This window comes from Mus caroli, unplaced genomic scaffold (genome assembly GCF_978045245.1).
Source record: "Mus caroli unplaced genomic scaffold, Mus_caroli_1 scaffold_15, whole genome shotgun sequence".
Lineage (NCBI taxonomy): Eukaryota > Metazoa > Chordata > Mammalia > Rodentia > Muridae > Mus > Mus caroli.
Genome location: NW_028227270.1, coordinates 2,557,054 through 2,701,232, shown reverse-complemented (window position 1 = coordinate 2,701,232; position 144,179 = coordinate 2,557,054). Strand labels below are relative to the sequence as shown.

The window sequence follows — 144,179 nt, the reverse complement described above, 5'->3', positions numbered from 1 at the left end:
TTTTTATATCCTTAAGGCTATAGCCTCAACTCATATTTTCAGTTGCTTCTTGAATGAAGTACATCATTTAGCTCCTCCCTCTACTATTTATCCAGGCTTCTGATCCTGTGGCTTTTTCTGCTTTCTCTATGCACTAAGCCCCCGGAAGACCTTCACCTCACCTAACTCTAGCTTAGGCATGTATATGACTATCCAGGACTGTGTGAGCTAAGAGTGGAGACACGGAACACAAGAATAGGGACAGGAAGGATGTGGTCTGAGGGACAGCTGTGTTTGTGTTTACTGCCTAGGTAAGTCTTAAACTGAAGGGAAGGTATTATTTGGGGAAACTGAACTCACAATACTCCTCTTTCCATAGCCTTTTTTCCAACTGTCAAATGCTGTGCCCAGGGAAACATCCCTGACAAATCATGCACTCCCCTGCTTCTTCGCTCAGCCTTTCTTTGTGTGGATGTCTCCTTGGGAACAAGTAAAAAACGAATAGGAGAAATCATTTCATTTGGAAATTATGTAAATCAGTGTGAAATTTCTTCTTCAGTTTTTTTTCTTAAGCTAGGAACCCGCAAATAATTTATTAGAATGTTACCAAGCCCTAGCATAGCTTCTCTATCCCACTTAGTCTTACAAATATTTCATCTATTCTTTCAACACCTTTACTTGAAAAGTCATTGCTTTCATAGAATTGACCACAAAAGGCATTCAGTAGTCCACAGTATTTCCTAGGAACTCTCAGAGACCCTGTCACCCCTCCAACCATGGTCTGCACTGAGCTCAGTCATCAAGTTCTATCTGGGATAAAGTTTTATTTATCAATTAGCCAGTAGGAGATCAGCAACAACCAAAAAAAAAAAAAAAAAAAGACAAGACAAAACAAGTATACAGCACATAGTTATAAGGAGTAGTTACAAAAACAAGTATATGATACCTAGTTATAAAGAGTAGTTACAACTTGTCAGTTGTTTACTTCTGGAATTTTCCATTCAATATTCCCAATCTTAACTTTCCCATGAGGAACTCAAACCCTGCAAAGCAAAACTGAGGAGAAGGTATGTTCTTGAAACTTTGGTGCAAGATAGGTTACAGGCCATTAGGGAGCATTTGGCATATGTAAAGTATCTAATTTTCTTCTGGTTATTTTTTTCCATGGTACTCGTCTGTGTTGAATTTAGCTGCTATTGTGTCCATCAATGATTTCTTTTTATAGTCCTCTGGGATTTCTTTCTCTTTACCCTTTGTTAGACTAAATAGTTTGTCATCAACAAATTCGTCCCTTTTGCTACTCTGTTTTTAATATATTCGGCTTATTTGATCCCAATTGTCCCCATAGGAACACCACTGTAATATTTTTCCATACTCAGAATTCCTCATTCATTCGCTCATTTTGTATTTCTTAATAAGTATAAAATCTATAATGTGACCTCTCGATCTTTGCTCCTCTCTTTACCCACTGCCATTCAGATATTTCTTTCAAGGAAATTAATTTAAAGTTTACTTTCGGCGTTACCATAAATTCCACTTATGAATATTCAGTAGCTTCTATTGTTTATTCCCTTTTGGAGAATCCACCATCTCAGGATCATGATGGCAAAGAGGACTCCTCTGAGATCATGCTGTCCATGTTCTTGCCTCTGGGATTAAGCTATCCCTGAGTGATTAACTCCCGTATGCTTTTAATCTGTAACAAAGCAAGCAATCCATTTTTGAGTTCCTATTTAGTTTTCTAGTTCCAAGGCTCTGGGAAGGGTGTGGTTAGTGAAGAGTACTATGTGCTTTGTTGTTCTACCGCTCTGGGTGTGCTGGTGGAAATGCACTGGGTAACTTGAGAGACATCTCTGGATGTCCCATAGGTGAATACTGGTAGTGACAACTCCATTTCCCCTGGAAGCAATACAATCAGAAGTAAAGGAAGTGAGCTTTGAGATCAACACCATTTGCTTCTCTTGTTTTGTGGCACTTACCCCGACCCCCAGCTTGACTTCCATTTTTTTGTGTGTGTTTTCTGTGTCCAAAGTTGTTTGGTGATGTTACTCTGATACCAGTAAAGACCTGCTAAGCACCATTTGTAAATTAAATGGGTTATGTTTACATGCAGGAATTAAGTTTTCAAGTTAACATACAAATTTACGACACTCAGAGAGGAGAGTTTCTTGTAAATCTTGATGCAAACCCTCATTGAATGCTTCTCTGCTGTGTTTCCATAAAACCACCCCATTTACTTACTAACTAATGCTAAGAGAGAGGTTTTGTTTCTTTTTTTCTCTAGTTTTTTGTTTGGTTGAACATCTGGTCAGCAAGTATTTATGCTTCAAGGCAAACATCAATAGTTATCAAAATTGGGTGGCATAGCATGTGCCCCCAGCCAGGTTCACCCATCAGTCCTCAATTTAGTTGGTATTAAAAGGCATATTAATAGTGGGAAGTGGAAAGAAGATTTCTTCAATATGGTGGCATTGGGAAAAAGGACAGAAAACCACTGAATCCCTCGAATTCCTCTTCCTGACTCTGAAGAAAGATTAAAGTTTAAGTAAAGGTCTAAGGATACACATCTAAACAGCCTCAATCCCATCTACCACTGACTGGCCCATCATTGTCAGCTACAGCCTCATCCTCTAAAGTGGTCTGACAAGTTGTTAGAACTCTGTGAAATCTCTCCAGGAGACAATCTCTCTCTCTAGCTGGCGCTTTTCCCTTCTCCCAGCATGAGATTCCTGGGGAAACCCAATTTCTTTGGAATTCTTTCTATTGTTTCAGTGGTGTAATAGATTGAGAGGCAAAGATGCCTCTTTAGAGTATCTTCATTTCTGTCAGAACTGTTACCTAGTGATGCATTGAAATGAAAGTCTTATTCTGCAATACAAGCATTACAGTGCATGCCAAGATTCTCAGCTTACAGATCCAATATAGAATGAAAATGATTGGAAGACGATAAAATCCAGATCTTTCATGATGTTTATTGCTGGACATAAGAACAGAGTCTCAATGAGTGGAGCATCTCACAGAATTAGCCACACCATTTAAATTGTTGTTATTGTTACCATCTTTGCTTTGCTGAATAGATAATATTAAAATTTAGTAGCTTCAAGCATAAATAGCATATCTTACATTGCAGAATTGCCCATGCGATTGTCACTAGTGATTTCCAAGGGTGTTTGACAGTTACTAGGACTGACTACAAGGACTGAGTTAAGAGCCACTTCTTCCTATTACTAACAATGCCTTTCCTTTAAAAATTACCATCCTTTTCTGATTGATAATGTTCCCTCTGGATTTAGTTATCTAGTTCATAATGACTTTGTTTTCCTTGAAGCAATTCTTAAGCATCACGTTTCCTTGATGTTTTCCTTACATCCTTTCGTCATGGTACCACTTCCCATCTGGATTGTTTCCCTTTGCAAACTTGACATCTAATCAGAGATTTGTACTCATCTGCTTTATTACCTATGTGGTACATCTGAAAAGTAAGTGTATGGAACAGTTTAGAAGTACAATATCATATTAAATGTTTTTGAAGGTGACCCACATAGTATTTTTGTACTTGACCCAAACCTACACATATCTGAGAACCAGGGATCTTATTTGAGGAATTGTCTCTAAGTGATGACAGGGTGATTTTATCAGTGAGGGGAGCATTGCTGATTGATGTGGGAGAGACTAGCCTGCTGTATAAGATACCAACCCTGGGCAAGTATATCCTCCATAGCATAAGAAGATAGCAAAACAATCCAGGAAGCGTGTGCTCTGTGATTCAGCTCTTGCCTTCAGGTTATTGCACTGAAGTCCTGGCCTCTATGATGGATTACGTAGGACAAGCTGAAATAAACCCTTTCCTCTCGAGTTGCTTTCAGTTGTGATGTTTATCTCAACAACAGAAAGCAAGCTAGAGCAATACCCTTCAGTCTCCTCTCTTGAACATCTAAAACCTGTTCCCTTCTTTATTTAAGCAAAGCATGTGTATTTCTTAGATTATACAGAGACATTCCTGACTGGTCACTTTGAATATCAGTCTGTATCCTGTATGTCTTTCACAAAAATACTATGTGGGTAACCTTTCAAAACTGCATTTCTAAATTGCTCTTCTCCAAACTATCCAGAATTTGCAATTACTTGGAAATGAAGTAATTACAAGTATAAAGAAGTATGATGTATTTCTATTCAAGCAAAATGCCTCCCCTGGGCATATGACTGATGTTCCTATATACTAGAACAATCTGCAGAGAGGCATGTACACACCACACATGCAGAATGTATGTGAACATTAAGTCAGAGATGGCTTGTGTATCCATAGATGAACAGCGCCCCAAACAAAGCTAGGGGACAGGTATGGAGTAATTACTCCTTATGATCTTCAGAAGAAACTTAGCCTATAAATAATATTCCAGTATCCAGACAAGTAAGGCAAAATTTTCTATATTTAATGTACTGCATTTATGGTTCTTATTTTAAATCAGCTTTAGCAAACTAAGGAAACTGATAGTTTTAACTCAATCACACCTATTTTCTATCGTATCAAGCACATATTTCTTTCCATGATATATAAAACTCGAATATAGTCTTGGATCTGTAGAGACCCTCCTTTTATGTTTCTTGGTTCATATGTTTATAATACTCACTTCATTTTCTTATATGTTCATACATGACAGCCTTCTGTATAATTATTCACTGGGAAGCTCCAGTATGTCTATCATGATACAGTAATGAAGAGATCAGCTCAGAGCCATTGGAAAGTTCCATCACACCCCTCCCCTCATAGAAGAGACAGGACAGAGAGCACATGGGCCAGAAGGAAGAGGCTAATTAAGCACCTACTACCTCATTCTCTAAAGACCAATCCGTTTAAAGGATATACTGTTTTGCCAATCATATTGTGCCTAGTTGCTGATGCTCTATTCTGCCACTAGAAACTATATAAAAACTTGCTGAACAGGCCACCTGAGGTCACCACCTCTCCTTTGGGTGCAGGATGACCCCAACACGTTAGAACTTGGGGGCTGAGGTTGGTGGTGGCAGTAAGCTAAGGCTCTTCAGAGTCTTACAGTAATGGCATCTCAACTTCTGTGAATTACTACACAGTCAGATTCAACCCCTCTCTTCCCTGTGCCCATGGCACCTTCCACCTCCCACCCTCTTTGCTTTGCTTCTCATTTCACTTTTTAGCCTTCACTGACCTTCCCTCCCTATTCATTCCTCCATCCAACACTAAATTCCTTAAGGGAAGAAGTTTATGTTGTTCACTTGGCTCTATTGGAAGTTAAATATTCTGAATTGGTAAATGGGCACAGTCTCTTTATTCCTTAAAAGACTTTTTTAAAATTATTTTTAATCTTTTTTTATAGTCCACTCTTTAATCTCCATCCCCAGGTCCATTCTCAGACAGTTCCTCGCCCTGTTCCTCTGCCCCTATTTCCAAGAGGATGTCCCTGCCAAACCTCCCAACTCCCTGGGGCCTCAAGTCTCTTGAGGGTTAAATTCTTCTCTCACTGAGCCCAGACCAGGTAGTCCTTTGTTGTATATGTGTTGGGGGGCCTCCTATCAGCTAGCATATGCTGCCTGGATGGTGGCTCCATGTCTGGGAGATCCCGGGGGTCCAGGTTAGTTGAGACTGCTGGTCTTCCTTCTTTATTCCCTTCTTTATCCTTCATAAAATAGGTTCTCTTTCTCAGCACTGTGCTTAAATGTTGTATGGATTATTAAAACATATTATGTGCGTGTGGGGGGGGTTCCTCAGCTCCTTTTCCTGCCTCCAACTTTCCCATGTAACCGTCTTGCTTTCTCTCAAATTCGTGGCATCTTTTTCTTCGATTGTTGTTACATACATTCTGAAATATATAAATACAATATGCTCAGTCCCTATATTACTTACTTGTATGTATATGGTCTCAAGGCTGACCTCTTCCTTTTTCATAGCCATTACTTTTAATTCTCCCACTTTATGCTAAAAGGCTACATTTTTGTTATCACTTGTTTTGCTCAGACATGTTTCTTCAGTTAATATTTATTTACAAAGTTGGGAAAGAACATGTAATAAACATATCTTTAAAATCCTGTTGGCCCAGAATTCAAACACTTAATACAGAAAATCATTAACCAAGGAAATAAAATAAAATAGTTTTACCCTATCGAATGCCTTTCCAACTCAGTCCTTTGTTTTAGAGCTTAATAGCAAATGTCCCTCACAGCAGTGAGCACACTTGAAGTTTAAAGTGAAATTGAATAACCACACAATGTTCTTGGCTACACATGCATTTCTGTAGAAGACAATGTTGTCTAATGAGATTGGGGGTGCGGGGGTAGAGAAAGAGAGTACAACACTGTATTTTATTGTGTTCAGCAAATACCCATTTTAGTAAATATATATGGTAATGAATACATATAATTCTCAATAGGTAATTATCTTTTTTAAAAAACAAATTAAATATGATGATGTCAAAAGTTTTTTGATTTCTGTTGTCTAAAATATTTTTTTCTGCAAAAATAATTGGATCCTTACTGAGTATTGGATTTCATTACTCCATAGTCTTTAGTCTGTATCATACAATTTCAACACAGAAAGTGCAGCAGAGGTTACCTAAAAGAAATGGGAAGTTTTGAAAAAGTAGATACACACATCCAGGGCTCACTAGCATGTCTGAATTTTTTTTAGCTATGTGGAGAAATGAAAGACTAGAACTAATGCCTTTGGGCTATGTATTAAGTACTCATCCTGATACAGGATAAATCAGTGTCCCCTCTTGGATTCCTTAGTTTTATTAATAAAAGAATTTTAAAATGGACTCCAATGGAAGCTTAAGGACATTTTTATTAGAATTTAAAAAACACTCCCACTCCACTCAGGGAAGGCAAGCTGTAAATACTTGACAGTTTCCTGGAGGAGATGAATAGAGAGAATAAAAAAAAATCCATGTAACTAAAGCTGTTATGGAGGACAGACATGTGGCAGACAAGCAGTCACATGGCGGAGGTGGGGGAGGGAAGCTTTGGAGAAAGAGTAAGGCAGCCCAAAACACTAAGGAAATCCAAAGTGGAAAGGGAAGTGTACTTTGGAAAGAGAAGGTTCAGGCTAGAGCAATGGCTCAGCACTGGAGAGCATTGTTCTTACAGAGAATCCAGGTTTGGTTCCCACCACTCACAGGATAGTTCCCAAACGTTCATAACTCCAGTTCCAGTGGATCTGGCTTCATTGTTACACATACATAAATGCAGTCAAAACACTCATACACGTAAAATAGATAAATAAATGAAAAACAAAAGTAAGTTAAAATATATTTTAAAAAATTAAGAAGAAAAAGAAAAGTTATATTTCTATGAATAACCCAGAAAAGTAGGTGGTCATATAAAGCTAGATATGTATTCCTTGGAGAACTGCTTCATTAGGGGTGGGGATACTGGGAAGAAAAGGTATAGTATATCACTAAAAAAAGGTACCCTACCTCCTATCTCCTTGTCATGGCTTAAAGTGAAGCTGCATTCCTAGGAGTGAACCCTTGGCCAAGTGATTGACCTGGTCCAAATGGAACATCAAGTTTCAACCCAGAATAAAATTTCTATTCTCTTGATTAGAGGGAAATCCTTTTCTACTGTATAATTTCTATGCTGTTTGCCCATGCCGAAAGAAAATCTAATGACAACAACAACAAAGCAAAGTATATAAACACTAACTTTGTATCATGCCAGTGACAGGAGTGTCTTATAAATTTTCTACCATACCGGAAATGTCAGTCCAAGGTCACACACTTCATGAGTCTAAGATTATATTAGCCACAATAAACAGGGAGCATGCTTTTGTTGGCTCATGTTTCTATAAATATTTACAGTTGTTTGAATTACAGCATTTTCCTGTCAATTAATATCTATGTAGAAAGTAAAGGCTGGCAAACATTCCATTGACCAACTTTGAAAGAAAAACAAAAAAACAACAGAAAAATAAAAAACAAAGATCACCGTGGAATACAAACATGTGATGTCATCACTAACATTTTGGTAACCTAAGGAAACAATGCATGCCAGTTGTTTTACTTAGGGAAGTAGTCTAAATGTTCAAAGATCCATTGTACTGTAAAATCTACATTGTCCTGTCTCCTTTGTGTTTCTTTACTAATTTCATGTGCCATTATTCATTTCTCTCCTTTTGCTAAGGACAAGAACATTTATGTCCCTCACAGATCACAGAGGTAGTTCCCATAATACATGCTTTGTGCATAGTTGGGTGGCTGGAAAGAATCATGCTGAGAAAACACATCAGATCTTTTTTTTTAAAGTTTTTTTTTAAAAAAAAGACAAGGTAACAAATAGATTATGAAGTCATATTGAAATAAAAAAATATTTATGGACCTCTCTGGTACTGATTATGCACAATGGGTCTCCAGAGCAAAAACATATAACAAATGATGAGATACAAGGTCTAAGCAACTGTGTGATTTTCTTTTCTTTTTGTTTTGTTATTGTTTTTCCTTTCCTTTCCTTTCCTCTCCTCTCCTTTCCTTTCCTTTCCTTTCCTTTCCTTTCCTTTCCTTTCCTTTCCTTTCCTTTCCTTTCCTTCCCTTCCCTTCCCTTCCCTTCCCTCCCCTCCCCTCCCCTCCCCTCCCCTCCCCTCCCCTCCCCTCCCCTCCCCTCCCCTCCCCTCCCCTCCCCTCCTCTCCCCTCCCCTCCCCTCCCCTCCCCTCCTCTCCCCTCCTTTTCTTTTCTTTTCTTTTCTTTTCTTTTCTTTTCTTTTCTTTTCTTTTCTTTTCTTTTCTTTTCTTTTCTTTTCTCTCCTTGAGGCAGAGTTTTTCTCTGTAGCCTTATGTTGTTCTAGAATTCTCTCTGTAGACTAGACTGGCTTCCAACTCATAGACATCCACCTGCCTCTGTCTCCTGAGTGTTGGGATTAAAGGTATAGCCCACTGTGGTTCTAAGAAACTATTTTAAATAACAACTTGCTTCACACTGTGACCTCTTAAATAATCAATCACTGAGGGTTGAGTTTGCTTTTTTGATTATGGCATTTTTCATAGGCAATATTCTTCAAGATATTAATTATATTATGGTACAAATGATCAAAATAGCTTTGCAAACAGAGTTAGGATTTCTAGATTCTAGATCCCTCAGACAGTAGAAGACTAGATAACTGTGAAGGACTTGTACTATGTGGGGCAGTCAGTAAATGTTTAATTTCCCCTTCAGTCCCAGCTTAGAACTTTATTTCCCATTGATTAATGATTATTTGGGAAGATTTATGTTGAAGTTTTCTCATTAAAATGAGGAAATTGGGCCACTCAGGATCACTTTACAGTCAAGTTCAAGTCACCACGGTTGTCTGTTCTCACAGCCTATCTAAGAAAACTGTCTGCTTTCAGAATTCAAACTCAATTCTGATTATCTGATACCACTGTTTTTATATTGCTCATCCTTTGTTTCTGGTACAATTTTCCATTTGAAGATCTACCTCTTGTTTGCTTGTATAATGAGGAAGGAAATGATTATTACAGAGGAAAACAATGACCCTATACTGTTACATACTCTCTGTATATGTATATGTATACATGTGTATATGTGTATATGTATGTATATGTAAATTGTTTCAATATACTTTAAAATTTTTATTCTTATTTTATGTATATGGATGTTTTGCCTATATGTATGTTTATGTACCAAGAGGATTCATGTCTGCAGAGGTCAGAGGAGAACATTGAATCTTATGGAACTAGAGTTGCAGACAGTTGTGAACCACCACTTTAGTTCTGAGTACTGAAGCTGAGTTCTCTTCTAGAGAAGCAATTGCCCTAAACAGGTAAGCTACCTTTTTAGTCCCTATATATAGCATCTTGCCATGAGACTATTGTTGTCACCTTATGGACAGGCACTCAGATTTGAGGAATTCTTAATCTGCCTTCATGAAAAACAACCATACAAGTTATCCACCAATGCCCTTCATGAGTGGCTCTATCTTTTGAGATTTTGCTAGAGTCTATAGTTACAATAAACAAGCCCATATTTCAGTGGTGTACATAACAAATGCTTTTATCTAATTTATATTACATTTTTTTTCTTTTCTACTTGTCATCTTCATGTTTTCTTTCCAGTTCCTTCATTCTTGGATTGGCACAAAAGAAGCTGTCTTTCTCCAAGAATGCAGGCATAGTACAGAAGAAATCACAGAATGGTTATACCTTATGTACTTTAAGTTGAGAATTATATGCTATTCTCCTGCTTATATTTCATAGGCAAAATAAATCAAAGAGAGAAGCTTAGAATCAACTATAATAAAAATAAAATAAAATATAAATTCTCCCATATGAAGGAAAAGAAGTATCCCCAATGAACAAAGCAACTCCCTATGATTTTTTTCCCTTTGACACTACCATTCCTAGTTTCTGACTTGTAAAAATGATAGTGTTACACTGACAGGCCATGCTGGCATGTGGTGAATTTTCAGATGCCTATTGTATGTTTTCTTGAATACAAGTTACCATGTCAGTTTGTCTCAAGTACCTTCTTATCATAATCTTCTTTGGTGTATCAAGGAACAGGCCATGAAATTTCCAATGTTCTAAAACCTGCTATCAGGGAACAGAGTTGCAGTGTTATGTACCCTTCTGGAGGAGAGCTTCACTTTCTCTGATGAATTCTCTTGAACACGCCTTTGTTTAAGCAAAATGAGCACGCACTTATTCTTTTAGTACAAAGCAAAGATGGTGAAACGCTAAGCAGGAAAACCATGACACACTTCTCCACCAGACTCTCCCCCTTGTTTATATGGCCAGGAGGTCAGCTTGAGGATGGTGGTCAATGAGCCAGCCTGATCTTTTTTATATAAGCCCTAGCATTGGTGTTGGCCTCTCCCGGGAACTCTGCAGCATACAGAGGAGATTACAGCCTATTATGACCAACTCTCTATACTCACACAACAGACACACTAATATCTATTTTATATAAGCATAGACAAGTTAATCCATCTATGGAGGACCCCACTTTTCTAAATGGAATGAGTCAGCTACACTAACTGAACACTATGGACATGTAGAGAGGTAATTCGAACAGGAGGTGGGAGAGGTACTTTGATATATGACCTATTTGAGTTACAAGAAATTAAGGGCAGACTTGGTATTTCTTTTTAAATGCATAATCAAATTTTGAACACTAGATTTCTGCATTTTAGAATGGTGTTGGTGATTAAATGAACCACACCTCCTGCCATACTGATCAAACATGTAGGTCCCCATTAGGACAATTTTAAAGCAAGTCCAATTTTGTAAAACCATGGAACTTACACTTTAGAATTTTCCATCCCTAACTACTTCTTGCACGTCAGAGGAAATCTATTCCATTTAAAATAAAGAAAAGATTTTAAATTAAGTCACAAAAGATCCAGAGAACTCCAAATTCAGTCCAGTTCTTCTTTGAAACCACAACTGATGAAAAAAAAGTTCTTTGTTAATTTCAGTTTGTGTTACATTCTTAATTTCATTTAAATGTAGGTATTTTGTAATTTCCGTTTCCTTTCATGTAAAAAAAAAAAAAAGCTGTATTAGGATTATAGACATAAAGCTTCACAAATTACATGTATCCGGTATAAACTGGTTTGTACATAACACTCCCTTTATAAACAAACAGCATAAAGTGTACCTGATGTGATACTGACACTCCAGAGCTATCATTTGACATCAGCCTCTGTGTTTTACCATATAATATAAACTTTTCACAGTTTCTTTTTTTCATAAAAGCTATCTAAAAGAAAGGGAAAAATATTTTCCACTGAAACTCTATGTAAAATATTTTAGTTTTAAAGCATATATGTAATTATTTTAGGTTTGATAGGTGAATATTTTCTAATTTTGAAACAAAATATTGCTGTATACTGGATTTGAAATCATTAAACACTTAATGATTTTAGCATGCCCCATTTCACCTACTATACCATGTGAAATTCCCTTTTAAAATATCAGAAGACTTGATTAAGAGTACATACATTTTGACCACAGAGCTGCTTAATTCATTTGTAAGTAGACACATATTATTTTAAAGATTTTTTTATTAGATATTTTCTTTATTTACATTTCAAATGTTATCCCCTTTCCTGGTTTCCTTCTGAAAACCCCCTATCCTCTCCCCACCTCCCCTTGCTCAACAACCCACCCACTCCCACTTCTTAGCCCTGGCATTCCACTACACTGGGGCATAGAGCCTTCACAGGACCAAGGGCTCACCATACTCTTGAGAGGACATTTTCAGTGTGAAGTAAAGATGTATTTAAACACTAGGTACCTTAACACATAAAGAATAAAGCAGGAAGTGTTTGGATGCTGTAATAAGCATTGCCTCTGATTTTGACTCTGTCTAATGTCTGACTCTAGTCCTTGAGAGACTGACAACTTTGATATCAGTGGTAGGGAGGGATCAAATGCTCATAGAAGTGAAGAATGGCAAGACCAAATCCTTCTACACAAAAACTATTTGTGTAGCTTTCTGAAGGAGACAGGGACCATTGCTCAAAAGTCATTTACTTCGATCGCATGTTACCTTGGTGACCACAGGGTAACAGATCCTTCAAGAGAAACCGGAAGAGTGGAATTATGGATTTTTTTATTCCTTGCTATACTAAAGTAGAAAACAATCTCATAGATAACTAACATACAAAAGCAGCCTAGGTAAGTGTGGGGTTATAAAAGGTATTGAGGTGGCACAGGGGAGTTGGAGAACAGAAAATATTCCAGAAAGAAAGATGGGAAGGACAAAATCTGGCCCACTAGAAGAGTCCTTTGGGGATTAGAGGAAAGAGTATACTTTCCAGAAAACATATGCGGTATTTTCTTCCCAGGCAGGCCTAAAGCTAGGCCTTTAACCTCAGGTAGCAAGAATCTGATGTTGCAAGATCACAAGCTGAAGACTTGTTGGGGCTGTATCGCAATTCTAGGCCAGTTTGGACTAATGAGCGCACTGCTATTTCAAAACTATTTTTAAAATAAAATAGCCTCATGACAGAGCGACTGCCTGCCTGGTAGGTACTTGGTTTTCTTTCCTGGGACAGTCTTCCAGAGTTAGGAAATGTTAAACACTAGCTACTGGTCCTAGAAAGAAGAAATGCAGTTAAATATGTATAGAATTTGACTGGACAATGAATATTTGTTCTCTCTTCTCCAAATGGGCTACTTGATATTAATGGAGCATTAACAAGGGACCTGCCAAATCACTGGCTTGGAGCTCTACCTGGAACTGAACAGCCAGGCAGCAAAGGTAATTTGAGGTGGAAAAAGAAGCAATAATTCCTCTGGCTTATTATCACTTATATGGGATAGACACAAAGAATATGAGCACAAGAAATTTGGTAAACAACTCCGAGAAGCTACAAGTCCTAAGCAAGAAATTAAAGATTTGTTATAATGTACTTTTGTCCGTGTTCCTGTTTTTGGAGCTGGGGATTTTATAGATTGAGGATTACAAGAGGAATGGTTTGCTGAATAAATAAAAAGTACAGGACAGAATCTGGTTGCTTCTCCAGGAGTTTTCTACAAGATTGATGAACACCTGGAGTATAGAGCACAGAGCGATCTGGAAGCCTGCCAGATTTGTACTATAAAGTTACAATCTAAGGGAGAGAAAGAACATTGTCAGATAAAACTATAAAACGGGATGTAATGAAAGACATCACCCATTACAATCAAACATGTTATGCAAGCAGGATGGGGAGGGGGAAAAGAGAATTTATAGTTAAAAAAAAAGAGTAAGGGAGGATCCAGAATTGTGTAATCAGAACCCAGATCATCAGCAACATTTGGAGTATAATTCAAGACAGTAAAACACTAAGATTTGTAGCTCGAAACACATGATCATAACAATGAAAACTTGTACTTTGTTCAAGCAGAAACTTGAAAGAAAGAGTAAACAGATCCTACGTGTCGTGAAGATATAAGTTTATGTAGAGCTCATCAATTCTACTTTTGATAGCATGAAGGAAAATAGCCCGGTGAAGATAAAAGAAAAGAGAGAACAGAGTGAAATAGCAGAGAGAATGTTCCGTAGCTTGCTTACTGAAAGAAGGTCTTGTTCCTGCTCTTAGAACTAACATTAAGCTTGGATCCTGGAACTGTGGCTGGAGATGGCCCTAAATAGGCGGCCAGAGCAAAGTCATATCTGGAACTCTGTTTACCTAAGGAGTTAAAGGCCTTGGAGCTGGAGAAAGGACCTAGATCTTAGTTGAAAGCCAAAGTAATGAATGGTAGATTTAAAGATCAAGATGAGGCTGAAAACAGGAGCTGTCAGAAGCTGGAAGGATTAAGAGCAGGCCCCGGGTGTTGCGGAAAGTTTTCTGACAAGCGATTCCTGATGAAAGCAGGAGGCAGAGAGCACCGGTGTGTTTGGATTACCCTTAGAAGTGATGTTTAGTGCACAAGAGGTGACCGTGGGTGGGAATATTGACAGGTGGCACTGTCTTCAGTTTAAAGGACATACAGATCCCAACCATGCAAAGGAAAACAAATAAAATGATGTTAGGAATTCTTTTTTTTTTCTTCTTCTTCTTCTTCTTCTTCTTCTTCTTCTTCTTCTTCTTCTTCTTCTTCTTCTTCTTCTTCTTCTTCTTCTTCTTCTTCTTCCCTGTAGTCTGTTAAAGGTCTCTCATCTGTTACGGGGAACAGTTTAATAAAATCAGAGAAAGTATAGATTTTAGAATCAAATAGTTTAGCAATGAAGCCTGATTCTACAGGGTTCCTGTGACACGATACTGAACAAGAGATTAAGATCTATTGTGCTTGTTTCGAGTTTTTTATCAGTGAAATGGGAATTATATTAGAAGGGCTGATGTCACTGTGAGCTGAGTAAAATTAAATATAACAACATGTTGACAGGCTTGAGCTTTGGGCGTTATGGTTTCTATGTAAATATTAGTTTACTCTTAGTCCAGACACACGGCCAGAAGCAATTGTAAGGCCTTAGTCTGCTTGTCACTAAGTTCTTGTCTATCATTAAAATGGGTGGGGGAGGAGAGCCTACTGGAGGTCAAAATGACTTTTAAAGAGGACGATCATCTTCTCTCATCGGGAAATGGTGGCTCTCTAACCCAGCATGCCCTCAATGGACCTGAAGTTCCTCTGATGTGTTCCTTCTCTAGATCTAGCCTAGATACAACTATAACTGAGCCTCAGTAAGCAGAAACTGTATAACTGAATAAACAGTGAAGGAATTGCCAAGTAGAAGAGACTGAACATGAAGGCTAACTCACAAAAAAAATCACTCCAGGTTTTAATAAAGAGAAAGGTAGTTTCCCTCCCCCATCCATTTTTAACAGTTTTATACGTATGTATTATTCATCTAAATTTCAAATTTAGCTGCCTCCCTTGTACTTTTATCTAGAAACTCTAAAACTTAGTAAAGGAAAAAATAACGATTAAAATTTATGTGAAGTGTATCAGAATTTATCAATATTTACTATTAATACAGAAGAAATACATTTTTTCCAAATTTAGACATTGATAGATATAGGGAAAACACAGGGTATGATTTAAAAAAAAAACATAATTTAGGAATTATCTACCTGAAAGGATAAAGAGAAAAGACAAGTTGGGTTTTAAACATTGTGCTAGATGCAGGTATTATGACTTATGCCTGCATGTGTGTGCGTGGGTGTATTTTGGGATAAATCTTCAAACAGCTTTTAAGTGTTTTCTATAATTTGCCCTTCTCTGGTTGAAGGTCACAGGGTATGTGATTTTGCAACTAGTAGAAGGCAGAACCTTACACTTTGAATTTCACAGCAGGATCTGACAATAACTTATATTTAAAGTCAAATATTATCTAGTCAGAACATCAGACAGTGATTTCACTCACCGTCACTGAAGACCAGCTAGTTGTAAATTTCTCACACTAAACAATCTTTTTAGGTAGATGTCACTCATATTGAGACTCAATCTACAAATTAGCAAGAAAATATTAATATTTATGAAATTATAAATGTCTGTAATGAAACCATCAGCTCTGGGGATATATTTAAAATGTTCATCTTAGTATATAGCATTTGTTCAATTATGCATGAGATCAATTTTAGCCCAAATGAAGCACAAGCCAGGGTTTCAGTATCTTTTCTATCTTTCTTAGTTTACTTCTTATCAGTATGGTTTTCCAGTCTTTTCTACCATCTTAATAAGTATTAAACTAGTGGCTTAATGAAACCCGGTGCCGGGACTTCTTGGTCTATGAAATGTCCATAATACTGTGCCTAAGACATAGTGTTCTCATGAAGATTGACTTTATATAGGTAAATTCCTTGAAGAAAGACAATGTTGTTCATCTCCTTGGCCATTACCAGAAGCATCATGGTTGGCATTTTCACAGCGAAAGTTTCATGCTGCCATATTTCTGTCTTCCTGGTTACTGCTTCAGTCAAAGACCTTGAGCTGGATGGAGTACTTTTTACTGTTTTAAAGAAATACTCATGGGAGGAAATACAGAGACAAAGTGTGGAGCAGAGACTGAAGGAAAGACCATCCAGAGACTGCCCCATCTGGGGATCCATCCCATATAGAGTCACCAAACCCAGACACTATCTATTATGGATGCCAAGAAGTGCATGCTAACAGGAGCCTGATATACCTGTCTCCTGAGAAGCTCTGCCAGAGCCTGACAAATACAGAGGCAGATGCTCACAGCCAACCATTGGGCTGAGCCTGGGGTCCCCAATGTGGTCCCCAATGGAAGAGATAGAAAAATGACTGAAGGAGCTGAAGGGGTTTGCAACCCCATAGAAAGAACAATAATATCAAACAACCAGAACCTCCAGAGCTCCCAGGGACTAAACCACCAACCAAGGAGCACACATGGAGGGACCCATGGCTCCAGCCGCATATGTAGCAGAAGATGGCTTTGTTGGTGGTCATCAATGGGAGGAGAGGCCCTTGGTCCTGTGAAGGCTTCAGATACTCCAGTTCAGGGTAATTCAAGGGCAGGGAGGCAGGAGTGGGTGTGTGTGTGTGTTGACAGACCCTCATAGAAACAGAGGGAGGGGGAATGGGATAGGGGGTTCTGGAGCTGAGGAAACCGGGAAAGGGGACAACATTATAAAGAAAATATCTAATAAAAAAAAAAAACAGATTTTAAAAAAGTATGTTAGCTCATAATAAAAAAATAAAAGAAAAGAAGATTCAGTTCACTATATCTTAATATTCTGGCACATCACTTTGTACCCGGAAATAACTCCTCAAAAAGTCTTGTTCTCCGATGAATAACACAGGAGGGGAGGGGAGGGGAGGGGAGGAGAGGAGAGGAGAGGAGGAGAGAAAAGAGAAATCTCCACCCTTTTTAGGAGAGCCTAGTCTATAATATCTGTGCCAAAAGGAGAATCTCCAGCTCCCATTTTGGTTTCTTCAGTTTTCTCTTCCTCTGACTTTGTTAGTATCCTTTCCTAAATTTGAATGACAATACTATGTTACTAAGAGTTACTAAGTTGGGCACCCAGTTTTCTCCTTTCATTCTTGCCATGTGATTGTTTTAGTTGTTTTTGCAGTCAAATTCTGTCCACTGAAAATAGTGAATTACTCTGCAAGCTGAGCGACTTTTAAAAGCTAGGTCTAGCCAACACAGAATAAGATGCTTGGTAATACATTCACTATGTAGCAACTATATTAGAATTATCTAAGCCGGGCGTGGTGGCGCACGCCTTTAATCCCAGCACTCGGGAGGCAGAGGCAGGCGGATTTCTGAGTTCGAGGCCAGCCTGGTCTACAAAGTGAGTGCCAGGACAGCCAGGGCTACACAGAGAAACCCTGTCTCGAAAAACCAAAAAAAAAAAAAAAAAAAAAAAAAAAAAAAAAAAAAAAAAAGAATTATCTATCATGTGTTGTTTAAATAGACTCAACGGATAGACACACATTGTATGTTTAGTATATAGTTTTGGCTGTGAATACTCAGCAAAATAAGTTATTTCTACATCTATTTTATCTCTCAGCTCATTTAGATCAGAACTGTATCAATACTTGTAGTTGGCATAAAAGTGTTTTATATGGTTTACAAAATTGCTATCCTGAATCATCTTTCATATTGCTTTTGTGTGTGTGTGTGTGTGTGTTCTAGAGCAACAGTTCTCAACCTGTGGGCCTCTCTCACCCCTTTTGGGGTCATTATCAGATATCCTGCATATCAGATTACCTACATTACAGTTTATAATACTAGCAAAATTACAGTTATGAGGTAGCAATGGAAATAATTTTGTGGTTGATGGTGGTCAGTTCAACATGTATGGAAGGGTCACAGCATTAGGAAGGTTGAGAACAACTGTTCTGGGGCACAGGAATGCCAAGGCCCATATATGAAGTTCATAGGAGAGCCTAATGTTAGTCTTTGCCTACCTTCTTCTTTGAGCATAGGTCACTTTTTTGGTTTTGCTACTGCATACAATACTAGTTCAGCTGGCCTGGTATACAGAGATTCTCCTGCATCCATTGTCTGTCTTACTATAGGTGTGCTTGGATTATAGGCAAATGTTACCATGTCTGGCTTTTATGATGTCCTGGGGTTTCAAACTTAGGTATTTGAGTATGCATAACAAGCACTTTACCTACTGTTCTACCTATTAAATCTCTCCAGGCACATTTTCCTGTTAAAGTCACAAAAACTAGAACTGTATAGTCTCCTTAATATTTCCTGGAATCCAGGGATGGTGAGCCATGCATGGCTTCACCAATATTACTCCACATATCTATTTTACTGTTTGTTTCAACGTATATGTAAATATACCTCATTAACTTTAAAAATACTTTTCTCAGTGCTAAGAAAATGTTCAGTGTGAGCATAGTATAAGTAAAGTTCTAATTTTCAACCCCACCTCTCAGCATCACACACACACACAGAAATTTAATTTACTAGCATGGACCACATACTTCCTGGAACCCCAGCACTAGGGAGACTGAGGCAGAAGGAATTCCATGTTCAAATCCAGCATGGGCTACATTATCAGATCCTGCCTATAAGAGAAAGAAGAAAGGATATAAGAGGGGAAAGAAAACATAAAGACCAAACTAGAGAATGAAAATATTCGCTTATTGAAAGAAAAAAAAAACTGTAACTGAATGCCTCTCTCCCTCTTTATAATTATCCATGCCCTATGTAATTTGATCTGTAACTCTCAACCTTGGCTCTGCAGCATTTGAGAAATATGGTTGTCCTACCTCACTCTCTGAAAAAAGTAGAGTATTTTATGGTTGGAAACTTGAAACTACATTTTGAATAAGCTTTGTAAGGTATTCTGATGGTCATAAGTGAGATTCTTCCCATTTAATTCTAATGAATTACAGTTCACTATATCTTAATATTCTGGCACATCACTTTGTACCCGGAAATAACTCCTCAAAAAGTCTTGTTCTCCGATGAATAACACTGGGGCAATGCTGGGAATATGCCTATGCTGCACTCTATCCTCTGCATTAGAGTTCTTTGCTCATTAAATACTAGGTATTTGCTTGTTTATTTTCCTATGGATTCTAAAAAGGGACAGCCAATGTATGGACATGTTATGTAAATGAGTCTAACTATTAGTAATAACTTGTAATGTGATGAAAAGTTGTACTCATTTGGATTGTAATGATCAGTTTTTATTCATATACTTTAAAAATAACTTGCAGCTTAAGGAAATTAGAATATATAACTCTACTCTAGCGATGGTTTCTTAATCCCAAACAGATTGTATACATTTTAAATAATGCTAGACAGAAGACACTCCTTTTTTAAGCCTTCAATTATCCATTTAAATATTAATAAAGATCAGAAAATTTGCTAACCAATGAATCATGATTAAACAGATAAAGGCTGATGTAGTTTTGGAGCCAAATTGTCAGAAGACTCTTAGTAAGGGAACATCTTTTCATATAGATGTGTGTCCCCAACTCTAATAACTGACTTCACCTCTGAGTCATATGCATACATATTCCTAGTATCTATTTAAACATAAGTAAGTAATTAAATTATGCATGAATCTATTTGCCAGTTTATGAATTATGTATTTTTGTTTGTTTTGAACATGTATAATAGCAGTGGAGGCCAAGAGAATGGTGAAGTTCCAGAACCTGATGATAGCATTTGAGAGGTACTTAACCATGAAAGGAAGGCATTGGCTAGAAAACAAAACAGCATGCATTTAATGAAGAGCCAACACAAAATGTTTCAGAATTTCAATGACTCATTCTATATGGATTATTGAACAACAGCAGAAAACAAACTTGAAGAATTCCCATGTGCTTTCCCTTTGGAATGAAACACAGCAGATAGGACTTTTGCCAACATTAGATCTAGGAACAAGCCTGATACCAAGAATTTGCATCCACAACATTTACTTGGTACCATTAGCAACCCAAAGCAAAGTTCTGACTGCTGTTGATTGAGCTCAGATGCCTAGCTCATCAAATTCCAGGACAATGAAAATCCGTTCCAAATGAAGACTGTTCTATTTGGCCCATCTCCTTGCACTAAATGGGCCATATGCAGCAGATACCATAGATTGTAACACAGTATAACATAGATTATTTGAAGTTAGCATCAAAATGTTTCTAAGAGTTGATAAACACTTCAAGTACCATCACAACCAAGGACGAGCCTCTAAGAATAACCACCATGCTCATCAAAATAAAGTGTTGCTATAGAGATAGGAGGGGATACCAAGTTACAAGCTTGTATCCATGCTACAAACATTGTTACAAACATGTATCAATCTGTCTCACAGCTACTTTGGATACATAAATCTTCTGCAAACAATGTTTGGTGTATCTAGAGACTAGTGCCATGGCTCAGGGGCTAAGAGGGCATGCTACTATTGCAGGGTACCCAGGTTCCTTTCCCAGCAAGCAAGTCAGATGACTCACAACTGCCTGTAACTCCAGCTGCAGGGAATTCAGAGCTCTCTTTGAGAATTAAAAGGTCGTTCCATTGAATTTACTCTTAAATGGCAACAAACACTAAGATGAAGCAACCTTGAGATTTTTCATTATCCCAGATTTTATATTTGTTGCATTATGCCATTTTATCAATGTTCCTGAGCCCCATTAAACTCTAAGCAGAAAGGCTTATAATTGTCTATGCCTGAAAAGTGTATTTTTTGCTTAGACAATAGAATTAACAAAAGTAATTTTATTTAAACACAACTCTGTTAGACTTAATTTACATAGTGGATTGGGAATAAACTAGTAACAGACACAGTCTTGTTTTGGAGCAGTCTTTACTTCCTACTTCATCATAAAACCATGACCTTTGTTGTACTTATTTAACTTGGGGGGCACGCGGGGGGGGAGTATATGTGATCAAAATACTTTGTATACATGTATTAAATTCTCAAAGGATAATAAACAAAACAAAAACTGAAAAGTTTTTGCCTTGAATAAGCTTAACTTACATTTAATCCCTCACATTTTAATTAAGTTCATGTGATATACTTGTAAGATAATGCTATTCTGAATCATATATTTCCCCCTGTAAGGGAGATGATAGTTGGATGGAAATGGATGGCTAAAGAGATAGGAGATAGAGTCTGAGGTATAGAGTCATTCAGTATGAATCCACAACAAATTTTATTGCTTGGATCAACTTCAGCACAGAAAACAATCTGAGCCAATTGTTCAGTGCAGCAGAGATACGCACATAGCGCTTCCTTTTCAAACCCATACCCGGGCAGTACTTCCTTTGAAGTTGTGGAACTGAAAATGGAGACAAATCTTGCCTCTTTTATAGTTCTTCTATCTCAATAACAAGTGATGCTCAAAGGTAAAAGTTATTTTAAAAAATCTTGAGCAATAAAATATAAATGGCATCATGGCTCAAATCAAATAATTACCTAAGTTCTATGGACATTGTTACTAGAGTGTTTAAATAAAATGCTATAACTATAAAGCTAAAACTATTCTTTCTTCTTAAATCTGAAAAATGGTGGGCATAGATATATTTGAAGTGGGAGCAGGATTGCAGAACTTTATGATACATTTAATAAAAAGCTAAGATATTGTAAACTAATATAGTGCGTTAATATTGGCAAGAATTTTTTTTCAGCATATACAATTGAACAGAGTTAAGCCATCATTATAAAACAAAAACAAAAACAGATAAACAATGAAATTGTTTCATGTTCTTCTGAAGTCCTTACAATGAATGTTCTTCTAAATACTTTCCAGACTGGGGTGTACTATGGCTGAGATACCAAATGTAATCTCCAACTTTCATGTCTTTACCCTTATCCCCTCCACCTAGGGTCATAACGCATACATTGATTGTAGCATTTTATAGTCTAGAATTCAGAGACTATTATCTCAAGAAGTATCACAGGCTGATAGGAAGATGCTAATTTGTAAAATGTCAACCGAGTAGGAACAGAAACGAGGGAGACCCATGGTGAACTCACAAGTAGATACCTACCTTAAAGCAGTCTAGTCAAATTTACTGAAAACAAAGCCGTAGCTGAACCAGTGTGATGTGGATCAGACAAGCCAGCTTCATTTGATTCAGGGGTTGCCATATGTTGCAACTTTTAGTCTTCATTGCTGTTTCTGATCACTAATCATGATGTAGATTGACTGCATAAGTAAGAGCAAAATACAACTGAGCAATTCAGACTCATCCCCAGAAAGTTGGGTAAAATGGTCTTAGGCGGTTCTCATGGAATGGACATCTTTGAAGCAGTTCTTTGGGTAATATTACTGCCAAAGTTGAAAAGCTCTAATATAAAGAAATAAATTTGAGTTCATCACATGCAAATGATTTGTTTGCCCTTTTAAAAGCTAATCAGTAATGGTCAGGAACAGGCTACTAATTTGGAAACTTGTATCAAAGGCAATTCACTCAGCTATTATTCAAGAGCTTATACTAGTTTAGATTACACATTCACTTGTTTATAAAGGGTTGGGATACAAGTTCAGATTAGATCATGACATTTATACTACATGTATTAGAGGTTCTTTTTTTAAATAACAGAATCATATCTATCTCTGTCTCTCTGTCTCTGTCTGTCTCTGTGTCTGTTTGTTTGTCTGTCTGTCCCCGACCCCTGTATGTGTGTGTGTGTGTGTGTGTGTGTGTGTGTGTGTGTGTGTGTGCGCGCCTGTCTATTCAGAAAGGGGAGGTTTGTGACTGTGAGAACTGTCATGTTCAAATGCTTCAAGTAAGACTAGCAGGCTGGAGATCTAGGAAAAGAATGACATTTTAGTTTGAGTCTAGTATCTGTCTGGAGGCAGAATTCCCTTCTTCCCAAGAAACTTCCTTCTTTCTTCTCATAGATTCTTCAGCAGATTGGAAGTTTCTCATTCACATTATTAAAAGTTTATTGATTTAAATTTTAATCTCACCTTAAAATGTACAGAAATATGGGGTGAGGGAAAAACCTGATCAAAATATATTGCATGAAAAATTTAATCCTAAAAAAGGATTGTGACTACAGAAAAGAATCCTGTGTTCCTAAGGCATGATCTTTAGAACACTCTTTAGCAATGACAGTTGGGAGAGTCAGTAAGAGGCAGTCCTCCAGTGCTCTGCTCTGCAGGAAAGCTGGATTATCTGGCCTCCCTGGCTGGGTTTGAGGGTTGTCTCACAAGGTGGAAGTATTTCTTGTCTGCGTTTGTAATGCACAATGCCAGAGTTTGAATACCAAGGTGTGTTCCAGGGAGAGATGCCAAGGGTCCGTTTGCAGAAATTGGTCCAAATGTGCTATCAAATCAAAGAAGCCCGAGAGCCATAGACAAAATAACGCTAATGTGGGAAAGCACAGGGAGAAACAATGGACCAGAATTTGCAACTGGGAGGTAGTGAGCAGGATGTAACATCTGGTGCTGTCATCGTTCTGGGTAAAGCAGAAGATAAAGCAAGCTGCGGTATTTAAAAGGTCTCAGGACAAAACAGACAGCAAGCAAATTGGCTTTTAAAACTTAGCCTTGGTACAAATTAATTCTATCAGAGAAGATTTCTAGGATTGTAAAATCTGTGATAGCAAATAGAGCCTGAGCAGAAAATGTTGATAGATCTTGGCTCCTTTTAACTATATTTTTAAGCTTCACCTTCCAAATAGGAATAGGAATTTTGACCAACAATATATTTCAATAAAATAAATTATATATATGTATATATATATAATTAGGATTTTAATAAGACACCAATTTGTTTGTTTATTTCTTTTTGAACTAGATAGTCGGTTGTTACTCAGAAGCCTCTCTCCAAAACAAAATACGCTCCGGCTTCTAAGTTTAGAAGTCAAGTTTTTAAAAGTAACATTTTAAATGTAACAAGGTAAAGTATGTTTTTCACAGGTAATATTCTTAGATTGGGTTTTCCTGAAACAATCTCCAGTACAAGAATCTCTGTGAAAGTGATTTCCTAGGAAAGTGCTCCCAGGCAAAAACAACAGTGGATCCAGAAGCAGGGAGTGAAGGAGATGAGCCAAATAAGACACAATCTCAGCTAAAGCCGCCTCTACTAAAACCTGGATACAACATGACTTCATTAGAGTTCCCTAGAGTATGTGCCCCTCCTTAGGGTTATCCTGCCCTAGCAAAAGAGACATGGCTTTCATAGTATTGCATTGTACTGACCATCATTAAGAGTCGCCTTCAAGAGACCACCTAGTCTTCTTTACAGGGGTATAGAAGTAGTCCTCTCTTACATGAAGTCAGACATACAGTTCAATGGAAGCAAAAGTACAAAAGATCTTACATTAGGACATCCTGAATCAGGAAGCGTATTAGATATCTGGGAAGAAGGCTAATAATTGTGGTAGATTTGGAGATAATATTATTTATGTATATATAAAAACTAGTTTGGGCTTTTATACCATATGTGTGTATGTGTGTGTGTGTGTGTGTTTGTGTGTGTGTGTGTGTGTGTGTGTGAGAGAGAGAGAGAGAGAGAGAGAGAGAGAGAGAGAGAGAGAGAGAGAGAGAGAGAGAGAGGTAATTTCTAAGCAGTAGAAATGTACTGATCACACTTCAATGGCAATGGGCTGGGAAGTCCAAGATTGAGTTGTCGGTAAAGTCCTTGCTAAACATAGCTTCATGAATGAACCCTCTTGGCTTCTTACTTGCAAGGAGAAAAGGCCAGAGGAGTATCCCTGAGCTTTATGAGGGTTCTCATCTCATTTGTGAGAGTGGAGCCTTCCTTAAGAATTCATTCAAATGCCATTGAATTGCTTACTATTATAATGAGTTTTAGAAACCGGGAAGATCCTAACCACTATCTGAACTCTGATCTGTTAAAGTAAAATCTTTTAAAGAGATCAAATAGTCTTTTGTAAGAAAACGGGGCTGTATAAAAATTATTGTGGTGTTCCGGAGAGATGGCTCAGTGGTTGGAGCACTTGTTGCTCTTGCAGAGAGCCTGGGTTAGCATCTCAGAACCCAAATGGCTCACAACTGCCTGTAACTCCAATCCCAGGGGACACACCTTTGGAACTCCACAGGCATCAGGCACACATACATATCTGCAAAGAAAAAAAAATCATATACATTAAAAATAAGTGTGCGTGCACGTGTGTGTGTGTGTGTGTAAAGAAAATGTATTATGAGAAAATGTTTGCCAATTGCAACAAAAATTAGAAATCAGAGAGTTTGCTCGTAACCAACACCATCATCATTTTAGAGCTATAATGAAAGAGAAATATGACAACAAAAAAATGATCTGGAACGGTTAAATGTCCTTACTGTGGAAAGATGAAAAGAATAAAAACTCACTGATGCAATTTGGGAGACAGTGGCATGAGGTAGAGTGAAATAATATTTAAAAGAAAAATTTGACATATACAGTAATAAAGCAATAATTGTAAAATGTTCTCTACTAAAGTTACTAAATAGATGATAATTTATTGTAAAATCATTATAAAATGACATTAATGAAAACATCTCATAAATAATATTGATAATTTAAAATAAAAAAGCTTTTAAAATCTGATGCAAAACCTGGAAGACTTTCAAGAGGTAGTTAATAGATATGACTTACAAAGTGCAATTTTGTTTACTGTAACCAAATACAAATTAAGCAAAATTTAATGAGATCAAGTAAGACTTCTAGAGCACAATGGCACAGCACAGAAAATATTTAGGCCAGAAATTTAAAAACAATGAGTTTTCTTTAGGTGAGTATTCAAAAGCAATGTTTATTTCTTTCCATAACTGAAATAGTGTAATTAATAAAAGAGAAGAAAAAAAAAATGAAACTCCTGCCATTAATAATCTACGTTCCTACAGATTCAAATAAACAATTTAAAATTACTAATCTTTATGTTTATTATCTCTACTAATATTTATGCAAACATTTGTACATAATTAATATATTAAAACATGTACTTATGCCCTTTTGTTTCAGTGTTTTATTTCTTTCCTCGCCTAGTAAATTTTATTAACCAGAAAGTTCCATCTATAGCACAAATTGTCCTCAAACTTATGGCTCTCCTTCTACCTCAGCCTTCTAAGTGCTGGGAAGCCAAGTATAATGCACCACATCTGGCTGTCAGTGTTCCTAGAAGTTGAGTTTCTAGGGTAAATGTGTACATTTTTAAATTTAAGGAGATAAAAATAAATGTAGCTGATGGTCTAGCTTTCTATTTTTTTATTTTTTGTTTGTTTGTTTGTTTGTTTTTGTTTTTTTGTTTTGTTGTTGTTGTTGTTTTCTGAGACAGGGTTTCTCTGTATAGTCCTGGCTGTCCTGGAACTCACTTTGTAGACCAGGCTGGCCTCGAACTCAGAAATCCACTTGCCTCTGCCTCCCAAGTGCTGGAGTTAAAGGTGTGCGCTACCACGCCCGGCTTCAGTTTTCTATTTCAATGCAAAACCAGGAGCAACCAGAATCAAATTTTAAAAGCTTCCATAGACATAAATCACCATGCATTTTCTAGGATCTATAATCACATGTCAGGTCCTCTTAGCCACTATAATGGTCCATATTGATATGTCAATGTAGTATGGTATGATATGATACATAATTAGATCCGTAGATTCTCCCCCTCCACCCCTCCCTTCTTCCTTACCTTTCAGTAATATGCTTAGTAACATTTCAAATTCAGCTTCTATTCTTTCTCAGTATCTTAAATTAATTATTTTTTTATATTTCTCCCAAACAAGGCCCAGTGTTGTTTCACCCTTGACTCTTGCACATATACAGCTCATCAGCACACCACACTCTATACTTTTGTCCGTATCAATGACATGGGCACTTCCCAACATCTTTAGGGTTGCCACTTCACTTTTTTTCTTGAATATGGCTCTAGTTGTCAAAATGATCTCTCTGCTCTTACACTGTATTCCCATCAAGGCTAGCTTTGTATAATAGCCAGAATAATTTCTGTTTACCTTAATGGGATATATATATATATATACATATATATATATATATATATATGTATGTATATATATGTTTGCTGACAGGAGATATCAGATATAGTTCACATAATGTCTGATGATACCAAATGCCTTTACATGTGTTTGCTGTCCTTTAATACACCTTTTAATATTTGCACAACACTTTAATGAATTTAACCATATTGTCTTTCACTTATTTAGACATGGAGCTCCTTCACATACCTAGGTAACAGTTATTTCAGATGCACGGCCCATGTATCTTTGCTCCATAGCTGTGTTTAGCCTCTTCGTGTCTTTAACTAGTATCATGATAATCCTAAAGTTTCCATTTTGAAAAACCACAAGTGTTCTTTTTCTCAGTTACTATTTAATGATCCCAAGAAACGACTCCTTTTCTGAGCATCATGAAGAAAGTCCTCTCATGTGTTTTTCATGAAACATTCAGTGATTTGGGCATCTGCATTTAAGTCTACGACTCATCCCGAGAGTTACTTTGTGTGAACAGTGACAGGCAAGGGTTAAGTTTTTACAGAGTTGAAATGTGGTCCTTTGTAGACTAACCTCTTGCAGAATTTGTAAAGAATTATCAGAACACCTTTTAAACTACTTGAAACAACTCACCATTGAGAACATTGGCCTTGCAATTTTCTTTGGGGGTAAGGTTTATTCATTGGAAATACAATTTCTTTAATACAGGGATGTCCAAATGTTCTATTTTGTGGGAGAGGTGATAGAATTTTCTTTATTTTGATAAATTCATTCATTTTGCTTAAGTTCTCAAAATAGTTTATGTGACTGTTCTTGTTACCCTGTTACTTTTTTTAATGTCCAAAATTCCCGTTGTTCATTTATACATTTCATCTTTAGAAAGTTCATTGTCCCGCACCAGAGAGCTACATCTGTAATAATCAGTCACTCTGTATTGCTGTATTGTCATCCAATCCCAACAATTACTTAATGGCTACCTTTTCCTATTCTGTGGGTGTTTACAAATGAATAACAGACATGTAATGACCATTCTACTCTTTTGTTCTCTTGGTTTTTTGAGACAGGGTTTCCCTATGCAGCCTGGGCTGACCTGGAACTTGTTCTGTATTCTCTGCCTTCCTCTGCCTATTCATCATGTCTTTCTCAGGCTCAACATAGCTTATTAGCTCATGTCTTCTTAAAGTTGAGCAGTAGTCCATCATTTGAATACAACAGTTTATTTATCCACTCACCTACTGAAGGATATATTAGTTGCTTCCAAGTTTGAGCAATTATGAATAAAGTTGCTATAAATATTTATATGGAACCTTTTGTGGAACTATGACTTTCCTGTTGATCTGGGGAAATACCAAGGAGTGATTGCTGGATTATATGCTAGGAACATGTTTACTTTTGTTAAGAAACTGCCAAACTCTTCCAAAGTGACTGCTTCATCATCGGTTTCTACCACTGAGCAAAAAAAAAAAAAAAAAAAAAAAAAAAAAAAATCTATCTTTTTTTCCCCCCACAATGTATTGTTCCTCATGAACATATAGTTGAAAAAATGATGTGAGTCTATTTCTGGATTCTCTATTCTATTCTATTTATGCATTTGTTAGCTCTTATCCCATACAATACTGTTTTAATTATAACATTATTGGGGACTCAGTTTTTATGGGGGGAGGGGGATTGGTTGTTTTGTTACTCTATAAAATCTTTAGAATCAAGATGAGGATATCCAAATAATTTTGGAAGGCATTTTGATTGGATTGCTCTGAAAAATATAGACTAGGTTGACAAATTCAGAGTCCTTGACTTTGCATGCCTTCCATCTTGAGTTTGCTTTGCTGCCTTGTATTAGAACCTGTAGCTATAGTGGGTAAATCATCGCCTACCTTTCGCGACATAGAGCATGGGTGCACTTGGTTACACTGATGCCTGCATTTCTCACTTGGGTGGGTGATAATGTAAGTCAGATTGTCGTTTACACTTCAAGTTCTCCTTGTCTATTGTTCCTAGGAAAGGATTTCATTGATTTGGTAGGCTCCTGTTATATCCCACGGCATTGGTAGCAATCACCTTTTAGAGAAGCTGTCAGTCCCTTAGTATCTACACAGATGATCACGACATGTGCAAAAATGGCTTTTCTACTTCAATTTGTGTATGTTTCTCTCTCTCTCTCTCTCTCTCTCTCTCTCTCTCTCTCTTTCGCTCTCTCTCTCTCTCTCTCTCTCTCGCTCTGTGTGTGTGTGTCCATGTTTGAAACTTTATTTTACTTTTGTCTGAGTTATGACTTCTAGTACAGAGTTTGAAAACACTGGTGACAGGAAACAACACTTTTTTTTTTCCTCTCTTGTTTTTTGAAACAACACTTCTTGTTTCTGGTCCTAATATGGAATCTTCAGATTTTAACCAGTATGTTACATCTCCTGTAGTTGTTTTGTGCAAGACTGGTCTTTTTCAAGCTTACAGTTCATCTCTATCCCTAGTTTTATTAGAATATTTATTTATCATGAATGGGACCAGAACTCGTGCATTTTCTATATCTATTGGTTCAATCATGTGGTTTTTTTCTTAGCTTTTTGATATGATACGTTTTTTTTATCAATTTTAAAATATTTACTAGCCTTGAAAACCTGGGATAGATCTCAATTAGTCATTCAATATAAATTTACTTGTACATTGATAGACTCAATTTGCGAACTATATTAAGGATATTTATACCTATGTTAATGAAACATGCTGGTCTATAGTTTCTATTGATTCTAATATCTTTACCTGGTATTGTTATGTGCTTAGTGATGATGTTGTAGAATGAATTATGAAACATTCCCAATGTTTCTGTCTTTTGAAGGAGAGTATAGACTCATATAATTCTTTATAATTAAAAGCTTGACAGATTTGATCATTGAAGAAATCTTATCCTGTACTTTATGTTTTGAAATATTATTAGTTATCAACTACATTTCTTTAATAGATATAGGTCAATGCACATTGTTCTATTTGATTTTAAATGAGATTTGACAGGTCATGTATGTCATTCAAAGAACTAACTAATTTCATATATATTATCAAATTTATGAGTGAGGAATTATCTTGATGTTAATTTGTTATTCTTAGGATATCCACGGGATCTTTAATGATTTTTTTAAAGCATCTGTTGGCAACAAAATACATTTTTTCTTTTATCCTTATCTGTTTACAGGTTTATCAATTTCATTCACCTTTTCATGGATCTATCTTGAGATTTTACTGATTTTCTTAATCGATTTCCCACCTTTGGTTTTATCAGTTTCTTCTGTCTTAATTCTTTTTTTCCTCTGCTCACTCGGAGTTTAAGTTTCTTGAGATAGATAGATAGATAGATAGATAGATAGATAGATAGATGATTTTAAATCTTCCATTTTTTAATATGTGTACTCAATACTTAGAAATATTGATGTTTTCATTTTTCAGTATGCACAAACTAAAAACTTTATCCCTCAGTGTTATGAGATTTTTTTTTATTTAAAAAAAATAAATGCCATAGCATGCAGGCTGAGGAGGATAGAACTGGAGTCTCTTCTACATACACATGTTTTGGTGGTTAGCCACATAACGGTCTAGAACTTATAGGGGAAAACTGGGGCTCCCATTCTCTGACTCTCTCTTTCCTGGGGTGATCTTTGAGTTCCCAAGAGGCACAGCAGTGGCTGTGTCATTTTGTGTTTGAGACCAAAAGTTGTGTTTGTGCATCATAAGCTTACCTCTTGCAGCCAGCCCAGTAACTTCCCCTTCCTCGTCCTCAGGCAGCGTTACAACAAATGCTCCACAGACAGAAGGCCCTGAGTTTGGTTTGCAGACTAAAAAGGAGGTAAGAAAGCATGTGAGGGGTGGGAGAAGAAAGGAAGAATGAAGAGATAAAGGGAGGAGGAGAAGAAAGAAAATGCAAAGGTATTTCTGGGGTAAAATGTGCTTAGTCAGATTTAATAGACTTCATGTGATTCTTTAGTATGCCGTTTTGGCTACATACAGCAATTCTCTCCACTTCATAACATAAATTGGGAACGGCTTCATCTTCTTCACTCTTCAATATCCAGCACTGGGGTTGTTTCTTCTTCAATGTTAGAATTCATCAGTGATACCAGTGGGGACAACAGCTTGGTAAAATTTTCTAAAGCAAGTTGGATTTCTTTAAGAGATGTAGGACTGTTGTTTACACAAATTTTGGAGTAATTACACTTAGATATGTCTATAAATTTTGTCTCTTACCTCGTTGCAAGTGGCATGGTATATATTATCTTGCAGTCTTATAGCTCTTTACTTTGACTGAACTCACACCATCAACTTTGCATTAGCTACATCTCAGCTCAGTCCTCTCCTCTACAGCTGAGGTCTTTCTCACAAAAACATGTCTCAGAGCTTAGGCAGATAATTGTCTAGCATGTAAGGCAGACACGAGATAGCTCACTCTCTGGCTGTCTTCTTGTATCATATCCCCTCTTACTTTATAGTGTTCTGTGGTGTCATTCTGTCATTGTGGGTTTTAGACCAGAAAACTGTGGTATTTCATCACAGATTTGCCATGCCACATGGCCACTAACTGTAGCTTGCCCTCAGGCTTCTCCCTTTATAGCCACAAACTCTCCCCAGATCCAGGGACCACATCTGCATATGACAATGGCTGGCATAAGAAAACAGTCATGTCTTTTTATGTATCACTGAGGTTGCCAGAAACCTTCCCTTATGCCAGACCTGTGTCATATGTCCCCCCGAAAACCAGTCACCAGTAAAGACAATGTTGTGTTATGTTTGGCTTAGTGAGTTTAATGGCATGAGAAGGAGAGTGGGCTTTCCAAATAAGTCAGTGGTGCTACCACAAAGGAAAAAGCTAGTAATGGGTCTGAGACAGACAGCCAATCGTGTCTGCTATGGACACTTCTGGACTGAAAAATTCCAGGAGATGCTTTTTCACACCAACTCACATGGGGATTGTGGGCCCCGAGATTGTGCAATGTGGTGCTGCTAAAATTAATTACTAGATAATTTTATAAAAAGTGGAGAAATGTATGAAGTGAGAGATCAGATGTAATCCCATCAGATGGTGGAACCAAGTAAAGAGGAGGTAAGAACAGTGTTGTTGGAGAGCACAGAGAGCAAACAGCTAAGGATGGGGAGAGCCTGCCAGCACTACATTCACCAGGCATGGTGGCACAGGCCTGCAACACCAGCACGCTGGAGATAGAGGTAGGACAGGAGATAGAAGTTAAAGGACATTCATGACTGCAGATTAGTTCAAGAGCAGCAGAGTGCATGAGGCTCTGACTAAAAACAAACAACAACAAAACAGAAAAAAGAATCTGCATGGGCTTCTACGTATTTGGATAGCTACTCCTCAGTCAGTGGAAATGTTGGGAAAGACTAGGAGGTATGGCTTTGTTGCACGTGTGTGTCACAACAGTTGGACTTAGAAGTATCAGAAGGCCATGTCATTCCCAGTTGGTTATATGTGGCATATATTAATACTTACTTGTGTACAAGCTATCTAAGTCCTGAGCAGTTTTTCTTTAAAAATATTTTTTGGTGGTGCTGTAGATTTAATCAGGGTCTTACCCATGCTAGATAAGTAGTCTATCTTTGAACTGTACCTTCAGCCCTTATAGTTTTTCTACCATAGGGATCTGTTGGCTGGTTTCTATCTGCCTTGTGTTATAGGACTAGATGTCTAGCTAGAGATCACTGAAAGATTGTGTGAGTGGGGGTTGAGGTGGGGGTGTCTGGGTGTGCATAAGTAAGGGAAATTACTGTAATAAGTAAGGGAAATTCTAACAATAAGCTTTTAATATGAAAAATAGAAATAAAATAGTCCTCATGTATTTTTAGCTATACAAAATATAGTTGAAGTAGTAAAAAAAAAAATAGCAGCTAGACAAATTCTGCATCAATCTGTTTACAAATGAGCATAATTTCACTGGTGAAAAGTAGACTGCTGCTTTCTCATAGATTAGCCAAAGGGACCAAGGCTGTTTCCCTCCAGCAATAGAAATTTGCTATCATAGTATCCCAACCTCTACTAACTGCCATGGGAACACAGAAGCCAAGATTTATAAAACGTTACAATCAGGCTACCCTAGCCTCTACTAACTGCAGTGGGAGGTAGAACAAGGACTTGTACCTGGGACTGGAGGCACTAAGGAGACATTGTAAGGATTCTTTAGCAGAATGGGTTGTAAGGTGCCACTGTTGCAAATTGCTAGCCTTCCTTGGGATTCAAGGGCCTCTCCAAGATCTCCTGGATATAGAGGTAGTTTAGTACACACTCAGTCGAAGTGGTGGCGCACGCCTTTAATCCCAGCACTTGGGAGACAGAGGCAGGCAAATTTTCAGAGTTCGAGGCCAGTCTGGTCTACAAAGTGAGTTCCAGGACAGCCAGGGCTACACAGAGAAACCCTGTCTCGAAAAAAACAAAAAAAAAAAAAAACAAAAAAACGAAACAAAACAACAACAGCATTTTCTAAAGACCCCTGACAGCAGTACGTGCTGAGAAAGACATATTCAATCGCCTCACGTTCAAGACACTGAATTAAGAGGTGTGTCTCCTCCCCACCCCCACCCCGACTGCTTCAGAGCCAGGAAAGGGCGTCTTCTATCCTGGAAGGGATTCTGCCCTTGATGTGTGGAAGGGCTGAAACCTTTTAGGTTTGCTTATCTGGAATACACAAAGAAGACTGTCAGTGTCCTGACAACCTATGAAATTCCATTCACTCTTCCCAGAACCACCTTTTCTTTAACCTGTAAATTAAGGACTAGAGGACAGCAGGAAGTCCAGTCTTATCAAGCTGCATCCTTGCCTAGGACAGTCCGATGATAGTGCAGAGGAGAAGCATTGCTTACTCTCTGCTGTTTCAGTTTCCACAAAAGCCCTGAAAGTCAAAGGGCTTATGGAATTCATGGAAGGACAATGGCCATCTTCACAATCATCTTCATGTGCATTTCTTCTTGAGATTTTTCTACGAGAAACGGCCTTAAAACTTCTATGTGACTACTTATCCATTTAAAAATAATTATCTTGCCGGGCGTGGTGGCGCACGTCTTTAATCCCAGCACTCGGGAGACAGAGGCAGACGAATTTCTGAGTTCGAGGCCAACCTACAAAGTGAGTTCCAGGACAGCCAGGACTACAAAGAGAAACCCTGTCTCATAACAAACAAACAAAAAACAAAAAAACAAACAAAAAATTGTATTTAGATGAAAACAAAATATTTAGAGTAACACTAATAATGTTCCAGAAAAATGACATAATTAATTCCTATCCTAATTTCCTAAAATAAACTATAAATATGTTAGTAAAATACTTTAATTTGCAAAAACAATTATTTTAAAGATTTGTAAAGATTTGCCCTAGGAAATAGTTAAAAGTTTCATAGTTAACTTGAAAGAAAACTAATTGTTAAATTAATATTTTTATTCTTTGACAGTTTCATACATATATAGACTTAATTGTGATTCTTTTAATCCCTATTGCCATATAAAAAGTAGTTTTAATATGGAGGTTTTAATTATAGCTTTTGAAAGAAGCACTTCATTTATACACATAATTTCAACTTTACTAAGCTCCTTTTATTATTTGTGAAAGCATTTTATCAAACCTGTAACAATCAAATAATTGATTCTTTGGACCTCAAAATTCATTAGGTAAATAAAAAGGTTGGTAGTCTTCAATCCAAATGTAAATCTGGACTATATATTTCAGTAGAGCAAAAGTCCTGTTATCATTATCTCTTTTTACAATCAAAGAATCCAGCACATCCCGTAACAAACACTAGATGTTTTACAATGGGCTTTGTGTTAAATTGCACTTCCTTATAATCTTGAATAAACACAAAAACACAATATTACAGACTGATTATTTACCTTGGAAGATGTGTATTCCAGTCTAAAGTCTGCACTATTCTAACAAAGACAAGACTGATCACAGATGATTCACAGGAAGAGAACTTTAGACCAAGTTACCACTCACAGAGCTGTAGCACAGTTGAATAACAAGGTGCTATGCTGGCAAACCAGAAATGAAAAGGAACTTCTAAAACTCCTTGAGCTTAACTAGCAAGAGAAGGAAATATCCTAGAGGCTCAATGAATAGCTAGAGATCTGGAGAAAGAATCTGTAAGGAGATGTTCGAGGCCAGCCTGGTCTATAGAGTGAGTTCCAGTATAGCCAGGGCTATACAGAGAAACTCTGTCTCTAAAAACCAAAAAGAAGAAGAAGAAGAAGAAGAAGAAGAAGAAGAAGAAGAAGAAGAAGAAGAAGAAGAAGAAGAAGAAGAAGAAGAAGAAGAAGGAGGAGGAGAAGGAGGAGGAGGAGGAGGAGGAGGAGGAGGAGGAGGAGGAGGAGAAGGAGAAGGAGAAGGAGAAGGAGAAGGAGAAGGAGAAGGAGAAGGAGAAGGAGAAAAGGAAGAAGAAGAAGAAGAAGAAGAAGAAGAAGAAGAAGAAGAAGAAGAAGAAGAAGAAGAAGAAGAAGAAGAAGAAAAGAAGAAAGAGGAAAAACACCATAAGTTTTTTTCTATGAATGCTGATCTACCCAGTGATAAAGCCAAATGCAAGTCATCTGTCAAGGAACACTGGAGAGGTACAGACGTCATCACAGAGCTGGGCAGCCAAAGAAGAGAATGAATTCCTAGGATTGAAGCAAGAACAACAAAGATGGCACTTACTACAACACAGTGGCTCTTCTGTCATCAGTGATTCATAGACAGCACATCTCCTGTACCTGATTCTATTGAATAGGAGAAAAAACTTGTCACACTTAGAGTAGATACTAGGTCAAAACAAATTTCACAAGATGTAGGTTTTCACACTAGGCACATGGGCCGGAGGAGATAGCTCAGTGGTTAAGAACTTCTATTGCAGCCGGGCGTGGTGGCGCACGCCTTTGATCCCAGCACTCGGGAGGCAGAGGCAGGCGGATTTCTGAGTTCGAGGCCAGCCTGGTCTACAGAGTGAGTTCCAGGACAGCCAGGTCTATACAGAGAAACCCTGTCTCGAAAAAAAGAAAAAAAAAAAAAACCGAAAGAAAAAAAAAAACAAAAAACTTCTATTGCTCCTGTAGAGGATTCTGTTCAGTTCCCAGCACTCTTATGGCAGCTCACAACTTCCTGTAATTCCATTTCCAGGGGATTCTCTTCTGTCCTCCATGGGTTCTTGCCCACACATAGTATTTATACTCTCCTGTCAGTCTCTCTCCCATACAATACATTTAAATAAGCAATAATAAATAAATCTGATAAAAATTAGAATATAGCAGGCAGGCTAGGGAATTTTTATCAGAAAATAGTTAATGTAATCATTTAGAACACACACACTATTTATTTATGATTCTGGAAGCAAAAAGAAAAGAAAGAACATCAGGGCTACCTGGTAGAGACTTTGCCCAAACCCTAAGTCTGTAGGAGAAATTTGGATCAAAGGATTGTGCCATTATCACAGAGTAGGTGATTATCAAATCTTAATCCTTCGTGAAGCCAGAGAGCAGACATGACAGTCTCCCTTGGGTCCGTGGTAGAGGTGGACAGCATAGTTGACAGGATCCAAATCTTTCCAAACCCTTTCTAGGTCCTGAGACAATTCTAGATTCCCCATCCCTAATGTCAATACAATAAAATAAAATAAATCAAAGGTTCACCCATGTATATATGTATGCATACTCTCTATGAGTTAAATTTTCATATCTTCTTTGTTAGATCCAAAATATTGAAAATTGCCTACTATAGCCTAGTAGCACATAGTAAGTATTCAATAAACATCACTTGAATTAAAAAACAATTGAGAAAATATATGAAAAATGACCACACTGTAAATACTTTCGTGTCAATGAACCAAATTTATATATATATATATCTATATCTATATATATATATATAGATATATATAATTTATAATTATATATAATGTATGTATTTAAATATGTATTTGTATATTCAATAAGTAATATATATGTAATTTCCAACAAAATATTACAAATATCACCCAACTAAGAACTAGAGGCCTTGACGTGGCAGGAGACACAGGTCTGTAAAGGGAGTACAGGAAGCACCAAAAAGCTCTTCAAAGATCTTACAACTTTGTCAAGGAAAGGCTGTCTGTCAGCATCTCAGAGGTGACAGATAGCAGCTTTGTGAAAATATGTTCACTGTGTTTAGCTTCAAGCTACTGAGCTCAGCTTTCTGGGAATGTGCTGATTTATGTGAGCACATTTCCAATATTCCAGTACAGTTACTTTCCTTACAAAGGTCCCATTCCTTTCTACCTTGGCCACATTTCTGTTTCAAGAGTTGATCACTGGGTCATTGAGAACAAGAGAGCTGAAAATTCACTTTAGTTTCGAACTTCAAAAAAAATAAATGTTTATATGAATGTGTATGCTTTGAAGAAACACTCTGTTGTAGGACAATTTAACATGATAGTGTAAAGAATTAACTCAAATTAATAGATTACTTTGCGGGGGTGCAGACAGGATTTCTCTGTGTAGCTCTGGCTGTCTGGAACTCACCCTGTAGAGCAGGCTGGCCTTGAACTCAGAAATCCACCTGCCTCTAAATCCCAAGTGCTGGGATTAAAGGCGTGCACCACCACTGCCAGGCTAGATTACTTTTCTAAATAGTATCATTAATTGCTTGAGGGAGCAACTTCAAAACTCTTATTAAATCCCAAAGAACCTATGCCTATCCTGAAAGTGGATGGCATAAGTTACTTTTAAATGTGTTCATATCATTTGAAAGAGTCTGCTGAGCTGGGCATGGTGGCGCACGCCTTTGATCCCAGCACTCGGGAGGCAGAGGCAGGCGGATTTCTGAGTTCAAGGCCAGCCTGGTCTACAAAGTGAGTTCCAGGACAGCCAGGGCTATACAGAGAAACCCTGTCTTGAAAAACCAAAAAAAAAAAAAAAAAAAGAAAGAGTCTGCTTTCCCCATACTACAAAAACCCTTATTTCATTTTGCCTAATCAAGTGATAGTTAATATTTCAACACAAAGCCATTTTATAGCTTTTCTCTGGCTAATCAATGGTAGCAAAGATATGCTGGTTTTCCATAACTAAAGCCTCCTAAGATTCCTTATCTCTTCCCTTCTGGTAACCCTGGTTATCGGAGCAAGTAGGGGATGATAAGAAGAAAAAACAGAGAAAGGAGGAAGAAGAAAATTGGTACATGGGTGTGGTGAGGGTCACAAGTAAGGCCTGTGGCAGGCACTCCTAACTGGTTTGTCATTCTGAGTGACTCCAGTCATTCTATAAAGTACAAGAGTAGCATCCAGTTTCAGGGTGACCATCTTTACTTCAGAAAAGACCCAAAGATACTCCAGTCATCCAAACTTTGCAAGGGTCATCATGACACCACAAAAGAAAAATTCCAGCCGGGTGTGGTGGCGCACGCCTTTAATCCTAGCACTCGGGAGGCCGAGGCAGGCGGATTTCTGAGTTTGAGGCCAGCCTGGTCTTCAGAAGTGAGTTCCAGGACAGCCAGGGCTATTACAGAGAAACCCTGTCTCGAAAAAACCAAAAAAAAAAAAAAAGAAAAAAGAAAAAAAGAAAAAGAAAAATTCCAAAACTGACTTCCAAAGCCATGTTGCAACTGAAGCAGACACATACTGGAATAACAATCCTGTTTGTGTGTGTTCATGCATGAAGGTGTGAGCGGGCTGTATTGTATGAAGTGTATAGTGAGTTGTACATAGGTCAGGGAAAGACTTGTCCTTTGGTATCCAACTCTACCTCATTCTCTTAACCAGCACGCCCCTGTGATACCCCACATCGTCAGGATTGCTGGTGTCCAGAGCAATACCTTTCCTTTCCAGTGTATGGATGCCAGGGATTCAAATTCAGGCCCTCATGTTTACATAGTAAGCACTCTGACCCTCTTAGCTACTTCCCCAATTTCCTAAAACATCAAACAAAAAGTTCTTTAGACTATAGGCATGACATTTATCTTTGAAACCTAATGTCATTCATAGATTTGGATTCAGACAGTTGGTGACATTGCCATGTATATGCAAATGTTAAAAAAAAAAATCAAGAACTCTGAAAACTAAAACTAAACTAAACTCTGGTTAGTTCAATGAGGGATGCTCAGTTCCTATGGCCGGGTTGCCTACTGGTTTGCAAGTGTTGAGTTCCTACTTTCTGTGAGCTAAAAACCTCTTTTCATTTCATTCTGAGCTCTTAATTTGAAAGCAATAATGATAAACTACTGGTTCTGTACTGAGCTCCAACGTGGTTGATTGTGTCTATCCTTTCTAGCTGTAGCTTTGAAGAGAACAAACAGAAAGCAATGCCTTCCTACTCGAATTTCCTATATGTGAATAGGAAAACAGGCACACACTCCTAAGGGCTACACAGTAGGCTTTAAAAAAAAAAAATGGGGCCTGCGCATGTCGTAATTGTCAAACAGCCTGGCTGACTTTTGACCTGATTTAGCATTACTTGAAGCAGCTTTCTGACACTGTCAATACCACCTCATATAAGAGAATATATATCTTATAACTGAACCACAGACAGTGCTGGACCACATAAAGAGCCCAGGAAAGGCATGTCTCATATATAAACTGCTCAGAGCGCATAGCTACTAAGGCATCTGGGAGAAGGCCTTCATGGGGCCCCGTTTACATGGAAGTGCCACATTTGAGAGGTCTTTTAATGCTTTCTTCTCATAATCTTGTTTTTTAAAAGTTTATAACTCCTCAAATCGTCGCATTTAACAACAGCTTACCTCTCTTTCTTTCAATAAAGATTTAGACTAATATCACTGGATAGGCTTAGGCCATAGAAACAGAGCATGCCTTGCAAGGATCGGATGAAAGAGACAGACAGCCTTTTTAGAATAGTGGGTACCATTCTAATCTGAAGCTTATTCTGCCCTTTCAATCTTAACAGAGAAACAATTAATAAAGGAACCCATTAAGACCTGATTATTGCAGCTAAAAAAAAAAAAAAAAGGAAGGTAGGTAGAATTTCAGTCCTTTGAAGTAACTGAGAATGATTCAGGCCTCATTACAGAGATATAATCTACATTCATACATTTATGTTAGTGATTCAAATCTATTGGGAGAGATTGGATTCCGTTAAATAGCGCATCTTTCCTGTGGAACTTTTCTCAGGCTTTCTGGGGCTAAGCTAAGAGGTGACTTCACAATGCAAAGTGGTGGGGGATTTAGGGATTCCACTGGGCCTCAGAAAAAAAGGCAGTACAGAGAAGAAAAGGAAGAATGAGATATAATCTAAAAAGCTATGTCAGCTTTTCCTTTGGGCAATTTAGTAAATGCCCCCTCCCTGCCATCACACTGTACAGATGAGAGGCAAAAGGACTCAGGAACCCTAAAACATTGCACCTGCTGCTGGCAAATTTTAATGTGAAAGTTTTGAGAATGCGCTTTACCTCACTGTAGGTAGAACTAAAGGCAAACTTTTAGCTAGAAAATCTGAAGAGCTTTGACTGGAAAGAAAGGTGATCGAGGGTGGGGGTGGGGGGTCTGGGGAGGAGTGGGAGTGTTGGGCTGAAGAAGTGTCTGGTATGAATTTAAAAAACAAAAAAGCACTCAAGTTGGCATCAGTAATGTTGGTATCCAGTGTAAAGAAACCCCAAACTAATTACTTCCTGTGTTTCATAATTTTTCACAAAAGAATCTTTATTGTATGGTTCCATCAAACATACTTTTAAAATGTAATTTCAATGAGTTGTCAATTCAGACATTTGAATTCTTTCTTTGGGGGTGTGACTTAAATCCCTTAGAAACTGTCTACCCCTTCACTTGCTTGTCTACTCAGGTATAAAACTGTGAAGTAGGAAATTGAAATTAGCACTGTGGGCTCATTTTTCAATATCCATGCTTTAATTAAAGAAGCAAGACTTTGTTTGACGCATGCTCTTTATTTGCTTAACTTTTCAATTAATAGCTACAGAAATCAGCTAATCATATTAAAGTTAGAAATCTGCTGTGATGTTCGTCACGTTGTTGAAATCTTTTGAATGAGCATTGCAATGAGTTATAAATAATGCAATTAAAAATCTCGATTCTGGTATTATTAAGTAGTTCTATTTCAAAGGCAGTGAACACACAGAGAAATGGAAGAGCATGCATTCAAACCACTAAAATGTATTTGGGGAATCATTAACAACGTCTATCTCTAAGACTATTGAATTTTAATTGTCTTTCTCCAGTTCCCAGTGAAGACGGAAACCCAGTGCGCATGACAAGGTTCCTGGCTTGTGTGTGCAAGCTCCTTTTGTAAATTGTTTCTGAATCTCTATGCCAGTTGCTAACTCTCAAATTCACCTTGAAAGCTCTGCCTCTCCCTCAGCCATTTAGGTTGAATCATGTGAAATCACCACCTTATGATATTGACCATTTGTTTTGCTTAGCCAAAACACAGATGTCGACCTGCCTCCCACAACAGAGTAATATATGTTCGTGCAATCCTTCCAGCCAGTCGTTCCCTAGTTTAGATATTTTCTTAAGGAAATGATCTTCCGGTACTCAGAACTGTATCATACTCAGGTAGGAATGGGTTATTACAATGTTTCCTTCTGGTGCCTTTTTGTTTTGGGCTATAGTTTCCTGGTCTTGTGCTGACTTCTGTCTGTGTCTGGGTTGAAAGTTTGTTTCTGAGAGCAGAGGTAGGGTTGGGGGTTGGTGTGCACAAGAGTGTTTGTGAAAGGTCGGTAGGTAGTGAAGCTGCATTGTAAAGTAGAGCCCTTTAAACATTAAGTTTGAAGATGGGCGGGGACCTCCTCTTTATGGTAAAATGCAAAGGAAATTGCATAGAGGAAAAAAAAACAGGCAGCAGGGGATTTGGTCAAACTCTGTGATAAAATCTGCGATCGCAGGAAAGTGCGTAGGCTTTGAAGTCCATGCGTGATTCTGTAAAGGACTCGTGTTACCAATTAGAAATCAGTAACCTGGGTCCCTGATTTCATTTGCGCCAAGAGAGAGGCTATGTTTAAGGGTGACGATAAATCTCCCTGAGCTTAAAAAGACAGAGAGGGCCAAAGTGTGAACTTTTTACTTCAGCAACGGAAGCGAGAAATCAGTGATTCATTAAAACCCGAGACCTCCTTGGAAGCTGGCAGGAGAGGAGGAAACGAAGCTAGCTCATTATGTCTCCCTTCTCGACTTTAGCTTCTATCAGTTTATAATCTGCTCTTGGAGAGAGTTTGCCCAGAGCATCCTCTTCTGCCTTCTCCCCAGCCCTCTTCCCTGCTTCTGGGATCTGGAAGGCAGAAACACATTCACACACAAAAGCCAAGCTCCAAACTCTATTTTCGCGGCCAAAAGGGAAAAAAGAAAAGAAAGAAAAAAGAAAGAAAAGGAAGAAAGGAAGGAAAGAAGGAAGGAAGGAAGGAAGGAAGGAAGGAAGGAAGGAAGGAAGGAAGGAAGGAAGGAAGGAAGGAAACTACAGTGGAAAACAAGTGAGCAAGGGGCTCCCTGTAGGGGAGGGGAGTGGTTCCCGCCGGAGGGCAGCAAAATTCGGAAAGCACGCGGACAGCTCGCGCTGGTGGCCAGCGCTGCGAGCACAGGACGCCGGAGCTGCAATTAGCAAGAGCTGCAGGCTGCGGGGCGGCTGCGCCCACGGAGGCGGCGAGGAAGGGACCCGCAGCCCCCAGCTCAGAGCAAAGGCATCGCGCACTCCTCTCGCCCAAGATCCCCCCGCCCCCTCCCCGGTCCCTTCCCCCCTCCCTTTTCTCTGGCGTTCCCAGCAGCTTAGGGTTTCAGATGTCCCACCGCCGTTTGACCCCCTCCCCCCCTTCTCCACCCCTGCAAATGAGGTTTGACCAGCAGAGGCAGAGCCCACCTCTGGCTGAAAAGCACTGACATTTAGACTCCAGGCTTCAACCTGTTTACAAGCGGCTTTCCAAGGGACTTGGAGGTGGAGAGAAGGGCCAAACAAAACACCAGCCGCCAGCCGCCCCCCAAACAAGAAGTGGCTTTCGGAAGACTTCACATCACAGGCACCACCAAAAAGAGAAAGGAAGGAGAAGACAACAGCGCCTGGGCAGCTGCCTCCAGTTCTGACAACTCCAAAGAGACACACTTTTTAAGTGGCCAGCAGGCTGGGACTCTGCAGAGAAGGACCAGAAGGTGCCAACCGCAGAGGGGCGCAGATGTCTTCCTGCACCCCCACCCCACCCACTTTGGGTTTTGTTCACCGTCCTGTCATCTGTTTTTCAGACCTCTTTTGCATCTAACATGGTGAAGAAAGGAGTGAAGAAGAGAACAAAGTAACCCCCGGGGGGAGCGAAGAGCTCTGGTGACCGACACCACCAGTTCCTACTGCCGCGGCCACCCACGTCCACTGTTCACCCTGAGACTGGAGAGACGCAGGCAGCGGATCCGAGGACGGAGCGAGGACAGGCAGCCGGTCCTTCCTAGGAGTTATGGATGTTGGTGCACTCGCTTCTGGCCAGATCCGTACCCAGAGGGAGCTAACCAGTAGCCACCACCTTCAGCTGTCTCTTTGCCTCGCACCAGGTCTTACCCTTCCAGTATGTTCCTTCTGATGAGACAATTTCCAGTGCCGAGAGTTTCAGTACAATGTGGAAATGGATACTGACACATTGTGCCTCAGCCTTTCCCCACCTGCCGGGCTGCTGTTGCTGCTTCTTGTTGCTCTTCTTGGTGTCTTCGGTCCCTGTCACCTGCCAAGCTCTTGGTCAGGACATGGTGTCACCGGAGGCCACCAACTGCTCTTCTTCCTCCTCGTCCTTCTCCTCTCCTTCCAGTGCGGGAAGGCATGTGCGGAGCTACAATCACCTCCAAGGAGATGTCCGCTGGAGAAGGTTGTTCTCCTTCACCAAGTACTTTCTCACGATTGAGAAAAACGGCAAGGTCAGCGGGACCAAGAATGAAGACTGTCCGTACAGTAAGTAACAAATGCGTGCTCCTCTCCTTCCAATTATCCACCCCCACCCCACGCGGGGAGGGGGGGACAGAATCTGTTCCAGATGTGGCCAGCTAAATATTTATGTCCCCAACCCCTGTAAAATGATGAAGTGGAATACTTTCACACTAAATCAGCCCCCTCCCGAGTATACATTGTGCGCAGCATTTCCTCCACCATGCAAGCCTCCTCCACATCCCTTGCAACCTTGATTCCCTAATTCTCTCTAGTTTGTCACTCACAGGATCACTCCCGGTGCTGTACAGTTGCTGCTGCTAGGAGATGCCCCATTCTGTCTCCAATACCTTCCCCCATCTCACCCAGAGGTCTCCTTTCCCTCCCTTCTGGAAATGGCTCAAGTAAACACATTTTGTTTCTTTTCGCTGGCAATCTTAAGAGTTTTTGGGAAAGACTCCTCAAGCTGAAAATAATTATCCAGTGTCAATTATGGGAGCTTTATGGGAACTTTAAGGAAGAAAAGTCACTTCCACTGTCCCCTGGTCCCCAGCAAAAGCCCCACCATTTCTAGATAGAGGCCAAAGAGTTTATTTTCCCAGGTTTTGACTTTTTTTTTTTAACCCCCTCCTTTTGGGTCCTTCATTTCGGTTTGAGTGATTGCAGTCCATGAAGTTGGTCTTTCGGGCAGCACCGCTGCTATTTGTCTCCTGCCTGCCTTCTCTTGGTAACATGACGCTCATGTCTGCATTGTCAATAGCATATGCGCTGCTTTGTGGTGTCTTGTTGTACTGTTTCTTCTGAAACCTCTCATATTGCAGAGGCATAGTACTACAGCATTGTAAACATCTGGGACTGGATTCACGCAGACCTCACACAAATTTCATTGTCATCCTTTTATTTTCAAAGTAAAAGCCCAAGTCTGTTTCCAAGGCTGTATCCCATAGGGCGAGGTTGGTCTCCCCAGCACACATTCTGCAGGGGATCCTTGGATCTCTTTCTCTCCTTTTTTCCTTTCTCTCTGGTCTTTCTTTTCGTTCTGTCTTGTGGGGGTGGGGGTGGGGAGCTAGGGGGCTGAAAGGGGAGGAAGAATGGGGAGAGAAGGGGTGGGTACCATGTCTCTTCTTGAATCAAGCTAGCCAAGCCAGATTATTCTGCTGGCTTCCTTTCCTGGTTACTTTCAAGTGCTGAGACTTATTCATCCTCCACTGATTGTTATTTGAAAGGATCCCAAGGCTATGTAATGGCACACTGAAGACAGTAGACAATGACATTTAAACATCTTTAATGACCGATTGGCTTTATCTCTTTGGTAAATTCCAGGTCACCTTTCAAGGGGAACTTTTTGTGTTAGTTCTTTGGGGATTCTGAGTATATATTGGCCAGCAAACTTAAATATGTGAGTCATCCATTTCCTAAGTTTTGACTCAGAGTGTATCAGGTCCTGATGAAAGTGACAGATGAGCAGAATTAAGCATTTTATTTTTCAATAAAGATTACAGGAATTAAGACTTCAGTTTTCTTCTCCGAGGACTCACAACCACCCAACATGAACTTTTGCTGATCTTCACTAGCTGCTATCCTGATGGCTTGTTAAAATTAGCAGTGTGTTTATGAGCAATACATTGGCAGAAGCATTTGAAGGTAGTCTATGTTAAGTTTAGTATTGGAAATATTAAATCCCTTGTTACACACACCTATGTGTCTCGTTCCGATGCTCAGGAAGTAGCAGAAATGGTAGTAGTCAGGAGGGTTGCTTCTCCTTGAAAGTCTGTTGCCATCTGAGTGTGATAGATCCTATAGATAACTTTTATGGTTTGATTACCTAATTTAATACTTCTAAAGCAGAATTGGGTGGTGGTACCCAGTTAAGGAAGGACAAACCTCAGAATTGCAGGGGTTTGTTTGTTTGTTTGTTTTTGTTTGTCTGTTTAATCCCCATGGGCTGATTTCCTTTAGTTCATATGGAAGACATGAAGAAATGGAATAAACTTTCTAAGTTTTGATCTTTAGGTTACTTCCTTCTTTTTAATATTTTGATATGAACTCACTTGTTGTTGCTCTGTTTTAAATGGGTTTTTAAAATGTGGTGTAATGATCAACCTGCAGCTATTTTTGTTGATGATACTTAAATGACTATTTTGTAAAATATTGATTCCTGTGCCATGAACTACTTAGCAAAATGACTCCCGGGGAACACATTGAGTTTTATTTTTACAATATGAACTATCCCAAATGAGAAAATTATGCAACTTTTATTGCATAAACAAGGGCAGCACATTTCCACCCTAACATTTTTTTTTTTAAATTAGACATTATCTTTTTTTTTGTGGGATAACATATACTAATTACTAATACTCTCTTTGGAAATTATAAGCCAAATATATAATATAAGAAGACTGTCTTAATTAATGGTTTAAAAGGGAAGCAGGGTGGTTATATTGCTAAATATTGCCAGACCATAACTAATTTAAGCTTTCCAAGAACATGTGTATCAAAACATAGCAAGTGAAAAACTACAGATTGAGGAGGCCTTAATTTCACATGTGGCCTAGTAATCAGAATGCTGCTATCATCTCCAGCTGGGCTGATTCAGCTGAAATACATGGTATCATTAAGATGTTGCTTAAAGATTCCATAATTGCACGTAAGGAACATTTGCCACACCCACAGGGGTAGCCAGCTAGTCAGCCCACCAAATAGTAGCCTGTTAAATATTAGGATATCTAATCTCTGAAGAGTGTTAGTTCCTTGTCTAAAACCACATTTCAGTACCATTTCCCTAAACAAGATATTAATTAGTCCCAGTACACAAAGCTGTTCTTTTGGGGTTTGCTTATTTTAAGACTTTTTTTTGGGGGGGTTACATTTGACCCCAGTGTTATTGCTGCTAGAATACCATCACAGCTTACCTAAGGGCCTATATGTTTGTGATGCCTTGGATAATTGAACAGCTGTTTCACTGGCTCATTGCCAGCAAAATGCTAACAAAGGGTAAGAAAGGCACTCACTCATAAGTATAAAAAAAAAAAAAGATTTTTAACTTCTTCCTCCAAAGCTAACACCCTGTTTTGAATAGTTCTGAAGTTTCAACATGTGTTAAAGAAACTCTTCTCCAATTGAGTGATTACTATAGATTTTATTTTCCTTTAGAAAAGCGGCAGGGGTGTATATTTTCTTTGCTCTTTGCTATTGTATGGAAGTAGAATAAAGAGAGTAGGGGTGAATTATGTTTCTCCTGCTGGAAGACTGAGAAAGCTTGAATAATTGAGAATAGCTATGGCATGTCTGTCACTAGATATGTGCAGGCTCATTTAGGTTTTGTTTTATCATTCCTTACATCGAGAGCTTTGCCCTTGAAACATTACCACTCAGCTCTAGGTCTGACCTCCTAGAAAGGCTGGATACAGCTGTTAGGTCCCTTTGCAAATGAGACTGCTTGACTTATTTCTGAACATGAGTTAAGCAGCTGTGAGTTTCTCCCATGGTTGTCACATGAAGAAAAGAAGAATCTAGCAAAAGGGAAATCTATCCTGAAACTAGAGACAACTAAATAGATGTTCCCAATACAGAGTCCCAGAGCTTATGGGCTTTCCTGAGAGAAAGAGGGAAAGAGAGAGACAAGGACAATATAGCATGCAGTCCATCTTTTCATGACACTCCATCCTTACAATGGTCCATAACTTAGATAAAATTAAACACATTAGAAAGGATGAAAACTAAGGTTGGATTAAGTGGACTTTTCAAATCAACTACAAACTGATGAAAGCATAGCAGGAATCCACCCCCATCTAATTATCCCTCCTTGGATGCTGTAGCTCTCAGTTTATTAGACCAAGACACTCCAAATCTCCTACAAACAAGTCATCTAAAACTCACATTGTCTTTTGCTGTGAACACTAACCCATTTCCAACTTCACTGGAAGAGAAGTAAAAGGACCATGGGGATAAAGTGAACGTTAAAAGACAATCATTGCAGACAGCCACGTGGTACCAGACACTGTCACTGTATCCTTCAGGTCAGGGCTCTGTCCTGATATTATGTTTGAGAATTTAATTGCTCATGGACACACACAAAGCACACATACATCAATCTCACTTATGTTAACAGAGGTCATTAGGAATACATGACTATTTAAGAAAACCCATGAATGTCATTGTATATAGTAATTGTTTACAGCTGAGGGCCAAATGCTTAATTGTTCCCATGTGCAATAAAATAATTTGATTGTAAATACCTACGGGAGCTTAGGCTGTTGCAGGAACCTCTAACAGAGGACTGACTCTACAAAGAGTGACATAATAGAGACTCAAAGCTGGAGATAGTAAGAATGTTGTAAAGTGAGTGGGCAAATCAAACAGATACTCTGCCACTTAAAAATGGTAGGTTGTAATGGCAGAAGAAACCCTAAAGGCTTGTATTATTACTCTTTAGTCAGGAATAAAGTTTATTATTGAATGAAGCTTAAGAAAGAGTGGAGGAAAGAAGGAAGGACAGTATTGCCTCATAATCCATGCTCAAGAGTTTTCTGGAGTGTGTGTGTGTGTGTGGGGAATCCTATGAGCAGTTTATGGCTTCCGCTGGTGTCTTATTTACAATTGTGGTTCTTTCTAGAATTTGCTTGCAAAATTTATAACCAGAAATGTTTAATCATCAGCATGGAGGATTTATGAAGGTAGAAGGCACTGTATTTAATGTTTGCATGACACCGCCTTATCACCTTTACTGCGTCCGTACCATGTGGACCCTCCACTTTGATGGCGTTATCATAAATCCATTAAAATGCACAATTGGAGAGTTTCCTCTTCATAAATCTGATTTATAACCACTACTAGAAGAACCCAACAAACCAGTTGGCTGGAATAACATGCTGGTATTGGAGGAGGAGAATTTAGGTACCAATCCCTAGGTCTTGGCAAGTTCAATAACCTGGTACCTCAAGGTACAGTGCATTTGTTAAAAGCACATGTTTCCAAAATGATATTTAAACACATAAGTTTTTGAAAAAGAAGGGTCCTATGAAATCAAAGCCCATTGTCTGCACATTTTTTCTACTGTCACTATTCAATTTACACATAAACTCTTACTCTAGTGTTTCTTTAGAAATTAAATAGCTTGCAATGAACATGAATAGATACTTTGAATTCCTATACAATTACCTTAATGTTCAGAGGAAAAACCCATTTATTATCCAAATGTCTAAGCTCTCCACAAACTAAAATGTAGGGGGAAAGGTTGGCAGCTCATTTGAAATGGAACTTAGGTTCCTCACATTTACGACCTGCCTATGGATATCTGCATCTTTCCCCAAGTCTTAATGTCTTAAATGCTTATCAAAAATTATAGTGCAAATTATGTTTATTATCCTCCCAAAGAACGGGAGAATACATGAGTATTCAAGATGATTTTAATCTATTTTAACAGTAATTCTCTGAACTTTGCAGTGAATAGTAATTCAAATGACAGTTTTACTATGAAGGCTCCAACATTTGTCAACATTAATAGTTGATGTTTGCTTAATATAAGTAAGTAAAATATTAGCATTTGCCTTGAAGAAGTTAAAAACCTCCTGTTATTTTCCAGGGAGGTGAACTACAGATTGCTGTTCATTTAATTTTAATACAGTTTTTTTTTCTAACAGTTCAGAGATATAACAAGCTTCATTTTGTTTCAAGTACTATTTTACAAATGTATCTAAACATTACAAGGTATATTACAATTACTTAAGATCTTTTTTATTTACCACTTGAAAATATTTTAAATCTTTTTTTTTTTTTCAGATTTAGGGTGTTGACTTTCTAATATCAGCACGTCTTCTCCTAATATTACTTTCACCTGAACCAGCAGTGAATACAACCAAAAATATCATAAAAAACTGTGTCATTAAAGTTAGAAGAAGGAAATATATCCGAATCTATCCGAATCTTAAGATCCACCAGTGATACTCTGATTCTGGATTGATGGATACAAAATTTTGATATTACATAGTATATTTTTAAAATTGAGAACTTAATTTTAACCACTTTTTTTTTAAGTTAATAGAAACATTCACAATATCTTCCAGGGAGCCAGATAACCCACAAAATAATGGCTGCCAGGGCTCCTTGCCTTTAAATCAGGTCACTTGTGTTCTTTCTTTGAACATTGTGTTCTAATTGGAACAATAAATCAAAGAAGACACTCAGAGTAGATTCCCATGTAAGGTGGATAACTGGACAGTGACTTTTTACTGCTGCTAACACGTGCATCCAATTACCATTTGATAGATTCATAGTGCCAGCAGTACAGCATTACCTCATTGTATAGCTCACCTAATAATTCTTCTGCCTAAATCTGTCTACCTTTACCTATACCTAACCTGTCAGTATGTGTATTATCATTAATGAGGAACTTTCAGATGTTTGGCATGCTTTCTGCAATGAATGATGTGACAGAAATGTTAATTTATTACCCAACTAAGCTTAATAGAAGGTAATGTCTTGATTAAGCTGAGGTACCCTAAACTTTAAATAATTAAATTTATCTAGACAAACCCAATAATTCCACTACAATTATAACCTAATTCTGCAGTGTTGGTTAACTGAAAGATAAACGACTTATTTAGAAGCCATATTATACTACAGGAGAAAAAAATGTATTTTTCTTTCAGGTACCTTTTAGAATGTTCACTTTCTTGATAAGCATAATTGTTGTTGGGCTCTTAATTTTTCTTAAGATTTCACTATTGTGTTGAGACTGAATCGCCATCTGTGGTATTGCAACTGGACTCAAGACTCAGTTACTTGCAATAGTCCTGTTTTGAGGTACCCTATGACAACTCTATTTTAGAAACACTGTGACTCTGATTAGTTTACCTCTCCCACTATTTTCTCTTCCGTTTTTGGTTTTAATTTATTTTTTTTTCCAGGTCCTTAAACCTACTGCATATCTTCAAAGACAAACAAATCACCACTTAGTACCCAAGGTGATGTCCAGGGCCAGAAGCCCAGACAGATACTTTAGTTGTTAGATAGTTTATTTTCAATGCATAAGAACTTCATCAGTTTAAATTGAACAATCACCAGTAGCCTCATTCTATTGAATTGCCAGCTAATTCCTCTATATCCCAGCCTCCAGGCCAGGTTCTTCTAAGCTCTGCCTACATCAAAGCAGGGAAGACCCTTACTTGAACATCATTCTATGTTTGGTTTCCAGGGGAAACGCCTTACCAAATACCCATTTCTAATGTTTTGTTTTCTATTCTTTTAACATTTTTCACACTTGCTCTTGATCCTCTGCTATCTTTCTTGCCTCCATACCTTCTTCTAAACGCATATAAAGGAAAAAAAAAAGATAATTTAAGAATGAATGTTTTCTCTGTATGTAGGAGGATTACTGGTTTGGAGCTATTTGATACTCCCAACGTTCAGAATGTCACAAAGGTTATCAAACACTTTTGTATAGCCTTGGCAAATGTATTTGGCTTTAAAAAAAAACTGAATCAATACCTTTATTAATTCTGGTTATTGGTGAGAAAAATATATGTATATATGTATGTATGTACATATATATGTATACATACATGTACATATGTACTTCTGTTTAAGCAAATACAGAGAAGTTTATCTCTATTAGGAATGGAATATTTTGAAACTCTGCACAGTAGTTACAATCTTCAACCATATATAAGTATATTCATATTCTTTTCCTAAGAATGCACCTCTGGGAACTACCTGCTAAATTAGAATTATTTGTTCTATAAACAGACTCTCGCTATTTATACATTACTCAAATTTATATGTTACTGTAATAGTAACTAAAAGTTAAGCTTTTTAAATTGTTTCTGATTTACCAGCAGAATTAAAGAAATTGGTATTAATACTCCATAATATGGCCAATGTGGCAACACATTACATATTTACATCTAAAGGGAGATTGTTTTTTGTAACAATAATAGTAACAATACTCATCATATTTTTCTTGCTACTTTTAGAATGTATCTCTAGAAGGGTCCATTGCATAGAGGTGGAGGGAAAGTGATGAAGATGCCAATCAGATTACAACATGAATGCCTGGTGAACAAAGATTCAGGAGACATCCAACCAGCCAGAAAGCTAGTGTAAAACATGTGATAAAAATTCTAGGAACTGGGGGGAAGTACGAGAGGACCCAAAGCATGCGGGTATATGCTCCGACAAGAGGGTAGGGTTTTACTGGAGCGATGAAGACACACATTTTAACTCCCTGGATAGAGTTCAGGCAAATGAGAAGCACTGCACTACAAAAGGGCTGACCTGACAAGAAAATATAACCCAGCTCCTGGCATTCAAGTGGATGTTAAATTAACTGAAATGATACCCTGTGATATAAGAGAAATCCCACAGAGGTCACCAATAGCCTGTGTATCAGCAGAAAGAAAGCTCAGACCCAAGTCTTGCTAAAGAAACTATACCTTAATGATGGAATTAAAAAAAAAAAAAAAAAAGAGCATGGGCTTTGATTCAATGTAATTAAATATGGACAGAGGGTGAAAGTAGACTTAGAAGTCACAGGTTTGGTTGCAAATTGCAAGACAGGAATGAATAGCTTTGTGCAAGGTGTCATAAGTAAAAGAAGCATATTAATTTTTCTTCTTCTTCCTACATAATAATGATAAAAATAGAGAAATCATTCATTAATTAACCCAGTTAACAGAAACAGGACAATATTGAGAATGCTATAGTGAAAAGTATGAGAGAAATAAGTATGTACTAGGATTGGAAACACAGCAACTATTCTGATCCTTTTGGCTAGTGAAGGTCCTGGAGAGGGGGAGGGGTAAAGGAAGTACAGGAAGAAGGCACCCTGAGGCTAGGCTTGAGTTAAGGTCACAGAAATGGGAGTTAACACATGGGCAGCTTAATATTATGTGTCATGTATTAAATCTTCATCAAGAAGATATTATATTTTAAATGAATATAATACTTCCATTTTTTCAAGGAAAACCAACTAATTGTTATTTGTTAAATTAAGCACACTAACATTAAAGAAATATGATTTGAGGCACCATCCAAATCACCTGGAATTTGATTTGAATTATGATCCTTATAATAATCCTTATAATATTCCTAAGTTTGAAGAAAGAGTAGATACATTTGAACATCGAACATAGAAGACTAAGAAGGAAAACTTAGGGTAATGAAGAACAGGTCACATGGAGAAATAAAGACAGATTACATGATGGAAGACAGGAAGAGAAAAGTAACAATTTCTTCTAAAATTAAATATCTTACGTCACAGATCTGGCTTTCTAGGATAATCAAGATATTCTGCTCTTTGCATTCATTTCCTGCCCCTTTGCTTCAACCTTTTGGGTTACTCCTTTAAAAGTTTTCATTCTTGAGACAAAAACTGAAAGATAGTAGGATGCAATATATACTCAGAGCTGAGAAGCAGGGTAGAATTATCTAAGGAGCAAAGACTAACTCAAGGAAAGAATGATGGCATGAGATCACAGGAGAAAGAGATTCCAGCGGGACATGGCAGAACAGACAAGAGTAAGAATACCCCAGACGAGGACACTGGAGCATTCACATTCACAGTAAAAAATAAATAAATAAAAGGACATCCAGGAGATAGCATAGTGACAGAGTGAATGGCTTACAGGTTAGTGGGCACACAATACAACCTTAGAACTTGCTGTCACGTAAGAAGCAACTGTGTATATATCCCTATATTTTAGGACTTCTGTTTTTCTGTCATGGTATCACCTGGACATGGTTTTGATTTAAAACTTACATTCTTCAGTTTTAGCATTTTCCCCAGTTAATTTTATCTTTTGGTTATATATATATATATATGTGTGTGTGTGTGTGTGTGTGTGTCTTGCTTGCATGTGTACCATGTGCATGCCTGATCCCCAAAGAGGTCAGAAGAAGGTGTTGAATTCCCTGGCACATGAGCTATAGTGAACCACCATGTGGGTGCCAGGAACTAAAGCCAGATCATCTGAAAGACCAGCAGGTGCTGCTAACCTCTGAGCTATCTCTACAGCCCCCTCATTTGCTTAACGAAATAGAGAAAAACACAGAAATCAAGCAAACAGAAGTATTTTGGAAAAAAAAAAGTCATTATGTAGGCTTATAATTGGCATAATGAAAATATAGTTAATAGTAAAAAAAAAAAAAAGTTCCAGCTGGATTTAAAAAAAAAGAAAACCTCAGAACATTTTTTTTTTAAAGTAAGGACATGAAGCAGACTTGATATGGTCATTGGTTTAAAATATAAATTATGACCAGCTTTAAATGTTCTTAATATGCAGGTCACTGGGAAGCGTTGTCTATGTAGCAGTAGATTCCACAGTAGCACTATTGGGATGCTACCCTTTGCTGCCAGGATGTTCATTTGTTCTCCTTCTATATTGTCTTAGGCTTACTTGACGTAGATGATCATAGGAAATAGCAAAGTTGGCTACAGCTCATTATCCGACAAATAAAATACTTTGGTATTTTTAAAACAAACAAGGGCTGCAGTGCTGACAACATGTATATAATGATATCCAGCAATGAAGCTGGGTGCTTTGTAGTCAAACTTTTTTTGGGAAAAAACATCTGAATTCTGAAATGTCATGACAGTGTGATCTTGGCCAAGTTACTATGCAAGGCTTGGTTCTGCACCTAAGCAAAAATATGTTTTTCTAATAATCTACCTTGTTATTGATACAAAGATGTGTTTGTAGGTTTACAACTGTGACTGAAAATAGAAATTGCAATATGGGACACTGTACAGAATCCACAAGTGTTGACTGTCGTCAGTCTTTGATGCTATGACCAACTTGCATTGTTACTAATTATCCCATTATCTAGGGCGAGCCTTGGATTAGGTAATATTTTTAAAGTAGGTATAACATTGATAACACACTACCTACCTTTGCTTTATAGTTTACAATAGATTTAATGTTTTCATCAGCTGATTGTCAAAATAATAATAATAGTATAAAAGTAAGGCAGTCATTGTTACCCCCTACTCTTTCTGGAAGGGAAAATTAAGCCTGAAAGTTGTGTCCAAGTTGAAGATATGGGTCAATACCTGGTGCCTACAAAGGCCTCCCTGTGTATCATAACACAGTCTTACACTTGGCAAGCCACTGCTTACTTCTCACTTCATCCTAATTGAGGATGCTGCTGTGGGCGTATGCTATGTCTTGATAAGCCTTGATACAAGCACTTCATTTAGTACCTGGCATATGAGAACAGTTTTCTCCACATTTATTATTAAACAAATTAATCATTCTCACTTTATAACCTTAGTCGAGGCATTGAGACTCTTCTGGGGCCAGTCGTATGTTTTGAAAAACATGATTAATATCCTGTATGCTTGTAAGAAGGGATGAATGTAATGGTCTCACAAAATTCCACTTGGCTTTTCTTCTCCAGTTCTGAGAAATGGGAAAATACATTAGAAGGGTCATTGTTAGTTATCTGACTTTGAATTATGTTCACTCAAACCTCTGAATTAAAATTGTGTTAGTATGAAATCAATCATTTTTCATAGTTCCTACATATTTCCTACTTTTACAAGATTATTTTTGATTAGATTATATGGAAATGAATAATGGCTTTCCTCTCCACAATTAATAGTTTTGATAGGAGTTGTTTCTGATTTCAGTTATTTATTTTTATTCTTGGACAATATGGTGGCTGTTAAGAAATTAGAAATTCTTAGTAATTTCTTTAGATGATAAGAATAATGTACTGCAAACAGTGGGAGTAAAGGGATGTGGCATGTAGTCTTGGTTTTGTCAAAACATTTACTGTGAGATCTTAAACAGTTCATTTACTTTATCTTGACCTCAGAGACTTATCTCCAAAATGAGTGCCACCGAATTAAGCTAAATCATCATAAACTATTCAAGTTTGGTTAAACTGATCCCATGAATTAAGGAACAGATTTCAGAAACACACCTCTACTGAGAAATAGTGACTAAGATAGGCTAAATTGCTTGGCAGTCGTCCTTTATAGACATCAGGGTTCAACCCTTCAGTACTGTGGATACAATGTTAAACTGTATACTTCCCATGATATTTTTACAAATGATGGACATTCTATCTCTTCAGCTATATGGACCCTAGAGACTACTGCCAATGTTCTTATAATGAAGTGCAGGGGAATATTAAAAGGAGAAGGGAGAAGACAATTTGATGAGAAGTAAAAAGATACAATGAGACAGTGTTTGTTCTAATTATGACTGCAAGAGCAGCAAGGCAAGGCATGTGGATCCTGTAGCTGGACTAGGAGAAGATCAGATTTTCCTTCTAGAGCCCACAAAAGAGCTTGGTCCCTCTGGTGCCTTGACGTAGATCCCCTGAAACTGATATTGATATTGGACATCTGCGAGCCCCAGGGTAGGGAAAAAATGCATCTGTGCTAAAACAACCATCTTTATAGTCTTTTGTTACAGAAGCCATAGGTTTTTTTTTTAACATGTAAAGTATAAGGCTCTTATAAGAAATGACAAGAAATGTAAAAAAATGACTTTGGATTTGGCCACTGAGCCTAGAAGGGAAGAATTTTTAGACATGTATTTAAAAATGCCAAGATATTTTTCTGAAACAGATACCTGGTAGAAAAGTGGGCATTAAAGATATTCTGGTTAGAATATGGAAGGCTCTTGGATATAATAAAGCCTAAGTCACCTAGGAATACCCACCCCTTAATAAACTGGTGTTGCTGAAAATATAATTATGAACATTGCTTCTGGTGAAAGTGTGGGGAAGAAATGGCAGGTGTGTTATTGGAACCTGGAGGATAGGTGATTGTTGAGTTGGAGGTTCAACTTGTAAGTGGTACATGTGACAAGCTGGGAACATCCCTCATGCTAATGTTTACAGACAGCCTGCTTCTTGTTGCTATAATAAAATTCAAGAGGAAGGAGAAACATTGAAAAGAGACCTGTTAAGTAGAGAAAGCATTGGGTGGTTTGGGGATAAAAAAAAAACAAACAAAAAAAAACAACTCAGTTTATTCAGTTGCAAAATACTCTGGACAGCCTTGAAGTATAGGCTGTCCCTAGAGAAGTGACACTTGTGCCATTTCAATAGTAGCTAGGAATAGCAATGAAACTGACCAGGTACATTGGTAAGGATTCCCTGTGATGTATGTTAATGACCCACAATGATGGTGAGAATGTTAAATCAGCAAAAAAAAAAAAAAAAAAAAAAATAGCACTTTGGATTAAAATGGGATAAAAATAGACAACATGAAGCAGGATTGTCAAGCGCCCCACAAATACTATGGACAGTCTGAGGACTAAAATCTAAGTAAAACTTTTCAGCTACAAACACATGCTATCTCCAAAAACAAAACAAAGGTCACTGTGACCACAGAGTCTTGTGTACAAACTCAACTCTTTGAGTAGATAAGCAAAAATCTTCCAATTGTGTGGCCAGATGCTGGACTTGAAAATGAAAAGAAGTTTCCAAACCAACAATATATGCTCTGTTGGGTCTGAAATTGCTCAGGACTATAGAGGACCCTTTCTACCATGTTCTGGCCTCTTTGGGAAACTGTACTAACTCTAGCTGCTATTCTGTACTCTTTTACCACTACATCTGAGGATGAATTCCTTATATTCTGGTTCTATAGAAACACTTGTGGGGAATAATTTTGTTTTTAGATAGATCATGTTATTTAAAATATGAAATTGGACATATTTGAATGACCAATATTTGATTTTGAAAATATTATGCTACAATTGATGTAAACTTTAGAAAGATGTTGAAGGATGATTATCTTTTTCAAGCATACTATGGAATACATGTAGATGTGGGGGCATCAGGAAGTCTTACAAGGCAAAACAATAGACAAAGAAAACAGGTTGTCTTCTTGATTGGTGTGGATGTGACCTTATATAGTGAAGTCTTGTTGGCATAATTAAAATATTAAGATGAGATTATTATGATTATCCAGGTAGTCCCGAAATGTCATCAGAAATAATCTTAAATGAGAAGGCAAAAGGAGATCAGATATATACATGCAAGTCAGAATGTGATTCAATAATGGATGCAGAGATTTGAAGATTATGCACTGCTGGTTTTCAATGCAGCAGGTGGGCCAGGAAGAAAAAACAATTGTGAATTCAGAAGCTGAAAGGGGCATGGACCACAACCTCCCCTGAAAGGCTTTGAGCAAGCATATAGTCCCAACCACTTTCATCTCAGCCCAGGGAAACTGATACTGAATGTACAGATTCCAAAACTGTGAGATAACAGATTGCTGCTGTTCTAAGCTACCAGTATGTTCAAGTCAAAGATGGCAACCATATACGGAACAAATTAAGAACAGACAAAGTTTTATCTTATATGGTGGACAACACTAAACAAAGAGTCCAATACATGTACATTACAGTATTTCATCTACTTCTTAACTGGATGACTGAGATGCCTGGATGCACCTGCTTCCTCAGCTCTTCTGAACAGGGTCAATGGGATAAGAGAGGCAAAATAAGAGAGGCAAAAATACCAGGCAAAGCAAAGCTCAGAGTGATACCCCAGACTTGCCTAAATATCAGTGGATAAGTTTAAATGATTACCTGTTTATAGGACATTGTTTAAAATACTTGTTTTTTGCAGCGATGTGAATTCACGTTGGCTGGGTTGAAAGGCTTCCCTTGTGTGGTTCCAAGTTCAGTTCTCTTGAGACTCTTGCTAACTCCATGGAAACTCTTCCTATTGAAAAAGTCCCTTTGTAACTGGAAGTGACTGAAGTAGGTAATTGGGGCTGGAGAAATAGCTTAGCAGTTAGGAACACTTGTTTCTCTATTATAGGAGTTGGGTTCAATTCCCCCGCACTTGAATGGTGGGATACAATCATCTATATCTATAACTCCAGTTCCAGTGGACTGGATGCTGTCTTATGGACTCCTGTATACATGGTTCACACATGGTACACAGACATAAGGGCAAGAAACACAGGCAAGCAAAACACCCATGCACATAAAATAAAAATGTTTTCAAGTAGTTAATTGATTCAGTTAATTAGCACTACTATTTGAAGGATGTCTTCAATGTTAAGAGTTGCCTGACGTTACTATGTGTTTGTTCTTTTTAAAAATTAACTATAATATCTCCCCTTCTCTATATGCAAAAATGCATAAAACTCAAACTTGTTCTTCCTTAAGACGTTTTCGCCGGGAGTGGTGGCGCACGCCTTTAATCCCAGCACTCGGGAGGCAGAGGCAGGCAGATTTCTGAGTTCGAGGCCAGCCTGGTCTACAAAGTGAGTTCCAGGACAGCCAGGGCTACACAGAGAAACCCTGCCTCAAAAAAACCAAAAAAAACAAAAAAACAAAAAATTAAAAACAAAAAAAGATGTTTTCGTGGCACTATAGTTATCACTTGAATTTTTATGGTCTACAAAAGCAGCATGGCTCTACAGCTAACGTTCCTTCTTAAAGATATTAGTTTCTCCCACTACAGTAAAAGCTACAGAATTTACAGATAGAAGTCAGACATTTTGTTGTCCAGCCTTAAGACAATAGGACTTTTGCCATGCTGTGGCTGATGACCCCAGCTCCTACTTTTTCTCTTTAACAACCCTATTTAAGTTGGGTTAGACCTATAGGAGTTAAAAAAAATAAAAGATAATGGTAGAGATACTTGGGCGGCTACAGTTATGAACAGCATTATGGTACAAAAAAATTAGGTAAGATATGCAATCCAGAATTACTTTTAACATAACATTTCAGTTTCATGCTCTGAAACCAGCCATATAACTTGAGGTAGTTCAAGTCTCTAGGGCATTTTGTAAATTGTTTCTGGTGGTAAAATGACTTCAAGAGTCAGTTGGACCCAGTCCCTACTCATTACTCTTAATAATATATAAGATTCCTTCCAATAACCGTTTAACAAAAGAGCTTTAAAGCAGGAGAGGGGAGTCAGATTGGAACTATGTTATAATAATGGGCAATAATTGGTATTTCTCAAACTTGTGTTTATAAACTAGACCACATGACCAGACTATATTGGTGTGATTATTCAAAGGCAAATTATGAATCTTAATCCAGAGAAAATTTAAGGAGTATCATGGGAGACAGAACAGATTCACAGACAGTAATCTGAACTGCGATAAACAGCTCCATTTGATTTTACTATGTCAATCAATCTTTAAGAAAGGTAACACCAGGAGTAGCCAAGTTGTTTTGAGTTTAGGATAACTTGAAAAATTGGCAGAAAAATCTTCATGCACACTTCCCATGCTGGCACGCTTTCCAGTTTTACATATATTCTGGAAAGGGAGAAAGTGCCAGTATGTTCTATAAAAGGGAAGTCATTTTTAACGTAAGTTAAAACAGATGCTTGCGTTCCGCCTCCCCTTGCTTACTGACAGGGGTTTTTTTGATAGAGCTGAGATCGAGTCAGTTTTTCAGTTCACTCTCTGAGTGTGTGTGTGTGTGTGTGTGTGTGTGTGTGTGTGTGTGTGTGCTAAAGATAGGAGGAGGGAGAAGAAAATGTGATCCTCTTCCTGAGCTGGCTGTTTCTTCACTATGTCGCTGTGTTCTGCCACTACTCTTGATGAACGAGAGCTGGAGATGCTACACCAGATGACACTGTGTAAACAAACTTTAGAGTGTGGGGGCTTTTCCCTACACTGATTTAGAAGCCACAGGAATTTCGGTGCATGTGCCTATGACCCGAAAACTTCTTCCAGCACCTTAGCTCTTCAAGTGACCATCTGAGACTGAAGTAAAACTTCCAAAGCTGGGTAATATTAAGAGGGAATACCAGAGAGAGCGACTTTGTGTGCTATCTTTGGAACTTAGTCATTCCTTAGGCTGCTTGGAACATGCCTCTTGTGCTGTGAGAAATTCTTTCTTTTCATTGTTAGAATTGAGGTTTACTTCCTGAATACAACATTTTTTTTTCCCTTCAAACACATGAGACCAGTAATGTGGTTAAATTAAAACAAACAAACAAACAAACAAACAAACAAACAGGTTACTCTGTCCACCTTGGTATTCTTGATTTGTTTTGTTGGGGCTTTTTTTTTTTTTTTTTTTTTGCACATAAGTAATAGCTTCACTTCTAATATATATGACCTTTCTTTTACACTGACAAAGGCAAGCTCATACAAGCCTTAGACCAGTGGACTGGTATTCCTCATGGGAATAACTTTGATAAAGTCAAAACAAATAGGAATCTGGGTTAGCTAATAAAGTGTTAGCAACATGGAGCACACCTAAGGTGCACGTTTTTGGTTTTCTTTATGTGTTTACAAATATTTTGTCTCCTTATCGTAGGCTGTAAAATAATCTAATAAGGATATATGAACTGTTTAGCTGAGCTAGTATTACATAGCTAGCGACACTGACCAGAATTCATTAGTCTCACATCTAAAGCAAAAGGCTTGAGCTTTTCACAGTTCCCACAGACTACATGGGGGGGTTCATTATTTGTTATAGCCTGTTGGGTTGGCTTATGAGACACTTGGCCAAACACATGTGTACCATAACCTTTGTGATTCAAAGAAAGCACTAAATTGTTTCTCCTATTAATAAAAAAAGAAAAATCATAATTGCAACCACTAATTTTAATTACCAGAAAAACATCATCTGTTGATTGTCATGTTGAATGTTACTTCACCTCTCGGAAACAATGGCTATAGACTAAAACCTGGCTGTCTTTGTCCTAAAATATCTTACCTGCATACACTTCTGATTATTGACACTAAGATTTTCCCATTCCCGTGAGAGAGTGCATTCTAATGCATATTCCAGGGTTTCAAGTAGACCAGACTAACTTCCAACTCACCTTGTAGCCAACTGTGACCTTGAACTTCTGATGCTCTTGTCTCTATTTCCCTAGTGCTGGGATTACATGCAAATATCCCCAAGCTGAATTTATCTGGTCTTAAGGACCAAACCCTGTGCTTCATTTATGGTAAACAAGCTCCCTACCAGCTGAACTAGATCCCCAGAAGTAATAGTTTTGGCTGAAGAGATTGCTCAACATCTTGTGTGCAGTGGCCCACAAGCCTGGTGACCTGACATTGATCTCTGGGACCCCTGGTGGAAAGGAGAAAATCTACTCCTGTAAGTTGTCCTCGGACCTCTGACCTCTACAGAGGTACACACACACACACACACACACACACTCATACGTGCATACACAATAGTAATAAATTTAATTAAGTTAAATTTCACAGGGGTTAGCCAGTAAGATGACTCACCAAGTAAAGGCAGAAGAGAACCAACTCCCACAAAGTTATCCTCTGACCTGCACATAAACACTGTGACACATGTTCCCCTCCTATATTTTACATACATCCACAGACACAATAATAATTATAATAATAAATAGTGAATTTTAATGAAATAGTGTCTTTTAGGTGAGGTGGAATAAGGGGTAAAAATATCAGAACTTGTAATAAATTATCCAATTTTTATTTTGCTGTAAGAACAAATGAACAATTCAATAAGATACCCGTGTTTACTTAGATCTGACAAAAAACTCTGGCTTCTGTAAGTCTGTCATGGAACAATGTGCAGTCTGCGATTATCACTTCAGTTTTAATCAGCACACATTGTCTTCACATGTCATTATATTTTGTGTGTGTGTTATCTTTGTGTACATCTGCAGAATCAGTTTGTCCAGCCGGTCAATTTTGAGAACATGTGTGTGTGCAATTTTAATTAGGCAGCACTGAATGGTTGATGCAAACTAGTTGAAGGATACTGATACCTATCTGTCTCCTGGATTTTAAACATCCCCTCAGCCATTTTGGGACTTGCATAAAATAACAATAGGTATTGTCTTTGATATTCAGTTACCCTTACTTCACCTTTGTACTCATTTTAGAAAAATAAATAAATAAAAATAAATGGTGTAGTTACCATAGATATTTTATAGAAGGAATTATTCATGATCACTGATTAATGTCACTGAAATTTTATCGTTATCAATCAATGGAGGCCCTAGGATTTAAGCTCTATTGTGTGGTTCTTTTTTTTTTTTTTTAAAGATTTATTTATTTATTGTATGTAAATACACTGTAGCTGTCTTCAGACACTCCAGAAGAGGGCGCCAGATCTCATTACGGATGGTTGTGAGCCACCATGTGGTTGCTGGGATTTGAACTCTGGACCTTCGGAAGAGCAGTCGGGTGCTCTTACCCACTGAGCCATTATTGTGTGGTTCTTGTTTCTATGCATTTAATCACTGTGCTATCCTCAACTAGTGTATTTTAAAATCCTTCATTGACAAATCAGCCCAGTGTACAAGCATATATCCATAGATTTGACTCTATAGCTATTGGAACTTAAGCTGTACTCGACTTTCATTAGTCAATTTTTCTTACATAAAGACCCCCATACTATCTCTTCTTGTTATCTAGAGATTTTTTAATGCAGCTACAAAAATCTGGCTCCTGTTTTTATCTTTGTATTCAAAAAAGAAAACAGAGTTGAAAAAAATAGTATGTATTTTTCACATAATGTCCTTTTCAAAGCATGATAAACATGATTTTTAGAAGATAGTTTTATACTGTAAATTATTTTCCAATATAAGTTCTTTCAGCTTGAATTGTTATATAATTCCTTCTACTATCAACATTTGTTTTACTTATTTACATATGAGGAAAATAACTATTTATTGTTTTCCACTTATGAATTTTTTATTCTGATGCCATACTGCCTGAAGACATATTCTTTCATTAAAAAAGCAAATTTTTATGGCCAGAAGCAGCAGTTGAGAGGCAGAGGCAGGGAGATCTCTCAGTTTGAGGTCAGCCTTGTTCATTTACATTGTGAGTTCCAGGGAAGCCAGAGCTACATAGTGAGACCTTGCACACACACACACACACACACACACACATACACACACACACACAATTTTTTTTAAAGCAATTATTTGAAATTCTTTTGGTAGTGCTGATATTCTCCCTTTAATTTAACTTCCCCATAGTTCTCTAGTTCAAGACCCCAACCAAATCTCTTTATAAAAAAAATACTTAATTCATTAGTAAATCCCCAAATCTACATATAGCCATTTCTAAATTCAAAGCATAATTGAAGAATTATCATCAGAACTCTGGATTAAATGAGAGATTTATTCCCCCACTTTAGGAAATGGCTTTTCAAACCAATCTCAACTTAAATGAATCCACAATTAGCTTTTGGCATCCTCCATGCTAATGGTAAAGTTGCTTTTTGCTTTTGAAGGAGAATTGATATTCACAAATCATATGTCACAAGCCACTAAAAGTGTCAGAATCCCACAGCAGGCCCTTGGTGGCTTGTTAATCTCCCCTGTTTAAAGGAAACAGACTAATTCACTTACATATAATGAAAGCCATGCTGCTCAGCCCAGCCCCTCAAGAAGCGTCAGCCCATGCAAGCACCGCCTTCTCTCTTCACCTCCTTCTTCCTGGCTCTCACAATTAAACATGGAATTAAGACACAGCGATTTCCTTAATGCTGCCATGTCTGAGTCCTTTCAGATGTCACATATGTGGAAAGATGGAACAGTTCATGTTTCCCCTGGGTCAAAAATAAGTAGAAGGATCTCCCTGCCCACATTTACCATTCTTTTCCACGAAGCATACAAGATAAGTCAAGATGTTAAATGCGAGGGCCAGATGTATATATAACCTTTTGCCCTCATTATTGTAATTGGTTTCCATCAGGGAGAGGGTGGGAAGAATAAAATGCCACAAAATGGGAATTAATTAATGTAAAGCTGAGGAAGTAAGGGTTCCACACTGGCTTAGCTAAGTATCCAGGAGTTTTAAAAATGTGACGATAAGAAGTTTCAAGATGACAAAGTGCATAATCCTAAAGGAAGAAGAGAAATGACTTATCTTTATTGTTTGCACTAATTATCTAATTTCCATGTATTGTACCCAGGCTATACTATTTTTAATACATCTCATATATTTATTTATTTATTTACTTTGAAAGACACACCAAATGTTCTAACACTTGTGGCTCACTGTGCCTGCAGATGGATCTTTATTTTGACTTTGTGTGTGTGTGTTTCCTTTTTAGTAGCACTGGCTATTTGTGGTGACTAAATATAGTTGGGTGAGGTCACCCTCACAAGTGTATTAATGACAAAGGGAGCAACCTGGGTCTGGGATGAAAACTGACTTGTTCTTTCAACGTATGCCTTAATCAAAGCTTAGAGTCATAAAAGTGAATATCTGGAGTTAGGACATTTAGGAGGGAAAAGTTTTCATTGCAAGCATACTGTACATGTTAGTCATGGCTCAGAGTGGTGTATGGGGTTTTATGGAGCAAGAAGGGGGAGGGGAAGGAAGGTATTGAATTTCCTTCCAAATGTATTTTTTAAATAACATTTCAGAATCAGGATCTAGGAAGAAGGGAAAAATAATAAAGAGAAAGATTTTGCCATTGTCACGTGACTTGAAGATGGCATTGAGCACCAGGAATGAGGTATGAAGAGACCCAAAGAGACATTGATTAAAGGACTGAATGTGGCAATGCCTAGACTCCTACAAGATACCCTGCTAAAGTGTGCTGACAGCTAATCTTGGAGTGTAAAGTCAGAGTGGAGGTTCTGAGGTACAGAAGAGGCTTCCAGAGGTCCTTTAGGTCACTCTGTGCTTGTTCCACACACCATACCCATCATCCTGACATCTCTTTCCCACTCTTAACAATGAGAATCACCGTTGGAGATTCTACTGTGTTTGTTAATAACCAGGTATTTGGTTAAATATCTGAATATATGTAATATATATTAATGAATATATTCCTTATTCATATATATTGTATTATGTATTTTCACTTTTCAGCATGTGTGTCTAAATTTACCCCTTCGGAAGTTCATGTCAAGTCTCTGTCTCTGTCTCTGTCTCTCTCTCCCTCTCTCTCCACCCCCCCCCATGCACACATACACACACACACACACACACACACACACACACACACACACATATATGCCTGATGAGTATCAATAATAAGCTCTGTTTATTTTTGTAATGTGAATTGGAGAGGCTAGAATGGTGGCTCAACTGGTGAAGTGTCAAAGAGACTTGTCTACCACAGCATGTAGACCTGATCCGTGTTCAGATTTCCAGGGTTTTAAAAGGGTAGGAAAGGGGTGGACACGGTAGAGGAAGGCAGGTCTCTTGAGCTCCCTGGACACCCAGTGCAGCAGAATTGGTGAGCTCTGGGTTCAGTGACAAAGACAAACATTGTCTCCAAAGCTAAAATGGAGAGGAATCACAAAGATAACCAATGTCAACCACCACACTTCAGAGCACATACTCACCTTTGCACACCCATAGACACACACGTGTGAACACGTATGCATACATCATACATATGCACACAACTTAAATTGCAAAAGAAAATATATGACCTAGATGCTTTTGAGAGTCTTGGTCAGTAAACCTTGGTCTGTAGTTAGGATTTGTATCTTTTTACATTTTACTATAATTCCTGGAATTATAATTTTCTGAAATACATTTTGAGCTACACAATACATTAAGTATAAAATGTCATGGTTACTACTGTCACTAATTTGCTGCCTTACTATATAGGTAATTTTATTCAGGAAGTTTGTGTCATATAAAGTCAAAAAAGTATCTCCAGGAAATAAGAAAATAGGTAGAGAAAAGAAAGAATGAGGAGCTCTGTAGACCAAAAGTGTGTATAAAAGTATAACTGATTTCAAGCACAGGATATGGTCATTGTTATCCCACTAACTTAAACATACATTTTCTAAAGACACAATGCAAGTACAGGGTTACTAAAAATATTTTGTTCACATGATAAAGAGAATCTTTCAATGGGGAAAGATACTGTCAATAACACAACTGAAATGTTTCACTAAACATGGTTGAATATTTCATTCTCTGATTCTACTTTTCATCATGCATTTGACAGCATTCAACATTTTATTTCCTTGGGATAAATAAGGCAATTCAGGCAAAACCACAAACTGTGACACTTGCTTCAGAGTACTCACAGAAATCTTAAAACAGTCAAACATCATCATCTGAATGGTTTTTAGATTTTCCAACTTACAGTTTTAAAATTGTTGACTGATTTCAAGAATGTCCAACATCTGAGTCTGACTGGTTCCCTGCTGGTATAATCATTCTTTTCTGGATATTTAAAATTCCATTTTCATTACTCCTGTTTACCAGAATGTCCAGGTAACATTCACAGACCATCATTAGGAGAGCAGCACTTGGGATTCTCCAATTCCTTAACTGCAGATTTTTACTCAAAGAGCTTCTTTCACTCAAAGAGTTCTTTTACCTGAAAGTTGAAAAAAAAACATTCATAGTGCATTAAGTATTAGACATTTAGAGATCTCCTGTAAGGATACATTTTTTAAATGTCATCTTTTAGGTCAATTAAACCCTTCTGTTAGTTAGCCCAAATTAAACTACAAAAAAGTACATAAATAAAACTAGTGTTGTGGAATATTTGGGAAGTTCCAGTGCCTCTCATTCAGAAGTATGTTCATAATTCAGCAAGCACACACTAAGTGCTCACTAAATTTTGTGAAGTAGTTTAAGACAATAAGATGAATAGTTGCTAGTTTTTACACACTGCTCACAACCTGGAAGCAGAGAAAAAAACATATCTACTCACACAGGCGAATAATTGCCCAAATAATAGAGAGGAAAGGGATAAAGAAGAGTTAAATGTAAGCCTAAGGGGGTCTAAGTGTTCAGGTAAAGATAAATGATACCAACTCTAGTTTCTCCAGGGAAGACTTCTCTTTATCAGGGGATAAAGGATATATGGATCATCGTCAAGGCATTAGGGAGATGGGGAATATAGAAGAGCAGCACATATTATAGCAGAGAGAATTAAAACAAATCTATCATAGTCAGGAGCAAAAGAAATCAAAGCGTTTATTATTATTATTTATTTATTTATTTATTTATTTATTTTGGTTTTTCAAGACAGAGTTTCTCTGTGTAGCCACAGCTGTCCTGGAACTCACTCTATAGACCAGGCTGGCCTCGAACTCAGAAATCCACCTGCCTCTGCCTCCTGAGTGCTGGGATTAAAGGTGTGTGCCACCACGCCCAGCAGCATTTATTATTTAACAGACAGTATCTATTTGTACTAGATGAAATCTCTGTATGTAATGGAATGGTACAGTATATAGGTGACTCACCGCATGAATCACTGTGAGGAGTATTAGTTCTGCCAAATGTGGGGAAATGTAAAAAGATACATGCTAAAGTGTGTGTGTGTGTGTGTGTGTATATATATATATATATATATATATATATATATAGTATAAGAGCTGTCCATATGTCCAGTCAATTCAATCAAAAATATTATGTAGCAAGGAGTGTATTTCCAATTTTCAGGAAAACCGAGGCTAACTTAAGCTAGTTGGCATGTACAGTGATTAGCCATATACTGGTACCAAGCTAGGACTGCTTGAATCCACTCATTGCAGAATGGCATGTCCCTTCTATGTGTTTAGTGAAGTTGGTAAGGTTTTTTGGAGTTCATGATCCCTTCAAGAGATCCTCAGTGTTGAAGCAGAAAAAAAGAAATGAGGTGGATGTGATTTTAACAAAATGATTAAGATCACCACCTCTCCAGGAAATGTAGCACTAGAGGGAGAGGTGAGCAGAGGCTTTATGTATGTGTGTATTTTAGGGACTTTACAAATGCAGAAAAATGGCAAAAGGAATGGTATCTTGGTGCTATGAAAATTGTGACTATGAAAGTGCTGAGCAGACAAAATCAGTCGGTATTAAAAAAAAAAAGTCAAAACTCGAAGCAACTGATACACAATACCAAATGCAGATTTATTAAGTGCAGCATAATAATGAAGTTTGTCAGGCACTACAAGTCTGCAGAAGTCCAGCGCGTCTCAGCCTTGCCAGACTGTGCTAGGCAGATTTCTCTTGCCTCCCTGGCTCAGCTCCTAAACAAGGCTTTTATCTGGAGAGATAATTCCAGATGTACTGACCCCTTCCAAATTCTTATTTGATGATCTGTCATCTGGAGTGGAACTCTGACTCCCCACTGAGTTTTCAGAGGGATGCACCTGGGCTTGTTCTCCTAATTAACATGTTGGGTCATCCCCATGCACCTAGTAGTTCTTACTGGTCAAACTGTCAGATTCTCAAATCTGTGTCATTGCCCCTGGGGAAAAGACGAAAGTACCCTTGAAGTGACCTTCACGTTCCTTTTCCTAGCAGGCTCCCACGAGTGTCTGAAAAATCTCAGCTGTTATTTCTCTGACTTATTCCCCACCACCCTTTTTTTTTTTTTGGCAATAAACTACCAGCAAAAAAGATTCAGGGAGCTTTTGTAGGGCAACAGAAGCTGCATAGAGCTGAAGGAGCAAACTCTCTGATTATCACCCTTCCTGTCAAGATTTCAGTGCAGAAGAAAGGTCTTGACATGGAGTTACTTCTGCAAGTGGCTGTTCGTTAAAAAATTTTATTGTTTCTAAGAATCCAGAGTTGCTTTTGACATAGATATTTCTAGATACTTCAGCTTGTGTTCTATGTGGACTCAGAGAGATAATTAAGATAAAATCCATTCACGAATGTTAAAAGTTTAAGGTAGGAAAAATCGGAAGACCACCCTAGGCCTTCTTAAAAGATTCAAATCTTGAAATACATTATTAACAGCACAATAACATTACTATTGTTGACAGAAATTCAGTTGGTAATTGTATGGCTACAAATGTCTTGCTTCTTTTAATAAAGTAATGACAGTTTTCATCATAAAATACAAATGTTTGATGAATACCCATTGGCATAATAAAGAGATCGATGCCAATCCGGTAGTGTTGAAATCTCAATACATAACTTTGGATGCTGGATTAAGAGGATAATTAGTTTCAGACCCATTTAATCCATATAGGAAGACACGTGTCACAGAAATGACCATATTTATATAACAATGAAGCAGAAGACTTCAGCCCTATACTTCAAACTTCTACAACCACCTAATTTAGAACCTAAGGAAGGTAGTATAATGATATCTATAAGTACTTATAATTTCCCGAGTGCAAATAAACTAGTCAGTACAGTGGTGGGAATGATAGAGTCTTGGGGTGGACACACAGTGAGAAATGCTATTTGAAGGAAGCATATATTCTAGAGGAGAGACTGAAGATAAATCATGCTAATAGCTCTGCCCTATTTTGAAATGTAGTTTGTATGTTCACCGATTAAAAGCCAAAAACATGTAGCTGAAGAAATCATGACATCAGGGAAAATAGCGTGGGAGATACTTGGTGAACTCATATTTTGATAGACATTTGGAAAGCTCTTCTAATATCTCCAAACACATGACAAACAGGAGAGTTCAAAAATCACTTTTCTTGGTGGAGTAGATTTTAAACAATTAAATGCGCTCTCTCTCTCTCTCTCTCTCTCTCTCTCTCTCTCTCTTTAATTTAATGATAGTTGCTGTGGGATTAGATATCATCTGGCTTTCAAAATTATCCAAATGAATCTTGGCAAAAGTCATCCATGAAGTCATGATATGTCACAGAGCACCAAACTATTACAGGAATATTGGTCAATTGTCCATTTTTTTTTTTTTTTTGGCATTTTCAGGACTGTGATGACTAGATGAAGGTCAGCTCTAAGACTCATGAAAAGCGTCCTCCATGAAAGGGGTTCTGTCAAGGAAAGGAGTATTTTCTAAACACTCATGGTGATGAGCTTCCATCACATATTTTTGAAAATATCTAGACCAAATTATACCAACCACCAAGACATCTCAAGCTACAAGAAGGGAAAAGTAGTCAGTGTATACAAAATTGACAGATGCGATTGGATATGTCCCTCCAATGAACCAGTTGGAAAAGTTTGCCATCACCTCCACTCAGCAGTAGGAAAACCCACGATTTTGCCATGCTCCTTGAGTTTGCTAAAGTCTCCAGACTGATACACTTAAGCCCTCAGGCTAGTTTCTTTGAAAAATCCAACACTTAATGTTGTCTCTCTGATTCAGTCTGTGGGACAAACCAAATCCAACACATAATGTTGTCTCTCTGATTCAGTCTGTGGAACAGACCTGAAAGTGATGTCTTCCAGGTAATGTGGGTGGTTTTGTGATGCAGTAATTTCCCCTTTAAAAACTCTACAACAACAAATGACAGGTAGAGAGATCAGCAATTGTATTCTCTATGGGGGCTACATAATATCATTACCTGCCTGTGCACTAATTTTGGCATCCTGTATCATCCCGTGTGTTTCAGTGTATTTTGTTTTTCTTATAAACCTTCTGTATAAAAAAGGTGAGAGTTCAGATCATACCCAAGGGCAGGAAGGAAAGCCTCAAACATTCATTATCTCTTTCAGTCCTCTGCAAAGGTGCTATGAATGGTTCAAAAACAAGTACCAGATGGATTTCTACCTTATGGGGCTTACTCCTTTTAGAAGTATCTCAGAAGGATAGAAGTCTGTACACAATCTACTGCTGAAAGCTTTGAGTCTTTGCACCCATGAGGATTTGAGCATGTGTGTGTTTTGCATCACACAGAGAACAAACACAACCCAGAGACAGAACTGGTCTTGGAGACCGTTATCCTGTGATTTCTATTTTGGGAGGCTAATCCTATTAATTATATAATTTCCATTTCTTTTGGCCTTTAAAATAGATATCTCAATTTAAGATACAACATGCTGACTTTTAGTGTTGTCATGGGCAGAGCATGTACTATTAAAACTGATGTGTGCAGATAATACACACACACCACATGGTTCCTGACTGACTATAGGTCTGGATTTAATCACAGATTCTACATGAAGTGTCGCAATCCTAGGGTGAGCTAGCTGTTAGATTCTTCTGGGTTGGAGCTTGTTGTGTGTTATAGGTGACGCGTTATGAGGCTAATTACTGAGGTTAATTATGTCTGAACGTTTCCAGTACAATCTACATCAGTTGACACTCTGTGCATACTACATAAACAGTCTGGAGGAAGACCTTTATTAGCAGAGCAAGAAAGCAGCTAGCTGTTGGTGCTCTATGCTGTTCTTTTATTTTCCAGAGCTTTTGACTCCAATCGTCATTCTGTTTGATTTGATGTGTAGTTAACCAAATGTATGTTTGTAATACCAAATAATTAATAGCAAAGAAGACCAAATCTTGAATTTAAATCGTCTCCATGTAGGAATAGTTCTTAGCTGGCAGTGACAATGTATCAGTGTAGCACCCCTCCCATGCATTGCACCCCAGGAAAGTATGACTTACTTACTCCACATTTCAAATTATGTGGGATGACTTCAGAAAACAATCTAATCAGCAAAAGAGAAGCTACATAATAAAATTAAAGACCTAGTCTCTTGCATGTGTCTATTTGAGTTTCAGCCGTGTAAAATCTTATTCTCAACGAGCCATAATCTCCATGTCTATAACACCAATTTTGTTCTTAAACAAGAAAAGATAAAGATTGGAGCCAGATAATCTAGGATCTGAAAAGACCTTTCTTTCCATCAAGCCTTCAGGTCTAATGTCATAAGTCCAGGGGTCTACAAGCTCCATCTTCCCTCATGAAAGCTGTTTCACTGTCTTGCAATGTGGTCCATATTAGAGGAGATAAGGAGATACAGTTCCTGCAGGGAACCCATGACTTCCAGGGTAAACATGTTCAGGAAGATTTTAGGGTCCTATTATCCTTGCAATTGAAATGTACTTACTAATTCTACAGAATTCACAGACACATTGAAGAAACACACACATACACACACACACACACACACACACACACACACACAGGAGTGTTATGGCATTGGACTCTAGAGCTGATAAGATTAACTTGCACCCGAGTTGAGAGTTGTACCACTTATGAAGTATGTTACTTAATATTATGTGCCTGTCCCCTTGCAACAAAATGGAAATGCCTGTAGAATCCTACTCAGGGCCCCTACAGGGACTGTATAAGTGTCACCTGGCAAGTATTAAACAACATCCCAACTGAGAATTCTCAGTTCCACCCAACCCTTTAATAACATGTTCATGAGTAGTCTATACTTGTAGAACAGTTTTTGTATCTGCAAAGTAATGAGAAAATAAAAACGTAACTAGAAGAAAGACAATTTGTCCTGAACCCAGGACTAGCAAGATGAGGCTTTCTATAATTCTCTGAACTTTCAGGCTTGAAATCTCCCCAGATCAGAGATTACTCAAACAGCTTCTTTTGAATAAACCATCAAATTGCTTCAACTTTAGGGTTTTGTTGTGTCCACCCCAAAATAACTTGACACAATTCTAGATTTTTTTTTTTTATATAATTCCAGGAAACTTCAGGTGGTGCCAGTGATCTAAGTGGCATCTCCTACCTACACAGACATATATTTTCTTTGTTGCAATCTTTATTTGCCAGCAGTTTTGGCAGTTGAAACAGGAAGAAGTGAAACATTAGATTTTTTTTTTTTTTTAAGAGCAAAGTATATGGGGAGGAAAGGGGATACAGGGTCACCCGGTTAGACTAAAGTGTATAATCCTTTTCTCTCTCACCTCATTCCTGTTTCTCCAGAATGGCAGTTGGGTAATACTGAATCAGTTTGATAAGGCTGCCTTACCCCTTCTAACAACCAAAGCCATCTTAGACACCTTTTCACGTACACTCCCTCCATTAAAGCTTCAGAGAACTTTAGAATTGCTCTTTAAACTAGCAGAGAAATTAATGACTTTCTTGAGTAACACTCTTCATAGAGAACATCTCCTTGAAGAAAACAGTTGACAGTGCAGTATAGGATCTTATCCCCGAATAAAGACACTGGGTCTTTTGCTTCCTCCAGAAACATGCTCACAAAAAAGCCCGGGATGTCGATAAAGTCTGTTACGTTTGGCTGCCAGTACAGACTTCATTTTGTTTATGTTATTACTCTGCGAAGCAGACAAGATGAGATTGTAATTATCCAAATGTTGTCCAGGGTTTTCCAAGTTTGTTCCTGAGCTAAAGTAACAGATTGCCAAAAAGCATGTTTACAACATTGAATTCATTGTATGTAGTGTTAGGTAGATCAGCTAATAAAATTACTTATTTTAGACTTTAATCTAAGTTGAATTTGGATTTAATTCACCATCAGGGACAAAGAGAGCTGATTTCCTGATAAACTGAAATACACCCAACATTTCATTGTTAATAGGGAGTGCACTTTTATCTAGATTTTGCCCATGGGAACCTCTCCCTTTCAATGGAAGAAGTTGGCCAATATTAAATGTATTGCTAATGGTCACCTAATTGATTTCAATTCCCAAATTTGTTTAAAAAAATAGTTGGCAAAGCATGCATACCCTGTATTGTTCCTTTTGACTGACAATGGCCTTGTGAACTAGGATGGAGTTGGTAAAAGATTAGGAATAGAATTGAATTTAAATCCTTCAATTCCCATCGTTGATTTCCTAGGGGAAATTTTGTTAACAAGTTCACTTTTCTCCCTTTCCTGACATGGGGAGTTTAATGATCAGCATCTATTGTTTAAGTATTAATGAGTCAAGTCTCTTGAGAAAGGCAGTGATGTGCTCCAAATCTTTGGCCCAAATTATCACTTAAGATAATTTATCTCACTTTATGCTCCTTATCAAATACAGAATAGGAAAAATGAATCATAATGCCTGAAGTATAAATAATGTATCTTGCCCTCAATATAGCCAGAAGTCAGGCAGCTGAACTTAATATTCTGTGCTGTGCTTTTCTTGTTATTGTTTAGTTTTACAAACGTACTGTGAAAAATATGGGCCATTCATTCTGTTGTCCTTGTTTCTATATGCCCTGTACTTTATTTTACACTAAGAAATCTGAGGTGGTTGCTCACTCACCGTCTTCTTAGTTAGCCCGATCACATTAAATATCAATTGAATATGCATATATAGTGAATATGCCCTTGAGTCTTTTCATATTAGAACCTCGTAAGTAACTTATTTTGCTTCTAGCTATCATTTATCATATTGCCAAAAATTACATCATACCATAAAAGAATGATAATGTACTTGGATTTCATAGCTCCTGTAATGTTAGATAGGGACACCTTTATCAGAGGGCTTTCGTAAGATGAGGCCTCTACACATACTGAATAGGCCAGGAGATTATGGGCCTTATTCAGTGAATTGTTTGCTTGTTTTTCTACTGAGTTTTCCTAACTCTGAATGCATTTAAAATAAATATTCTTTTATGTTCTCTTCCCCATTGATGCCACTTATATTTCAGTTCTAATTGTATGAGCACACCATTTAGAGATTGGCTTCATGCAAAGAGGATGGAAATGATTGGTTGATTTTACAATGGCCTGAGCTTATATCAACACTGCTCTGTTGCATAGAAAGTCTAATGAGTTGAAAAGAAACTGGTGTTAGAATGGTAGTGAATCATGCAAGCTAATAAAACCAAGATCCCACCAAAGCAGCATCTGGGAGTGAGGTTTTAAGGAGCAGGCAGGAATGTGCACTAATTATCGGATTGTTAATATGTTACATATGGTTTGGAGAGGAGATTGTGTGACTCAGGGCAGGCAGTAGCTGAAGCGGCAGCCCTGGGTTTTATCCATCACAGATTTAGTATTAAAACTCCAGCTGCATTACAGATTTCTAATGGACCAAATTCCTACACATGACCTGCGGATTCAGCCTAACACTATACCACAATGAGAGATTTTTATTAACGTATATGAGAGGACTGATAGGTATGTGACATTTTCTCTAGTAGGATGGAAATAACATATCATGATACCATTTATAATTGCACTGTAACAATAGATAAAATTTGAGTTACAGGTCTTCATATGCAACTAATTTTTTATTATTTTTTTATTTCTTGAAATTATAATTTATTATTATAATTATAATATATCTCCCCTTTCCTTTCTCCCTTATAACCCTTCCTGTGTATTCACTTACTTTCTTTCAAAATCATGTCTCTCTTTTTTATTAAATTGTTGTTACATGCATATATGGATATTCATACATATGTCTAAACCCAACCTTTCCAGTGTGCTTGCTGTTAAGTGCATGCATATTTTCAGGTCTGACCATTTGGTATTGGCTAACCAATGCTATGCTCTACACTGGGGAAGAGTTTCCCTCCCACTCTCAGCATCTCATACCTGCCTGTAGTTCTTCATGAAAGGTTGAGTTCTCATGAGGCTCTTTGCACATTAGTGTGCTTGTTCAGGCCTTTTTCAGGCAGCCATGTAACTTCATGGGAGTAACTTCTCCAATATTTCTAGGAGACACAATCTCACAGCAAATTTCCTGTTCCTTTGATTCTTACTGTCATTTACATCTCCTATTCCCAAGTGATACTTAAGCCTTCCGTAGAGGGATTGTGTTGGACATGTATAAGTTGGGACTGAGCTCCACAACAGCTTTGTATATATTTAAATCAAGAGTTAATTCTTTGTCTTACTATTACATCATGATTTTATTTTTGTAATGAGGTAGGTGGAGTCAGGGAAGATGCAAGGCACTTCAGTGTGTGTCTTTTATGATTTGAAAAAAGCACTTTCAATTCGAAGTATACATTCTGTCATCCTGTGTGAAAGATAATAGTATTTATAATGCCTACAGTGTCCCTCTTTTGTGAAGTAAGTTCTGAATTTTAACCACTGTCTCACTTTGGTCTGCTGCAATATAATCACCAGTAGTAGAAAAACTAATTTATTAAATGATTGTATTAGTAATTTTTTTTTGGGGGGGGCGGTGTTTTGAGGCAGGGTTTCTCTGTATAGCCCTGTCCTGGAACTCACTTTGTAGACCAGGCCTCGAACTCAGAAATCTGCCTGCCTCTGCCTCCTGAGTGCTGGGATTAAAGGTGTGTGCCACCACGCCCAGCTTAGTAACCTTTACTTAAGATATTCAAGTTAAACATTTCCCTGTTGGTAAAAGAAATATATAGACATTGAAAACAAATTCCAACAATAAATACATTTGTATTTCATAAATACAAATTCATAAATACATTCACTTCAAGAATATGCATGTACATGCATATATTTCACTTGAACACCTATGATGCATATCTTTTAATTCAAATTATTACCTTAACTCATATGATTGGCTATACTTCTCCAAGTTTACTGTACAAAAGTGGGAAACTTCCATGATTTGCTATAATGCTTTCAAATGTTAAACTAGTAACAATAGTAAACAGAAAAATAAATGTTTGCTCAGAAATTAGTGATCGGTAACTTGGAAGTTTTCCTCCCTGGTAAAGTTTAAGTCCTAATGTTGAAGTTGCCTTACTGTGGATGGCCTTTTATTTAATTAAACAAACACAGTGTTTGTGACCAGTCATTTGCATAAATCATTTTTATTTTATATTCATTAGTGTTTTGCCTGCATGCATGTCTGTGTAAGGGTGTCAGATTCCCTGGAAGAACAGCCAGTATTCTTAACTGCTGAGATCTCTCTCCAGCTCTAGTGACCAGTCATTTGAATGAAGCTTTATATATAGTTCTGAATTCCTTGGGAATTTTTCAAATAAAATTGAAGTTTGATCCTTTCCTAAAGAATACATCAAAACATTTGGCCTGGCCTATATCAACTATGAGGCATCTTGGTGCAACCTTTAAGGGGATCTCTGAGAATGGATCACTTACACAAGTTCCAATTATCTGTCTCTCGTGAGATGATAATGTCCCTCCTTTCCCTAAGAAGATGTGCAGACCCCTCCCTTCATGGAACTGTGTCTAGTGTAATAAATTATTCACGTTGAATGAGAGAAATAGAAGTTCGCATCATGAGCGCTGTCTTTTCCCTTAGGAAGTACAAGAGTTTCTTGGAGCCCTACATGGTGGGCTGACCTGAATAAGCTGATTTTCTTCACTTAACACTTACAGAATAATCAAACTGGCTTAAGAAAGTTAATTTTAGGTACTCTTAAACTTCTTAGATGTAATTATAACAATAAAATGGTTTATGCTGGGGCTTGCTGACTAAGATAGCAAATGATGCAAATTAAAGTAGGGTTTTTTTTTCCAACTGGAAAACTCAATGAAAAGTTTTTTTTTTTTTTTAATCATGTTCTAAAACACAAAATAAACCCAAATTGTGGTGTGATTAAATACATGGAACAAAACCCAGTAATGTACCATAGTAATTTTTATAAGGTTGCTGCTACCATCAAAGAATGATAAATCACAAAAATCTCATTTCTAAAAGTTCCTATGGAACTTTAAAACTGAATATATTCATTAAACTATACACACAAATTACATATTTTATATAACTGAAAAGCATATATTCTACATATATCCATATGTGGTATATATGTCATTTATATGCATATATATGCATCATTTTCAATGACTAGTTTTAATTCATGTTCATTTTTACAAGTGTGTAAATAAAAGATGTAGTACAATAATACTCATAGTTCTACCACATAGAAATATCTGCTTTTGTATTTTTCTGAAATTCCCTTTACTTTTAACTCTGTATCTATGCTTAAATAATTAATAGTTTTTATTCTCATATATTTATTGTGCAAACTAAGGGTTTCATAATTTATTTTATTTAAGTATATCATGTACTTTGACTATATTAAATTCTTACACCCAATCTAGCCCCCAACTTCCTGAAGCTGTTAGTCTTCTTGCTCTCCCTAGTCTTTTACTTGGCTTCATGCCATATATATCTGTGTGTGTGTTTGTGTGTGTGTGTGTGTATATACATATATATATGCATATATATTATATATGGTATATGTGAAAGATTACACAATATTTGTCTACTTTTGATCTAGCTTTGAATTATTTTTTCAGTAAGATAACTAGCTATTTCCTCCAGTTTTCTACAGGTGACATAATTTTGTCATTTTGTGGCTTAATAAATCTTCTTTGTGTGTATTTATCACACATTTATTACCAAGTCGTCTATTGACAGCCACCGAAGCTGATTCTATAACTTGGCTATCATAACTAGTGCTATAGAAAGATGGATTAACATGTATCTCTTTAACATGTTGACTTTGATTTCTTATAGTGTGCCTGGACCATTTGGTAGTTTTCTTCTTAGTTTTTGAGTGACCGTCCTACTGATTTTCACAGTGGACAAGCTAATTTACATTATTACCAGTTGTATGCAAGTATATATATTTTCCTGTATCCTCACAACATTTGCTGATGTTTGTTTTTTTTTTTTTAACTTATAGTCATTCTTATTAGATAGGGAATCTCAACATAGCATTCACCTATATGTAATTATGTAATTATATAATAAATGGATACACTGCATACATATTATACTATACATAATATATTCTATGGTAGTTATACTCAAATTTACTCCTGGAGTTTTTCATATCATTAATATATCCATATATTAGTTTGGCACATTTAAATATTTTGGCCTGTACATATCTTACAGAGCCATTAATGTTTACCATAGATTTATATTCATAAGACTTGCAAAATTACAGTTACAAAGTAGCAATGTAATAATTTTATGGTTGGCGGTCACTACAACATGAGGAACTGTATTAAAGCCTCACAGTGTTAGGAAGGTTGAGAACAACAGCTATAGAGGCAAATGAACAATGAAAAATTTACGGATTGTAGAAAAAAAAAAGAGGAGCAATGAGTAGAACCAAAGCATTGTGGGAAAAGAGCACAGCATCTTATGTTCACAGTGGCATAACACAGTGTCCTTCCCTTCTCACAGATGCTTGTCCAAGTCCAAGTGTCTTGAATGAGTTTGTGAAAAACACTACAGAAAATCAGCCCTGCTTCCCAAGGCAACTGACACATTGCCCAAGGAATGAAATAGACATGAAACCTGGGAATGCAATATTACTGGAAAGATAAGAGCCTGCTGGTAATCTCCCCACACAGAATGACCAGATTTTCAGCAGTGTGCACCTTTCCTTAAAGAAAATATCCCATTCTAAGATTTCAGTTAAACAACAAACAGCTTTGACTGTAAATAGGCATGTTTAAAACCTCCCATGGAATACACATACACTCAGCAAAGATTCATACGATGTTTATGTACAGCTGAGCTCTGGTTGGATAGTGCATGTTTCGTTCACTCAGCCTGGCAACCTGCTCCTGGGAAGAGATAATGAGACAGGTCACAGGTTGCATCTTATCTGGAATGGGAGTGATAGAAAATTGTGCTGAACTTTTGTTGCAGCTCTGAAGGCTGAGTGAGCACAAAGATGCACAATTAGTGTCAGAATGATTATGAAAGCCAGATCCCGAGTTACGTGCCCTTTTTTCTGTCCCTGGTTCTGCTTCTATTTATGGCTGGATGAGTCCATTAGTAAGTTTTATTAGCATTAACTTTGTTTAATACTTATATATTATTTTATTCTATTATTGTCAATGGTTTCAAACATGGATTTTTAATAACTCACTGCTGGCCCTCCTTGCAATGCATAACTCTTTTTAAAGAAATGTTGCATTACTGCCATTACCCACTTCATCTATGCTATAGCTAGAAGGCAGGCATAGCCTTCCTGGGGCTTCCTTGGACCAGTCTCTTCTTTGTCAAACATTTTCATTCTAACAGTTTCTATTTGTGTTTATGCCAAACAGTGTAATTTTTTTTGAAGTTAAAACATTATACTGCAGAATGATTTTCTGAAAGGATCCTATATTTGCCTTCTAAATTAAATAAAAACATATCATTATCAAACATAAATCAAATTCTATTACCCAAACAATAAAAGTAGTTTTCCTATATTACAAAAATGGGAGAAACCAGTCATATTGATTGGTTCATGCCTGCAATCATAGCTTTTAAAAAGCCAAGGCAAGAGAGTTGTGAATAATTCAAGACCATTCTCGACTATGAAATAAGTAGGCTAGCCTGTGCTATATAATGTGGGATTCTCTCAAAAAATGAAAAAAAAAATATATATATATAGTGATAATACAAGACAGTCACTAGGAGAGAAGAGTGGATTTCTGCGATATGGATGTGAGCTGTGTTTAATGAACAGTTACTCATTCAGCAGCACCTACTATGTGCTATATCCAGATCTTTCACTCTGGGTTAAGTTTCTGAAACAAGCTATACTCTCTGCATCTGATGCAATTTATTCACATAACAGTAGGGGTATGGCCAAGTCTCTATGCACAAGTAATTCCTAGCAAGATGCTAAAGACTTGGAAGGAAAGAATGCTACACAAAGGCAGGATTTCAGGTTTCTGAAAAATGAGTATAACTTGCCCAAACACAAGAGGAAGTATTGCTAGTGGCAGCCTAAGCAAGAGTTGAAACTTGATCTGACAAAATCACCCAATCCTATGACCTTTTTAGTTTCAATATTTTTATTTATTTGTGTTGTGTGCATATGCTCACAGAGATAGAACCCAGGTCATCAGTCTTGGTGGCTTGCATTCTTTCCTACCAAGCACTCTCCTGTGTACTATACAGAAAAAAAAAAAAAAAGGTTTTCAAAACTCTACCAAAACAATAAAGTACATATGAATGATTTTAAAACTGAAGCAGCAGATGAACTAGAACTATGTTACTCAACAAGGGTAGCGACTAGACATGTGTAGTTATTTAATTTAAATAACTAACATAATGAAAGATGTTTAATAAAACTATTCTATTTTCCCAATACAAATAGACACAATTTAAATGTTTACAAGTCACTTAGATAGCATAGGTCATCAAAAATGTATATTATTGTAGAAATATCTAGATAGACCTACCAGAAGGTATGATTTATATTCATCTCCATAATAAGAGGGAATGCTGTTTGCAATGAGATCTAGATGATGGGATAGAGCAAACCTGTGATCGTTAGTTTTGTCAACGTGACACAAACTAGAGTCAGCTGAGAAGAAAGAACTTCAGCTGAAGAATTGCCCCTGTAAGATTAATCTTTGGGGTATTTTCTAGACTAATAATCATGTGGCAGGTACCCACACAATGATATTTTAGGAAATACTTCAATAAAATATCAGGTTGATAAGAAAAGCAAGCTGAGCAAGCTTTAGAAAGCATATCAATAACCAGCACTCTCCAGGATTGCGGTTTCAAGTTTCTGCCTCCTGATTCCTGATTCAGTCCGTTCCTTGGCTTCCACCATGACAAACTCTATGGGATGATAGTGTTAAAGGAAATAAACCCTTTCCTCTCCAAGTTATCTTTGGTCAGTACTTCGAGCACAGCAAGAGAGGAGCAAATACAGTGCCACATCAATATCAGGGAAATGAGACTCCGAAGCCTTGAAAAATAAGTTCATTGAGTTTAAGAAAAATCAAGAATAAAACTTGAGACTGGTTGAAAGGGAAAGTAAAGATGTTAAGAAGTAAACTGTGGTTATGAAGTGCTTGACAGCGGAGCAGTGGTGGCACACGCCTTTAATCCCAGCACTCGGGAGGCAAAGGCAGACAAATTTCTGAGTTCAAGGCCAGCCTGGTCTACAGAGTGATTTCCAGGACAGCCTGGGCTACACAGAGAAACCCTCTCTTAAAAAACAAAAACAAAAACAAACAAACAAAAAAAGTGCTTGACATCTGTCCTAAGTGTTGGAAGCTAGTGAAGGAACTAATGGGGGTGAATTTTAGAGATGAGAAGCTAGGAGAAAAAAAAAAAGCATATGCAAGAGAACATGGCTTTAGATGGTAAGGGTACAGTTGTAAGAAAGGAATGACTCTCAGATACACCTTGGAGGGAGAACCTGAGTCTTCAGCTTCCATGCAAATGGGAGTGGGACATGCAGGCATTCCGAGGGGTGAATCTGTGCTCCTTTAAGCTAAGAGATACCTTGGGTCAAGGAACAATTTCAGGAGGACAACTCAGTTCATTTCAGAGCTATTGAGATCATCATTAAACTTTGAAGGGCTGTTAAGTAGAGGTTTATGAACTTAACAGAAGATGTCACAGTTGACGATGTCTGTTTCGGCAGCGTCAACATGTGTTTAGGATTTAAACTCATGAAACAGATTCCTGTGGAAACAATGCAGAGCATCTGGGCCTGAGTCCAAAGTCAACGTAGCATTTCCATGTTGAGGAGAGCAATGGGAAGAGACAGAGGCAGACATAAGTGGCCTCAAAGGATGCCCAAATGTTCAAGAATATTCTCTAAGATGACAGGTGAGAAAACTGTTTCCATAGAAGGCTTGATTTATAACCTTTGGAGTAACACAGGCACCTCTAATGGTCAGGAGAATTAAGTAGAGTCCCAACTTCACTGGGCTGAGGCAGAGAGGAAAGAGGAAAACAATGAGTGTTAACCCACAGAAAACCCCATGTTCTCCTAAGAAAGTGAACATGGAACCAAAATGCAGAGAAATGTAGATTATGCCTGGTCAGTCAAAGAAAGGTTGTTCTTAATGCAAGAGCGATTAGAACTTGTTGCTAGTCATGGCCTCACATGCAGATATATATTAATGATGAAAATAATAATTTTGATAGTCAAAAGTGATTAGAAGTTTGGTAATAATGGAAACCTTAATTACACTAATACCCTATGGGCGGAAGAAAACAAATTTGATAGAATCTGACACATAGACATAGCAGTTTAGATCCTAAGCTTTTATTTTCCTCCAGAGGTTGTTCAAATCAAATCTTCCCATTTTATCATTTTGTCCTTCATTATTTTACAGTACAAAATATTACCATCAATCCTCAGCTTTTAAGATTTGGAGATCTGTTTTTAAAAATAGATTCGCGGGGCAGTGGTGGCACACGCCTTTAATCCCTGCACTTGGGAGGCAGAGGCAGAGGGGCAGAGGGGCAGAGGGGTAGAGGGGCAGAGGGGCAGAGGGGCAGAGGGGCAGAGGGGCAGAGGGGCAGAGGGGCAGAGGGGCAGAGGGGCAGAGGGGCAGAGGGGCAGAGGGGCAGAGGGGCAGAGGGGCAGAGGGGCAGAGGGGCAGAGGGGCAGAGGGGCAGAGGGGCAGAGGGGCAGAGGGGCAGAGGAGCAGAGGCAGAGGCAGGCAGATTTCTGAGTTTGAGGCTACCCTGGTCTACAAAGTGAGTTCCAGGACAGCCAGGGCTATACAGAGAAACCCTGTCTAGAAAAAAAGAGAAAGAAAGAAAACAACAAAAATTTAAAAGTAGATTCAGGCCTGGAATTACCATGAAGCCATGCAAGCTCTTAATTCCTGACTTCCTTGTCTCTATTTCCCAAGTGCTGAGATTACATCCATGTACCACCATGCTTAGAAAAGTTATCTCTGAACAAGAAGGTATTTTCTGCCTCTCTGTAGAATTATTAAATTTGCATCATGGTAAGAAGTTAGTTTTTGTCCTTTAAAATAAATTGTATTATTTTGTGGCTAGGAACATCAAATTGAATAAAAAAAAAAAACAGCACATACACGTACAACAATGTATACTGTAACTATGAATTATATTAGTTAAAACTTTGACACTCAAAGTAAAAAAATCAATGGTCTATATACAATAAAAAGAAAAAAAAAAACCCTGAAGAAATGTTCATTATATGTAGTCTAATTGGAGATGTTACTAGGAATAGACAAATGAGTTTTATCCAAATTCGAAGTTATTTTTTCAAGTGAAATCCTTTGAAAGTCCAAAAACTTCCTCTCTTTTCCTGACCCATAGAGATCACTGACCCAGTGCATACCATAAAATCAGAACAATGTTGAAACACTGTTATTATTAGCATTAGGCCACGGAAAATCCTCTTGAAGCGACCAGCACCCTCTCAATCTCAAATACTGGAAACACAAAATATTTGTCCCTGAAAGCAGAAATGGGCTAGAGAACTGGGGTGTGTGTGTGTGTGTGGGGGGGTGTTGGCCAGCCAGAAAAGCCTAATTTAAAACTTTTCCTAAATTACAGCTAAGCGAAATGCTGACATTTTTTCACTGCTTGCAATTTAGAAGAAAACAATCACTCATGTAATATTTAAAACATTTCCAAATTATATTTATGATTTTACAGTAATCTACTTAAAAATACAAGGGCACAGAGGTCGTTATCCTAATCGCTTGTCTCTAAGCAAGCTTGGTGCCATCTTATGCCTGAATTTACCCATGTGGTACATACAGTAGGATTCAGGAGTTCCTGAAACTGAGCAATGGCAATGGGTCCATAAACCTGAGGTGGGGAACACAGTGAGCATCAGCCTTGAATATGATGTCTGCTCTGTCATTTCAGTCTAAATGGCTCACTGTCACAGTGGACAGACTTTCATTTACCCTTCAGAGCAGATTTCTGGCCATTCAACATGCTTTGTCTTTCCTGCCTCTGTGAGTGACTTCATCTCCAGCTGGTTTCTTAGTTGTGTGTCAAGATGTTGTGTGTCAGTTGCCCATTGCAGTGTTGTTACATCATCATTAGTTCATTAGCATAGTTTCTTCGACAACTATTTCAACTGCTACTGCTACAAACTTGGCCATGTCTGTTAGACCCCCTATCTTATTACTTACTAAATTCTTTCCTTTAAACTGACTTGTTGTATGTGACATGCTTCTTAAAAGAAATTATCATTCATATACTCTCATAAAGGAAAGCCAACATCAATTGCTGTGAATAAAAAGTAATAATTAAATATAAACAATTTTGATATTATGTCCACTTATATAGTGAATTTTGCAGAATTATCTAAACTTGAGAGTGAATAATCATAGTAGTACATATAATGATCAGATTGTGTTTGCTTATATGAATGTACCTTTACAATTTACACACACACACACACACACACACACACACGCATTGGTACCATTCTCAACCTTGTAATTCAGAAATTGACAGAATGGTGAGAAGATGCTTATAAAGATGCTGATAAATAAAGAACCAGTCTTCTCTAGGAATGTGTCCCTTAGAAAGTTATTCTATCCCAAATCCCAAATGGTCATCCCTAAACACGTGTACATTAGAGTAACTTCAAGTGGGGTCAGGAAGTGCGTGTGTGTGTCTGCAGAATAATTATAGAGGTCATGAAATTGAGATGAGGTGGAGGCCCATGGGAGGAGGAGCTAGGAGGTGGTAAAAAAGAATAGAAATGATGTAAATGTAGTGTTCATTTATGAAATTATAAAAAAAAAAAACAACCAGGCAATCTTACCAAATTTCGTGATTCAGTTGAGCAGAAGGATCACACTGTGAGCCAATATGTAATGGTATCAATACTGTAGTGTTACAGATTCCATCTAGCAATTTAAAAGTGAAATTGACATCCTTAAATTTGGAAATATCGTCAATCATCTCCTTTGCTTAACTTACTGAAAAATCCAAAAGCATATAATTGATGAGTTTTTGTTATTTTATTTAATTGAATTTGTTCTTTGACAATTTCATACCTATACAATGGATTCTAACTTCTCATCCTCCATCATTTTTTAAAATCTTCCAACCTTCCAAACTCTTTTCCTCCCCTACCAGTTCCTTTCAGATTCATGACTTTTGGTTTTAGTAGCAGGCTTTAATGTTGTAAATAACCTGCATCCAGGTATGATTGACCCAGTTCTGTATAATGAAAGCATTTGAAAGATGGAGGCAGGAAGATCAGGCGTTCCCCTACTCTTCCAACTCCAGGATTTCCTTCTCTCTCTCTCTAGAAAACAAACAGGCAAATAAAAAGAAAAAGACACAATAATAAAACAAAATAAACAATACAAAGCAAAGTAACACACTCACACTCACCCCACCACTCCCACCCCGTAGAAACACAAAATCAGAAATCACAATATAAACAAAAAACCTGTAAGGTAAAAAATACCTAAAAAAAGCAGTCTGAGAAAGAAAAAAAAAAAGTCTCCAAAACCACCCTTGAGTTTGTTTTGTGTTATAGCCTAAATTCTTAATAGGCAGTTTCTTTTAGAAGTTCACAGCTAGTATATGCTGTGTAGTCCAAAAGTGAGAGATCCGAGCTATAAATTAATTATGTCAATACTAAAAAAAATAATGAAAAGTAATATTTCACATTCTGACAAGAAAGCCTGGAACTATGCTTTAATCTTGATGAGACTTATTTTAGTGTAGAAATTCATATGTGCACATCTTATTTTTAAAGTTCCATACTCGTTATGCTGCGTATGATTGTCTAAGTCAAAGTTATGCGATTTAAAAAGTCAAATCAAGGAGAACACCAAAGATCCAAGAGTTGTTACCTTATGGATACAGGATAGATGCGAAAGTTTTGATTCTCACTTGAGTTTACAATTCTCGCATTCTTTGGCTTGTTTTGTTTTTTTCCTGAAGAAATTATATTGTCAAGATTGGCTTCTTAAAAACGATATAACTGAGATACATTTCTAGGTGATTATGTAATCCAGATTGCCCTTGAACTCATGGCCATTTTCCTACCTTGTACTGAGAAACACTGACTACCGACATGTCCCACCACACCTGGGCAAATCTGAGACTGAGAAAAAAAGCAAGCCCAAAGAACATTGTTGTCTCTTGTTCATGTCACCTTCCAAATTCTGATAATACAAATATTTACATTTCTATCCACACTCACTATTTCTGTCTGACCTGTTAGTGCCCTTTTAACATATTCCTCTCTTCTTTAGTGTCCACAATTGTGAAGATGTACATACAATGGAATGGTAGTGGTTGTTAGTGTGAGAACAAACGATGCAACTGCATCCCCAAATTCCTCTTTCTTGCTCTCCCCTAAATACTAATGTCCTATCATTTTTTTTTCTCTCCCACTCAACATGCAATAGAGAAAGCAAATGGAAAGCAAGAGAAATGTAAAAAACAGTAAAAACAGTCCTTTATTTGAAAGCAGCATGTAAAAATAGAGACCTAAGTCTTCCAATGTGACAGACTGGTGTTGATAGGACATAAAAAGAATGAAGGCAGATGGCCTAAAGTGATGACCCTTTGTTTGAGATAACAAGGAGCCTGAAAGGGAGGAAGAATATAGCCCAGAGTGGAGGTGAGGGGCTGAAGAGCAAAGAGCAGGAAGCGTGACATTACAGATAGGGGTCAAATGTCCAGAGGAAACCTGTGAGATAAGGAGACCCCAGTCAAAGGATCTCCAAGTGGAGAAAGCTAAATGGACAGCTCTCAGCATGGGCCTAATAGGTTCCTGTTCTCACATACTGAGTGTTGGTGGGAGGTTGTCACTGTGGCTCAGATTTTTTGCAAACACACAAGGAAATTGTCTTGGCATAGCAGAACAAAGCTGACTCAATCAAACAAGAACAATTTCTCCCTATAGACTGGCTGCCTTACTATCCAGATTTTGAGTTTTGTGTGTGTATGGCTTTTTTTTTTTTAATGTCACTTAAAATTAGTGTAATGAATTCTAAAATAATTTATTCTGATCATTTTTATAACACTGAAAACCTAAGATATACAAATAAAAATTATTGAATCCACTTAGAAATGTTCTCTAGAGATATTAGATACTTTGAATATTTTCATAGCTGTCTTTCTTTAAATCATATTCATTTTGTGCTTAGATCACTTTTAGAAAGAAAAATAACAATAGGAAAGGTTGGTTTTGTTTTAAAATTAAATAGAGTTCATTCTAAATAAACAGGAAATTAGATTCATTGCTTTGGCTTTACAGGAACATCTATCCACATTCTGACTGACATTTTCAACATGCTTCAAATTCATTATTAAGTACCTTGTTGAATAATCTCCACATGGATATTACTTGATTTCCTATTCTAATCCTTTCATGGAATGTGTCTCTATTCTTTTGTCTTTGGTACTAGAATCAGAAGCCATTAATCACAACAGCCAATAAAAATTGACAAAGGACTTTAAGTGAATTGGTCAATTTCTGATAAGGTTATAGAGAAACTGTACATCATAAATCAAAGCAAGGAAGAGGCCTTTGTTACAGTTTCACCCATTCGTAATAAGCATTTCTTTGAACTTATGCTGCTGAGCAGGGAGAACAGGAGAGAGTGCTGACTATCTTTAAAACATATCAAAGCACTAGAGGCTAGAAGGATGTTTTTATCAGGCTGAATGGGAGCTGGGCAGCATCTTTCAGGGTAGACACCCATTTATCTCTGAATAACAGAAAGGTGCTCTGGTCACTACTTGGACTCAGAACCAGAAGATCTACACAGAACCCAAGCTTTCTTTGTTTTGGTATTTTTCAACCTTGATTATGAAGTCATTTTTTTCTCAAAATCATTTTGTATTATGGAGAAAAAAATGTTATGAATACCAGGTCCAGAAAAAATCCTGAGAAAGAAAGAAAGAAAGAAAGAAAGAAAGAAAGAAAGAAAGAAAGAAAGGAAGGAAGGAAGGAAGGAAGGAAGGAAGGAAGAAAAGAAGAAAGAAGGAAGGAAGGAAGGAAGGAAGGAAGGAAGGAAGGAAGGAAGGAAGGAAGGAGGAAGAAAGGAAGGAAGGAAGGAAGGAAGGCAGAAAGAAAGAAAGAAAGAAAGAAAGAAAGAAAGAAAGAAAGAAAGAAAGAAAGAAAGAAAGGAAGGAAGAAAGAAGGAAGAAGGAGGGAAGGAAGAAAGGAAGAAAGGAAGAAAGAAAGAAAAGAAAGAAAGAAAGAAAGAAAGAAAGAAAGAAAGAAAGAAAGAAAGAAAGAAAGAAAGAGGAGGGAGGGAAGGAGAAAGGGAAGGAGGGAGGGAGGGAGGGAGGGAGGAAGGAAGGAAGGAAGGAAGGAAGGAAGGAAGGAAGGAAGGAAGGAAGGAAAAGAAGGAAAGGAAGGAAAGGAAGGAAGGAAAAGTAATACCAACCCTCATAGTAGCCACTATTATTTGTGATCTCCTTCCTCCTTTCTAGTATATCAAAATTACACGTGTCACATAAGTTGGATTTCTATTTTTGATAGAATCATTGATATCTAGTAGTATATTTAGTGTCTACATTATGAGCAATTATTGAAATCATCAATGCTATTTATTCACTATACTTTTCTCCATTTTGTGCCTATGAGTCAGAATGCCCTGACCATATGTTGGAACAATTTATTCAACACATGCCCTTGGTTAGGTGGACACTTAGATTGTCTCACTTTGTCACCAGCAAGCACTCATAATGATCTCGACATTACTTCATAAGTAATTCTATTATTTTAATCACCTACTATTTATTTTCCAACAGTGTCTAGCACCTAGAATAATACACCAGGTTTACAATAATGTGTACTGACCAAACTTCAAGAACTCTTTAGATTTCAGTAGGTGACCCTGTGCTTTTCAGGTTGATCTATCTCTTCTTCCTAATGGTAGTGTAGCTTCCTCTCCTTAGCACTGCCCTTCCACAACTGTGTTGGCTGTTGCATTGCTCAGGGCTGAACTTTTTGCTTACCTTTAAAAACTAGATGTGTATGTCGACATAGCATATCTAATTGAAAACTCTGTTGTGATTTTGGGGGACTAAATCTAACTTTTCATAGTGATTATTCTCTACAACTCTGCTCAGTTCAGTTGACTACTGTTTTACCTAAGCTTCAGCAATAGCTTTCTTAAGGTATTTATTAACTTTATTACATTTCAGTACCACAGGCACGTGACGTTTTTACATCAGTCGAGATCACTGAGAGAGCATGGACTTACCAGTTTTAGACGTTTTAATAATATGTATGAGCAAAATCCCAAGATAATTCTGTCATTGGGAAAGATTCCAAAAACTCTTTTGCAGTGGTGTGGTCATGAGGCTGTTACTGCATCTTACTGTGACAGTTGTTTTCTTGTTTGAGTCAAGTGCCAAGGAATGCAGTAGGGGAGAAAATTGGAGGGTCACCTCGATTATTTTCCAAATGTCCACCATGCTATGCTCTCTCCCCAGCAAACTGGTTAGTAGGAACTTGTGGGTTTTTGTTTATTTGTTTTTGTTTTTGTTTTGTTTCTCTATATCACTTCTCTCTGGAGTTTGGACTGGATAATCCATAACTCAAATGAAAACCTTGTCTTCAGAAATAAGTAAAACAGCATTTTTGCCACATAAGTATCATTATGGGTCCTAATGCTTTGAAGGTATCATGGCATTTGATTCTTGACAGAGTTCTAAGTCTTCTTATCTCAGATTATGGTTGAAAGATTTATCAAGATTACATAATCCACAGAAGTCACAGACAATGCATGGGGAGAGCAGGATTTAACCCAAACCAGTTGGAAACTTTCAAAGCCAAGATTCATTTGTTCAGTAGAGTCTTCGGCAATTACCTAACTCAGGAGGCAGTTGTCTGCCACCTTTCTCTAGCGTCACAGTGCCTGGGAAGACAAAGTTTCTACTTTGATTAAAACAAATGAGGGAATCTGGAAGTCTGTGCTATTTTTATTTTAATAAATACTTTGGACTAATCATTTTTAATGTTATTGAATCAAAATAAATAAAAGAATTTTAAGTTGAACATGCCTAATATGAAGATCAGAAGCAAAAAGTGCTGCAAAATCTGAAGTCTCAGATATTAATACCAGAAATTGAGAACTTGATACTTGATTTCAAGTAACAGCATTCTGCCAAAGCATAGGCATACCAAAAATAGTATAGAAAATAACCTTTGGACAATGGATATGAGAAATATTGAAGCATAAAGTATAAGTGTATATACATTATATAACTATACATGCACACAAAATCTGTATAAATATATGTATATATGTAATCATATATATATAGATACACACAAATTATATATATGCATACATAACATTTTGTGCGTGTGTATATATATATATTTATATATATATATATATATATATATATATATATATATATATATGGAGAGAGAGAGAGAGAAAATTTAGTGCTTAAATTAACACAAATAACAAATGAAATGTGTAAGGTATAAGGAACTCCATCAGTAGCAATGGGATCACAGCTTTTTGAGGACATTACTGAAATGGTGATGAAATTGATTGTAAAATTGTTGAAACACATATGGGTTCTATAACATGAAAAGATTAATCATCTACAAATCTATCCAATATCCACATAGAAATAATTCACATTTTATTATAGTGGTTGCATCTTCTAGTCATTAACATATGAAGTCATAGAGCTGTTCTTGGTTTTCTAATCTCTGATAAAGCAGCAGTCACAAATTACATTCTGATGTTTATATACTCAAGAGTATGAATAATTATATAGATTATTAAGATGTGTGTCGTCATATTAAATAGCGTTGTCTACCAAGTTAGTTTACAGAATAGTTTCCTTAATAAACTTTTTTTTAATAACATACATGGTTAATGGAGAAAATAGTAAATTAAAGCCAGACAAGCAAACATATATAATACAGATTAGTGTAGTGTCAGATGGCTTACTTTCCATAATCAGTTTATTGTAGTAAAAACTAATAAAGAACATAACTTAAAATAATAACCTAACTATGCGGAACTTACTTGATCCTCATGAACAATGTTCTAGTCATAAACCAATGAATACTTTAGAATGATGTAATTATATTTGGCATGTAGTTTGGTGATCATACAATTACCAGGAAGACTTAAAAGTAAGTTTTCCTTACCTGTCTTGAGCTATCCTTATTAAAAGGATTTTTTATAAAATGTAATTCTCAGACTGATGCTAAGTAGGACACTAGCTATGAACAGGACTGGAAGCTACATTTGAAGCTTAACCTGGTAGAAAGTCTAAACGACTTTTATAATCTACATGGACTTCTAGAATCGAAGAGTAGTCATTGCCCTGTGTCATTAAGACAAAATGTCTGATCATTTGAACATCTCTCTGTGATTATTAAATTATCTGGGAGTGTGAAATGCAGAAACTGGGGCTTTATTTCAGGTGATCTGTGGAAATGTTTGAGAGAAACTACGCAACCAAGCTCATGAACAATCTAAGCCATGTGTGGTTTCACCCACTAGAGGGCAGTGGGACATACGTACCACCCAGTACTGCCTTCATTTCTAAAGTTGGGTTAAAAGTTCTTGTAAAATCACTTCTTGTTGCCAAAGGGGGTAAGCATAGTTCCTTGAAAAGAGAAACAACAAAGTCATACTAGGTTAGCATGTGGAAACTCAACATGTGAGGTTAATGAAATAAGCAACACACGGCACTAGCGGATAAAATCAGATGCCAAATCCTAAATTGTAATGTTGGCTCTTGTTCCTAGATCACAGAGCTATAAAGCTGGGGAAAACTTTTGATACTCACCTCTGGGGCAACCATCTCAGCTTACAGATGAGAAAGCAGACCATGAGAAGTTAACTAGCTTTTCCAAAACCAGAGTTTTACAGTTTGCTAAGACAAGGCTGAAACTATTGTCAATTGGGTTCCAACCAAAAGAAAAAAGAAGAATTTAAAACTATGCTAAGCTTTTCTTTGTATTATCCCATTGGTAAAACGTGGTTTATGCCAACAATGGTCACATGCTATGCCATAATTCCAGTAGCTGTTTTTGAGCAGTGTAAAGCTACAAATGAATGTTTAGGATTTTCTTTCTTTTCTTTTCTTCTCTTTCGTTTCTTTTTTTCCTTCCTTTATTTCATTATTTATATTCATCTGCACCTACATTCAGAACACAGCTTGGATGTTTCCAGATCAAGCCCAAAAGTGTCCACTTGTAAATATTAACCAATGACTAAGTATTGGGTAACCATAACATGGCACTCATTTACATTCCTTTTAGCATGATGCTTGCGTGACTGTGACTCTTGGTGGTCCTTGGTTCTGTGTAGCTTGGCCAGTAACCACTTCTCCTCCTGAGTTCCACATGGTTTTTGCAAGCAAGATGGGATCAATAACATTGTTTCAGACACACATAGGTAAAAGGTGTTGAAAATTGGACTAGGAGATGTTCATTCATTTGAGAAAGTGACAAGATTCCACATCTAAAAGAGTCCTAACTGCTCATATAACACCCTCAGTACAAATGAAAAAAATAATTCTGGGTTGAAAGCACAGAGAGCCATATTTTAATGTCTTCTTCCTCTCTTTTGTTTTGTGTATTTGTTGTTTAGTTTTGTTTTCTTACCAAGGCAATTTTTTTTATGAATGTGTAAATTACGTAAGATGTAACAGATCAACTCTTCAAATATGTACCTAAAAACCTAAAGGTCTATCTGGTCTACCTGAGTTCCTATCCTTACAAAGGATAATGTCTGACCAAGATGTAAATTCAGCTCCCAGAAACATCTTTAAGTTATTTTTTCAAGTTAAAAACAAACAACAAATACACTTACCTTTTGTCCATTTCTCCTTCTACCATTCGAACATTTGACTGAAGTCACACTGCCATAATCTGACCAAGAAGCAGTTATACAATGTGTTTTCCCTCAAGCTCACCTTTAATTATCAATAAGAGGAATGTAAAAATCTAATTACTATGCTTGATTGGAGAATAAAGAAAACAGCCAAATAAGGATTTAAACTAATGAAAACCTTTACAAAAAAAAAAACTGATCAGTTTAGTTAATAATTTTTAATTTATAATTTTAACAGCTTATAAAATTTTAGCATTTAAAGTATAATTTAGATACTTTCTCAAGAGTAAGATAAGATTGTATACCATTATACAACGAGTATATGTTTCTCTTAGTAAAAGTACAATAACCTTGAGGCCAGACAGTATCATTCACTGTGTGTTGCTTGCCAAATTCACATACATATGCAGATATCTCAGGAAAAAAAATCATTCAGGCTGATTCTACAAGTTTCCTCTAAGAGTGTCTTTCCTCTCACCCTCTTATAATAAAGGAATGTGTCTTGCAATCACTACCAGCAATGTTAGTGGCACACTCATGTTTATATTTCAAATATGCTTTTCATTTTCTGAAACAGAGGCAAATTCCTGGTGATATCTTAATGTTTAAAAGTAGTTAATGCCAAAAGGCTTGGACCTGTTCTAAAACTGAATATTTCCCAGATGTTCAGTAGGGTTAAAGGTAGAATAGTGAACAAAACCCAATTTCCTAACCATGTTAAACTTAGTTAGATGAATTTTAAGTAAGGATTAATTAGACAGTAGGACCTATGAGTAGCTCAAGCCACAGAGATAAAAGGAAGAGGCTGTCTCAGTTGTATGTAACACAAGACCACTGCTGAGAATGACAAGCATCGCCTGTCTCCTAATACCTTGTTTATGTCATTCCTCTAACTAGCTTGATTTTGAAAATGCAACCCTTTTAGAAATTTTGAAAGGTTATTTACTGACAAATTTAGAGATTGGGAACAACTACCAGATGAAGGGTGCAGTAGTAAAACTACATTTAAAATAAGTAAGTCATAGATGAGTTCAGACATATAAAAGGCCAGCTTAGGAAACTCAAGAGGAAACCACTACAAATGTGGCTTATTGTAGACAAGCACTGAGAACCCTATGTCTCAGTGGGAAGCCAAGCTGGCTATTGTAGGAAAAGAAACTGTGCCAACTCATAGATTTAGAAGCTCTGAAGATGAATTGGAGCTAGACTCGTCTTAAGGCTTGGGAACTTTCACCTGGCATGCCACTAAAACCAGGTGTTTTGTATTGGTGATTGGTAAATTTTATTGAACCATTTAAGTCTAATTCATAAATTTTAAATAAAATGTTTCTGGCATTGGAAGAATATTCATTTGGTGATATTTTTATTTAGATCATCATGTGACTATGGGTTCTGGTTGAGGTTAAAAAAAAAAAAAGAATAGTGCAAACTTAAAAGGCTAGCATCAAACATATCAACCAAATTTGAAATAAATCTACTTTGACAGATATAATAAAAAAATGTCTACAGATAAGGTTGTCACTAAGGGTTATGTTTTCACAGATAGGAGTATGGTAAGGTCTAAGGAAAATATATAAAATCATTCTGGGAAAGTTATCTTGCTAGAAAATAACTGATTTTATATTTTACTCCTATACCAGCAGATTTTGCTAACATGAATTTTGATATACTTTCCAGTGTGGGTGGCTTATGTAGTAGTCAGCTAGCAGAGAGAAATGGAAAGGAAAAACTATCAGATTCCACAAGCAGGACACTTTCCATTCTCTATGGAGGTCACACTTTTTCAGGATAGTTGAAGATGAAAGCAAATCTAACATTGCATACTCAATCCTTGAAGTCTGCATTAGACAACGTCTAAGGAGATGTCTCCCAAGCTCTCTTTCTGCAAATCAAGTTTGTGTAGCTGGACAAGACATGTGGCAGAAGCCTGGGCAATTAGATCACAGAAATTAGGACCACAAATGTAAGCATTAGTGGCCATCTCTGTGGACTGGCAAGTTGGAGAAACAACCAAGACAGGAGACAGAGATAATGAAGAAGAGGGGTGTTAAAAGGCTGTGTTCTTCCTGGAGCCTTTTAAGTCTATCTAAAGGAAAGATGTTGACATCCTCTTCAGAGTTAATAGTGTTGAATGACTGTGAAGGCAAAGAAGGAGGAGGAGGCTGTTTATTCACTGGAGAAAGAAAGATAGGATCCGCCACTGTGTCAGAGAGCTGTTAGGCACTCAAGAAGAAAACACTCATCGGAGTTTTAGGGTCAACAAACAATTGTTTATATTTGGATATTTGCAGCAGACTTCCTTACCTTCACATCCCTGGCCAAACTTCCCAGATGAAGAACATCCAGCGCTAGGGTTGGGACACTGGCCTTTTATGCTTAGATGACCTCTTTCAAAATTCTCTTTTTATAAAGGTTCCCAGGACTCTGCACTAGAAACGGGGAGGGAGGGAGAAAGGTGAGAGGGAGGGAGGGAGGGAGAGAGAGAGAGAGAGAGAGAGAGAGAGAGAGAGAGAGAGAGAGAGAGTCAGTCCTTGGTGCTTATGAGTGAAGCAAGTGGATTTAGTAAGAAAAGCCGGAGTACAATCATTCTCATTTAGATTCTCAGTTCTTTTCTATCTTTTATTTTCCTGGAGTATGAAGTGAACAGTGGTTCTTTTGTTTTCCACAAGGGTCTTAAGCACTAAACATCAAAGAGTGTCAACGAGGTTTTCTTAGGTTTACTCTGTGCTATGAGTCTTTCAGGGTACTAGTGTGTAAAATACACATATATAAAATCAGGTGAGGATTTCCTCGACGTTGCTGAGCATAGAAGACAATCGTAGCTCTCCCGGCTTTAGCCTCGTTGAGCACCATGCTGGTTAAGTACCACGCTTAGGGTTGCATAGAGTGGCAGGCAATTAGAGAAGGAAACGCTGGCTTCCGTTTTTTCACACAGTGTCACCTCGGAACTTCAGAGATGAACTCTGGAGGATGGAAAGCAGGAGTTTGTACTTCTTCTTTCTATCTAAAGGAAAATGAGTTTGATAAACATATTTCCCGTGAGCATTTTTCAGATTAATGAAGTTCTCCCAAGACTATGTTTGGACCTCTTCCATGACCCTGCACTGCTAGGACAGCATGAAGTAAGGGTGACAGATGAGGCCAATATGAAGACATAAGAGTGCTGTTCTTTCAGCAAACCACGAGCAGGTTGCCTCTCCTCTACCTCCACTCTATCCTCTTTCTTCTTCATGGCTCTCTCCTTGGCTGTGTGGCCACAGGTCAGAGATGTGAAACAGCTTGAAACCGACATACTACAAATTTCCCACAATGCCATATGGCCTAGCTTATGCCTAACAGAAAGACATTTAGCTGCCAATAGTTGTATTCTAATCATAGCAAAAATTGTTCAATTGATCGTTCTTTCTGTTTCTATTATCTGCCATGCTTTTTTCCCTTTTCTTTTTCTTTTGTTTTTTTCTTTTTTCTTTTTTCATTTCTTTTTTTTTCCCTTAACTTTTAGAGGGAAGCTCTATTTTTAATTGATTGTTTTGGTTAGTTTTTGTTTTTTTTTTTAACATTTGAATTTGAAGTTGTTTCCTGGTTGTTCTTTTGTGTAAGACAGATGTGCATGTATCTACCTGTCTATCCATCCATTGAATAACAGCAATATGTGAAAATCATTCCATGCCTCTGTGCTAAACTTGAGTTTATTTTCATAAAATTTGAAAACTACACATATATCTCCTTCTAACAATTAGATAAGGGCCCTAACTTTTCATCTGTCAAAATATCATTTGTAAGCTCCTTATGTGAAAATAAAATTACTTTGATTCTTATCCCAGAACAACCCTTACTGGGATACTTCAGTGTTTGTATTAAAATAAGTAGGTTCCAATCAGTTCCTATTCTGATCTAGAATTATCAAGAGAAGTGGAAACAACTGAAAAAAGAAACTGAGCATTTACCAGGCTGTTGGTGCCTGCTAGTTCTTATTTCATTATTATTATTTTCAAGATTATAATACAACTACAACTTTCTCCCTTCCCTTTCCTTCTTCCAAACCCTCCTACTTACCTCTCCTCACTCTTCTCCAAATTCATGACCTCTAAAACCACTGTTATTGCGTGTGTATATTTGTATGAATATATATATATATATATATTCATAAATATAATCTGTTCAGTCTGTGTAGTATTACCTTACCTGTATATATATTTTCAGGGGTATTCATTTGCCACTGGGCAACCAATTATTCTTTGTAGATATTTCCAAAATCCTATAACCTAACATAAATAGCCAGAACTGGAAATTTCACACGTTTCAAACATTTTTTGTCTTCCTAGCTAGTGATGGAACTACTAATTATAACTAATTATTGTTAATACATATCATGAGGCTGATGCCTCTCACCAAATGTGTAATTGCCCAACAGTACTTACTTCAACCAGTCAAGACTGATCAAATCGACCCATTATTCTTCACTGTAATGTGCTACATACATTATGTAATAAAGAGTGTTTCTGAAGATGAAGACATTTAGATAGTTACAGCTAACTGTAAGTTGAAGAGCTTTTTCATGATATAATATTATAGTTCTTTAGTGTATGCTTGTGTGCACATATATGCTTATGGAGCCCAGGACCTTGCACATGATAAGTGAGTACTCGACGGTGGAGCTAGAACCCAAGCCTGTGCTGGAAGTTATTAAACACACAGCTGAGTTCGATATACCCAAATGAAATTTAAGACAATTTTAGCTTGTATATTTTTCTAACTGTTTTTAAGTTTTAACATTCTTGAATAAAATACAAATGAAGCAAAATCAAGTGTGTGTGTGTGTGTATATATATATATATATATATATGTGTGTGTGTGTGTGTGTGTGTGTGTGTATACATTTAATATAAATGATGAACAAACAATTGGAGTAAGTCCAATGATTTGATTATTTTGTTCAGGGTTTCTTTTGTTCTGATTACTTTTAGGATTTGATTTCTTGTTAATCTCTTTCATCCTCTGATTCCTTATCATAATGATACTTTATATGTATGGGAACTGGAACTGAAATATAATTGTAAGCTAGATGTTCTAAATATTCAATGTTGCTTTCAACTCATTTCACTTATAATGTTGCTCAAACATCCTCCAACTCTCTCTCTCTCTCTCTCTCTCTCTCTCTCTCTCTCTCTCTCTCTCCCCCCCCCCTCTCTCTCTCCCCCTCTCTCTCTCTCTTGTGTGTATGTTGTGTATGCATATACTATTTCTTTAAACTACAGTGCTGTGGATCATAGTATTGTAAGCACAGCTTTGGCACAAATACGTTCATTCTGTTTATTAACTTCTTTGCATATTGAATTCCTTCCTAAACACTTCTCCTGATTATTTGTACCCAATGTGGCATAAACCTGCCCCCTTGTCCATTAGTTTTCATTTGAAATCTTGCATTTTGAAGGAGCAGCTTTGTTTCTCAAGAACATACAGCTTTCGACCTATGTCAGCATTGGTTAGTATAGCATTGGTTTTCTGATTAAAACGCTAAGATAATTTACTCTCTTGTCCAGGAGCTCATAATGTGTCAGGAAGAATTCACTCTTTCTAAGAATGTCTTTACAGATTGTTAACCCAAGACTTAATGGCAACAACAAAAGTGTGTTCAGTTGGGACTTTTAACACTTTTACCTAACACCCTAACACTCTATATCCCATATACAATTACTGAACTGAGCCATAAATTTGTACTGTGTTACCCAGTCTTCTTCTTGAAGAAGGAGAAGTCCTCCTTCATCCTGTGTGGGTAAAGAAACAGGATTTATTCCTAGAACTTTTCCCAGCCCAGAGCTACTCTCTTGCTGTCTAGACTAGAATGTCTGACTCGTTCTACTTTACCTTTTTTTTGTCTTTACGTGATTTCAAACTATTGCACCAAGCAAGCACTTTACATTAACTTATGAAAGTACCCACTCCAGCCTACAATGCAAAGTAATGCCTGTACCTTAGTAGTGATAAGAAATGAGTGCATGGTTTGTCCACAGCCTTGTTTTTTTGTTTTGTTTTGTTTTGTTTTGTTTTGTTTTTGTTTTTGTTTTTGTTTTTGTTTTGTTTTTGTTTTGTTTTTGTCATGTGGGTTGTACAAATACAAAGCGTTTCCATGGACTTTGGGAATATCACTTCTATACTTGGCTTAACTCACTCCTGCTAGTTAACTCTAGAGAGATGTGAACTTCCTAAGTATGGAGACATAATGTCTCATGGCCAACACCATGAATTACCAAACTGAGTATTTAATTATAAATGACAAGAGAATATTTTTTTGTCAGATTACAGTTACAATTGAAAACTCTGTAAATACATTGCACAGTCAAATCAAAATTCACATTTCTAAGTAGCCATAGAAAGAATTTAGGGCTAATTTATATTGTTGTGAGAATTTGTCAAACTCATAACACATGTATGTGTTTGAGCCATGAGTTTGAACCCCTAAAACTTGTTCCATATTAAGTATTTTACTACTCAGACCCATCCATGTTTATCTAACATATGAACTCTTCAACACAACAAATAAGACTTTCTTGTGGGGAAAAAAAATCAGTATGTGCTCCAATGACTCATTTTTCTTCTAATTAAGGCAAGAAGAGAAAAAAAAAACTACTACATTGTAATTAGGTACATTAGAAAAATTTACTTTAAAAGTAATAAAATGGTAGACATTTTACTAGGCTATCTTTAAGATAAATATCTGCATTAACATAATGATAATTTATTGGACTATTCCATGTAGTAATTCATCTAACCCTCTGTGTTAACTTTAAATTTTTTTCTCCATTTATAAATAAAAAGCAATGGTCAGAGTCAAATAGACTGAACTGTTTCTGTGTAATGAACAAGATGAATTAGTCTATAAAACATAAAGCTGATATAAAGTCTTTTCCTGGCTGCCAACAGTTTATAAATGTTTACAGGAGCCTCAGGAAGAATATAGACTCAGGATTTACTTCTGGTCCTAAGTGACCTTTCTACAGGTGCTTGGATAAGCTCTTCAATCTCTCTGGATCCCCGGGTGTCATCTCTAGTACAAGAGAAGGGATATGAAGCAGACATTCTCTACATTTCTTCAAGATCTTCTCTGATTTTAAATGGGCTAAAACATAGCCTTCCTTGAGACTGAAATACCTTCAGTTCTTCCCACTTAAAAAACAAAACAAAACAAAATAAAAATAAAAATAGTATTTTTATTTTGTGATATTTTATTCATTCTGAGGCCGTGACAGTCATGTCTTAAATTAGAGTTATCACAGGCTTTGGTTCCATACAGATTTCTGGAAAATGATTTATAGCTTAGTTTTATGACATAAAAAATACATAAGAATTAATGATTGCCAAAGCCCCTTTACCCCAGTAGATCTAACTTAAGCAGCTTTTTGACTTCTACTAATGCATAACACAGCTATAATATCATGAATTACTTACTGATTTCTCTGGAAGGAATAATGCTACGATGATTGTGCTTAGGGAAACACTTCCTACACAATATTGCAGACTTTTTCTTCCTTCCATGTTTGACAAAGGCCTGAGTTATATATGAGTTCACTCAGGGTCTTCTCCACAATGTGAAGTAAGTGGGCAATGTTTTTTCTAGAAAAGATTTATTTCAATATCAAAAAATATTCTTTTTTTATATAATTTTTTATTACATATTTTCCTCAATTACATTTCCAATGCTATCCCAAAAGTCCCCCATACCCTCCCCCCCACTTCCTTACCCACCCATTCCCATTTTTTGGCCCTGGCGTTCCCCTATACTGGGGCATATAAAGTTTGTGTGTCCAATGGGCCTCTCTTTCCAGTGATGGCCGACTAGGCCATCTTTTGATACATACACAGCTAGAGACACGAGCTCCAGGGTACTGGTTAGTTCATAATGTTGTTCCACCTATAGGGTTGCAGATCCCTTTAGCTCCTTGGATACTTTCTCTAGCTCCTCCATTGGGGGGTCCTGTGACCCATCCAATAGCTGACTGTGAGCATCCACTTCTTATACAATGTGAAATACAACTCTGTTCATGGCTTTGATTGCCAACACTTGGATGAGCCTTCTGGAAGTATCTGCAGCTCTAAACACTTGTGCTTTGTACTGTCCCTACCACACCACACCCCATGTGATCTCATTTCAAACTGGGACCAGCTGTTAATCATACACAAGCACTTACTTTACCCTAGTTTGATAGTTTGCTATCAAATCCTTTCCTGGTTTGTGAGATAAGTTTATATTAGAATTTACTTGGATGGTTTCAAAGATCTCACTGTGAATCCTGGACCTGGCAACACACCACGTCTGACTTTCTAGGAATATATGCTAATGGAAGGTAATGTTTCAAAATATGACACTTTCGAAATTCATGAGTCGTGACTCCTGACATGTTCAAATAAGAATAGGTTTAGTCAAAGAATACACATGGAGGGACCCATGGCTCCAGCCGCATATGTAGCAGAGGATGGCCTTGTCAAGCACCAATGGGAGTAGAGGCCCTTGGTCCTGTGAAGGCTCAATGCCCCAGTGTAGGGGCATACTAGGGCAGGGAGGTGGGAATAGGTAGGTGGGTGGGGGAGCACCTTCACAGAAGCAGGGGGAGGAGGGATGCGATAGTGGTCTTGCGGGGGTGGGGGGGCAAACCAGGAAAGGGGATACCATTTGAAATGTAAATAAAGAAAATATCCAATAAAAAAGAATAGGTTAGGGCTGTTTGTTTTTATTGTTTTTAATCTTCACTAGGAAGAGACTTAATAAAGCATTACCTAGATCATGCTCTCTTATAGACAACTCTATAGAAGATTGTCTTAATTGATAGTTAATGTAGAAAGAGCCACTCTATTGTGCTACCAGTCCCAAAACAGGAGGTTCCTGACTAGTAGAAGAGATAAGAGAGCAAGAAGAGAGAAAGCAAGGATGGAACTATGCAATTTACTTGCTCTTGACTGTGGGTGTGATGTGACTAATTGAATTCTTGCCCTGACCTCCCTGAAACCACAGCCTATGAACTGGAATGATAAGCCAAATAAAACCTTTTCCCCAAAGTTGCTTTCTATCAGAGAATCTGCATGGCAACAGAAAGGAAAGTAGGATAACTGATGAGACAAAACAGCTAGAAAAATGTCTAGCTGAGACTGTGAAAAGACACATTAGATCACTAACTCCAAGTATTTGTTGACTACCCTGGGGCATAGGGCCACCACACAATCAGGGGCCTTCTCTCCCATTGATGAGAGATAAGGCCATCCTCTGCTACATTTGCAGCTGGAGCCATGGGTCCCTCCATGTGTATGCTTTGATTGGTAGTTTAGTCCTTAGGAGCTCTTGGGGGGCAGAGGGGAAGGAGGGTCTGTTTGGTTGATATTGTTGTTCTTCCTATGGGGTTTTAAACCCATTCAGCTCCTCAGTCCTTTCTCTAACTCCTCCATTGGGGATCCCATGCTCAGCTCAATGGTTGACTGTGAGCATCCATCTCTGTTTTTGTCAGGCTCTGGCAGACCTCTCAGGAAACAGGCTCCTGTCAGCATGCACATCTTGGCATCCACAATAGTGTCTGTGTTTGGTGACTGTATATGGAATGGAGTCAAGCTTGATTTGTAAGAAATATCTTAAACAGAATTCAACAAGTCAGCAAAATTTTAAAGAATTATATTTGGATTTCATGGTAATATTTCTGACATTATTAAATACTAGGTCAGTGCCAGTGGGTTGACTATTTAAAGTTATACTTGTGTATGTATGTGTGTGTGTGTGTGTGTGTGCATGTGTGTGTGTTTGATGCTGTGTATGGAACACAAGACTTTGAACATGCTAGATAAATTCTCTGTCACTGAACTGTATCCACCAGACCAAATGCTCAAACTTTTTCTTTAAATTACCAGTTAATTAAATACAGTCTAAATGTGTAATTCTTAGGATTGGCCTCCATTCTGATCCATAAGATCAAACTGATGTCTCAGTTCTTTTCTATGTCTTGAGTTACTAAGTGAGAATGTAAAAGACCATTTGGTCTTTAAGAAGATAGGAAATATACATCTCCTCATGGAACATTGGTAATGACTTTTCTCATTGGACCTCATTTCTTTTTGCAATTCTAAATGTCAAGTGTCTTGGAAGGCACTGCAGCTTATAGAAAAACCAAATAGCTGGCCTGCATTATGCAGAACAGGAATCCCATGTCTATAACTATACCAGATACCCCAGACTTAGACTATTCATTGACTCACTATGCTGTCCTTCTTTGAGAAAAAAAATCATTCTAGAAAAAGCATATTCTCATTCTCAACCCCTGGGTTGAAAGGCTGGGGATAAAATGAATCCCAATTGTACTGAACCAGTGTCACAACCATGAGCATAACATTAAGGGCAACATACAGATCTTTACTCCTTAGATTGTCAATACAAATCATTTGAAAATGTCCATAAAAGTTGTTGAAGGCTCCTAAATTTCCTTTAGCATTGCTACAGTCATATTTGTAAGAAAACAAATCTGATAATAAAATCTTTAATAAAAAATTTTTTTATGTTATATGTATGCACATTTTGTCTGCATGTATGTTATGTGCATCATGTACATACCTGGAGTCAATGGAGGGCAGAAGAAGGAATTTGGTTCCCCCAGTCCTCTGCAAGAGCAGTGCCTGTTCCTTACAGCTGAACCGTTCTCTAAGCCCTCTGATGATATTACTCCAAGTCTTTAACAACACGGCCAAAGAAACAATACATGTATAGTGTTTAGATCCCAAATTCATATTTTGACAGTTATGTACTTATCAAGAACTCCACTCCTGTCATTCAGAAGAAAACCCTCTTCTAGTCACAACTCTCAAAAGCTTTTTCCAGGGATATTAAAGGCCGCCATTATGTGTATCTCTTCCTGGTTTGGTTCTACCCCTCTCCACATGGTTTTGCCTCTGTTTTTGTACCATCAAAGCTGTCCCCACCTCTGAGCTGTAATGTACAGAGCAGTGGGTGGTCCTTGCACTGGTGGAAAATCCACATGCTGGAAAATCTTATGCCAGGGTCCCAGCCTAGATCTATGGAGTAGAAGAACCTACCAATCTGTGTTTAAACATGCTGTCCAGATTGCTAAGGCAGTTTGAGTTTGGAGACCATGATGGTAAATTAGTTAACCTGGCACCATAATGATCCAGCTGACAGGACACAGATTTACTAGCCTTTCCCTAAAATACCAACACCCCGTGAGCACTAAAGCAGTTTGTCCCAATTAAATAAAAATCTAAGAGTCCAGGAGTGTAACTGACTTACCTGTATTGTTTAGCTATCCAGCATCAGAGATGGAAAACCTGGTTCTTCTGCTTTTGCATAGCTATTACTTAATTCATTTCCAAATTTCATGACCTCAAATGTGACCTTGCAATTCCCTTTAAAAACATGTGGTAAGTAGAAACAGGAATTAAGGGAAGGAGAAGCTAACTAAAAAACAAAACAAAACAAACAAAACAAAAAAACCCCAAAATTTAATATCATATATATTATTTTGAGCTACACTCAACATAGTGATTACTTACACATTATTTCAAAAGAAATTAAGCTAAATTGTTGAATTAGCCTAATACACTATCTCAGACAGGTCAAAAACATGTTCTCATTGTTGCTGTATGCAAAATAAATTTTAGAGTGCTTGTACTCCAATATGACAGATGTGACTCCAAGATAAATGATATTTTATTTTGATTAAAACCCAGACAGGTTCAAACTGGTAGTAAACTAACAGACAGTAACATGCCCAGCTCCCTTTCATAGGGCAAAGTCTTTTTGATCTTTTTTTGATATCAAATATTTATGGAATATTTTGGTGACACATAACATCTAAGATTTTGGTGAGTTTTTAACTCTACAGGCTCTGAATGATTTTTTTTTTATTATTATTATCATATGATCATCAAAGGGAAAATAACAGCACTAGAGACTGCTCCAGACAATAGGCCAGCTGTTCTGACAGTCATAGTAAGGGAGAGAAGGATTATGGGAACTGGGGTCAACTCTATGACAAAGGTAACCGAGGTTTTTTTAAAGGAAGAACAGATAGGGTCTGTATTAGTACCTTTTCTGCTGCTATGACAAAATACCTGAAACTGTGTACCATGTAAGGAACAAAGGTTTATTTGACTCATCATTCCAGGGGACAGAGAGTTCAATATCAAGGTACAGACATCTGTCAAAGCCTCCTTGAGGCATGACTGGTGAAGAAGAACAGATTAGCTCAGGTCTTTCTGTGTATGTAGCCATGAATGCCACCACAGAAACCTACCTTAATCGTGGGTCTCTAGCCATAAATGTCATCATATAAACCTACCTCACTCTCATGACTCTATCTAAACCTTTGGTATATTACTAATAGCAGTTTTATTTAATAAAGCTTAACACTGTAGAAAGAGTAAAGGCTTTGGATCTAAATATCAAATCAACTATATTCAAGACAGTATATGCCAACTAATTTATATAATTTTGCCAAAGCTTTCTCCAGTTTGCAAATAACACAAAGCTTAACTTTGATATATTTTGTTAAATTAATTGGGAATTTGAGTCATATATAAAAGAACAACGCCTATGAGGGGCCTTTATTTGTGTTACTTATTATTTTCAAATAAATTTAAAGGATTTGGAGATACAGCTTAATGGCAACATAAAAATATTTTGTTGTCTTCCATTGATCAAAAATGAACTATTGCTTAAATTAAAGATCCTACATGAAAAATAACCTTTTAACATCATGTTCAAAATTCCTCTACTTATAATTATATTAGCTAATAGTTGAGCATATATTTAAATTTTATTAAAAAGACCCTCTAGATTTACAATAACTTACTTATAACTGATATCAAATATACCTTACAATTGATTTTTTCTTTGAATTCATTTTGAAGTTATCTTCAATTTCATGTTTGTTTTAGTGATATATGAACTTATTGATTCATAATTTCACAAATAGGACTCCTAGCAAAAACAAAAATTGTAGATTTCAGAAATGCCCCCATTTTGCCATGCACAGTCAATTGATTCTCTTGGCATTCTTGACTATCTACCAAGTGTATATTATGAACAACATGTATCTATTACAGTTCTTTAATGAATATGAATTATAGAGGAGATAAATCCCAATGTGATTCTTAGGGGACCAAATGCATAGCCATGACCTGCTTCATACTTCTCTGTGTGGCTACTCAAACTCTGATGTACACAATTGAAAAGTGAGGGTGACCAAGATGTTCTTCCATGTTAGCATAGAGTAGATCAGTTTGAGGCTCTACAATTAATGGGAAAGAAGGAGAGGTTTAACTTTAAAAGGTTAAAATTGTAATGCCATTAAACTAAACATGACATATTTCAAAATATTGATTAAAACTATCAAAGTATCTAAGTATTTTAATTGTCCTTGGGCTTGGTAATAGATATCTTTACCACTGAGCCATTTGTCTGAGTCTCCAAAGCTTTTAATAGAAATAATTGTAGCATCATATTGGTTGCAAAAATGGAGAGAGGTTCCACATACCCTTCACTCACTCTTAAGCAGGAGACTCTTTCAACTGGCATTGCATTTTATGTAGACACATACAAATATAATAGCAGCTGATCTAACAAACCTCAAAAAATTCTGGAGTTCCTTTCCAAGAATGATCTACATATATCTCTAATCTCTATCTATCTATCTATCTATCTATCTATCTATCTATCTATCTATCTAAGACACCTGCAGACTTGGTTCCTCCCAAAGAGGTGTTCACATACACGGGTGCTTGCAATAAATTCAGCCACTGTCTGGGTCCTATGAAGCTTTCAATTATGAATTGATGATCTGTGGTACAACCCAGACTTACTTTCAGAATTCAAAAGGGCATTAAATCACCTAAGTCTTTCCTTTTGTTCTATTTTGAAAGAATAGCAAACCTCCTTTGAAGGCAAAGGCAAACTAATTCTGATATAATCATCAAGCAATACACATACATTCTTTAGCATTGTATGATGGCCCTTAAATATGTACATTTTAATGTCTCAATTTTAAAATGCTTTAAATATTTATATGCTTGCCCAAACTAGATATAAAGTTAAAAGGGGGGGGGTCAGTCCTTTAAATACTGAGTTCCCATTTGAGGTAAAACACAAAGAGTTCCAAGTGTATTTTATTTAGCAGATTCTCTGACATGTTGTGTGCCAGAGTCTCCAAACAGACAGCCATGGATTTGGTGATATTCGTACCATCTTGTTTCCTTTGTTCAGCTTGGTCTCATTTTTTGTTTGTTTGGTTTTTTTTTTTTTTTGAGACAGGGTTTCTCTGTGTAGCCCTGGCTGTCCTGGAACTCACTCTGTAGACCAGGGTGGCCTCGAACTCAGAAATCTGCCTGCCTCTGCCTCCCAAGTGCTGGAATTAAAGGCCTGTGCCACCATGCCCGGCTTTGCACTCCCTTCTTTAGAGGCACAGAGGCTTAAATTTTTACATCACATCGGAATGCCACGTGCTGTCTAATTAGTATCTTCTCCTTGTCATAAGTTTATTAAAGTTTACCCCCCTCTGAAACTCTGACATTTTCCCAAGTGGCACCCCAATATCATTGGGAGAATAGCATGTTGTCATTTAATAATGAGTTATATTGCTAAATGGTTTCTTTAGAAACCAATTGTAGGAAGGAGAAAGAGAAGGAAAAGGAAAATAACCAGATGTGAAGAGAAAAGCCACAGGACTGAACTTGTCTTGACCTTGTATGTGCGCTATATTATGTATCTTTATCATTCAGTTTCTAATCTATAACTGATGACAAGAATGGCAATACCTCCTTGATGAACAGTTATAGATATTACAGTCATTCACCACAAGAGAGCACTTTTTAAATTATTCAAATGAATATGTGTATGAATACCCTGAGGGCAACAACCAGCATAGGGTAATGTAAAAGTAAATTTTTTTCACCTGATGTAATTGTTGTCTGGGAGGCTTATTGCCTTCATCTGCTAGGCCTAGAATGTTTGCAGCCTCTGAGACTTGTTGCTGAATAAACTCACCCTTCCTTGCTCTTTCTAAGCTCTACCTGGCTGGTTCAACTCAGATGTTCCGGATCAAAGTCCTCTCTCCCAGATGACTTATTCAATTTGGCTTTTCTCTCTGCGTTGCTCTGCTTGGCCTCAAACTAACTCTAGCAATCTTTTCTAATATTCTGGCTCCTTCTCATTCTCTTGCTCATTCTGTCTTTCCCTGTGTCTAGCTTGTTCTCTCTTCAATCGATCTCTATAAAACTCTCCCAGTAAAACTGCCTCCTCCCTCTCTGAGCTGCTCTACTCCCACTCTACTGCACTGCTCTCCACGAGCTCTACTGTATCCTTTGCTGCACTCTCTTCCTCCTGTACTGCCTGCTCTACCTTAAGTCACTTCCCTTTGCTCTCTCTTCTCTTGAGAGTTGAGCATATTCTGTCCCATCAAACTGTTCTTTGATCCATCACTTGTTCATCCACTCAATTTGACATCACTTTCAAACATGGGTGGTTCCTTCTACAAACTCACTTTATTTACTTTCATCATTTGGGATTAAAGGTAAATACTAAGGGCTTGTCTGTATTCCAGTCAGAGGGATTAAAATGTGCTAAGGGCAGAGCCACACTCTAACTAGAAATAGGTTCAAATATCCTGTAACAGGTGATAGGTATTAATGATGTAAACATTGTCCCAAAGTGCACCTTAGAATCTGGCCTTGCAAATGCAATGGGATCTTACGTTAATGAAGATTGTGTTGTATGAGGCTAGACATTTCCTCTACACATGGATAGAGGTTTTCCTGCACAAGTCTCCTTTAATGTCAACTTAGTTATTCTCTCATTTCTTCTACCTTTTAGTAGTCTAACCTGGAAAAGAAAAAGAGAGAAAACATTCAAGTTCTGAGTATAAGCCATTTGTTCCATTGTGGGAAAAAAAAAAAAAAAACATCTGAGGATACATTTTATATACTACATTTAAGATGGTGTGTGTCATGTTAGGTGATACACAATATGTGGGAACTTACGATTTCCTTCCACCACATTAGCTAGCTAAGCCAACGAAAGTTTATCTGATGTATGGAAAAGTTTCATAACTTTAGGAAGAAGTTCCAAGTTTCAGAACTATTAGGAGAAAACTTGCCTCTAATACTAACAGAAGCTCTGAGAGCTAGGCAAATTATAATCATTGTTTTATGGACCTTCTTCACTGCAAGATTCTGTGAGGAAATATTATGTTGGCCACTTTTCAAATGATGCTGAGACGTGGGGCAGTCTCTTGACTTCTGTGGGCACTTCCCAATAGATGCAGAGCCAGGAGTCAAATGCATATACCCCATTTCCAATGTTACACTCTCTTCACTTTCCTGCTCATCCAGCCTGAGCAAGCTCTATTGCAAGTAATGAAGTCAGTTTTATTCTGAGATCTTAGGCAAAACAGGTGGGCTTTTGCATTCTGGATCAAATGACTTTTCCCACATATGCCTATAAACTTTTCAAAGAATATCATCATTGCATACACCAAACTCTGCCTTTTACTGGAGGAAGTGGTCTTGTTTGCTAATTACTACTTCTGTCCATTTCCCCTTCCTTCTAGAAAAAGCGATAATCCCTTAACCTGGAGTATTGTATCTGCTTTTGTAAGATGGTGTGGATGCTGAGACAAGTCTCTCTGTACCTCAGAATGTCAACACGTTGGTCAAAGAAATGAATTTATCAGTTAAAATGCAGCCAAGGGATTTAGTTTATCTAGATGTGCTCCAAAGGAAAAATAGTTTACCATTGTTTTTACAGATTGAGGTAAATCTGACAGATCATTGACATATGCTACGGATTTAATTTAATACCACAGTACAGATGTAGGCTCTGATAAGTTTTTTTTTAAAAATCTAGGCTAAGATGAGTAGTTTCAATATTTATGGGGTTGAAATTGCAGAGGTTGCAAAGGAAGCATTTTAATTAAAACAGCATTCGCCTGTATATGCTCAGAGTACAAATGGAGGGACAACCTCTCAAAGCTTCACTACTGGTTTCCTATACTCGCTGGGGTTTTCAACACATTCAACAGTTTTGGCTCAGTTTGGCTATCCCATTGTTTGTCTTTTGCCTTGAGGATAATAGAAAATGTACTTTATCATTTGTTTTGATTCTTATCTTCTCCCAGCTAAACATGATGACCCTTTGCAGCTCAACTTTGTGATTGTGTGTTTTAGGTGTCCTAGAGATAACATCAGTGGAAATCGGAGTTGTTGCCGTCAAAGCCATCAACAGCAACTATTACTTAGCCATGAACAAGAAGGGGAAACTCTATGGCTCAGTAAGTAGTCTGATTTTGTTTTCAAAGCACATTGTATTGTTAGTACCAAAGATTTGGATGGTTTCCTAGAGAAGACACTGAATGGCTTTGCTGTCATTTGATCGCTACTAATAGGATTTGCAGCATCTCAAGGGCTGGCAAACAGCTTGTTCAACTCTATAATCTCCCGAACTGTTTGCCAATGAGTCTACTAAACAGGCCATTACTAACATTTGTGAATGTTCAGAACTGCAAGCCAATCAGGCTTTCACAGAAGCATCTGGATGAAATACTGTAGAGACTAGAGATGACAACTTGGAGAAGAATCACTTAAAACAAAAACATTGGGTGGAATGGAAGATCATGCACTATGAGTATCTGCCATAGCTGAAGAGTAAAACCACAGCTCAGATGCTGTGTACTTTGTTAAAATCATAAATAATGAAACATACCTCGGAATTTCACATACCTAGGTAATAGTGATTAAATTTTAACTATGCATGAACATTATAGACATTATGTAAAAACAAAATATTGTCCTCACAGTAGGGTCTAATTCTACCAAAACAAAAACAAAAACAAAAACAAAAACTACATGTAATAATAAAGGATACTCTTTTAGTAAGGTCCTCATGTGCCTTGGGTAGACTGATAAGTGTTAAGTACTTTGAATATGACCTCTTCAAATTCAAGTTCAGTTCATTTAGAAAAAGTCTTTTTGACTGAGACCTCACATAAAATAATAAGTATTTAGAATTAAAATCACAGTCATAATAATTAAAACAGTATCATTTATGGTATATGATTTAAACTTTTAGAAGAAATGTCTTAATTAAACATGTGGGTAGCTACTGTGTGCCAGATACTGGTTATCCTGCCTCCCAAGGATATATAAGGAAGAAGTTTAGAATAACAAGTGGTGATTGGTGATGTACAACTCTGGTCACACCACTTGGAAGGCTGAGGCAGGAAGATCACATATTCTGTACTAGTGTAGATACATAGAAGAACCTATTCCCAGACAAAGCAAAACAACTCCTTCATTCATGTGAATGCACACATATACACACATACAGAGAGAGAGAGAGAGAGAGAGAGAGAGAGAGAGAGAAGAGAGAAGAGAGAAGAGAGAGAGAGAGAGAAGAGAGAGAGAAGAGAGAGAGAGAGGAGCAATCTTTGACTTCAAGCATTTTATACTATATAGGGGAAACTGTCAACAAATACAAAATAGTTATAGAACAACTAGCTTGTATTGTAAGAAAAGACCATTAGTAGTACAGTAGCCTTGTGATGACGGCAGAACTCTGCTTCAATCTCTTAATTGCCATTTTAAGTATAATACAAGCAGGACAATTAATGACTATGGATATGTCTTGCAGTTTTAATCCCAGCACTATACTAAACATCACTAAATGAATTTAAATTTTTCTAAATTCCACCATAGAGGAATACATGGAATATAGATACATAAACTTTTAATTATATTTTTGGAGAATATATAGTAACATTTGACACGGGTATTTAATAAGTACATCATTTTCTAGGGAGATATTGTATACTTTCACATTTTTCATAGTTATCAAAAATTAACTTTCAATATGTAAATTTACTTTCTTAATTAGTATAAGGGTAGTCAGTAGTTCTTAAACCTGAGTAAGCTACAAAATCAGTGCGAGGCTTTGTTAAACAGCATAATGATGGAACACAGTCCCATACTATCTGATTCAAGTTTAAGGACTAAGGATTTATACATTCAAGGAGGTGCCCACTGCTGTCTGTGTTATTGGTTTTGAGTTGAGAACCATACGTCTTCAAATGATCTAGCTTTGTTTTTTATTCATATCAGCTCTGCTGTTAAATGACAAGCCAGTCATACCAGGACAAATCCTGGTATGAGGGCCACAGGAATTTTAATTCAATTTCTTCATTGCATATTATTCCCCCAAGAAGCCTAAAAAGGCAGTAAAACATTTTTTAAAACAGCTCTATTTAGGGCTTTAAATTCTTACCACTTTGAGAAAATAGTGTTTTTGCTTTTGGTTTTATTAAGCATGTTTAGGGCCTTGCCAGATGGCCCAGCCTATAAATCTTCGTTCTCTCAAATCTAACAACCTGGGTTCAATCTCCAGAACTCATATGGTAGGACAATGATGACCTCCACAGTGGTCTTCCTGCTTACACACACTCATTTATTTGCCCCCCATACACACTCATGCACGCGCGCACACAAACACACAGATACACACATACTACCAACACTACCACCAGCACCACCAGCACCACCAGCACCACCAGCACCACCACCACCAACAACAAAATAAACATATCTGCTTATAATTTTTCTTTCAAAGGTGTCATAGGCATGGAGAGATGATGGCTCAGTGGTTAAGAACACTTGCTGCTCTTGCAGAGGAGCCAAATTCAGTTATCAGTAACCACATGATGGCTCACACCATAGGTTCCAGGCCATAAAATACTCTATTAACATTCTTAGGTAGCAGACATGCAGGTAATCAGAAAAATACACAGGCTGAACATCCATACACATAAAATAAATCACTTCTAAAGTAAACAAAACAAAACAAACAAAAGCAAAATATATCTGAATCCAGACAGTGGCCTGCACATTAATTTTCAGCGACCTAAGGCTGAGGTAAGAGGACAACTTTGGATCAACAAAGCAAGAGGTCTTGGTCTTTTAAAAATATCAACTAAACTAAAAGTCCCTTCTTGTTCCACTGTATCAGAGTCAGGATGTAAGAGTGTATTCGTATACTCTTTGAAGAGGTACTTAAATATACACATACTATCCAAAGGCAAAATAATACAGAATCATCTAATGTAAGTTAGCTTAAGAAAATAAAGTATACAATTTAAGTTGTGAGAAAAGATGAAACCAATTTTAATGATTAAAACATGCTTCTTTTACAATGTGGTATCAAGAGAGTAATAACCCACTCTCAAATGAACTATGACATTAAAAGTAATGACATTTTCTTATCAGTTACCCATTCCCTTCTATGCTGACATACCTCCTGTGCTTTGTGGATGCCTCTTCTTGAGCTATATTCTCTATAAGTCTCTTCATTCCACCTGTTCGTTTGAACTTGTTCCCCAGGTACTCTATCCTATTACCATATTGCCTAGATATTACCTAGATAGGCTCACTGTCTGAAATGACTATTATCTGGTATTTCTATCATCGGTGTGTTTGCTGCCAACCTCCTACTAACAGGTTGTAACCCGGAAGAAGGCTGAGTTAGCCACCTCTCTCACTATGCACACAACATCTAGATCCACTCGGGTTTCCAGAGCACTACAATGCAAAAACTTATCTACCTCCCCAGTAGCTCCATTAGAAAACATGTTCTCTGCTTCTAGCCCACATAAGAACTAAATATCTAAAGAGTATACTGCTAAAAATCAACGTTGCATACTAGTATGCATCTACATGCCAGGAGATAACACTGAGATTCTTATTTTTGTATTATTGTTTCCAAAATGATTTCTATTGATTACAGAAGCCTGCCTGGAAGAATCTCTGAGCAAACACATGAGTGATTGGTGAAACTTTGTCTGTATTATTCTCCTTGAATATTTTCTTCTGTTCATTTATGGGGAATGTCTATCTTTCTTTCATTTTTCAGAGCAATACTATCCTATGTTGCAAGGTTTCTGTTGAACGATAGACCTGAGCAAGTCTTGAGGATGAATTAGTCTCGTCTTCAAGTATCATGATTGACGAATCAAATCAATGTCTCAGATGAGCACAGAAAATCCAAAACCTTTCCTTAATCCACCCTAATTCAATGTGGGATCTTGTTTTACCTAACTCTTTTACAATCCTATGGGTGGAACAACATTATGAACTAACCAGTACCCTGGAGCTCTTGACTCTAGCTGCATATGTATCAAAAGATGGCCTAGTCGGCCATCACTGGAAAGAGAGGCCCATTGGACATGCAAACTTTATATGCCTCAGTACAGGGGAACGCCAGGGCCAAAAAAATGGGAATGGGTGGGTAGGGGAGTGGGGGGGAAGGTATGGGGGACTTTTGGGATAGCATTGGAAATGTAATTGAGGAAAAGATGTAATAAAAAAAAAAGACATGCAGAAAGAAAAAAAAAAGAATTACTCACAATGCAGTATGATCTTATTCACCACCAACTCCTGGCCCTGTCTCCATCAAGATACACTTCCACCTCCTTACTATCTCAATTCACTTTGGTGCTACCTCCTTTTTAAATAACTCATGGGTTCAGTTGTATGCTGTTTAAACAGTCCTAGGTGTAGATTCACCTACTAGTGTGGTAGACATACCTGCATCCACACCCTCAATAGTAAACTCGCTCGCCTCTCTGGAAGCCATCAGCTGTCCACAGTATCTTGGTTAGGGATGAAGCCTATTAATGCCTTCCTAGTCCATGATACAGTGTTGACTGCCTTGATCTGATGTAGTTTTGTTAGATAATCACAGGTGTGGTACGTCCTTGATTGCAGTAGATGATACTATGATACTCCCAGATCCTTATGAAGGTGGGTGTAAGAGCAGACTAATGAGTCCATGACATTTACTCTCCACTGACATGTTGTCAACTACCATCCAATACAATACACAATGAAACTTCTCTGGTGAGATCTAAATGGTGTGCTAATCCACCAGGAGAGACAGAGGAGATTTACAGGAAAGTTTGATGTTTTGTTCATTTCACAAATTAATACCAATAGGTACAGTCTTGGGTCCCATGCGCTCCCCAATCATGAATCCTTGGCCAGATTTATAGTATCAAGTCTATGTTTCCTCCTGCGAAATAGGCCTTAAGTATAATCAGAAAGTGGTGGTTATCCTCATAATATTTGTACCACTATTGAATTTGTGGGCAACTCTTGATACATCAGTCATTACGGTAATTTACAGAGTTCACAGACAGGTAAGACTTTCTCTCAGTATCCTGTATAGCACCTTCCAATATTATGAAAGCAAGCAGTAGAGAGAAATGTCCTTCATTAGTACAACCTAGATTTCCTAATCATTAGGACTTAGGCTTATGCTTATCTCATGAACATCTAGGTCTTCCTCCAGAAATTATAGCTATGGCACATTTCAGTTACATCTCAAGTGTCAAGACATCTGAGGTGAGAAAGCTGAATCAGGCACACTTCATTTTTAAAAATATTACTCTTTAAATTCATTTTGGAGAGGGAAAAAGCATCAATTATGGAATCTCCAATATGAAATTATTTGAAATAATCCAAATCTTTATTTTAAAAAGTTTAAACACTTGTTTGGTCTCTGTCTCTCTGTCTCTCTGTCTGTGTTTGTGTGTGTGTGTGTGTCTGTCTGTCTGTGTCTGTGTGTGAACATGAGAAGGCAGGTACATATTGCAATACACACATGTAGAGGCCAGAAGACAACCTGAAAGAGTTGTTTCTCTTTATCCATCTTGTATTTCTCCGAAATGGAAATTAAACCATTAGTCTTTGAAGCAAGTGTCTTAACTAATTAACTGTCTTACTGGCCTCTTCTTTTACTCTTTAAACTATATAGCACTTTAGTAAGTGTAAAACACAACTCTATTTCTTGAAAGCCATATATTTCAGACAAATGAATAAGAAGTAAAATTAAATATGTTCATAAAAAGATTTAATATTTTCAATACAGATTTTTTTATTTTACTAAAAGACTTATCGTAGATAATTTATTTTTCTTCTTTATATCAGTCTTTATATCTATCGTTAAATGGATTTTGTATTTAATAGTACTTTATAGATGAGAAGCACACACTACTATAAAACTCCAAGAATGGAAAAATAAACTGATAATGTCAGTATAAGCATGTGGTGTTTCATTATGTTCCCAGCAATTATCTATAGGACAGAAACCTGAATTTAACTTCGTGGCCTGGATCAATGGCTCAGTGATTAAGAATAGTTACTGTTCTTTCCGAGGACCGAGATTCTGTTGCCAGCACCCATGTAGTGGTTCACAATAGTCTGTAACTCAAGTTTCAGGGGGATCAGATACCCTCTTCTGACCTAAGCATGCTCCTGCTAGAATGTAATACACTCAAACTAATACAGGCTCATGCACGTATAAATAAATTTTAAAAATAAATAAATAATTTAAGGATAGAAAATATAAAGATTCCTGAGATGAAAGAAATTGCCCAGTTGAGGCCTCTATCTTCAGTGTGTCATGGGGCCCTTTTTTTTTTTTTTTTTTTTTTTTCTTTTTTTTTTTTTTTTTTTTTTTTTTTTTTCATTTTTTTTTATTACATAATTTCCTCAATTACATTTCCAATACTATCCCAAAAGTCCCCCATAGCGCCCCCCACTTCCCTACCCACCCATTCCCATTCTTTTGGCCCTGGCTTTCCCCTATATTGGGGCATATAGAGTTTGCAAGTCCAATGGGCCTCTCTTTCCATTGATGGCCGGCTAGGCCATCTTTCGATACATATGCAGCTAGAGACAAGAGCTCCAGGGTTCCGGTTAGTACATCATGTTGTTCCAACAATAGGGTTGCAGATCCCTTTAGCTCCTTGGGTACTTTCTCTAGCTTCTCCATTGGGAGCCCTGTGATACATCCAATAGCTGACTGTGAACATCCACTCCTGTGTTTGCTAGGCCCCGGCATCGTCTCACAAGAGACAGCTATATTTGGGTCCTTTCAGCAAAATCTTGCTAGTGTATGCAATGGTGTCAGCGTTTAGAAGCTGATTATGGGACGGATCCTTGGATACAGCAGTCTCTAAATGGTCCATCCTTTCATCACAGCTACGAACTTTGTCTCTGTAGCTCCTTCCCTGGGTGTTTTGTTCCCAATTCTAAGAAGGTGCACAGTGTCCACACTTTGGTCTTCATTCTTCTTGAGTTTCATGCGTTTAGCAAATTGTATCTTATATCTTGGGTATCCTAAGTTTTGGGCTAATATCCACTTATCAATGAATACATATTGTGTGAGTTCTTTTGTGATTGTGTTACTTCACTCAAGATGATGCCCTCCAGGTCCATCCATTTGGCTAGGAATTTCAAAAATTCATTCTTTTTAATAGCTGAGTAGTACTCCATTGTGTAAATGTACCATAATTTCTGTATCCATTCCTCTGTTGAGGGACATCTGGGTTCTTTCCAGCTTCTGGCTATTATAAATAGGGCTGCTATGAACATAGTGGAGCATGTGTCCTTTTTACCGGTTGGGACATCTTCTGGATATATGCCCAGGAGAGGTATTGCTGGATCCTCCGGTAGTACTATGTCCAATTTTCTGAGGAACCTCCAGACTGATTTCCAGAGTGGTTGTACAAGCTTGCAATCCCACCAACAATGGAGGAGTGTTCCTCTTTCTCCACATCCTCGCCAGCATCTGCTGTCACCTGAATTTTTGATCTTAGCCATTCTGACTGGTGTGAGGTGGAATCTCAGGGTTGTTTTGATTTGCATTTCCCTGATGATTAAGGATGTTGAACATTTTTTCAGGTGCTTCTCTGCCATTCGGTATTCCTCAGGTGAGAATTCTTTGTTCAGTTCTGAGCCCCATTTTTTAATGGGGTTATTTGACTTTCTGGAGTCCACCTTCTTGAGTTCTTTATATATATTGGATATTAGTCCCTTATCTGATTTAGGATAGGTGAAGATCCTTTCCCAATCTGTTGGTGGTTTTTTTGTCTTATTGATGGTGTCTTTAGCCTTGCAGAAGCTTTGTAGTTTCATGAGGTCCCACTTGTCAATTCTCGATCTTACAGCACAAGCCATTACTGTTCTATTCAGGAATTTTTCCCCTGTGCCCATATCTTCAAGGCTTTTCCCCACTTTCTCCTCTATAAGTTTCAGTGTCTCTGGTTTTATGTGAAGTTCCTTGATCCACTTAGACTTGACCTTAGTACAAGGAGATAGGAATGGATCGATTCGCATTCTTCTACATGTTAACAACCAGTTGTGCCAGCACCATTTGTTGAAAATGCTGTCTTTCTTCCACTGGATGTTTTTAGCTCCCTTGTCGAAGATCAAGTGACCATAGGTGTGTGGGTTCATTTCTGGGTCTTCAATTCTATTCCATTGGTCTATTTGTCTGTCACTATACCAGTACCATGCAGTTTTTATCACAATTGCTCTGTAGTAGAGCTTTAGGTCCGGCATGGTGATTCCACCAGAGGTTCTTTTATCCTTGAGAAGAGTTTTTGCTATCCTAGGTTTTTTGTTATTCCAGATGAATTTGCAGATTGCTCTTTCTAATTCGTTGAAGAATTGATTTGGAATTTTGATGGGGATTGCATTGAATCTGTAGATTGCTTTTGGCAAGATAGCCATTTTTACAATGTTGATCCTGCCAATCCATGAGCATGGGAGATCTTTCCATCTTCTGAGATCTTCTATAATTTCTTTCTTCAGAGACTTGAAGTTTTTATTATACAGATCTTTCACTTCCTTAGTTAGAGTCACGCCAAGATATTTTATATTATTTGTGACTATTGAGAAGGGTGTTGTTTCCCTAATTTCTTTCTCAGCCTGTTTATTCTTTGTGTAGAGAAAGGCCATTGATTTGTTTGAGTTAATTTTATATCCAGCTACTTCACCGAAGCTGTTTATCAGGCTTAGGAGTTCTCTGGTGGAATTTTTAGGGTCACTTATATATACTATCATATCATCTGCAAAAAGTGATATTTTGACTTCCTCTTTTCCAATTTGTATCCCTTTGATCTCCTTTTGTTGTCGAATTGCTCTGGCTAGGACTTCAAGTACAATGTTGAATAGGTATGGAGAAAGTGGACAGCCTTGTCTAGTCCCTGATTTTAGAGGGATTGCTTCAAGCTTCTCACCATTTACTTTGATGTTGGCTACTGGTTTGCTGTAGATTGCTTTTATCATGTTTAGGTATGGGCCTTGAATTCCTGATCTTTCCAAGACTTTTATCATGAATGGGTGTTGGATCTTGTCAAATGCTTTTTCCGCATCTAAGGAGATGACCATGTGGTTTTTATCTTTGAGTTTGTTTATATACTGGATTACGTTGATGGATTTCCGTATATTGAACCATCCCTGCATCCCTGGGATGAAACCTACTTGGTCAGGATGGATGATTGTTTTGATGTGTTCTTGGATTCGGTTAGCAAGAACTTTATTGAGGATTTTTGCATCAATATTCATAAGGGATATTGGTCTGAAGTTTTCTATCTTTGTTGGGTCTTTTTGTGGTTTAGGTATCAGAGTAATTGTGGCTTCATAGAATGAGTTGGGTAGAGTACCTTCTGTTTCTATTTTGTGGAATAGTTTGTGAAGAACTGGGATTAGATCTTCTTTGAAGGTCTGATAGAACTCTGCACTAAACCCATCTGGTCCTGGGCTTTTTTTAGTTGGGAGACTATTAATGACTGCTTCTATTTCTTTGGGGGATATAGGGCTGTTTAGATCATTAACCTGATCTTGATTCAACTTTGGTACCTGATATCTGTCTAGGAACTTGTCCATTTCATCCAGGTTCTCCAGTTTTGTTGAGTATAGCCTTTGGTAGAAGGATCTGATGGTGTTTTGGATGTCTTCAGGGTCTGTTGTTATGTCTCCTTTTTCATTTCTGATTTTGTTAATTAGGATGCTTTCCCTGCGCCCTCTAGTGAGTCTGGCTAAGGGTTTATCTATCTTGTTGATTTTCTCAAAGAACCAGCTCCTTGATTGGTTGATTCTTTGAATAGTTTTTCTTGTTTCCACTTGGTTGATTTCACCCCTGAGTTTGATTATTTCCTGCCGTCTACTCCTCTTGGGTGAATTTGCTTCCTTTTGTTCTAGTGCTTTTAGGTGTGTTGTCAAGCTGCTAATGTGTGCTCTCTCTAGTTTCCTTTTGGAGGCACTCAGAGCTATGAGTTTTCCTCTTAAAAATGCTTTCATTGCGTCCCATAAGTTTGGGTATGTTGTGGCTTCATTTTCATTGAACTCTAAAAAGTCCTTAATTTCTTTCTTTATTCCTTCCTTGACCAAGGTATCATTGAGAAGAGTGTTGTTCAGTTTCCACGTGAAGGTTGGCTTTCTATTATTTATTTTGTTATTGAAGATCAGCCTTAGTCCATGGTGATCTGATAGGATGCATGGGACAATTTCAATATTTTTATATCTGTTGAGGCCTGTTTTGTGACCAATTATGTGGTCAATTTTGGAGAAGGTACCATGAGGTGCTGAGAAGAAGGTATATCCTTTTGTTTTAGGATAGAATGTTCTGTAGATATCTGCCAGATCCATTTGATTCATAATTTCTCTTAGTTTCACTGTGTCCCTGTTTAGTTTCTGTTTCCATGATCTGTCCATTGGTGAAAGTGGTGTGTTGAAGTCTCCCACTATTATTGTATGAGGTGCAATGTGTGCTTTGAGATTTACTAAAGTTTCTTTAATGAATGTGGCTGCCTTTGTATTTGGAGCATAGATATTCAGGATTGATAGTTCCTCTTGGAGGATTTTACCTTTGATGAGTATGAAGTGTCCCTCCCTGTCTTTTTTAATGACTTTGGGTTGGAAGTCAATCTTATCAGATATTAGAATGGCTACTCCAGCTTGTTTCTTCATGCCATTTGCTTGGAGAATTGTTTTCCAGCCTTTCATTCTGAGGTAGTGTCTATCCTTTTCTCTGAGATGAGTTTCCTGTAAGCAGCAAAATGTTGGGTCTTGTTTGTGTAGCCAGTTTGTTAGTCTATGTCTTTTTATCGGGGAGTTGAGTCCATTGATATTAAGAGATATTAAGGAAAAGAAATTGGTGTTTCCTGTTATTTTTGATGTTAAAGTTGGCATTTTGTTCTTGTGGCTGTCTTCTTTTAGGTTTGTTGAGGGATTACCTTCTTGTTGATTCTAGGGCGTGGTTCCTGTCCTTGTATTGGTTTTTTTCTGTTATTATCCTTTGAAGGGCTGGATTCGTGGAGAGATAATGTGTGAATTTGGTTTTGTCGTGGAATACTTTGGTTTCTCCATCTATGTTAATTGAGAGTTTGGCTGGGTATAGTAGCCTGGGCTGGAATTTGTGTTCTTTTAGTGTCTGTATAACATCTGTCCAGGATCTTCTGGCTTTCATAGTCTCTGGTGAAAAATCTGGTGTAATTCTGATAGGCTTGCCTTTATATGTTACTTGGCCTTTTTCTCTTACTGCTTTTAGTATTCTATCTTTATTTAGAGCATTTGTTGCTCTGATTATTATGTGTCGGGAGGTATTTCTTTTCTGATCCAGTCTATTTGGAGTTCTGTAGGCTTCTTGTATGTTCATGGGCATCTCTTTCTTTAGATTTGGGAAGTTTTCTTCTATAATTTTGTTGAAGATGTTTGCTGGTCCTTTGAGTTGAAAATCTTCATTCTCATCCACTCCTATTATCCGTAGGTTTGGTCTTCTCATTATGTCCTGTATTTCTTGGATGTTTTGAGTTAGGATCTTTTTGCATTTTCCATTTTCCTTGATTGTTGTGCCGATGTTCTCTATGGAATCTTCTGCACCTGAGATTCTCTCTTCCATCTCTTGTATTCTGTTGCTGATGCTTGCATCTATGGTTCCAGATTTCTTTCCTAGGGTTTCTATCTCCAGTGTTGCCTCATTTTGGGTTTTCTTTATTGTGTCTACTTCCCTTTTTAGGTCTAGTATGGTTTTGTTCATTTCCATCATCTGTTTGGATGTGTTTTCCTGTTTTTCTGTAAGGACTTCTACCTGTTTGATTATGTTATCATGTTTTTCTTTAAGGATTTGTAACTCTTTAGCAGTGTTCTCCTGCAATTCTTTAAGGGATTTTTGTGCTTTCTCTTTATTGTCTTCTTCCTTTTTAGCAGTGTTCTCCTGCATTTCTTTAAGTGTGTTATTAACGTCCTTCTTGAAGTCCTCTATCATCATCAGGAGATATGCTTTTAAATCCGTGTCTAGCTTTTCCGGTGTGTTGGGGTGCCCTGGACTGGGTGAAGTGGGGGTGCTGGGTTCTGATGATGGTGACTGGTCTTGGTTTCTGTTAGTAAGATTATTACGTTTACCTTTCGCCATCTGGTAATCTCTGGGGTTAGTTGTTATCGTTGTCACTATTTAAAGATTGGAGCAGAAGCTGTGTTCCACTCACCAGCAGTCCCAAAATCCTGCGGCGGGGGTCGTGGGTAGCTGGCGGGTGTCAGGCAACCCTGCGCTCCCGCTACCCTGGCGCTGATCCGGCCGGGTGAGGCCTGTGGCCCTACTCAGGCTGGTTTCTGCTTCCCTAACTAATGCAGTCTCAGGTCCCGCGCAATTGGATTGGAGCAGAAGCTGTGCTCCCCTCACCAGAAGTCTTAAGATCCTGTGGCGGGTGTTGTGGGCAGTTGGCGAGTGTCAGCAGACCCTGCGCCCCAGCTGCTCAGGTGCTTTTCTGACCGGAAGAGGCTTGTGGCCCTGTGTGGGCCGGATTTCTCTCTCCCCAACCAGAGCAGTCTCAGGTCCCGCGTGATTGGACTGGAGCAGAAGCTGTGTTCCACTCACCAGCTGTCCCAAAATCCTGCGGCGGGGGTCGTGGGTAGCTGGCGGGTGTCAGGCAACCCTGCGCTCCCGCTACCCTGGCGCTGATTCGGCCGGGTGAGGCCTGTGGCCCTACTCAGGCCGGTTTCTTCTTCCCTAACTAATGCAGTCTCAGGTCCCGCGCAATTGGATTGGAGCAGAAGCTGTGCTCCCCTCACCAGAAGTCTTAAGATCCTGTGGTGGGTGTTGTGGGCAGTTGGCGAGTGTCAGCAGACCCTGCGCCCCAGCTGCTCAGGTGCTTTTCTGACCGGAAGAGGCTTGTGGCCCTGTGTGGGCCGGATTTCTCTCTCCCCAACCAGAGCAGTCTCAGGTCCCGCGTGATTGGACTGGAGCAGAAGCTGTGTTCCACTCACCAGCAGTCCCAAAATCCTGCGGCGGGGGTCGTGGGTAGCTGGCGGGTGTCAGGCAACCCTGCGCTCCCGCTACCCTGGCGCTGATCCGGCCGGGTGAGGCCTGTGGCCCTACTCAGGCCGGTTTCTGCTTCCCTAACTAATGCAGTCTCAGGTCCCGCGCAATTGGATTGGAGCAGAAGCTGTGCTCCCCTCACCAGAAGTCTTAAGATCCTGTGGCGGGTGTTGTGGGCAGTTGGCGAGTGTCAGCAGACCCTGCGCCCCAGCTGCTCAGGTGCTTTTCTGACCGGAAGAGGCTTGTGGCCCTGTGTGGGCCGGATTTCTCTCTCCCCAACCAGAGCAGTCTCAGGTCCCGCGTGATTGGACTGGAGCAGAAGCTGTGTTCCACTCACCAGCAGTCCCAAAATCCTGCGGCGGGGGTCGTGGGTAGCTGGCGGGTGTCAGGCAACCCTGCGCTCCCGCTACCCTGGCGCTGATCCGGCCGGGTGAGGCCTGTGGCCCTACTCAGGCCGGTTTCTGCTTCCCTAACTAATGCAGTCTCAGGTCCCGCGCAATTGGATTGGAGCAGAAGCTGTGCTCCCCTCACCAGAAGTCTTAAGATCCTGTGGCGGGTGTTGTGGGCAGTTGGCGAGTGTCAGCAGACCCTGCGCCCCAGCTGCTCAGGTGCTTTTCTGACCGGAAGAGGCTTGTGGCCCTGTGTGGGCCGGATTTCTCTCTCCCCAACCAGAGCAGTCTCAGGTCCCGCGTGATTGGACTGGAGCAGAAGCTGTGTTCCACTCACCAGCAGTCCCAAAATCCTGCGGCGGGGGTCGTGGGTAGCTGGCGGGTGTCAGGCAACCCTGCGCTCCCGCTACCCTGGCGCTGATCCGGCCGGGTGAGGCCTGTGGCCCTACTCAGGCCGGTTTCTGCTTCCCTAACTAATGCAGTCTCAGGTCCCGCGCAATTATGGGGCCCTTTTGGTAGACGAAGAGAGTAGAAACTCAGAGCTCTGGGGTCTTAGTTTCTGAACTAGTCTAGTTTTCTTCAAGAGCTGAGGGACATTTCTTCAGGTTTTGTGTTTAATTAACTGCAGGAAAAGATACTAAATTCTGAATTCAAGAAGCAGATGACAGAACATTCTTGACTCATCAAAAACTCTCTAAAACCATTGGTTACTTGAAGCAGTGCCAGAATTTTGCAGGTATAGGTGGATATCCCAGTGAGAAGGTTCATAATTATTTTGACAGGGTGATTAACAAAACAAAGAATTTTTTTGGAAAAAAAAATTGAAACAAGGCCTCATGTGGCAAGGGCTAACCTAGAACTAATTATTGTAGCTTTCCTCGTGATCCACTCACCTCTACATTCCAATCTCTAGTAGTCAGGGTTCTCGAGAGTCACAGAATTTATGGAATGTTTCTCCATAGGGAATTTTATTGTAATGTCTTAGATTCTGCACTCTAACTAACCCAATAATGGGCAGCCATGAATGGGAAGTCTAAGAATCCAGGAGTTGTTCAGTCCCATGAGCCTAGACGTTTCAGGGGGTCTTCTATATAAACTGGTATCTTGAAGAAATAGGTTCTAATAGATGTGCTAGCAAGTAAGGGTAAGTAGATAAAGAAGAGTGAGGCTTCCTCCTTTCAATGTCCTTATGTAGGTCTCTAGCAGAAGGTGTGGCCCAGATTAAAGGTGTGTACCACTACGTCTGTATTTGGAACTTGCTTTGTCACAGGCTGGCCTTGAACTCAGAGATCTGCTTGCCTTAGTCTCCTGGGATTAAAGGTGTGTTCTACCCAGCCTGGGACTAAGCTTTTCATGTCCACTATGCCTCAAGATCTCCACATCAAGATCTAGCTCAGAAGCCTGTGTCTTTCCAGCCTCAAAATCTGGATCACAGGTGTGCTGTCCATTTCTGGATTGTAGTTCATTCTAGATGTAGTACAACCAGGAATAGCCACCCCACAAACATTTGTATTATAAACATATGGCACCATGTTCAGCTAGAAGCCAGGGCCTTCTTCTTTCTATGTATGGACACTATCAAGTGAGTGACATCTCTAGTCCCCAAAGCATTTTCTGTATCTTAGCTTTAAATCATTCCTTGAATTGATTTTTAAGTAGATAAGATTTGTAAATGTGATAAGCCCATATTTCTGCTAATTCCATTTTTCTTATGAAAAACAAGATTATTAACACTCTCCTCTATAGCTAGATCATCATAAATAATGGTATTATAATGTCTACTTCCTGATAATCATTCTAGGCACATAAACCATGTTATATTTAAAGCATGTCAACTTTTTAATGGGCCAGAAGACACAGCACTGCTGCGGTGATTCATCAAAGATGGCTCATGTGTTTTCAAACACAGAATCTGTTTCGTGCTTAGGATTTTTGACTCTTCTATTGTTAGTTTTGTATATGAAGTGAGCACTTTATGTAAGAAAAAATAGAAGCTACAAACAAGACAATGGAGTGTAGATCATTACATAGCTTGTATCACATGGAATCAAGTATCATCACCATCTGAATAAATAACTGTGTTTCCCTTGCAGAAAGAATTTAACAACGACTGTAAGCTGAAAGAGAGAATAGAGGAAAATGGATACAACACCTATGCATCTTTTAACTGGCAGCACAATGGCAGGCAAATGTACGTGGCATTGAATGGAAAAGGAGCTCCCAGGAGAGGACAAAAAACAAGAAGGAAAAACACCTCTGCTCACTTCCTCCCCATGACAATCCAAACATAGAAGAAAACACTGTTGGTGGATGCAGTACAACCAATGACTCTTTGGACAGAAAGAGATAGTATCCTCACTGAAGACTGTAGCTCAAAAGGCAAAGACATAGCCCTGAATTCAGCTTGTTTAAAGGAAGGAAGGCTTTGGATGTTTTTGTACTCACTGCTGACATACAAAGTTCTTTTCACTAGCTCTGTGTCATTGTGTCATGCCTTATAATCAAGATAGAGGCAAATCAAGTTTGGATGGAAGTTATCCTCAAGTGAACAATATTGTGGCAGGGGCTGGGCTTTTTTTGTTTGTTTGTTTGTTTGTTTCATTTTTAAGTTTTTGTTTTTGAACTTCTGAGATAGAACTTAAAGGACATGGAATACTCTGTTGAATGATCTTTGGGAAAGTTATTTATGGAATATGAACACATATCAAAGACTTTCATTGCTCATTCAAGCCTGATGATTCAATGAGCAGTAAGACACGCAAGCATTTACTGGAAAGCACTTGGGTCATATCATATGCACAACCAAAGGAGCTTTGGGTGTGGCACCATGGAAGAATTGGATCAGATTTACAAATATAAACACAGTAGTATGAAACTGTCCTAACACAAATAGTATGGTATGCTTGTGCATTCTGTCTCCATCCTTTTCTATTTCCTTCTAAGTTATTTATTTAATAGGATGTTAAATATCTTTTGGGGTTTTAAAGAGTATCTTCAGTGCTGCCCTCTGGTTTACCTTCTCTCTCTCTCTCTCTCTCTCTCTCTCTCTCTCTCTCTTTCTCTCTCCCCCCACCCCCTCTGGCACCATACGCACATTCATGACAAAGTGTTTTAAAACCTTGGCAAACACTTCAGAAATAGGAGATGAGATCAAGGAAGCAGTATGAATGCCCCATGCGCTCTCAGTTGACTTAATTTGCACTTCTGCAATAAAAAACATCAGTGATGACTAAGGCAGAATTCTGCTATAGCTTATGTAACAGATATCTGTCATCATTTGTCAACATATATCAGTCCAGAGGGACCCTTACCTTACCTTACCTTAAAATATAGAAGGCCAAATTCTCTTATTTCATCTCCAAGAATATACTAAAAGAAGAAAAATGAATTGTTAGACTAACATTATTGTTTTTTTTTTCCTACTGATGATGGCTTGCCACAGGTCACAATGGCAAATGATGCAAAGGTTATCTGCACATACATGAGCCCTTTGTAAGGCCCACAGAATCCTTCTCCCTCAAAAGAACCAAAAAAGGAAATTTGGTATGAAGTGCAACTCTCCCTGGGGCTTAACCTGAGCAAATATATCCTAGTATATGAGTAACCATATGCTGACACCTGTTCAAGCTGAATGGTCTAGTCTTTACAGAACCAAATAAGCCTTGTTTTCTGTAAATTTAAAATGTTCTAGACGGTTCCATAATATAACCACATTGAAATTCATTTTCTTAGAAAAGGTATAGAAAGCAGTACGTAAGCGTGCCATGCACCCTCGCTCTGTAGATCACTAAATAAACATATAAGCCTTATTTGCAGTGTCTGTAGTGATTTTAAGAATGTAGAAAACACTTCTAAAAAAAATTTAAAGGATAACTCTAAAACGATATTGATGCTGCAGTCTTCTTTCTTGTTTGGAAACGTCTGTTCATTTTCATTGTTTGGATACAGTATTTTGATAGGAACAAAAAGACTCACCAAATGTGTCTTTTTACTAAAATTTAACCTCTAGAGAGGCTAGTGATTTGTGATCCTCTTCTAACTTATTCGTGCTGATGCTTGACCAGTACAAATCAGCTTTTAAAAATATTATTATTTAAGGTTGATCAGTCATTTTTAAATTACTTTTTTTTTTTTCAGAATGTTCCCACAGAGTAATCCAACACAGGTCATAATTTATGATTTCTTTGAAAAGCTTGTATTTCAAGAGAAAAGCACAGAGGCACAATGCTTTGGTTTATGGGTATAGGTTGCATTTCATGGTGTTCTTTCAACTTGTTTTCTGACAAATGGGATTTTTAAAATGTATACTTCTTGTGGTTGGATTCTGTATGTTAGAGTTTAATTGGTAACTGAGTCTAAAGGCTCTAATGTAATGCATCTCTAGAAGAACTAGGTATCTTTTTTTACTTTTATTTTAAAATAATAATTATACCTGACACATGACCATGGACCACCCACAACCAAAATTAAATGTTTGGGGAGACAAACTATAGTATTCAGTGACCAGGGTAACAGCAAATAGGGCAGACGTTGGATTCTTATTTCACTTTGCCATTTAGATTACTAAAGAGACTATGTGTAAACAGTCATCATTATAGTACTCAAGACATTAAACAGCTTCTAGCAAAATGTATCAAAGCTTGCAGAGTCCAAAAATAGAAAACATCTTTCCCCCTCTCCCACCCTACGTTTCCCCCTGTATATGTCCTAACAGAGATAAATACAAAAAGAATTCGGTAAGGAGAGCAGAGATTCTTCTTCATTTAATAAATGCATATTTGTTTGATATTAATAGAGAATTCTGGTCCTTTCTACAACTACTGAAAGAAAAGAAGTTCAAACCTAAATTTTGTGTGTTTAAAAAAAAAAAAAAGATTTTGTGAGTTCTGCCTCCGTGGGAAGTGTGGGCACTGCTCCACCATGCTGAAGTGTGTTAGCCACGGGTACAGAGCATATGACTGTTGACATCAGACTCCTTAAAGATACAGAATCGCTTCCCTTCTCCTAATCCTCAAAAGGCTGAACAGTGTATATTATGTTACATTTAAATAAAGGCAATAAAAATGCTGGGAAAAGAGAATAAAAGTACTGTCCTTATTTTATTTCCTTTCTTTCTTTTCTTTTTTTTCTTTCTTTCTTTTTTTTTTTTTTTTTTTTTTTTATTAGCCTAAAACTCTACCTGGTAATGAGATCAGCTCCAGGGCTGTGTGCATGGCAGGATGTGGTTAAATGCCCCACAGCCCCAAACAACAACAACAGAAAAAAAAAAAATGACTCAAACATTTGTAAGGTTTCTTTAATGTTTTACATGTGTGAGCCGGCTATCCTTACACTAATAACAACCAAATGCTTTCGGGTTCTCCTAACTACTCAGGTCCACCTAGTTTACACAGTGGATAAAGAAGAATGAATTGAAAACACGGATGGCTTGTGCAACAATGAGAGGCTCTTGGAGGAAAGCCAGGAGCTGCAAACGCTGACTTCCAGGGCATGGAAAAGACCAATGAATTTGATTTGAAAAGTAGGCAGAAAAGAAAAAAAAAAAAAACTGTAGTAATGCAAGTTGATTCCAGGGCTCCAGCAAGTTTGTGGACAGAGTGGAGGGATCAGTGTTCTATGGCACAATTCTAATAACTAGAGCATTGTTAATTCTTGGTTTGATTATTCAATAAAGTAAATTTAACATGTTTCTATCAATGAGAAGCTAGCCCTAAGTTAGTTTATATATGTATGTATGCACGTATACATTCATATATGCATATGTATGTACACCTGCATACATACATATATACATATGTATATGCATGCATACATACATACATGCATGGAGTTAAAAATATTTAAGAGATGATGAACTGTACTTTAAAATAGCACGTATGAGTTCAAACAAATGTGGAGACAAGAGCTTTGCCTACCTTTGCTATTTAAACTAAGCTGGAAAAACAGTTTACCTTGAAAGAATCCTGAGGCTCTCTGAATTCTTCCAGAATTGGAAAATAGAGCAGGAAGCACCTTGTCGTTTTCCCTCGTTTCCTGTAAGCTCACACTGACTGTAGATGGTTATGGGTTGCTCACTTCCAAGTGGTTTCTTTCCAACTACAAAACTCTGAACTTCCTTGTCTCAAGAAGAAAAATTGAAACACTGTTAAGTATGACTCCTAGTGCTCGGTTTTGACTAATTTACCAATCAGCATCGGGAGCAATCTGCTAGCAAGGGATCGTGAAGGGCCAGTCTTCATTCATGTGAGCACAAAGAGGCAAGGGACAGTTTCTGCAAGTTCACACACAAGAGTGAAGAATCAGCCACTTAAAGGAGGAAGAGAAGAGGAAGAAAGGAAATAATAAAAAGTAAATGGTAAAAATAATAATAAAATAAAAGGCAGGTATAAAAACTGAATAATTGCTAGTTACATGTGCTTAAAATAAACTATCTTATTCCTATATATTTTTAAACAACTCCAATTATCAGTCATTTATTTTTTCCAAATGAGAAAGATAGCAAGATTTTTAAATGAAAATAATATTTGCTTTGTTTTAAGCCAAGAATGGGACCCTGGATATAGTCAAGCTCTCCGTAGCTTTGCACACTTTGTAGAAAGATTAGTTGAATGAATTACAAGTTTTCAATGAGAAAAGGCTGGCCCTTCTAGTAAGTAACAACTAGTATCATAAAGATGCTATAAATACTCCTTTAAACGTCTTCCATAAACATGTGCTGATGTTCTTGAGTAATCAACATACAAAAGATTGAAAACCAGGTATCATTTGTTGTTTTAATTGCAGAATAAAAATGGAAAATAAACTGTGTTACATCTTTTAACGTATCTTCTATAGTTTACAACAGAAGACAAAAGAACTTTACAACCCAGATTCCTCTTTTCTTTTGCATATTAGGGGACACGTCAGAAAATTCCCTTCTAAGTAAACAATCTATTGAAACATATTTATAAATACCATGCATTAGTTAAAATGGAATGATCATGACCAAACTAGCAGGATCAAAGGAGCCGGTCTTATTTCTAAGTGGATAATAGCAGACATTGCCATGAGTCTCCATCGTGATAGCAGGGAAAGGCAACCGTCTCCAAACTCTGAGAGAAGCCATATGCCAACCATACATGCATGTGACATGTATTATTTTACACATCTTTATTACCCTCCACAAAAGAGCCTATATTCTTTTTTTTTTCCCATGCAGGCAATTGCATCCTCCAGAGATGAGCACAGCAAATGAAGAATCAAAACATCCCATGTTCCTCATTACAACTGTAAATTGAACATATGCCATAATACAACGTAGGCAGTGACCCCAGTTGCAGAGCAACGAACTGCAGTGTGGCCTTAGCCCTCCTAAAGTTTGGTTTTAATTACCTTATACACATCTTAAATGCCTAAATCATCTTACAATTTTCTAAATTATTTAGTTATCATTTCTGTGGTCAATTTAAGCTGCTGACAATGCAAATACACTCAAAGAGGTCTTTCAAGGAGAAGTAAATTAGAACCAGTTTTCCATGAGGTATTATAGATTTAGAAAGGACTGTGTTTTATGGTTGTGGGAAGCACTGGGGTTAGGGGTCAATTATTAATTCAACTCAACATTAAAATATTTTAACATATGGTATTTAAACCAGAATCCTTAACAGACATTTTTTTCTGTGACATAAATTAATATGTTCAGGTATAAATGGTATTTAAGCCAATATCTATATAATTTGTATGAGAAGCATATTTGTTACAAGGAGTTTTCCAGTGGGAAGCACTGAAGGAGGATGCCATTAAATGCTAGTAAAGATGCTACCTTAGGGACATTTCCTGATAAATTGAGTTCTGAAATCAAGATGCATTTGACATATCAGGTTTATACTCACATAGTAATCAAATGAAATTAAACTGTAGCCCTAGCTGATATCTGCAGTCATTCCTCCCCAATCACATGGAAGAGGTCTATATTCCACCTCTTACATCCCTAGAAAATAATCAAGCCAGCCCATTTCAACAGGGACAGTGCATTTACCTGTCTACTTCTCCTCTGCTTTAATTCAAGAGGATATTAAATAGCTTCCTGTCATGTATTTCCTCACAAGAGAATGATGGCTTTTATTGGAACCAATAATCGACTCCACTTCTTTCCAATGACTAGTAACCCCAGAAGGCTGTAAATAGAGATTGTTGGTGGCAAGTAGCAAGATGATTGTTCTATTTTTTTTCTTATTGTTAAATTATTTACCTTATTAGAGTGGTGGTTTTCAATCATTTACATAATTCAGTTTGAACTCGGTACTAATGAGAAAACAAAACAAATTTTAAGCACAGGAACTACTACTGGCTGAATTTCTAATAGCAGTCAGTCCCTAGAATATGTTCCTATTTAGAAGCGAGGTCATTGCAGGGACATTGAATAAAAGCAATTTATACATAGACGTAAAACAAAACCACCCTAGTCTCTTCAGGCTTCTCTAACAAAACACCACATCCTGAGTGGATTCTGTAGACAAATGAATTTGGTCTATGTTCTAATAATCATTTTGCATACAAATATTGCATTCAAAAAGATGACTATAAAATTATTGAGTTCTCTAATACAATTTATGTACTCTAGCAAGTATTGACCATTTGAAATATATATCAGAAGGTTGTGTTTACATTAATAGACTTCATCATAGAAATTAGATGCTGTTGAGTGACTGCTTGAGGAGATGTATCTATTTATCCCAAGAAGGGAACTAATGACAAACCAAAGAAACCATTCTACCCAAGTCTATCTTGATGAACCACTGAGGTTGTTTTCCAATTTTCTATAAAAGATCTGATGTCTCAGAGGCTGCAGTGTCACTGAAAAACCCCAGAGCACGCTGTCTAACCTGAAAACAGTTCCAGTAGAAAGTCTCCTGTATCTCAGCAACCACTCATTGACTGCTTATATAATCTTAGGGTCTGGCCTTGTGAATCCTGTAAATTTCAGGTGCTTCCTGAACTTTGTACAAATCAATTCCCTGAATCCCATCAACCTCACTACTTTCCCTGAAAGGAAATGTTTCAGTTTAAAGGAAGCAGCTATACAACACATGTCTTCAAATTTTCTCTCCTCAAAAGTAACTTTACATCTTATTCACAGCTATTTGAACTACAGATAGGCACTTTGGCTTTAAACAATTCATCTTAAAATTCTTACTTTTTTAGACATACATACAGATATGTTCAAATATATATATACATATTATAAATGTTATATATAACATATATCATACATATATTTAGACATACAGTATATTTGAACATATTCATCCCATCCCAAACTCCTCCCATGAAAAACACACTTTTATATTCTTTAATCCAATCCCATCAAACTTTGAGATTTCTCCTCTATTGCCTTTTCCCCATTAAGCCCATTTTGAATTTCCCAGCTACTCTTGAGAGTGGAGTCTACCATGATATGTGGCCAGCCTACCAGGATCATTCACACACACACACACACACACACACAAACAAACAAAAAAACAAAAACAAAACTCTCTCTCTCTCTCTCTCTCTCTCTCTCTCTCTCTCTCTCTCTCTCTCATTCTCTCTTTCTCTCCCCCCCAACAGTTTCTCAGCTAGTAATGGAATTTTGAGACCACCATATTCCCTCTATGTTGAGATTTTTGTCTGACTAGATATTCCACAGGTCATATGCATGTTATCACAATCAATATGTGTTCTTATGTACAAATACCCTGCTGGTTCTGGAAAATATTGTTTCCTTGGTATTATCAATCCCTTTGTCTCTTACAATCTTTCTTCCTTCTTCCTTCCTTCCTGAGCCCTGTGGGAAGTAGTATGACATGGATGTCCTATTTATGCACACTAACCAGTTGGAAGTCTCTGAGTTAGTTGCCATCTCCTACAAGAAGTTTCTCTGGTGAGAACTGAAAGAGGATCTAAGGATATAGCCATAAGTCATTAGAAGTTTTTTGTTTTTTTTTTTTATAAATTCTATGACCATTATCAAAATGATAGTATTGAGCCATAAGTTAGGGCCTATAACCTATCTAATCACAAGTTTTTGCCCCTTTTAACAGTGCCAGGCATGGGTTCTATCTCATAAAGTTGGCCTTAGATACAGTCAGAAAGTGTTTGGTTACTCCTATAATATTTGTGCCACAATTGCATCATGTCTGTTAAGGCTAGATTTTGCAGGGTTTACAGGAAAGTGGGACCGAGATTAACCTTGCTCCTCCAGCAATGTACATAGAATCATCCAGTACCAAGCGTGCTAGGTGATAGGAATAGCTTTCAGACTGAGTTCCAGCTTGGTTTCTCTATGTTTTATGATTCAAGGACGTGACATATTTAGCAATAGTGTTCTGCCATCTAGTTCCTAAGGATAAGCATGAATATGGGAAATAGCCTATAATTCTTCACCTCTGTGTGACCTCACTAGCCAACATATCAGAAACAGACTGTAAAAGGATGAAGCAGAAAAAAATATAAATTTGGAGCCACCCTAAAATTTTTCCTTTATCTTACTGAAAATTTAAGTGTGAACACCACACCATTTTTTTTTAGTTAAAACTTGGCATTTCAGTTTGTTTGTTTGTTTTTAAGTTCATCATTCTCTTTGATGAACAATAAATTCTGAACCCCTATTTGGTGTTACAGGGCATAAAAATTAAGTGTAATACATTGACTAAAACCTCAGAGCCAGGCTAAGTACTTCTAAGTACTCTTTTCTCCAAAGTTGATTAGTAGTAGTAGTAATGGCTTTTCTTTGTTGATTTTTGTGTTACTCAAGGAATGGGTTTTTGGCCTTTCTACTTTTAAAATGTCATGCTGGATTGCCTGTGCATTATTGTGTTTGAATCATAACAATGTCCCACCAATTGTGATAGCCAAAAATGCTTATAATAAACAAGATTTAAATTTGGTTTTGTCCCCTGAACTTAGCATTAGGTAATGAAGTAAGTCTCATGACTCTACAACATTGCTCTCCTTGTATGCATATTCTACACAGGAAAAGCAAATCCCGTGTCTTTTATAACCCTGCTTTTCAATCTTCAGTAATGCAATTTTAAAGACAACCAAGGTATTTCATTTTAATGATGTACCTCTTGGTTGACATTGTTTTACAGGGAATGTTATGTACTTGTAAATTAGAGAAACAAATATTTTAATTCTTGCTATTCTTAGCAGTACATTTGGGAAAGGCACTCTACATAAGGTAAACATGAGTAACCATAAAAGTGGCAATAGTCACTAATGCTGGGCTCAGTCCTAGGAGTAAATAATATATTTGTTAAGAGTTTTGTATGATGCTGCCCAATAGTGCATATTCAATTCATGTGTAGTTTTCTACAGCTTTGGTTCTTAAGTCAAAGTTCCTGGTGATGATAATACCACCTTATCTGAAAGAAGAATACTTATGGAAATTTTTCTGATGTGGTAAAATTATGATAAATCCTATTCTGAATTTTCCTTTAAGAGAGGGCATACAGAACACATGTGAAGGGTTCTACAAAAATACCTATAGTTCTCTCGCCAGAATGCTCACCATTTGTCTAAAACTACTGAAGACCTCTTGCAAGCTCACACTGGTAGCCACATCCAGTGAAGGCTTTCTGCTCAGTACACAAAACTGGGAATAACCTGACAAGGTTATTACCTATGATCAGCTGAAACAGTGACTGACACTTGACATCATGTCAACTTTCCTTACTTCTCAACATTGCTTCCTTTCCCTGGTCACACACATCCTTATGGGCACTCCCCACAAAGCTCCTACATGTGTCTCTTTATTACAATTGGTTTCCTGTAGGAACAGCCCGAAGACATTGTTTGAGACAAGTTTGTTTATTTTTAAGATAGGAAATGAGCCTGTTTCATGCTGTTACAGGAACATAGCTAAAGCTAGGTAATTTATAAAGAAAAGAAAATAATCTGTGCTGTCCAGGAGAGTAGGAAAGTCAAGGTCAAGGGCATGAACCAGGTGAGACCCTTCTTATTCTGCCATTCCTTGATGGAAGGCAGAAGGGAGAGTATCAGCTAGAGTTTTAACTCACAATATCGAGACTGATTTAAATGTAATTTGATTTAAGTTTTTCTTGAAGACAGACCCTTCCTGACATAAACATCTTCCATTCAGCCTAACCTTATGGCACAGTTACAATGGGTATTACATTTCTGACACATGAATTTTGGATGGACAATTTCAAACTGTACCAAGGACTATTAGAGAAAACAGTATCAAAGAACTAGTTACCCTCTCATGTGAATGCTACTCTTCTTCATTTTCACTTATAGAGCCTATGAGTTTAATAAATGTATTGGAGATACTCAACATGTTCTTGGAGCCAATCATTAATGAGGATAGATAATCTTGAGGGTTAAATTGGAAATAGGTTGCAACATAAGGACAAAGAGTAAAATGATTTGCCCAATGAACTAGAGAAGACACATGGTTAAGAAACCATGGATGTTCTAAAATTAGGAAAAGGAAAACTAAGGTCCCTCCAAGTTTCTTTCTTCTTTATTTTATTGAGGAACTGTCAGAGAGGATCTGTCATAAGCTTGGTTGAGTTGCAGAAACCTCAAGTTTCCAAATGTATGCTTGGACATTCCAAAAAACCATATTCTCCAAGCATAGTCTTACAAAACATGTGTGTGCTACAAAAGGAGGAGAGATGTGGAGGAGAGCCGTGAACTTCAGCATGAGAGAACAAAACAGAAAGAGGAACACTATGCAAACCTAGCAAAGGCCTCCTTTCATCCCTGAAAATTGTTGCTGAGACTTGTCCATGAACTTACATTTCTGTAGAGAAAGTCGCTGATAACAATTTCCCATTACTGTTTTTCAATGTGCTGTGTTGAAATGTCTTACCGAGAACCCCAAACATCATTACTGAAGACAATTCTCTATTATTAAGCTGGGAATGGAGCTTAGTTTTGGGTTTCCAACTGCAAGTCCCAAGTGGGAACTAAATGTCACAGAACAAAATGTCATGCAATGAGATCGGATACTAAAGTATGTGACATTAACCAGATGGCTCCCTAACAATCACGACGAAGCAAAATCCAGTCAAACAAATGAAGTGTCACACTTCTCACAACTCAAATGACACTCCACGTTGTTATTTTGTGTATTAATGTTTGCCAGTTTCTGTTCTAATGAACAAAGCCTGGAGGCCTCTGGAGAAACCAAGAATAAATTGCTAAATACCATTGCTTCTATGAAAGATAATAGTTTTTGCAGTTTGGGGATCGAACCCAACACCTTGGGAAAGCTAGACAAATGTCCTATCACTAAAATATAGCTAGACACACCAAAATGCATAGTAGATAAATTATCAAAGCTCACTAAGGCAACTTGTATCAGATCATCAACAGTAAAATCTAGCTCTTCATTAAAACATGGACTAGATAGAAGGAGCAAGGACTGCTTAGTCTAACCTACTTATGTCACAGCTCCATCCTACCTTCTATCACATTAGTCACTCTTCCAACTGTTGAATGTACAAATGAACAGCAAAGAGAGGAAATCAGAAATATGAGAGAGGTTCAACTCAAATACAGAACCAAATCCAAAACAAAATAAAGACACAGAATACCATCTGCCCTCAGAACTCTGAATACTATATTTTGTTTTATGTTTGTATGATTTTAAATTTCATTTTAATTTTGAGAACGACATGTATAAGCACTGCATCTATACCTTTCCCAACAGTGTCCAGTCAAATTCCTTTGTCCCCCTCACAAATCCATGATCTCTTTTAAAATTACTATCATAAAACATATATCCATGTGACAACATATACATACACGTATATAGAACCTACTGAGTCTGTTTAAAACACGGGCTTTAGTCCATGAATGGATTCCTTAGCATCAAAATCACAGTGGAAATTTGAGAGAACCAATGATGAATTAGTAGATAGGCATCCATCCCTCACTTTTTGTTTTTTTTTTTGTTTTTGTTTTTGTTTTTCGAGACAGGGTTTCTCTGTATAGCCCTGGCTGTCCTGGAACTCACTTTGTAGACCAATGATAGCACTGTGCAAGAAATAAAACAAAAGGTTGAAAAGAAGAAATATTCTTCACACTCAATGACTATGCCTTAGTTTTATTGATACAGAGGGAGGTATTAGTCTAATGAGTCAGGAAAAATAATATTGTAGCAACCAGAATCCTCAAATAGATGCAAGTAGGTATTTCCTGTTGAAATAAAATTCAGATGAAAATAAATGTTGGAGACAGGTAGTTATAATAGTTTGACTTGAAGAAACTAAAAATAATATATCTTATTTTCCCTTATAGGTATAATCTTTCTTTCTAGGAGTCTAAAGGTTCCAGGAACTCATAATTTTTTGAAGTAACACATTCAGGTTTATCATAGTACAAAATAACAATTTGAAGTATTTTACGTTCTAAAATGTGCCTGGGTTTTTCTTCTCAGATCACATTCATTCAGAGTGCTCAAGATATGACAATATGTACAGTACATTGGTGGGATGCACTAGACACCTTTCTTGTCATCATAAAATAACTGGTAGAAGCAACTTATGTTGAAGCACATATTTGAGATGATAGTTTTTGAGAATTTCAGTCAAGAAAGACAAAGAGGAGAGAGCATGAGGCAGTTGCCATTTCATGACAGCCACCAGGAACTTAGAGCAGAACCAAGAAGGCTGGGTTTAAGCTGTCAAAATCCAGCCCCTACAAACCTTTCTTAACTCATAAAGCTCCATTGCTTAAATATGATACAATATTCCCAAACAGTTCAGCCAGCTGGGAACCAGGTGTTCAAACACTTGAGCCTGCATGGGACATTTCCGACTCAAGCCATAGCACAGGGTATTTTGGTAATTCTGAATTTGGTGAGAAATCTTAAAATATGAAAATATCTATACTTCTTTTTACTTTTTAGCTTTTTATTAAATGTGAATTTGCCTTCAGCATCCTTTATATACAAAATACAGGAAATAGACCACCCAGTCAAGATGGAGAGAAAATGGCAAAGATCTGCTTCCCTATGACTCATGAAAATTTTATTCAAGGCCCATTTAGCTAAGTAATACATTACATTCCACTTTATGAAAATGCTACAGATTTATTTCTCCTCCTTCAAACTGATATACATATACACATACACATACACATATACATACATGTTGTTCCTGAGTTCTCATGAATGCTAAAGTACCATTGTGTGTGAAGTCAAAATATCCACTCAATTTTGGAATTTGAACTTTTAAAAAATTTTCCCTATATTATCAAACTTTTTTCTAAGTACTCCCAAAATAAAAATGTTAATATTTAATGTGTCTTCTGTTTTCATATCATTATAAAACTGTCTTGTCTTTATTGTTGTAAGGTATTTCTTTAGTAATTACTCCTGGGCTTTAATAAAAAATATTCATGTTCTGATTCTTCTACTCATTAGAAAATCACTTACTTTTACATAGTGTTATAGGAATATAAGACTATATAGACTATAGGACTGATTTTTTTCCTTTGGGTGTGGATATCATATTTTTACATCCAGTTCCATTCATGTATAAGAACATTAATGAAATTTGTATTTCATAATATGTAATATGTAGTACATAAATACATACATAGATTTTCATCTGAGCCCAAACCCTTTGATGCTGAATGGGCATACTGCTAATAATTGCGCTTAAAAACAGGACCTGACACAAAAAACGAAGACCGTGTTTTTTAAACCATGATATATATGCACACAAAGTTATGTTTTAATACTCTTGGATCTTTCGTTAAATCTTCTGAGTGCTTTTACTGCTGTGTACTCAATACCATTGATGAAAATGCCAAAGATTTTCTTGTTTGAACTAGAATAAACCATATGTGATAGAAAATCATTTATTAGAGTGAAAAAATATATTTTCAGTACATATTCAGGAGAAAAAAATGTTTCACAGAATCTCCTAAGACCTATACATTCTCATAAAATAAGAAAAGTTATGATAAACTATTGCATACCTATCAGGTGAGAAAGTTTAGAAATTATAATACCAACTACTATAAAAAAAAAGATGGAAAATCTCTCATAGTTTGGGCATGAAGATCCAAAAAGATGTTAGTCAGGGGCAAAACAACAACAACAACAACAACAAGAGCAGCAGCAGCAAAATAAATATATTTAACAAAGTGGTTTTTGTAACCACAGGGCTTTTCATCCATGCCCCAGTTCTTGAATAATGACTCGGAGGCTTATTATTTGATAATAAATGCCTAGGCTTTAAGCTTTGGTTTGTTCCCACTAGCTTGTACCTCATTGAATCCGGTCTAAACTAATCTAAGTTCTACCATATGGCTGGTTACCTCTCCTCAGCTTCATACATTTGACTTCCTAGAGTACTGGTGGTGATTCTCCTGCCTAGATTATCTCCCAAAGTTCAAATCTTTCTACCACATAACCCACCTTCTAATCCTGCCTTAGCTTACTGTCCATCAGCTTTTTATTGACAGGTGATGCCTCCACACAGTACACAAGAGATTCCCCCCTTTTTTTTATTAGATTGGCTTACAACATTTGAGTCATGTAATTTCACAATGGCTGTCTACAGTGGAGGGGCAGAGAACATGGTAACTGTGGAATCTATGAGGCAAGGTGACTCAGCAGTCCCAGCCTCATGATAGTAGAGCAGGGGAATTCCTGGAGAGCCACAGGTCCATGGAGAAGGTGATATAAGGGGAAGACAGCAGCAGCAGCAGCAGCAGCAGCAGCAACACTAGAGTAGATGCATTTGAAAGCAAGAGTAAGACAGGTAGAGAGCAAATATTACTTATTTCTGTTTAGATTTATGCATGGCTGAATAGAAGACAGCAACCCCTGCAGTGCAGGGCAGTGAAGGATATATCTGCTGCAGTTAGTTAATCCTTCAAAAAATACCTAATCTGTCCTGCTCAGAGGTATGTCTCCTTGTTAATACTAGATTCCAATCAAGCTAACCATCAATACTAATAGTCACTGTCAATTTCACTTCATTTCCTCATCACAAAATCATTTTATATGAGTTTTTATTTTCTATACATTTTAATTAAAATAGAATTAAATAACTTTCTGCCTCCCCTTTCCTCCCTCCAGATAGTCTCATGTACCAGTTTTGAGGTCAACTTATCTTTCTCTCTGAAAATCATTTCTGTTCACTTGGGTCTTTGTTCTCAGCTGGCTATATCCATCAGCTTCAATACACAATACACAAATGTCACAGTATTGCAGTTTAATGTTTGAGAAGAAACCTATGAGTTTACAATATTGGTAATATTGCTTGATTATACCAGGAATAAACATACCAGAGACATTTTGGTACCCAAAATTACCTCATCCATACATAATAGGTAAAGCATGTTGTGAGGAAAGGTGTCAGATGCTTTATGGTGTCCTCTAAAATTACTTAATATTTTAAAATAATCCTTGACTCTCAGGTACTGTCTCATCCATATGCTGGTTTAAGAAGTAATATAAAGAGGTCTTATGTAACCCCAAACTGATATGCCCCATTGGTGCTATCTTCATGGCTCTAGCTGCATATATAGCAGAGGGTGGCCTTGTTGGGCATCAATGGGAGAAGAGGCCCTTGGTCCTGTGAAGGCTCGAGGCCCTAGGGTAGGGGAATGCCAGGGAGGGAAGGCTGGAGTGGGTGGGTGGGTGGGGGAGCACCATCAAAGAAGCAGGGAAAGGTGGAAGGGGGAGAGAGTTTGGGGGTAAGGGGGACTGGGAAAGGGGAAAACATTTAAAATGTAAATAAAGAAAATATGCATTTTTTAAAAAGACAAAAATAAAAATAAAACTTCATTTAAAAATAGCTATGGTATAGTGTCCTAGAAGATAAGAACATCATCATGCTATAAAATCTTGTGGTCACAATAATCCCTTCTGTTGCTACCACAATGGCACTCAGGCTTTGCCTAACTCACTCTTTGCAGTCGAAAACCAAATGGCTTATTTATTTGTATAATCTCATCACTTCAAGAATATTGTACAAATGCATTCACACAGCCTATAACCTATAGCAAGGACAGGAGAAGAGAAGCAGAGAAAGGGAAAGGCTTTAAAGAAAGGAAAGAAAAGAGAGAGAGGAGGAGGCAAGGCAGGATGAGGAACATGGTAATGAGCCATATGCATCCTCAGGTCTGCATTTGAATTGATTTATTTGAAATGCATTGATCGAGAAAAAAAGAAGTTGACGTTTTCAAATCATTGCCTTCCATTTAAACAAGCTTTTTAAGCTCTTCTTTTGTGCTTAGATTTCATATTTCTAAAGTTATATCTACCTATCTCCTTGGCAAATTAGGCGAAGGACAAATGGTAACTCAGGTAGCAACATGTTTCCAGTTGTATTCTTCAATCGTGGTGAGATAGCAGCTGTTTCAGGGAGCTTTTACTAGTTTTTTTGCCTATGAGTATGAGTAGAGGCTGAGAACGGAACTGTCTGTGTTCCGGGTTTTAGGTCGTCTTTGAATTGATTCCCTTCCAGCCGGAGTTCTGTTACTTATCTCCTCACTGGCCCTGCCATGTGCGACTTTCCCCCTAGATATCCTAAATGTTCATTTTAGGCAAGTCAGTCCTAAATTACTGTTTTAAAAAATTCTCACATGGATTCGTTTTTCCACACTATCACTTAACACGATCTAACACAGTCTGTGTTTACAATTGAAATGTAAGATCCACAAGGGCAGGTACGTTTTGTTGATTGTTTTGTGGTCAGAGCTTATCCTGGAACACTTGTTGCAGAGCAAGTATTTGTTTAGTCAAGTAGGTGGGGGGAAAAGGAATTTTACACCATAGTAGAATGCTTGCATTTCCCTAGTGACTGGGCACAGTTAGACCTCGCTGCGGTGCATTTTAACATAGAAAAGGCCAGGAAGAACATTTGAAAATAATCACATAGCTGAGAGCAAAACAAGGTAAGAACCCAGCCTAATTGCATCCCTTTCTTTATCAAAGAGATTCCAAAAATCACTTTCTTCTCCACCGTTATCTAGATTTTGCGTTGTTATCTGACATTGATTCTTCTATGCTTTCAAGCCAGCCGAAATTTCACAAGCAGAAATCTTGCAACATAAAACATATAGAAATATTTTGTTCCCCCAAATCAGGTCTAAATTACCCCAAGAGCTAGCTTTCCCTATAGGATTTCAGCATTTCCCCCCCTCCTGGCTCCAATCAGATCCCAAGGCCTAAAGGTGTTCCAAACAAAAAAACAGGGGGAACAGGAAGGAAAAATTAACCAAACTCCCGAAGCTTTCAGAATGATTCGTTTCAAGTTGCATTTGCGTCTTGGTATGGATTAGTCATGAGAGGTGAAGGGGAAGGGTTATTATTCAATTCAATCTAAGCCTCGAGGTTTGAGATATTTCTCTTTGTTTAACTTTCTTTTGGGGGTTTCTTTCTTTGTTTAAGTCTCCCCTGTTTCTTGCTGACAACCTATTTTTAACAATTTCTCCTTCGTGTGTATTTAGAAATTTTAACGGGAGCCAGGACACGTTTAACATAATCAGGATGGTCCTAATTAAGGAGGGGACAGATGGCGATCTTTCCATAA

General features: G+C 37.6%; 1 protein-coding gene across 1 annotated transcript; it reads left to right on the top strand.

The window, feature by feature from the left end:
• Positions 1 to 43,090: 43,090 nt before the first annotated feature.
• Positions 43,091 to 129,402, top strand: Fgf10 (fibroblast growth factor 10). Its single transcript, XM_021180795.3, has 3 exons — positions 43,091 to 44,129; positions 111,265 to 111,368; positions 126,729 to 129,402. Exons 1-3 carry the CDS (start codon positions 43,802 to 43,804, stop codon positions 126,924 to 126,926), a joined length of 630 nt encoding a protein of 209 aa, XP_021036454.1. The 5' UTR covers positions 43,091 to 43,801; the 3' UTR covers positions 126,927 to 129,402.
• Positions 129,403 to 144,179: the final 14,777 nt, after the last annotated feature.

Bases quoted from the DNA above. Each gene is read 5' to 3' on its own strand.
- Fgf10 (XM_021180795.3), top strand. From the start codon at position 43,802: ATGTGGAAATGGATACTGACACATTGTGCCTCAGCCTTTCCCCACCTG. The intron at 44,130-111,264 runs GTAAGTAACAAA...TGTGTGTTTTAG, and splicing joins GAATGAAGACTGTCCGTACA to GTGTCCTAGAGATAACATCA. The intron at 111,369-126,728 runs GTAAGTAGTCTG...TTTCCCTTGCAG, and splicing joins AGGGGAAACTCTATGGCTCA to AAAGAATTTAACAACGACTG.